Source organism: Lepisma saccharinum, chromosome 10, assembly GCF_977018435.1.
Source record: "Lepisma saccharinum chromosome 10, izLepSacc3.1, whole genome shotgun sequence".
Taxonomy (NCBI): Eukaryota; Metazoa; Arthropoda; class Insecta; order Zygentoma; family Lepismatidae; genus Lepisma; species Lepisma saccharinum.
Genome location: NC_139238.1, coordinates 31,282,172 through 31,426,350, shown reverse-complemented (window position 1 = coordinate 31,426,350; position 144,179 = coordinate 31,282,172). Strand labels below are relative to the sequence as shown.

General features: G+C 37.9%; 3 protein-coding genes across 4 annotated transcripts; 2 read left to right on the top strand and 1 right to left on the bottom strand.

Annotated features, from left to right (window-relative positions):
• Positions 1–28,762: 28,762 nt before the first annotated feature.
• Positions 28,763–71,426, top strand: LOC145994305 (protein takeout-like). Of its 2 annotated transcripts, none has more exons than XM_083130408.1 (6): positions 28,763–28,867; positions 34,026–34,118; positions 34,542–34,689; positions 40,235–40,368; positions 46,029–46,178; positions 69,519–71,426. In XM_083130408.1, exons 1-6 carry the CDS (start codon positions 28,819–28,821, stop codon positions 69,671–69,673), a joined length of 729 nt encoding a protein of 242 aa, XP_082986534.1. In that variant the 5' UTR covers positions 28,763–28,818; the 3' UTR covers positions 69,674–71,426. The 2 variants fall into 2 exon arrangements, with proteins under 2 accessions (XP_082986534.1, XP_082986535.1); XM_083130409.1 differs by lacking the exon at positions 69,519–71,426 and adding an exon at positions 41,597–41,667 and having other exon boundaries at positions 46,029–46,104.
• Positions 71,427–72,849: 1,423 nt separating this feature from the next.
• LOC145994050 (protein takeout-like) lies at positions 72,850–94,333 on the bottom strand. The gene is made up of 7 exons (XM_083130134.1): positions 94,105–94,333; positions 87,325–87,417; positions 85,146–85,293; positions 80,268–80,401; positions 79,257–79,409; positions 78,335–78,496; positions 72,850–72,872 (listed from the first exon to the last, which is right to left on the bottom strand). Exons 1-7 carry the CDS (start codon positions 94,178–94,180, stop codon positions 72,850–72,852), a joined length of 789 nt encoding a protein of 262 aa, XP_082986260.1. The 5' UTR covers positions 94,181–94,333.
• A 12,899-nt stretch (positions 94,334–107,232) lies between these two features.
• On the top strand, positions 107,233–143,549 carry LOC145994304 (protein takeout-like). The gene is made up of 6 exons (XM_083130407.1): positions 107,233–107,327; positions 123,428–123,520; positions 123,943–124,090; positions 126,302–126,435; positions 134,385–134,534; positions 142,220–143,549. The coding sequence occupies exons 1-6, from the start codon at positions 107,261–107,263 to the stop codon at positions 142,372–142,374; spliced, it is 747 nt and encodes a 248-aa protein (XP_082986533.1). The 5' UTR covers positions 107,233–107,260; the 3' UTR covers positions 142,375–143,549.
• The last annotated feature ends 630 nt before the right edge of the window (positions 143,550–144,179 follow it).

Below are 144,179 nucleotides of genomic sequence, written 5' to 3'. Positions count from 1 at the left end.
CATCCATGGGCATTTTTCATGACGGACATCCGCAGGCAGTCTACTATTACCAGGCAGATAGACTTATTACCATTCTACGAGGGAGACATGCAGACATTTTCAGTATTTTTTCAAGGAGAGACTCGTCACCACCGATTTGAGGGAGACATGCAGACATTTCTAATTATTACTACACGGAGACTACCTTTTACAGGAAGGATGTAGTCAACCATACATTTCCCAGTATAGCGGACTATACATTATGAACAACACCTAGTGATGGAGCTAGATAAAATTTCCCTCCACACTGTTTGCAGTTCGAACAACAACTTTTCCCTATCTCCCAAGTTCTACGGGTAATTTACCACATTTTTTACATTGCCCCAATGCAGTCAAGACGACAAGCAATCCAGGAAGAAGAAGAAGCATAGAAAACATACATTCTACAAACAGCAGTTCCGGTCACAAACAATAATTACAGAATTGTGCTACAGTGTTTCTACACATACACATGCGAGCTTCTATCAAGTGTATCTATTTGGTCATTTAACATGCATTATGGGAAACAGTATTTCTCCATAGCCTTATACACATTTTCAGTTTTGTGCCATGCATGAGAACCAGTTTTGTATGCATTCAAGTTTACATTATACTTCCAGGAAGCGACAAGCACCAGTGGTGTCAATTGACCGGTGCTAGCATCAATTAGTGCATAATTTTTTTTTAAGATGAAATTTTGCACTTTGAATAAATAAACGGTCATGCAAGCAATAAAAAGCTTAATTAAAGCACTTTTAAACATTGCAGAAAGTATGCTTTAGTTTTATGCAAATGTTTCTCCCAAACAGTTAATTGTGTTTCACCAACATGGTACATAGTTAAAAATATAATTGCACATAAGAATACAATTGCACATTGGACATTTTCTGATATTTTCATCAGAGTAGACAGTTGGTAAAACACTGCAAGATTATTTTTTTTTGTGTGTGTGCAGTCATACAAAGTTATTCACCAAGCCATATATATGTATACAGTGTACAGATTAACGTAGAAAAGAAAATTGAACGCTATAGTTATGTTTTACCAGCGACAGTTATCAGTGTAACCAATTATATGCATTGAATATTGTATAATAATACATTGGATTGTGCAACATAGCCGTGCAAGTTCATATATTCAACGATTTTAGGAGTGCACTGGCTACGTAGTTCGTAAAACATACTACACTTTGATATAATCAGGCTTTCACACAGAAAAAACAGTGAGATGTGACAATGTTTTACATGCCTACTTACGTTTACTTACTTGTGCACCTCTTTAAGGTTTTTCTATTTATTTGAAGAGTCTATATCGAGTGGCAATATAAACAAACATTGTGAATTCCGTTCTTGCGAAGACGCTCTAGCCGTTGGCCTCGCGGGTGACACAGAGTAGACACCGCTTGGCGAGGTATCACAGACTCTTGACTAGGACTAGGCGGATGAGCAATTCTACATAATAAACATTACGTACGCGCACATGTGATACATTAAGAGTTTTATCGCTTAACGACACGAACTTTTGTGATTTCTAGTCTTATAATAGTATATATTATTGTTTTTTACATCGTATAAACATACGAATTTGTTAGTATTAAGGGTATTATTCATTATAAAGTTTAGGAAATGAAAATTTTCTTTCCTTCAGGATGCAGTAAACAAGAGAAAGTTATGTTATGGTGGATTTCTTTTGTATATTTGGGTTTTTTAAGAAAATATATGGAATTGGCGAACCTGAGTCATGTCAAGCTTTGCGATTTGACTTTTAAATTTTCAAAGGAGAAAATTTTTCCTTGGCGGGGCGAACGTAACAATCCCTAAGATTGTATGTTTATTTTATTAAGTCTCTCTGAACGCTTCATGTTGACCAGGGCATTCACTTGTTTTTCTCAGCTGTCTCAAGCCTCTTAGGCATGTTTACAATGCATTGTGTTGTGCCATGCAAACCTCCTGAGCATTCAGGAACAGGTAACACTTCTGGTTTTGGTGTCAGCGGTTTGCATGGTAGCAATTATAATAAACACGATTCGGCGATTCGGCATCGAGGAAGAGCTCGATGGCCAGTGAATATAGAGGGGAGACAAGCTGGGAAGTGGCTGGACTTTGGGAATTGAGTTGATAGAGAGAGGTGGTCAGCAAGGCAGGAGGTCGATAGTGGAAGCACGCTTTGGTCAGCATTAGAGAGAAGCTTACAGAGGACTTCGCTATTTTCATTCAGCTAAAGACTTCAGTTAGACAGGTAATTATCCTACACCCAGCCATGATACAGGTTCAACGGTTCACAAAATCCAACGAGTTACCATTGTCTTTTCAGTAGTTTAATTCCTTTGTGTAATTTGTACCTTTCGCATGTCAAGCATTGACATGACGAGTGGTCTCATCAAGAGGATGAATGATGAGTAGTTTACATCACCCCATCAGTTAACTGGTTCAGATCCCTTCATTCTATAGAATGACACGTGGTGGAGATTAGCGGGTCTTTTCATTTTTTTTTCAGAAATGGAAAGAAATTGTTAACCAGTTTTTAATTAAATTTAGCCCCACCCCAAATTTTGACACGTGGTAGAGATGCGGGCCTTTTCATTTTTTTTTTCAGAAAATGAAAAGAGTTGCAGTTAAATTTTAACCAGTTTAAATTCAACCCCACCCCAAATTTTGTTACATGGTTTTAAATTCAAATCCACCCTAAAATTTTGCTTATTTGTTTAGTTTTTTGGTATAGCCTTGCCAAAATTAATTTTGAAAATACATAGGGCTTAAAGCTTTTGCATTTATGGGGGGAGAAGAATTTACTTGTGCCATGATAGATGTCGAGCTTTCACCTTGCTGATGAACTCGACGAAACTTTAGATCAATTATTAGATATAGCACGAGGGACTACAAGTTTTAATTTAGATGTCAGCGGTCCAGCTGCAAGTTCCACCCCCAAGTTTAAACGTAGCCCAATCCTAACTAGACGCCTTCAGCGAGAATTATTGGAAAAACAGAAATGTGAACCACAATTAGAGCAACAAGATCAGGATATTAGAGATTTAGACCAAACACAATTCGCAACAATGGCTCAGTCGCAGTTTGTTCCCCCAACTATTTTAGAGGGTATCCCATTTCAGGGGATAGCCGGGGAAGATGTATCAAAATTTTTAGATAAAGTGGATAGCCTTGCCATACTAAATGGATGGAACAATGCCCGTAAGCAGGAATTATTTCCAGCCCTTCTGGCCGGGCCAGCATTACGATGGTACCAGACCTGGAAAGATGGTACAGAAAATCAAGAAGTTTCTTACGAGGAGATACGGCGAAAATTTAAAGACGAATTTACAGGGTCCTTGGATCAACTCCAGATCGAGGAACAAATTCGATATAGATTACACAAGGAAACTGAGCCAGTTACGAATTATGTTCGGGACAAACAATTACTTCTACTCAAGGCAGACCCCAAAATGAGTATTCAACAACAGATCAAACAGATCATATTAGGCTTACAGGTGGATTACATGAAAGATATCCACCATAAAGAGTATGAGTCCGTGCATGGGTTACTTAAGGATTTAAAATCCTTTGAAAAACTTCAGTTCTTGATGAGGCAGCGCAAGCTGAAAGAACTGAGGTACGAAGATCAAAGAGATAGTTTATTCTCTCCTTTGCATAATACACCAGCACTTTCGCAACAGCAGCAGATTTTACTGCAGAGTAACAATCTGGCTACTGCTGAGTCTGCGCAATCGCGACCCACTTCAGACATTGAGGCAAAATTCAAAGCATTGCAAAAGGAGGTTGAGCAATTAAAGTTATTTAATAATCCTCAAAATACCAAAGCTCAAGTCCAGGCTCAGGAAACTGGTCTGGAAGCGAGATTAGCCAGTCTCACTTTGAGATTGGATAGCATGGAGGATCAAAAACAAAACCCTGGCACCGACTCATCTACTCCAAAACAATTTAGAGAACCTTATTATAAGGATAATTATCAGTCAGGTAATAATTATAGAGGCTCCTATCGGGGTAATAATAATAGACGACAATACAATAGGGGGTACAGGAATGGACGTAATAATAATGGTAACAACACAGATCGCAATAGGCGATATGGTAATACCCAACAATGGCGAGGACGTGGAAACTTCCGCGGACAGAACTCACGGGGTTCCTCGTCTTCAGCAGGGCGAGACCAGGAAAACAGGGAAGAGCAACGGGGGAGACCACGCTGCTCAATTTGTAATTACCCTAATCACACAGCAGCCACTTGTTTTCAGAACACGGAGGCTTTAAACGAACAGTGACTGCCCATAGAAGAGTCGTATGCGCAGATTTCGTTGGCAAACAGATATCAGTCTCTACTTTCCCCTATGAGGAATTAATTTATATTAACGCAGTGTTAGGGGGACAACGTCAGAGGTTTCTCGTGGATTCCGGAAGCCAAGTATCCGTCACCAGTGATCGAGGCATTCCTTCAACCGCCAAACGTTTTAAAATTCATACGGCCATACGGGGAGTAGCAAAAGAACAAATTGAAATTAAAGAGATTGTTTTATTAACATTTGCAATAAACGGCCGCAATTTTACCCATCCTTTTCGGATGATTCCAAATTTTGAACATGGGACAATCCTGGGAAACGATTTTTTAAGAGCTCATAAAGCAAATTTGGATTTTGATCAAAATCGACTCACATTGAGGAGATTTGGTACTCCTCCGCGAAACCAGTTAAGGACGGAACACAGAAAAACCTTTGACGTTTCCATAAAAGTTGCTAGTCTGATCAGGGATTTATATGTGCCGGAATTTGTAACTTCCAGACAAATTAGAATCAAACCTAGATCTCATTTGTGTATTCCTGTCAAATTGACAAATTCTAGTAATCAAAACTTAACTTATTTGGAACCAGATTTACAGTTTCAAATGGACACAGGCTTAATGGTGCCTCGAGCCATTGTAAATCCGGAGTCATTTTTAATTTGGATTACTAATCCAAATTTTTACAAAATTAAAATTAGGAAAGGGGCACGCTTAGGTACCGCAGAGGCATGGCAAAATCCAGTACCAGCTTCGCGTCATACTGCAGATGACGGAGGACCTAACGTTATGGTGACCAAGGAGACTGGCACCGTGACAAAACCAGTGCACGACATTACTAAATTTGACATAAATCCAGCATTAGAACCCGATCAGAAGTTGCAACTTAGACAATTATTAGAGAAGTATGTAGATGTATTTTCTTGGTCTGAGCAAGACATTGGTTGTGCCACTAACTATACGCATCGTATAAAGTTAAAGGACGATTCGGAATTTCACGTCCCAGCTTACCCTATACCAGTTCACCTGCGTAAGGAAATTAACCAGCAAATTGACAACTTGAAAGAAGCAGGGGTCATCAGTCCTACAACATCACCGTACAATTCACCAGTTTTTCTTGTCAAGAAGAAATCAGGAGCTTATCGCATGGTGCAGGATTTCCGATTACTTAATGCTAGGTCCGTTTTCGACGCAGTTTCAATTGGAAACATTTCAGAGATATTGCACAATATGGCCGGTAAGAGCTACTACTGTAGTGCTGATTTGAAACAAGGATTTTTTCAAATACCATTAGCAGAACAATCGAAAAAGTACACTGCCTTTACTATACCAGCCAGGGGACAATTTTCGATGAACTTTACACCTATGGGACATGTGACTTCTCCTGCGGCAAAGACCCGATGTGTTCAGCTCGCTACAGCGGGGATGAACGACAATAACTTTGCCTTTTATATTGATGACATGTTTGTTTTTGCCAATACATTTAAGGATATGTTGGTCAATTTAGAGAAAATGTTTCAATGTTTACGATCTGCCGGATTGAAACTGGCTATACCTAAATGTTCATTTGGATACTATGAGACAATTGCCTTGGGCCACAATGTGGGCAAATATGGCTATCGTATAAGTGATAGAATACTGTCATCCATTAAGACTTATAAGGTTCCCACCACCACGAAGAAGGTTAAAATGTTTTTAGGTCTTTGCAGCTACGTGAGGAAATATGTCAAGAATTTTTCTGATATTGCATCACCATTGCAGGGTTTAATTCGTAAGGGCAAGAAATTTACATGGGGTCCTGAACAACAATCAGCATTTGAGAAATTAAAGGAAGCTCTAATTACTGCACCTGTTTTGTTACCGTACGATCCAGCGAAGAACACCAAGGTTTTCACCGATGCTTCATCTCATGCGGTCAGTGGCGTATTAATGCAGCCCAATGCAGAAGGAGAGTACTTGCCATGTGCGTACTGCAGTAGAACGTTGACCGACACTGAAAAAAGATTGAGTGTTATTGAGCAAGAATTAACAGCAATTTTATATGCTTTCAAATCATTTAGATTTTATCTTGTTGGGCGCCATTTTGATTTATACACGGACAACAAAGCAATTACGTACATTAGGACATCCCGTAATTTGAGGTCAAAGCTTCTTCGATGGAGTAACCTTTTGGAGGATTTTTCATTTACTCCGATCCATGTTAAAACTACGGAGAACATCGCCGATCCCCTCAGCAGAGAATGTGGAGAAAGCGTAGAGGATGGCAACACTGAAGAAGACATTCCCGAACCCAGGACACTTACTTTATTTGATGCAAGCACAGATGTCGCGGAACATCAGAGACAGGATTCATTTTTTGGCCCAATTATTAAAGTTTTGGAGGATCCAGACAGGGACGATGGAACATTACCTCTATACATCCAGAGGCAGGTCTATCATCATGTGTTGGAAGATGGATTATTATATAGACAGCAGAAATTAGGAGCTACTACCAAGAAATTATTATGCATTCCCATGACGTTACGTGATTCTGTCGTTGAGACACTCCATGCTTCACCCATAGGAGGTTCTCATCTTGGATTTACCAAATGTTACAATGTGGCCTTACCACGAATTTATTTTCCAAATATGAAGTTATTTATTCAGAGGAAAATTAGGGAATGTATTACATGCCAGCAGAATAAACGCCGTCCAGGTCTACCAGCAGGAGAATTGTGCACTTTTCCCGCACAGAAGCCATTTCAGCGGATTTGCCTGGACTTTTCAGGTCCATATCCTCCTTCATCCAATCTTCGTCATCGATACATAATCGCTGCCACAGATTTTGGGACGCGCTATTTAATAGCCAAACCAGTTGCGGATTGCACGGCCAGTACAGCAGCAGAATTTGTGTATGAAGAGATAGTGTTACGCTACGGAGCCCCGCAGGATATTTACACCGATCGCGGATCAGCATTTAAGTCTAAGCTTTTCCAGGAACTTGGCAATAAATTGGGAATCAACATCAAGTTTTCACCAGTCGGTCTTCATAATTCTATAGGTCTTTCGGAACGTAACCACGGGGTCTTACAGAGTATAATGAAGTGCTATGTTAATTCAAAACACACTGATTGGGTCCAATATTTACAGCCAAGTGTATTTAGTTACAATACTACAAGGAATCAGAATTTGCGGTATAGCCCATTCTTTTTAGTACATGGATTCCAACCCACTTTGCCCTGGGAGCTTGCATTACACACACCAAGCTGTGAAAATGTGGAGAATGACGTACGGTTCCGAGTATTGGAGAAAGCAAGAACCAATGCTACGGATAACTTAGCAAAACGTCATGTTGAAGTGAAGAAATATTATGATCAGAAGAGGAAACAGATCAAGTTTCAACCAGGTGATCAAGTATTAATTTTTGACAGCACCCAGAAAATTGGAACCGCACGGTGCTTTTCAGGTATTTATAAAGGCCCAGCCACAGTTATTCGAGAAGAGAATCCCAATACATACCTGGTTGAATTTCAAAACAAGCGCGGAAAGACAGTAGTGGACTCTATTGCCGTCCAGAGACTCAAAAAATATTATGCGCCAGATGACGGTGAAGGCGAAGAGAACTTGGCAGGTGAAGGTGAAGATGAAGATCGTCAAGAAGACAACGCGGACTCACGCACGGATAATGGTCATTAAAATTGAAAATTTATATAAGTAACAGGTTTAACATTTTAATTTCACTTGCATGACATAATAATAATAATAATTTATCATAAAATAGCACTAATAATATTAAAGATTAAAAGCAGACTTATTATTTAATAATGTGCTTTAGGCACAAAAGTTTTTTTTGCAGTATGTAATAATACTAGCTCAGCGAATACATCACTAGAATTTTATAGTTACTCTTCAGAAGAAGGTATATGATTATATTAGCAAAGTTTATTTTTAAGCGCCAGTTATGAGAATATTTATACTATATGAATATGTAGACGTCGACGTCAAGATTTTTTTTCGCTTCTATTACAAGTATTTTCCTTCGGATATTGGATCATGACCAAAATCCTGGAAATCCATTCTGCCATCGCAGAATGATAATGAGTAAACCACAACGGTTTTAGTTTAAAGCTTTGCCACAATAATATGCTAAGCATATTTTAGAATGAGTAGAGAGAATTAAAGATTCTTCAAGTTTTAGTGATGTTAGTATTTTAATGCATTTAAAGATCGCATAAATAATAATTATTATTTTATTTCAGGTAGTCAGGAGTAAATCAGACTCAATATTTCCTTTACCTTGTACCTTAGTACAGTTCGTTTAATTTTAAGTATTTAAACATAACGTTAACACCTGAAATTAAATAAGATAAGTTTGCAGTAAAATTCAAAATAAGATATAAACAGTGCTAATAAATTTAGAGAATAAATAAATGATATTAAATGAATAAATCACGCAGATAATTTGAGCCTAGAGTCAGAAATAATTAAAAGTTGAGTTAAAATATCTACTACTTAGACTAGGCAGGCTTAAAGTACGTATTAGTTTTGAAGAACTGTTTGTTTTGATTGCCTAAGCAACATGAAAATCATTGCGATTTTAGTTATTTTAAACGGATTTCTTCCATACGTAAAAGCTTCTAATTTTATTTATCTGTTGCACAAGTCCTTTGACTATCCTTATAATATAATTACAATTTTAGTATTAACAACATTTATTATTAGTATTTTTATAATTTTCATAATCTGTTATTTTCAATGTCAACGCAAGAATTCTATTATTTATGACCATGAGTGTACCAACGAATTACCGTTAAGCAAACATAATGATTCACCGCCCATTGATCAGATATACGACGATGTTGCACCGATTGTTGAAGTGGTACCATTAAAAACGAGTCACCCGCCAATTCCCCCTCCACTCCCTCAGTCCATTATTATTCAACCTAGGGTACAACAAGAAGTTCAAGACGTATCCGGAAATAGTTTAGTCACTAAAGACGACAATATAGATTTGCCGAAGAATATTTTATCCGTTAAAGATAGAGTTCAGAAATTTGCTGTAAGCAAGGGTCCTAATTTTGTTCAAAACAGTTGCAAAATGGAAAGTGAATTGCCTATTTCATCCTGTGTTCAGCCAGTTGTAAAAGTTAAAGAGTCATTTGCGAATCAGTCACCAGTAAAAGTCGAGAAAGTTTCAAGTGTTACTTTAAAAGCAGAAAGTAAGCCAAATTTTCAGGTTCCCGAACCTGTTGTTTCGTTTACAGACCATATTTTCTACGACTTCATGTTCGCCTAGAATTTTATATTCATTACGATTTAAATTTTAAGTATAATTCATTTTTTTTACGTTTGATTGTACCTTATGCAAGGTTTATTAGTCATTTAGTTTGCTGGCAGCTTCCCAACTGTTGTTATTACGAGCACGGAAGTGTTCAAGTAACACACTGTCGCAAGCGCAACGATATATTTTTCCCTTTCCATCCCATCTATGACGTAATTTTAAAGACCTTGACTTTATTTCGAACTCCCGCAGCTGTTACTACACTTTGTTCGTAGTAAGTTAAAGTTTTGTATACATTTACGCGTCACTTAGCGCGTCAGCGTACGAATCAGCGAACCATCGCCTTGCATTTTCTTTCTCCGTTCCTTTGCCCGCTGCCCGAAGCAGCGATTTTTCCCCTCCACCTCTCCGACGGCACCCGAACGTACCCGAAGTCGCCGATCACGGCAGCGAACTTGCAAGAGCTCTCGTTGTCGCCATAGAGAAATTTTCAGTTGCGTCCAGCGACCACAAATGCAACTTTGCACAATTTAGAATGTCTGGTGTCAGCAAATTCCTTTTCTGCACTCAAGCTCTCTCCCGAGTACTTTGAACACGCTGGAAGCTCAGAAAACACTTACCATAGGCTTTGCATATTTTCTCGCATTAGTGGCGGTCGTCCATTAAAATTTTATGGGATCAGTTTAGTTACGCATATGGCCATCAGAATTTGATTTTTACGATAGAAGTTCATGTAAACAATGTTAGGGATATTTTGTTCTATATAGATAATTTTTTTCCGTAAAACGTCGCATTTATGCACTTCAGACTAATCACGACCAATAATTTTCAAAGGAACAACAAGACGAATTTTTTTTGCGTTTTTCTCGCAAAACTTTCCCGTTTTTCATAGAGATATTTATAGTAAGTAAATTTTTTGGGAAATTGACGCACTTTTCATTAGAATCAGGATAAAGTCAAACGAAATTTTGATAAAATCAGGGAAATTTCTACTGAAGGGCAATTTTAGCACTTTATGCACTTAGAGTAATCAAAATTATTAGCAACATGCCCAGGCTAAGCCTCGGTGATTAGCACAGGCATGTGCAGCAAAAGTCGCCACGGCATCGTTAGCCTGTCCAAATTTAAACAGTGTGGTTTACCACAAATGTTATAATTTGAGAAATTATTATTATTATTAATATTTATTATTAGGAAATTTAGCTCACTTACCCAATTTGCACCTTATTTGACACTGCAGCAATAAATGCATTACTTCTTACTGATTAACTTCAGGTTAATGTTAGTACAGTAGGTAATATTAGTAATTTGTATTTATATTCTAATATATTGCATAACTATTCTCTATCTATTTTGTTTGGACATACCTAAGGGATTGACACACCATTCTTATATGAGTCAAGTATACCTTTCCGCGGCGGGTCTGTCTACACGACCAAGTGATTTGAGGTATACGGCGGACTCAAGAAGTTTTGAGTTGTTAAATTTCTTTTGTTTAAAGAAAATTTGAAATTGAGAAAGTTTTTCATTATTCTTATTGTGTTTAAAATTTGAATATCACCTTTTTAATTCCCTGATGCTATATTTGTTACCACCTGGAGTTTTAACGAAAGTCAGAAGTAGCATTTATTGAATTTTTTTGTTTTACATTGCATATTAATGAACCACGGCAAATTGCACCGGCCTATCATTTATTAGGAGGCCATTAGAGGCTTGCCAAAGCAACCTTTTAGATACTAACAGCTTGCTTTGCGCAACACAAATTTTATATATTTATTTTAAGGGTTCACAACATAATAATTTTTTTTAAAAATTAAAACAGAATTTAGAACATGCTTGCAACACTCACCTTTGTTTATTAATTCTACATTTTGTAATTTTGAAGTGAAGTCTATTACTGATAAATAAATTATTTCAGTTTATCAGAACACGTAATGGTATTTTAATATCAGGTTCAGGTCAATTTATTGTTATTCAGAATTTGAATAATAATTTGAACACGCACAGATCAATTCAGCTTAACGAAGGGGAATCTCTATTTTTTAATTATCAGGATTTTTCGCAAATTATTGTGGATCAACAAATTTTACACACAAGAATTTTAGCTTTCGAACAAGTCAAAATGCAGGAAATTGAGTTACTACCTACTATTCCCAAGAATTTATCTGATTTCACTATTCCCCAATGGACTTCGCTTGAACTTGCTTTAAAGCAACTTAATCAATCAATTAGTAAGAACATCTCATTTCAGGAATTAGTCCTAAACCCTTTGCCTATGTCTATATTAGTTTTTGTTATTTGGAATGTGTTATTAACCGCAACCCTAGGATATTATTTTTTTAAGCATCATCAGCTTGCGAAACAGATTCATTTAGAGCAGCGCAGTAATAATTAATAGGTTAAGGCAACACATTAATCATGGATATTAATATTTTAATTACGGTTGGATATTTTATTTAAATTTTCCTTATTTATTTTCAAAGAGTTATGGCAATTATTTTATCTATTTATTTAATTTATTTCATTTTGATGAGACAATTTAATTTGATTTTAAAGAAAAGGCAGTGGAAATTAGTTGGTGTTGGGTACGTGTATGAACATGAATTATATATTTCCTATCCTTCATTATTTCCTTTCTTTGTCATAATTTTTCCTTTCAACCTAACCTGTCTATACGGAACACCATGGACAAGCAATGCCTACACCATCCATGGGCATTTTTCATGACGGACATCCGCAGGCAGTCTACTATTACCAGGCAGATAGACTTATTACCATTCTACGAGGGAGACATGCAGACATTTTCAGTATTTTTTCAAGGAGAGACTCGTCACCACCGATTTGAGGGAGACATGCAGACATTTCTAATTATTACTACACGGAGACTACCTTTTACAGGAAGGATGTAGTCAACCATACATTTCCCAGTATAGCGGACTATACATTATGAACAACACCTAGTGATGGAGCTAGATAAAATTTCCCTCCACACTGTTTGCAGTTCGAACAACAACTTTTCCCTATCTCCCAAGTTCTACGGGTAATTTACCACATTTTTTACATTGCCCCAATGCAGTCAAGACGACAAGCAATCCAGGAAGAAGAAGAAGCATAGAAAACATACATTCTACAAACAGCAGTTCCGGTCACAAACAATAATTACAGAATTGTGCTACAGTGTTTCTACACATACACATGCGAGCTTCTATCAAGTGTATCTATTTGGTCATTTAACATGCATTATGGGAAACAGTATTTCTCCATAGCCTTATACACATTTTCAGTTTTGTGCCATGCATGAGAACCAGTTTTGTATGCATTCAAGTTTACATTATACTACAAGGAAGCGACAAGCACCAGTGGTGTCAATTGACCGGTGCTAGCATCAATTAGTGCATAATTTTTTTTTAAGATGAAATTTTGCACTTTGAATAAATAAACGGTCATGCAAGCAATAAAAAAGCTTAATTAAAGCACTTTTAAACATTGCAGAAAGTATGCTTTAGTTTTATGCAAATGTTTCTCCCAAACAGTTAATTGTGTTTCACCAACATGGTACATAGTTAAAAATATAATTGCACATAAGAATACAATTGCACATTGGACATTTTCTGATATTTTCAATCAGAGTAGACAGTTGGTAAAACACTGCAAGATTATTTTTTTTTGTGTGTGTGCAGTCATACAAAGGTATTCACCAAGCCATATATATGTATACAGTGTACAGATTAACGTAGAAAAGAAAATTGAACGCTATAGTTATGTTTTACCAGCGACAGTTATCAGTGTAACCAATTATATGCATTGAATATTGTATAATAATACATTGGATTGTGCAACATAGCCGTGCAAGTTCATATATTCAACGATTTTAGGAGTGCACTGGCTACGTAGTTCGTAAAACATACTACACTTTGATATAATCAGGCTTTCACACAGAAAAAACAGTGAGATGTGACAATGTTTTACATGCCTACTTACGTTTACTTACTTGTGCACCTCTTTAAGGTTTTTCTATTTATTTGAAGAGTCTATATCGAGTGGCAATATAAACAAACATTGTGAATTCCGTTCTTGCGAAGACGCTCTAGCCGTTGGCCTCGCGGGTGACACAGAGTAGACACCGCTTGGCGAGGTATCACAGACTCTTGACTAGGACTAGGCGGATGAGCAATTCTACATAATAAACATTACGTACGCGCACATGTGATACATTAAGAGTTTTATCGCTTAACGACACGAACTTTTGTGATTTCTAGTCTTATAATAGTATATATTATTGTTTTTTACATCGTATAAACATACGAATTTGTTAGTATTAAGGGTATTATTCATTATAAAGTTTAGGAAATGAAAATTTTCTTTCCTTCAGGATGCAGTAAACAAGAGAAAGTTATGTTATGGTGGATTTCTTTTGTATATTTGGGTTTTTTAAGAAAATATATGGAATTGGCGAACCTGAGTCATGTCAAGCTTTGCGATTTGACTTTTAAATTTTCAAAGGAGAAAATTTTTCCTTGGCGGGGCGAACGTAACAATCCCTAAGATTGTATGTTTATTTTATTAAGTCTCTCTGAACGCTTCATGTTGACCAGGGCATTCACTTGTTTTTCTCAGCTGTCTCAAGCCTCTTAGGCATGTTTACAATGCATTGTGTTGTGCCATGCAAACCTCCTGAGCATTCAGGAACAGGTAACACTTCTGGTTTTGGTGTCAGCGGTTTGCATGGTAGCAATTATAATAAACACGATTCGGCGATTCGGCATCGAGGAAGAGCTCGATGGCCAGTGAATATAGAGGGGAGACAAGCTGGGAAGTGGCTGGACTTTGGTAATTGAGTTGATAGAGAGAGGTGGTCAGCAAGGCAGGAGGTCGATAGTGGAAGCACGCTTTGGTCAGCATTAGAGAGAAGCTTACAGAGGACTTCGCTATTTTCATTCAGCTAAAGACTTCAGTTAGACAGGTAATTATCCTACACCCAGCCATGATACAGGTTCAACGGTTCACAAAATCCAACGAGTTACCATTGTCTTTTCAGTAGTTTAATTCCTTTGTGTAATTTGTACCTTTCGCATGCCAAGCAATAACTCGTCATGTCAATGACGAGTGGTCTCATCAAGAGGATGAATGATGAGTAGTTTACATCACCCCATCAGTTAACTGGTTCAGATCCCTTCATTCTATAGAATGACACGATATCTAAAACCTAAGATAACTTTAAATATAGAACACATCTATTATATTTAAATTTATCTTAGGTTTTAAGATCTTAAGCTTTCATTAAAAAAAGAAAATTGAAATTGAGCCATTGGTTTCAGAAATATAGTGGTTATTTTCAAAAGTCAACATCCGCTATCTTGGATTGACTGCCATTTCCATTAGCTACCACTTTGAGATGGCAATCATGTTTTTTTTACAATCCTTATACACCCATTTAACTGTGGCATAAAAGAAAATTAGTCACCCCAATTATACTGAATTCTTGGCTGGCCCATAGACTATATGTGTTAGTTCTAGTGTCTTCCCCCCCTGAATATAGTAATCGCAGTTGTATGGCTCATAATATAACTTTTACGTTTGGTGGTATGGAATTATCGCATGCACTATTTTCTTACGCGCAAGAATCCTGCACATCTGCCACTGGAATAACCAAACAGATTTCTCAAAAGTCACTTCTATTTGTTCATGTTCATTTCGTTGTTATGGCAAACGCAATATACAGGATGTCTCAAAAGTAATAGTGCAAACTGACACAGGTGAAAGTACACGATAATAGAAGCAAAAAAAGTCTCAGTAAACATGGGTCTGCAAACGAACCGTTTTCGAGATAATTGCGAATTTGTGTTTACAAGTCGCCATTGACTTCATTGTTTGTGAACGTCGTCGTAGTTGGTAAAATGCTAATAATGTGTGCGAATGTGTGCTTACAAGCCGTCATTGATTGCATTTTGTAAACACCGAGTGCTTTACTCCTTGCGCGTTCTGAGGTATAAAAGTGCATAAACAATTTCGTTTCTTTACAAACAATTTTATGTTTATCATTAATTTACTAATAACCTTGTGTTCCAAACAAAAATTGTAGCCTAAACGCTTATCTTTAATTCGAATCGGGTATTTTTTTCAGAGATATAGTAGCTTTTCAAAAGTCAACATACCCCATCTTGGATTGGCCGCCATTTCTATTAGCTACCACTTTGAAGTGGCAATCATGGGTTTTTACTATCCTTTCATACCCATATAACTGTGGCATAAGGGAAAATCAGTACTGAATTCTTGATTTTAGCCACTTGGCAGGAATAGTGGATGGATAAAAGCCAATATGTCTAGTTGATTGAGTGATTGATTGAGTTTGTGTTTTCAGTCCACTTTATGCACCTTGTTTACAAAACAGAACATTTCCGAGAGGTGGCATTGTAATCAAACAGGATGGATACAATCAGTACACAGTCTAATTGTACTGTGGTAGTCACTTTTCTTACTGTATTATTAGCATTTTACCAACTAGGACGACGTTTACAAACAATGAAGTCAGTGGCGGCTTGTAACCACACATTTGCAATTATCTCGAAAACGGCTCGTTTGCAGACCCATATTTACTGAGACTTTCTTGCTTCTATTATCGTTTACTTTCACCTGTGGCAGTTTGCTTTATTACTTATGAGACACCCTGTATAGTTTTGTTGTCACTCATGGACAAACAGTCGGTTATGTTAATTTATGCTCCAAATATCTGTTGTTTGGTTTGTCCATAAATCGGCACAATGTCGTATTTATGGGTCTGATAGTGGCTCAGATACAAACAGATTGACAGACACGGACGTTGCATAAAGGTAAAGGTATCCCCTGTACATTGTACCGTAGCATGAAGGTACAGTCTGTCACTATAAAAATAGGGCACCAATAAAATACTGGCTTCCCAGCAAGGCGTTATGTGTGTTGCTTTACTCTACGGCTGTGTTAGAGGTTGCCGTTAAAAAAAATGTTATTAAAATCCATTCATCGCCGTAGAGTTAGGCAACACGCATAACGCTGGCCAGGGAAGCGAGTATTCCAGGATCTATTTGTCCCATATCTATTGCCGGTGAGTGTACATATTTGATGTGATGATAGGACCCAACATATTCACGAACGCGGTCATAGTGGAGGTGATCAGTACCACGCTCCAGTTTCCTCTTCACCTCCCTCCGAGGTTTACCTCAAGGTACCCACAGATAGGAGGCTGGGTAATCCCCAGAGTTGCTTTATCCAGGGAAATTCCCACTGATGGCTCGAACCCAGACCTCTAGCGTGTCAGTCAGACGCAGAGAAGGTTCAATCTGCATAAGGCGAAAGGAGCGAGGTGATGATCACATCATCTCCACAAGGGTAGAGGTTGATTGATTGATATGATCAATTTTTACTTCGCATTTCTGCCACTTTTGGCAAATTGAGAAAGGATGATCACAAACACGTATGGACGACACAACACAATTCTTTCAGATGATTATACTGGTTCCAGGTTCAGGCGGCATAGTCTCGTTAGTAATAGTCTAGATCGTTAACGTGTGAAGCCCCTATCTCTACAGCCACACATGTCTTCACGGCAACATTCATACAGAGTAATTCAAAAATAATTTCCTGGTTTCGTGATTTTATTGTGTTGAATTTATAGAACATAGCGTCATTATATAGGTGTACATCTGTGCCTTGTGTCCACAAGTTTTTGTTTGAATTCTCTTGGAAACCGCAGGTTCCATGTTTCACCGCTAGGAACGCGAAATTCAATATGGTAGATTCTATGGAGAAGTACTCTCTGCCCTACAATTTCCACGGAACAAATCTGTTAGTACCGTACGACGACAGTGGAGGGCGAAAAATGAGAAGGAGACACCAATGGAGAAAATCATTCGAAAGAGGAAGAAACAATTCTTGGCTACAGGTTGTCTGTGAAAAGGAATGTGCAGTAGACAACCATCATTGTCGAGCGAGACTGTGGACCGGGATTGCGAAGCTTTCCAATGAAGCCCAAGGAAATCAACAAATCTGGAAAAGTCTAGACCTTCAACTTTCTGGAGAATTGTCCAAAAACGGCTACGAATGGTGCCTTATCGCTTGCAATTGCTGCATTACGTGAATCTACCACAAGCTCTCCAGATTACGCCATATTGAATCTCGCGCTCCTAGCGGCGAAGTAAGGAACCAGTGGTGTCCAGGACACGAGCGGCTAGGGACAACATTAGCACTTTGGGAAATACATGCTAACAGAACTAAACCTGGTCTGCCCAATCTATCCACGTAGGCATATAATTGCATAAATAGGCATGTAAATAGGTTTGGAAAGTTATGTTTTTCTTATTTAAGCTATTATATGCATATGTGGATAGGTTAAGCAGGTCAGGTTTGATGTTGTTAGCATGTATTCCCCAAGGTGCTAATGCTGTCCCTAACCGCTCGTGTCCAGGACTATTGGGATAAAAACTTGTGGACGTTGTACACCCATATAATAAAATCACGAAACTAGGGAGTTCTTTTATGCAGAGAGAGGTACGAAGCATAGAATGATGATGATGATGAATACGCTATAGTTCAGACTCAAACAAGCATCCGTGTACAAAAAAAATCCTGTGGTCTTTCATAAGCAAGCCGTTTTATGGAAAATAACAAACATGGAAAAGTATTTTTCTGTGACCGGAAGTATGTAAATTCTCATATTTCAAGGTTTCCACATTTTCACAGCATTCTCTTCATCTTCGCTTTCATTAGTAGTGACCTTGTGCATTGTTTTACGCCTATAATTTCCTATTAGTGTTCAGATGTTACTATTTGTTTGCGGGAAATGGTGAAGCTTGGAAACACAGTGGAAAAGAAAATGGAGAAATTGCAGTCTATTGCTAATAAATACTTCAAATTTGTGAGTTAATCAAATTCATCAGGTGTCTTGATATTTTTTTTTAAAAAAATGAAGAGAACGTTTTTTGTATTTAATATTATTCCCAAAGATAAAAAAAAACTAAGTTTGTTTTCGGTTACTAATCCTGACAATTAGTCATTTAATTCCCCTAACTTTTCCAGGTTGTTTTTACTTTTTAAAAAAATGTCTGTGTTTTCAATTACGTTTTCACTCCTTGCCTGGTTTCCCTGACTTCTTCAGGTACTTCAAGTCAGTGGCTACCCCCTGTCATATTGACCCTTGTTATTGTTGAAGGTGGTGTGGTTTGCAACAGGGCTCGAAATGGACCGGAGCGGACGTTTGGTTTCGTCATTAAAGGCAACGGACCGTTCCGTAATTATAACATTTCACTACATTTTTAATGTCCAATGTGTACTAAATAGTTAGTACTCTTTAATAGTACAAAAAGAAGATGGTGTAGTACTCGGTTCGTTTGTGCTCCGTAATTTTCAAGAAATTTATACTGTAGCTGCCACTCTAATACAGAAATATGTGGTTGCGGTTACTCAGTAAGTACTAAACATTGTATATTCTGCAAGAACTAAGAAATCTATACTATATAATGTAATTAATCGGATATATTTGCGCCGCAGCATAATGTAAACAAACGACAAGGCTGGAAAGCTATGGTGGAACGTAAACTCTTTTATACAGCGTTCTTGGAGCACAGAATCGATAAGCGAAAATGAGTGTGTGTGTAGAGTGTTCAAAACCTGTTTCTCGACAGGACATAGCCTCCAAAATACAGTGCAATGATTGCTTTACTTGGCATCACATGAAATGTGTTCAATTAAAGGAAGCGGACGTGAAATTTATGAAATCTTCAAATCAACTCTGGCGTTGTACAAGTTGCCAGAAAACGAGACGACACAGTTTACACACTGAAAAGTTTCAGACACCTTGGAATCTGAATCTGTAGTCTCGATACAGCGCCTAGAATAACGTAGTGTGGAAAACGGCATGCTTCTGCGTTCTCTGGTTGGTTCCACTCAAAAATGATCCGCTAGAGGCGCTGGTGTTGACCCCGGTGCTTGGTGTTCGACTGCTTATAATGGAAACAAATGGAGTTTTCGCTGCAACGTCTGATTCTTTTACATGAAGCATTTCTATGAATGTGATAATTGCTATGATATTTGGTACAGTGGTCGCGAAGATATTAACGAACATTCTAGACAGTCGACCACGTCCTGTTATCGTTATACTTTCAATTTTCGTTAATAATACGGGAGAAACAATACGCGTGGAATGATCTTGGCAACTAAATTTTTGTGTATGAATTAGGTTCGTTATTATTATCATCATCATTTCTTTTAAAGATATACACACATAAGCATTTGTATTTTTGATATTTACTGTCTCTTTTCTTCCGCTTTAAACTAATCGCGGCGATGATGATAATGATGATTGCATGAAACGACAAGGGGAACCCCACAAAACTTTCTAAGTGCCATCGACATGAGTGTAAGGCAACTTTCAAACCAATGGGACAAGCGACACGGAATGTTCACACTGTCACACTAGTGACACAAACTTCCAGACTGTAAAATAGCATTCATTGCACATGAAGGTCCAAACAGCAAACGACACGTTCATATGTCGTATTCGCGTGCTACTTGTTACTTCGGTCGGAAAGCTCCTTAAAGGAAGGGTGCTGAGACCGAAGCGACGCGCTACAGGGGGAGTTCCCAACTCCCAACTAAGTGACAAGCGACATGGTGCCTTCAGTCTATTAGCAAGTGTTGCTTGCGAACAACAGATAGGCGACACGATAAACCGCACATTACAACAACAGATCTAGGCGATAAGCCACACTTGTCGCTTTGTCGCTTCTGCGTCGCTCAAACTGGGTCATTTCCTCAATAGCTTGTAACATGTTGCCGTGGTTTGTTGTTCGCGCATACGCGATGCAATGAGTGTCTTGCTTTAGTGAGATTGCGCACCAAAGCGACAAGCGGCACGCGACACTTATCGCTTGAGGATTTCACCAACCGAACGCTGGCCTGTGCTTCCCGTCATGCCGCTACGATGTGAAATGTTGCTCTTGATTGGCTCCTTTCCAAGCAACATGTGTCACTTCGGTATGAAAGTTGCCTTGGACCGAATGACCCGTGTCGCTTTGGTGTGAAATCCTCGTATCGTTTGTCGCGTGTCGCGTGTCGCTTTGGTGTAAAATCTCCTTGAGGAAACGGTGCAGTCAGAGCTTTTGTCCCTACGCTTCGAAAGGCTGCATTGATTTCCGACTGCTCGCTTTCAAGCGACATTTGTGGTTTGTCGCCTCGGTATGAAATATCTCTCAGGATACTATTTATATTCTAATAACATAGAAAAATAAACTCTAATACACAGTCCAAGACCTGACGTCCGGAATCACATTGCGATGTTTCTTCTTGTGTTACGCATGCTATTTATTTATTAATTTTATTTTACTTTTCTTTCCAAATTAATGCCATTTCGTGACTGGCAAATCACTCCACAAATATAACTGTTTCCATCAATTCACGTACCGCCTTTCAAGACAAACAAATCTACATAATATATTCCAAAAACTAACTAAGCCGCATTACTTTCATAACAAAATTAGCACCTGGGTCGATCGCACTGCCATCTACTTGTCATCGTCTCGGGGAACCAGTTTCTTGGGTCGTTTTCCACACTACGTTATTCAAGGCGCTGTAGTCTCGACCCTCATGGATGTTTACAAACTGCTGCTTGGGTTGAAGAAAGAAGTTGCCGAGATAAGGAAGAGTAACGAGGAAATCGAACTTGAGTTAAGAAAATCCTTAGACTTAGCCCATCAGAAATTAGATGAAAATGTATAATTAATCAAAAAACAATCGGAAAGTATTGCCGCTTGTGTCGGGAAGGTTGAGCAATCGAAGGAAGAAAATCTGCTGTTAAAGAAGCAACTAGCAGATACACAGTTACAATTAGATGACTTAGAACAATATGGAAGGCGTAACACGTCGGAAATATATGGTGTACCCGAAACCCCCAATGAAAATACTCATGATGTTGTAAAAAATGTGGGAGTGTCCTTGAATGTGAATGTAGATAACAATATGATTGATGTTTGTCACAGATTGAAAAAACTCCCTCATCAAAAATCAGGTGGAATAATTGTAAAATTTGTTAGGCGTACTGATAAGGAAAACTTTTTGGCAAAACGCAAGCTAAAAAGAAACTTGAATTGTACTCATTTAGGATACACCAGTAATGAAATTATCTATATTAATCAAAGCCTTACACCTTATCGAAAGATTGTGTATGGCAAAGCCAGAAAATTTAAGCATGAAAGAAATTATGCCTATTTGTGGGTAGATAGTTCAGGGAATATAAGATTAAGGAAAAAAGAGGACGATATTGATGTACATGTACTAAAGACGATTGAAGATGTAAATAACCTATAATATTATAAATGGCTACTTCAGATGAGATGACAATTTACTATCAAAATGTAAGAGGCTTGTGTACAAAAACCCAAGAATTCTATATAAATGTTATCTCAAATAGGTACGACATTATACTCATTACAGAAACATGGTTATATGAGGGTATACATGATGGGGAACTGTTTAATGGGAAATATAAAGTTTATCGGCATGATAAACCGGTTAATAATAGGGGAGGAGGGGTTGCCATTTCAGTTAAGGAAGATATTATTTCTAAGCACATAAAGTTAGATGACAACCTTGATTTATGTTGTGTAAAAGTAACCATATGTAACATAATATATATTATTGTTGTTGTATACTTTACACCTGGTTCTAATGTAGACAAATATGCAGACTTTTATAGGTCATTTGAAGACCATGAAGAAATCCAAAACAATAATCTTATTATTATTGGTGAATTGAACCTTCCATTAATTATAGATTCAAATTATAGGTTACAAAATGGAGGAAGTTGTTATAGAGTATTACATGACTTTTTAAGTCTTCTTAACTTACAATCGATTAATAATATTAAAAATGGTAATAATAGAATACTGGACTTGATCTTAACTAACACTAAAAATAACATTTCAGTTTGTAGAGAAGAATCACCACTTGTTAAAGAGGACAAGCATCACCCTGCTTTAATCATTAATATGAGGATAAGGAAACTAACAAATGCTTTAAAAAATGATAAATTTTAGTGTACAATTTTCGAAAAGCAAATTTTCTGAAAATCTAATTTATTTCGGATCACTGACTGGACCTTCTTGAGTAGTCTCAGAAACGTAGAGGAAGCAGTAAGCCAATTTTATGATGTAGTAAATACGGTATTCGAAGCATCAATTCCAAAAAAGAAAGCTTATGTAAATAATAAATACCCTTGCTGGTTTACGAAAGAAATTGTTGAAATATTGAAGTTAAAAGAGAATCACAGAAAACGTATGAACATGCAGAAGACAGTACATTATTGTATGAGGAAACCAGGAAAAACTCAAAATCGTTGATAAATAAAGCTTATTTTAATTACACTAAGGAAATGGAGGAGAATATCAAATATGATACACGCTCTTTTTGGAAATTTGTTCAAAACAAATAGGATAAAAATAGACACAGTAATAGTGCTATGGTTTTCAATGGGAAAGTTTTCGATACTAGTCAGGATATTGCAGATACCTTTGCACACTAAATCTGTTTATGCGGATTCCCTTAGTTCATATAGAGTATCAGGAAATGATGAGTTACGAGTTCCACATTCATTATGTATTGAAAAATTACTGAATGCGAGTTTAATAATGCTATCAAGAAATTGAAACCTAAAAAAAGCAGCTGGTCCAGATGGCATACCGCCTTACGTATTAAAGGGATGTGCCGAGGTCATGAAAAAACCTTTACTGGTGATATTTAATTTAATATGGAATTACATACCTTTCCGAATATGTGGAAATTAACACGAGTGTGCCCAATTCTGAAATCTGGAGATAGTAGTAACATGGAAAATTATAGACCAGTCGCAATCCTCACTGCTCCAGTCAGTACTAGAACAAATTCTATATACTAGAATTTTTAATCATGTAAAAAGTTACATAAATAGTAACCAACATGGATTCTTTCCTCATAGATCCACTGTAACAAATTTAGTAAATTTCATTCAAGATGTTTATAATGCAATTCATAATCGGTCAAGTGTTCACACTATTTACATGGATTTCTCCAAAGCTTTTGATAAATTAAATCACGATGTATTACTATGTAAACTTGCAAACTTTTGTTTTACGAGTGACATGTTATCTCTTATTATTTCGTATCTTCACAATAGGAAACAACATGAGACTTACAAACAATCAGATTCACATCCATACGTTGTAAATTCTGGAGTCCACCAAGGTTCGAACCTTGGTCCACTTCTGTTTCTTATATTTATAAACGATTTGCCACATAAACTTCAGCACTCCAAACTTGTCATGTACGCAGACGATGTTAAACTGTATAAAGAATTTAATTGTACTCAAGATATGTTAGATCTTCAGAATGATATAAATGTACTCTATGATTGGAGTATGGATAACGATCTAAGGTTTAATATTAAAAAATGTAGCTTTATGGTATTTTCGATGAATAAACACGCATATGAGTATTCATACAGAATTAGTAATGAAAAGCTGGAAAAAGTGTACTCTGTTAAAGATCTTGGTGTTGTTGTTGATTTGTAATTTATCCTTTGAGGAACATATCTCGAATATTGTTAAGGATGCATATAGACGACAAGGATTTCTCATAAGAAGCTCAAAGAGCCTAAATAATTTAAATGTTATTATGCTCTTGTATAACAGTAGGATAAGAAGTAAACTCGAATATGCGTCGGTTGTTTGGTCTCCTGGGTTTATATCTTATAAAAATTGAATAGAGCAGATTCAAAAAAGATTTCTACGGTACTTATACTACAAGAAGAATCAAGTATCTGCTTACGAGATGAAACTATCTTATAAGTATTTATTGAAAGAGTTTTGTTATGTAAGCCTCAGTAGTAGGAGAGAATTAGCACAACAAATATTTCTTTACAAAACAGTAAATGGAATTCTGGATAATAGTAACTTTCTTCATCAGTCTAAATTTAATACTAGAAAATCTAATCTTCGGATTATCTGGATTTTAGTCTGCCACTTTCCTTGTATCTAAAAACACTAAAACCAATTTTTGAAAAAGACTAGATATACATATGTGAATCCATTCTACTGTGCATTTTTCCATTGTTTTGAAACTATTTTACCTTCTATGCTATTTTTATTATTATTTTTCATTCAATACTATGTAAAGGCTATGTTCTGAACAATGAATATTTATGTATGGTTGGAAGTATATATGTTTCTTTACTGTAGTACTTCACTTATTATCTTGTGTATATAAATGTATTTGTGTGTGTGTTTATATGTAATCTACACTCTTATGTGTTTATTATTTGAATTATGTAAGCTTTCCTGTAATTGGAGATTCTCTCTGTAGGAAGCAAACGAATAATTAATTAATTAATTAAATATTACAGCATTCACATAAACGTCCCCTCTACGTGGAGATGGGTCGTTGCCGAGAGAGGGTTTAGATGTCGTAGCTACATCGTTTTATGCCTCATGGTTCTAGTTTTTACATTTTTATTTGTTAATTATTATTGTTAATATTATTTGTATTGTCTTGACTCAAATTTGGGTTCTCCTTTTTATGGTCATTATTTTTTATTTCATACTTTCATAATTTAAATTTTCCGTGATTAACCTAGGCGTATAAAGTGGGCAAACATTTTTTTTAGTTGGGCGAGCTGATTACTATTCACGATTTCTTTCTGTTGAAATTTTAAAAAGAGTAGAAAATTCCAAAAAGCTCCATCATGTCGTAGGGAGTGACAGGTTTCTGTTTGTGACGTATCCACATCCGCACTTCCTCGCTATAGAACACCTTCAAGGGTCCCATGAAAGTTTTATCTAGCGATTGAAGCTTGAGCGTTGAGTGTGGAGGCAGCGACATTATGGTTATGTGGTTAGCTCTGGCAATGCCAATGACTTCCATATTCCTAACATGGGTGTAGTGTCCGTTCAAGATAAAGAGCACGGGGGAGTCTGCTGTAGGGACCACTTTTTCGATGAAATGGTTAAGCCATTTCGTGAAAATGTTGGCTTGAATCCACCCAGATGGATGTGCAAAACTAATAGACCCCGCCAAGCACCTCGCATGGGCTGTTCGGACATGTTCTCTCTTGGAAACACGATTGTTGGGTGGGGGGGGGGGGGTGAAAACTCCACTAGCATTCATGCATGCAATAATTGTGACTGTAGCTCCCCCCCTTTCTGCTGATGTGAGTGCAGCGATTTGTATCTTTCCTCTCCTTCCGATGACGTTGACAGGTACCCCTCTATGAGAGTTACTTTTATAGTTTTGAGGATTCACCTATAGGAACGCCGATTTATCTAGTTTATATGTTCAGGACGCTCCTCTATTACGGTCGCTTTCCAAATGTCAACATTATGGAGATCAGTATGAAAACATGGAAATTATATTTTAGCAAAACAAATAACACTGCCAATATTAAAGAAAATTATGAGTTTAAAGATTAATAAAATTCAAAGGATAATATTGATATATTACTTATAAATTATGAATATCCAGAAAGACTAAGAGTTAAATTCTTCCTTAGTTACCTCAAACAGCTGAAAGAATGGCAACGAAATAAACAAACTTCCACTATAAAAGCGAGAAAACTTGATAGATATATCGAGACATGCTCGGTTTTTACTCGTGTGCTCTCCACCCAAACTAATCCGGCAACTGGGTTGGTTGAAGACATCGCTGCTTGAGGATCTCTTCAGAAACCTGGAAAGGGGACGAGGTTTACACCTAAACCCCACCAGAATCTTTCGACAGATAATCACCAGCAGACACTGTACTAAGGCGACCTGTGGTATTCACTCGGGTACCTTTTGCTCACCGCTAACAAGCATTTTCATCTTTTCGCAGGCAGCAGGAACTTCAAGTTATCCTACGCAAATCTACAGCTTGGAATAATGGTATCACATAAAGCTGGTGAAATCAAAACAAGATTCGTGATCGTGAAAGCAGCAACAATTTCGACTTTCTATTAATCAATAAATAGAACAAGCCGTGCAAGGATTAAAAAACGGAAGATTCCTACCTGTATCACTGGCAACGGACTAGGTGTTACCTTAGCCGATTAAAGAAGGTAACGATACCTGTGGTGTCCAAAGGAGCCGGACGCGGGTACGTGACAACGTAAGGTACTTTACTTTGCACTATCGTGAGACCTGTCTCGTCGACATTAAAAATTCTGTCGGGAAGGAATTTGAACCTTTCGTAAGCTTCATTAAGAAGTTGAAAAAAATTCTGGATGTTCTCTTTGGTAAATCCTAAAGCTCCGGAAAATGAGGTGTCGCTCGGTTTTCGCATAGACAAAACATCGCTGTGACAACGAAAAAAGAGATCTGCCCATGTTCTTCTCGCCTCAGCTGACCGGAAAGGATGGGGTATGTTTTTCTTTTCTGCAACTTGATAGGCAATTCTCTTCAGATCGCCAATTGTATAACCAAAAAATCTTTGTTCCGCGAATAGCAAATATGCTACAATCAACTTCTCCAGTTCTTCTCCTAAGATTGTCTATCTTCCTAACTTTATTTTTGATGCTTCAGAAGGCGTCAATGAATCATTCTTGCTAAATCTTTGCAACGTAGAACGAGGAACTTTATGAACAACGGCCGCTTTATCACAACTCATTTTCTTCGATCTTACGTCTGAAATGGCACTCGTCATATCATCTTGATTCTATATCTTTCGTTTTCCCTTCCTTTCGTAGCATGGCTTTGTTCTGGGCATTCTAAAACAAAAATAAACATTTATTAGTTCTTTGTTTAAGTATTACTAATATGTGCTCCAAATATGGGCTGGCAGCCCATATTTAGACATTATGCCATAGCCCATATTTAGACCAACACGCCATTCATCATCTTCAATTTATTTTCGCTCTCTGTGGTACATATTTCACAAACAAATCATGGCATTATAAAAGCCCACATTTGTTTTATATACCGCGAATATCATAACCTATACAAAGCAGATGAGAATTCAGAAAGCGTTGAGTTAAAACGTACCTCCAAGGCCGAAACTAACCATCACTTTCTCTTGCGAATTGGCGCCGCAACCTTTGCTTTGACAGATAACCAGTTCCAATACCCACCGCCAGGCTGCAGCACCTGGCAGCGCTGGTAACTCCAAAACCCATATTTAAACCTTCTTCCATATTTAGACCTTCTCCTCTATACTTTTCTTTGTACTTCATGAATTACAGACCTTTGTAATTTTCTTTATTGGATAATTTCCCATATTTTACAGATTTAAAATTATTAGATAATTGTATAGCATAACACTTTGGCATGAAGCTGTATTATACACGTAACTAGAAAACCAGTAAAAAGTCAATTTTAAGCGGGAACTTTCAGGCTGCAGCGACATCCTGTCGGATTACTCATAGATGCAACTTGGCGGGGGCTCCCCCCGCCCAAAATATGGTTTATTCAAATTTACAAGTTAGGGTACCTGATGAGCAAAGTAATAAACAGTAGTGTTTGCGATTTTGCAAACGTCACAGATATTTAAGCAAATAATCCTGGACGCGTTTTTTATGAGATGAAAAACTTTACGAGTCTCGTCCCCCTAAAGTTAAACGGAAAGTTTGATTCTATCCCCTCAAAATTAGGCCCAAAGTCCGATTCTGCCCCCTCAAAATTAAGCCACACGTTACGCCCATGTGATCACTCATATGATTGAATAATGGTCTCTCACAAGGAATACGTATAATAATAATAATAATAATAGCAATGTTTTTTACAATAGAAATTATAGTAATTGTTATTAAGTAGTTTAAAATAACAGTAATCGTTATTTCATTATTATTATTATGATTCGAGTTTACGTGAAAGTTCTAAACCTGCCCCCTCCCCCACAAAATTTATTTCACCAATGTGCTATTTTTAATCACTGATATGACGTAACGCATTGAAGAAACGGAACGGCTCAAGGAACACAATATCCTTGAAGACCACGCAGGAAATTGCTGCAGAAAATGCAATTTTTTCCGAAAAAGAACCCAGACGAGATTAAAATGATTACCAGGCAGTATCCCATGACCTTGAAGCTACCCAGAATTCAAGTTTGTCAGGTAACAGAGTTATATGACAGTCCATTCAGAGCTTCTGATTGGCTGAACAGCCACGCCTTTCAAGTAATTAAGGTTGTTAAAAAGAAGGTTTCTACGTGTAACTGCAATTCAGTGCAAGTTGTAATCCTGAAAAAGGATTTTCCTGGTTTCGGTTCGTTCGAGCGAAGGACTGAAGATGTTCTGGTGTCTGCTTCTTCTGCCTGCTTTAGCATCGGGCCAACTATGTAAGTAGTCCACGACCAACTCGTAATGTTAATGTGCTGACGCTGTACGAAAAGTTACATTTGTTTCAAAACCCTGCCACCGCTATAAGTGGCGCTGCACGAATGCTGGATACTGGGCGAAATATTTTAGGTGGGAAGTAATCAAACTTAATGGTATAAGATTAATTACATTTTAAACCTCAAAGAATTAAATTGTGAAAAGTACCACTCCCCAGATCGTAAAACTCATAATCAGATAGATCATATTCTCTTTGATAAAAGCATTCATACTAGTATAATTGATTTTCGTTCACATAGAGGTACTGGCTCTGCCAGTGTCCATTATTTAGTAATTGCTAAATTAACAGAACGACAAAGTCTAAAAGTTCTAACATTTAATACAGGAAAATTTGCTGATGAAAGAATTAAGGAAGATTACCAATTTAAACTGTCAAATAGATTCGATGTTTTGCAGGATTTAAATGATGATGAAAATATAAATGAAACAGACGTAAATAAGAATTGGGAGCATATTCATAATGCAATAGATTGAGCAGCTAAGGAAAGTATGGGATCCCATAAACCAAGAAAACGTAAGCCGTGGTTTGATAATGAATGTTATAATCTAATACAAGGTTCGCCCATAAAAAAACGAACTTTTTTAATAGGAAAGAAAATAAGTAATTACCTTCAAATGACTTTATCACCTTCAAAATAATCACCAGAGGAGGCAATACACTTTGACCAGCGTTTGTACAGGTCTTGGAAACATTGTTGATTGTCATTGACAGTAAATGTTCGCAAAATATGCGTGACATTTAATTTAATTCCTGTTTCTGAGTCGACCAAGCACTTCCTTGTAATACCACTGATCGATTGTTTGGTTTTCAGGGACAAATTAATGGTGGATCAGTCCTTTGGACTTTCTCCACATTGTCGTCATTCCTTGACGTTGAAGGGCGTCCTGATCTTGGTTCATCCTCGACAATTTCACGTCCACCTTTGAAACGATTGTACCAGTCATACAACAGGGTTCTTGATAATGCTGCATCACCATACACTGCCCGTATCATCTGTAACGTTTCGGTAAACGATTTACCCAATTTGTAACAAAACTTTATGCTGTAACGTTGTTCCATCTTGGTGCGCGTATTTTGTACGCCTCCTGCACAGGACCTGCATCTGACGCACGCTTGGCCCGATACCGACTGCCTGTAACAGGTTGAAACATGCACTGACGGGAAGTTTAGATATAGCTCTTTGCAGTGTTGCCAGAATACGGTACCTTTTTATTTGGTTTGGTTATTTTATTCTTTGAGATTTCAGTTTCTTTATGGGTGGACGTTGTAGAAACAAGAAATCAGGTTAGACTTAAGTGGTTAAATAACTCTGATGATACAAATTTAAGCAATTATAATAGAATGAAACGAGAAGTTAACCGTACGTTTAGAAGTATAAAAAGAGATTACTTGAAAAGCAAAATTTACGAAATTAAAACAAACAGCAAGACAAAAATATGAGAGACTTACATAAAGGGGTAAATGAATTTAGGAAGGAGTGGCAACCTAAAGTAAACTTGATAAAAGATAAAAACGTTATGTTTGGCTGATCCAAGCTATATTTTAAATAGATGGAAGAACTACTTTAATGACCTTTCAAATGTTCATGTAGGAGATAAATCAGAAGTAAATGAAATACACAGAACAGAACATTTCGTTCCAGAACCTAACTTGATTGAAGTTAAAGATGCTATAAAAAGGCTAAAGAATAACAACTGAGTTCACTATATATGGTGGGAATTCGTTACTATGTCAAATTCATAAATTAATTTGTTTAGTATGAAATAAAGAATAAATCCCTCAACAGTGGAAACAATCCATCATTGTTTCTGTGTTTAAAAAAGGTGATAAAACGAACTACAATAATTACCGTGGAATTTCTCTACTCTCAACACCATATAAAATATTATCTAATATTCTTTTAACAAGATTAACTCCATATGCTAATGAAATTATAGGTGATTATCAATGTGGATTTAAACGTAACAGATCACCGGTAGATCAAATGTTTCATATCAGACAGACACTTGAGAAAAAGTAGGAATATAATCAAAATGTCCTTCAGCTATTTATTGATTTTATGAAAGCAAGTGATTGGGATAAAAGAGATAAATTATATAATATATTAGACTGGTTTGGAATACCTAAGAAGCTTTTTAATATGAAAAAAGTATGCAACAGTGAAACAGAAAGTAAGATTCCTTTGGGTATTAATGCATTATCTCCATTGCTCTTTAATTTTGCCTTATGCTGTTAGGAAGGTAAAAGAAACTAACGAAGGACTAAAATTTAACGGTGTGACTCAGTTGTTAGCATATGCAGATGATGTAGACTTACTAAGGGATGATGTAAATACAATTTAGAATAATGCTAAAGTATTTTTCAAAGCAGCTAAAGAGATAGGTGTGGAAGTTAGCAAAGATAAAACTAAATATATGCTTACAGGCCGAAACCATGTGTTAGGTAATAATCAAAATCTCATTATTGATAACAACTCGTTGAACCAGTTTCCAAATTCAATTACTTAGGAGTAATATTAACAAATGAAAATTATATTAGAGAGGATATAAAAAGCAGGCTTAACTCAGGAAATGTCTGTTACTTTTCTCTTCATAAACTTTTTTTTTATCTTCTCTGATAATATCTAAGAAAGTAAGAGTTAAAATATACAAAGCAGACATTTTTTCGTAGTATTATATGGATTCAAAACTTGGTCCCTAACATTGAAAGAGGAGAGTGTTTGAAAATAATATACTACTTAGAAAAATATTTGGACCTAAAAGGTATGAGGAAACAATTGAGTGGAATAGGTTACGTAATTTAGAACTACATAATTTGTATTCATGTTAAATATTATAGAATGATTAAGTCGAGAAGACTTAGGTGGGTAGGCCATGTGGCACGATTGGGAGACAAAAGAGGAGTTTACGGGATTCTTGTTTGGAAACGTGATGGTAAGAGACCAGTTGGATGACCAAGACGAAGATGGAGATATAATGTTGAGATGGACCTAAAGGAAATCGATAGGGATGGGTGGATAGATATTGCTCAGGATAGGAACAGATGGAAGGCCTGTGTTGTTGCAGTCATAAACCTTCGAGTTTAAGAAGGCTAGAGAGTTAGTTAGTTAGTTAGTGATCGAACTGCACTTCGTGTTTAGGGGAAAATATATATATATATATTGTTACTCGAGCGTGTAGGAAAATAAATGATTCAACTGAACATAGTTGTACAAGTAAAACAGTATATTCGTACATTTTCATATCTATGAACACATACTATACTCTGTCTCTGAAATCTACGGAGGAAGGTAGCGCATAACGGAAGAGAAGAGGAGAAAGCGAGTTGGCGGAGCAAAGCAGTGCGCGTTGTTGGAAACGGCTGGTAGTTGCACTCACTTCCCCTATCACGAGTTCATTGGTTGATCCCTTTCGAGTTACTATGCTCTGTCCCGGTTATCTCTGGAACAAGGGCGCCTATAAGGGCAGAGAAGCGGGGGGGATTCGACTTGGCAAAGCGAAGCAGTAAATGCTGCTGCAAAAGCTGGTAATTGTATTCGCTCCCCCTTCACGCAATCCCATTCCCTCTCACGTGTTCATTGGCGGAAGAGAAAGATAGGCGGGACAGAGAGTAGAATGGAAAATGTAGAAGGAGATCCCAAAATAAGGCATTTGAACGTGGTTTTTGTGAGTTTTTTTTTTAAAAAAAAGTTTTGAAACTGATTTCGCGATCCAGTTTCTTCTAGAATGTGCCAGAGTTTTTCTACTTTGATTGAGTTAGTGTTGTAAGTCCACTTTATGCACAGTAAGGCTAATCGGGACTGGGCCTACAATTTAAAGTGGGATCCGAAACACAACGTACCACCACCGGGTATCGAACCTGGGATCCCTTGTTTACAAGGCAACGACGCTACCACTGCGCCATTCGGAGAGGCATAATTTATCTACTTTGAATATACAGATTTTCCCTGAAACACATCTTATATCGACATAATTATGTTTTAAATCGTTACTCATTTTTTCTATTGTTGTAGTCGTTTAGGCTAATTGAAATGATGAAGATGAATGATGATTGGGTGAAAGTGAAAAAGGCAAGAGGTGTATATGTTGCATGGAGCAATGAACGCACTCGGCCACTGAAGTGGCAAATTTTCGTCGAGTATGTTGAAACATGCTCCTAATTCAGAAAAATGATGTACATTTGACAAACAGTTAGGAATAGTAAGGACTGTTCGTCCACAAGGTCAACACACACGGGCAAGGAATTTAGGGATTTGCAAACAAGAGCATTGCTAACGTTGTCGCCTTGTTATCAAGGGTCTCCGTTTTCATCTCAGTGGAGGCACATTCCATAGCGGTTCGGATAAAACCTTTTCCCTGTACAGTCCCGAGTAGTCTATCTGATCAGAAAGTGAGCTTAAACTTTCAGACAAAGAGTTGGAAGAATGACCTTGAAGGAGTCAGTCACCGTACAGATTTAAGGATGTGTAGCAACAGCCACAAGTCGAAAAACAAACCAGTTTGTTGTCGTGGCCATATCATAATATTAATCCATTAAAACTTTAGTTTACTTTCCAAGTTTTAACTTTCCAGTTTTTAATTTTTCAATATTTATACTGACCATGTATGTGTAAAAATCATGGTGTTGATATCAGCATAATCAACTACAGTACTGTGGTAACATACTATGTTTTAAGACACGGTACCAATTACATTATGTTAGAGTGATTAATTAAGGACATTTTTTGTAAGAAACGATTCATACACAACTAGTACAACAATAAATCAGATGTAAATACCAAACGAACCCTTTAGAAACTAGCACTGAATAACACATTCTCAGTCACAGTATAATTAATCAGAATTGTACAGTGAGATGCACAAGTATTGCTCTGCAAATTATTCCTATTTTCATTAATTTTTCTTTTGTATCCACGTATTTAAATGACAGGATTATTACTACCAGTCCAGAAGTTGTCAGCAGCTTGTTTGGCTTGGCAATACTTATGAATCCAACTGTACACTCCCAGTGTATATGGTTATAGTATTGTTGTGTTAGTAATAATATTCCTAAAAACTGAATTCGCATGTATCATGTAAATAATATTTTATTAATTCCAGCGAAATACATTACAATATGTAAGCACGATGACCCAGAATTGAATGAATGTGTGCGCAACTCAGCACAACAACTGTTCCAGAATATTCAAGGAGGTATGTAACGTTTTTCATTCTTCAAATACCCCTTTCTATTCACGGTGAAATATATAACAGGTTAAGCCATTACTAGTAGAGAACTTGGATTAGTTTCTGAAGAATGACGTTGTGGGAAGGAAGAATAATAATTATAACCAAAGAGTATTTGTTCTGCTAAAAAGAACAACATATTGAAGTGCTGTGTGGTCACGATTATCCAAGTATATGATAGTCTGTGGTTTTAGTAATATTTTTTTAAAAAAAAATTGAAGAAAAGTTATTTCAGTTTTTACTACGAAAGTTCAGTCTAATATCTAAAAAAAAACGTGATTTCCTCATTTGTGTAGTCTGTGTCATTTGAAGTTTGAATTTACCTAATTCAAAATACATATAAGACTTTATCTAAGAAATGTGTTTGAATTTTCATCCTCGGTTCTTTAGGAATGAAGGAGTTTGAAATTCCATCTACTGAGCCACTTCGAATCCCGAAAATAGTTGTTGAGCAAGGGCAAGGCAATGGAAGGCTTGTACTCACTTTCTCTGATGCTAAGTTGTATGGTATTAATCGCCTAAAAGTGACCAATGTGCGGTAAGTAATATTAGACACACTTTAATAAATTTATTTTTATAGCCTAAATCATTTTTGGAGTGCTGAATTTCGAGCCGTATACTATTCTCTGTCCGTTGTGAGAACGAATTCAATGTAAACAAATGCACATGACTTGTAAGAAATCCTATTCGCTGTTCCAGTAGCAGAAGTGTATGATTCTTGCGCGTAGGAATCTAGTGCACATGATGAAGACATACTACTCAACGTAGCTGCTATATTAAAGTTGTAGGGCCTTGTAATATGAACTGTAGAGCTTCCACCAATATATTCATGGGTAAATTAGGACCAAAACTAGCACATAGGAAAGGAACTATTTTTCAGAAGTCACGTGGTTTTGTTTACATTAACTTTGTTCTAATAGCGGATGGAGAATAGATAAAAGTTGAACGCAGACGAGCTTCCAGCGGATATCGAACCCGGGACCCTTTGATTACAAGGCGACGACGTTAATCGTGGAAACTACTGTGCCATCGGTGGACATATACATTATATACGTATATATGTATGTATGTATGTGTGTGTGTGTGTGTGTGTGCTAGAGTGCTGCAGGGAGAACATTTTGTTCGAGTGTAAAAATCCTTGGAGCATGCCATACAAAATAGCTGCCCAAAAAAATTCACAGAAATTCGTCCCTGTACCATTTAAGAAGAGTGACAATACATACACAAGCTCATGGCAGGAGGCAGTAAGCTTCATAATGGATGGACTACTACCATTGGACGATTCTGAAGAGGACACACCAATCCAGAACAACATAAGATCTACAGTTGATGTAACCTATGAAAATCCTACACTGGTGATACCGTTTGCACAGGAAGAAATCGCCGCGGTGATCGACAGATTGAAAAATGGCAAAGCCCCGGGTCCTGATGGAACTCTAAACGAGTTAATCAAAATTACTAAAAACCAACTTCTCGGAGGTTTACAGACAATCTATAACCAATGTCTAGCAGAAGGGATTTTTCCTGAAGACTGGAAATTAGCAACGTTAGTGCTTTTCTTAAAGGATACCAAAAGAGATCCATCCAATGTAAAATCCTACAGGCCAATTTGCCTCTTGGATGTCTTAGGCAAAGTTTTTGAGAGGCTGATTACAAAGAGACTAAACGAAAGACTAACACTAATAAGGAATTCCAGCAAACAGTATGGGTTTATTAAAGGACGCTCTACTGAGGATGCGGTCAATCGTGTGATAACATCTATAAACCAAACTCATTATAAGTATGTTACTGGAATTACAATTGACATTAGCGGAGCGTTCAATAATGTATGGTGGCCATACTTACTACGAGAACTAAGGAGGTTGCAGATTCCTAAGCCTCTATACAGCTTAATCTGTGATTACCTGAAAGACAGGAGAATACAGTTCGTTTGGGGACATGAGACGATCTGCAGGAGTGTCAACAAAGGCTGTCCTCAGGGCTCTGTCCTGGGGCCAGTCCTTTGGAATATAACCTTGGAACCACTACTGCTGGCTCTCAGCAGGATGGATGAGATCATAGATAGTGTTGCTTATGCAGATGATCTATTAATCATAACCGGATCGAATAATCGCAAAGGTTTGGAGTTCAATGCTAACAAGATCTTGAATCAAGTGGCCATTTGGTCTGAGGAATCTAAGTTGACCATAGCTAAGGAGAAGACATATCAAATCCTCCTTAAGGGAAAACTGGCTCGAGCGCCTATATTCAAGTTTCAGAACTCTTCAATTAAAAATGTTCAAGTCATCAAATACCTTGGAATTCACATGGAAGCTCAAATGAGCCTAAGAGCTCATGTGAACAGTGTTACAGCTAAGGCCAAGTCAGCTTTACACAATATCTTAAACATGGGTAATACTGCATTTAAGATACCATTCAAGATCGCAATGCTGTATTATAAAGCGATATTTGTTACAACTATATGTTATGCAGCGTCTACTTGGGCTTTCCTTTCTAGGAAGAAAGTTGTTCGGGACCGTCTGAGATCGGCACAGCGCAACGTCTTGTTGAGAATTCTTGGGGCCTTTCGCACAACGTCAACTATGTCAACTATAGTGCTAGCTGGTGTCTTGCCTCTTGATTTTGAGGTTCAAAGACACGCTTCTAGATATTGGTTTCGGAAGGGAGACCAAACTAAGATATTCATGCTGTTGGGAATTAATGTGAATACCATGCAGGACATTGACCAGGTTCTACAAAGCAAATGGCAACAAGAGTGGAGACAATACTCGGGATCAGTACACACGAAGCTATATATGCCTGACGTTAAATTCTGGACAATGAACTCACTCTTTAAACCAACTAAAGGGTTGATACACCTCATTACAGGGCATGGCCCTTATAAGGCATATTTGAAACGCTTTGGCCTCAGTCTAGATGACCAGTGCCAAGTATGTAAGACTACTGATACTCCAGAACACGCTGTGTTTTATTGCAATAAATTTCAAGACCCCAAAATAAGGGAACTTAGAGCTAAGCTAGAACCAGACCTTGTAAGACAACAACTTACTTGTCAACGAACCTTTCCTACAATTAATGCTTTGGCTGAGCTGATATCTACGCTTGAGGAAATGGAATTCAAACACCATCAAGAGTCACGAGCCCGACAAGTGGTTCCAATATCATCATTTATTGAAAACATGGAACCCACTGGAACTAAGACTAGATCGAGCATGAGACTTGCTGCCCAATTAATGGGAGAAAGCAGCTGTGCACAAAATAATTGCTTAAATGAAATAAGATAGTGTGAAGAAGGACCGGCTTCCCTGATTAGAAGAAAACACTACATTACATCCCTCAGAAGAGAACCCGACATACCAGAATTGGATGACTGAAACCAATATATATATTTCCAGTATCCAAATGCTGTCTACCAGTTGAGGACTGCGAGTAGAAGATTGAAGACAGAAGAGGAGGCTTGAGAACTCCCTATTCTTCAGGGATGTCTCTTCAATATAACTCTTATGAATATCTACTTGTCTTCTGATCTAAGGATTCCTCATCAAGTGCCATTATTATTCTCTTATTTATGGGATCTAAGGGTTCCTCGAATATCTTATTCTATATTCTCATTCTTATATTGTATTCTTATATATTCATTATTTTATTTCTATGTTATATGTATCTTTATATTTCATATCTTGCTTATTGTTTGGAGCTACTCAATTTCACAATATTAATTTTTCAAAAACGTCTTGGTTTAAATCTTAGGTACCAAGACTCAGAGCACTTGCCTCTTCTCTCTTACGTACCTTCTGACCTCTCCACTTACCAAGTTAATCCTTATATCCTATTCCGGGATACGGATACCACACTCAGATAAGATCAAGAAAGAAGATCTGAGTGAGAGGGTACCAAAAGTGAGAGTGGCGAGTGGAGGCGGAGGATCGCCGCTCCGTATCCCATTATACGTATATATGTATGTATGTATGTGTGTGTGTGTGTGTGTGTGCTAGAGTGCTGCAGGGAGAACATTTTGTTCGAGTGTAAAATAGTTCGCATGGTTGACGCTAGATAGCGTACGGTATCGAGAGCTTCTTCGCTAGAGCGAATAACGCTCGAACAGACAAAAAACGAAGCGAAACGAACACGCTCAAAGCCCAGTAGGGTTCCGTGAGTATTACAGTGCAAATTGTCCATCACTATATTCGTGCACTTTATTTGACCCAATAAGAGCTTCAAGAATTAAAAAAAACTCAAAACAAGCTGTTGACAACTTCTGCACCAGCATACATAAAAATCTCTCGCTTAAAAACACATAGCATGTAAGAGAAAAAATAATGAAAACAGTAATGGTAAATTTGCACGGTAATACTCATGGATCCCACTGTACACGTATAACCGTAATTTGTCTTGGGCATATGGATTGAGAGGTGAAAGACGCAGAGAAATTGAAACTTAAGTGAATATAATCATTGTCTCCATGTTAAAATGTCTTTTAGTCCATCTTATCAATTCATAGCTATATATGAAAATTAATAGATGATTAGGGGCTGAAACTACCCATAACGGATATCTTACACATGTGTGTCTACGATTATTGTCACATTTAGGGCCAGTTTTTCAATGTCCTGTTAATCTTTCTGTTACCTAACTACCAGTTGGAGATAACAGCCAGTCTTAACCAGCACCGGGTTTTTCAATGTGAAAGTAACTGCCAGTTAACTAAACCATGGTTCGTTCTCCGAAACAGTGTGTTGGCAATTCTGAAGCACGGAAATTACAGGAAATCGATCTGCGCGCCATCTGTTAGTAGAGTTTCAAACCGCGTCGACTGGCACACAGCCTGGCGTTTAAATATAGAACTACAAGCACGCCGCGCTCGAAAGCACGTTATTGCATTGTGAAACGATAGGAACAATGGCTGCGCATCCATTTTGTATGCTTACGAAATAAATTAACGAAAGACAGCACTACAAATTTGGTTTTCTTCTAATAAAGGCCAATTCCACGTGGGGGAAATGATGTTATGAGGCGCAAGCGCAGATACTTTCTTGTAGAAGAAGCGTGAAGAACTCGAAAGTCGAGACATTAATAATAACGGTTTGTTGATATAAACACTATTATTATTATTAATATGTAAATATTGTACATTTGACTGCATGCTTTGTACCTCTCTATGCATGTTGTTGAGCGAAAAAACATGATGTTAATAGTAAGCATGCTTTCTAAACTTCTAAAAATATGAAGGTACGAGTAAAAATAATTTTAAAATTTACTCTAATATTAATCCGAGAAGATCATTCAACAATAAAGCATGGAATTAAATGCAACACACGTAATAAGTAATTGACAAGAAAAAAAACACCCGTGACCAGGACTCGAACTCGTATTACAAAACACAACACGTTCCGAAAGGTGGTACCGCTAACCACTACACCAAATTACCGATTGGAGATTGTCCCGCCTAGTAGACTGGATATCGTGACCACAACTTCTCTAACACAACCTTACCAAGCGAATTCTTTCAACTACGCTGCTTAATTTCCATATTTGCATGGACGTTGGTAAGCTCTGCCAAACAAAACAAGTCTTTTTCTGTACCAATTTAAAAGCTTTATGAAACATGTCTTGTTTAATCTGACAGTGAAGTTGCGAGTGTGGAACTTCGATAGCTGCACGAGGCATCCATGTTGCATCGTAACTTCCAGTTAGGCTGGTAACTGCAAGAAGAAGCACCAGTAAAGATAATCGCCACCAGAGTTCCAGTTACGAGCTAACTGTACATTGAAAAACAGAAATTTTCACTAACTTCCAGTTACGTGCTAACATGAACCTTAACTGAACATTGAAAAAACGGCCCTAAAATGATATTCCATTATAAGCGCTCGAGCGAGCGAAAAAGGTTCCATGCAGTACTCTAGTGTTGCAATCTACACCTACTTTATTACAATATGTGTTCAGTTATATAAATAAAATATCAATCAAATGTTAGTAAATAATATATTATTTTCTGTTTCTTCCTTGCCGTTCTGGTCACCCCCTGGCAACCCCTTATGAAAATACTCTGGCGTCGCTAATGTACTTTTCAATTCCAACCGCAGAAACAACCCTGATGAATATTCTCTGGACGCTAGTGCAACTGTTGACGTCCTGAGTGTAGTTTCCGATTACGACATCAAAGGACGGATCCTGCTTTTGCCTATCACAGGAAACGGTTACAGCAATATTACCTACCGTGAGTATGAACAAGTTTGTTTCTTTTAGGGATTTTTTCGCTGCAGGTGGTTGGAAACACTGCTATCTTGTCAGCAAGGGCGATCGTTTATCCTTAAGTTAATTGACGGTTTGTTTTAGTTTTAGACATGTCGATGGCAATCAGTTAAATTTAGTCGTCAAAGTGAGCGCTAACATATTCTGTGTTATTAATTGGTGATTTGTTATCTTTAGATGCCCCGAGGGTGATCACCTTTTCGGGAAATCATTTATTTGAGCTTATTGATGATTTAGTTTAGACATTCCGAGGGTTATCACTTAAATTTAGACAGCAAAGTGACGCAATTGCCATTTTGTGCTGATTAAAACTTATTTCTTAGATTTAGTAATCCGTCCTCTCTGGCGAGTGTCCCTTCATTAATTTATTCATAGTATCATTCATTCTCATCTTCGTAATTAACCAAAAATGTCAGAAAAAGGAACAAAAATAAACCAAATCAAACTATAAATTAGGTATGAGTCTCTTAATCCACCTACGAATCAATTACACAGGTGGTCGACATAGGTTTGGTTGTCTCGCAGATGACTGTTCTCTAAATAATTTCGGCGCTGGTTCCAAAAGGGAAATCCATTTTTACCAATCACATTTAGCTTTTCAGAAAACATCAATATATATTTACTGCCTTAATTTCACTATAAAATATGTAGTTCCATTATTTCCACAATAGATGAATCTGTTTAGATAGTTGTAAAATATTAATTTTGCATATTACAAATCCTCCAATTTTGAACTATAAATGAATACAAAATTGTAAACCTTTCATCCACCTTCCTTGTGACACACTGGCATAAAAATTATTTGGATTTTGGTTACGCAAGTTTTATTTACGAAATTCCTCATAAAAAAATTTCTTCACAAAATTTATTTATTTATTTATGTTTTGCACTTCTACAGAGGAGTGAACCTCCAATTACAGAAGGCGTAGACTGCCTTTAATTAACACAATAGAAATTACATGGAAATATACAAACATATATTCATTCATTTACGCACAATACATATAGCATACAACATACGTAACACATGATAACATATATACACTTATCTGCATACATTTAGGCAAGAGGTTTAATAATTAATTCATAAGTATTGCACACTGTAAATGGTAACATGTATATTAAACGATCTATTTTCTTCAGTGTTTCGTTTTCTATAGCACTGAATTTATTATTCTTTTATATCTGTCAAGTGGAAGTGAAAAATCTACACATTGGTTCTATGCAACAAGGATATTGTAACTGTGACACATTCCATTCATTGGTGAGTATTTATATTTCTGAGTTCTTGAAATTTTAGAAGTCAGAATATTTCAATTGCGCAGATTATTTTTACTTCTATTGAATTTTATTTGACCGATATTTGACTGAGAAAGGAGCTGTTGTCTAAGACACCATAAATACAAGTTACAACTGTTCTAATATTTTCCTCCTATTACTAAGACTCTTAAAACCAAATACGTCAAGCAGATTATTAAAATACACGTTATTTTGTCGCGGGGAATATCATATTTTTTGTAATACAGATAGGCTACCTTAGGAACCTTTTCTGAATTCTTTCTATGCTGTTTTTGTATGATCTATACATTGGAGACCAAATAATGGATGCGTATTCCACTCTACTTTTTACTATGCTGTTATATAGAGTTGTTACACAACGTATAATATTAAAATCTCTAGAATTCCTTATAACAAAACCTGTAATGACCTGTAGGCCTTATTTTTTACCATATATTATATGTGTTCCATGAAGGTCAAAGCAGAATCAATGATACCTCCGAGATCTTTGATTAGATTCACCTCTGGAAGTAATTTAACACAAATTAAATATGTACACATCAAATTATTTATTTTATTCGTTAATTTCATATAGTAGCATTTATTTGTATTAAATGTGAAATCATTTAAGCAGCTCCAATCATATAGTTTCTCTATATCTTCTTTGAGATATATTGTATCATCTAGACCATTAATTACTTTGTACAATTTAATATCATCAGCATACAAAATAATTTGTGAGTTCTTAACACAAGTTGGTAGATCGTTTACATACAAAATAAGTAAGAGAGGTCCAAGGTTAGATCTTTGTGGGACACCGGAGTTTACAGTATGTTCACATGCTTTTGACTCATTGTAAGTTACATATTGTCTCCAACCTTGAAGATATGATTTCAGTAAATTCAGCATATTTTTTGTCAAACCAAAGCCTTTATGCAGAAGAATATCATGGTTGATTTTATCAAAAGCTTTTGCACAGTCAATATAGATTGCGTGTACAGCAGATCTACAATATACATCTTGCACAAAATTTGTTAAATTGGTTGTAGTAGATCTACCTGGAAGGAACGCATGATGGCTATTGCTTATGTAGTTTTTAACATGTTTGTATATAAAATTTGCTCCAACACTTTAGCCGGTGCACTTATCAGCAATTGGTCTATAATTTTCAATTCTTGTACTTTCATCTGATTTTAAGATTGAACATACTTTAGTTAATCTCCAAATCTTGGGGAAATTTTGTGTCTTCATTATTAAATTATAAATTAAACATAAAGGTTTCTGAAGCACTCCGTCGCAAGCTTTAATTACATATGGAGGAATTTCATTTGGTTCACTGGATTTTTTCGGTTTTATTTTTTTTACTGCATGCCAATGTTCCTTTTCAGTGATCCCATTATTAGTGAGTGAAGTAGATACCTTTAAATCAACTTCATCAGTAATTTCGTATGTGCTAGGATATTCAACATAAACAGATTGAAACTATGAAGCAAAGCTGTCAGCTATACTTAGATTTGTTTGTAAAATTCTGCATTCATGTATCATAGTTTGATTCGAATACGCGTTTCTACCTTTCATGTTATGTATATAGTTCCAAAAATATTTTATATTATTGTTAATGCTTTCCTCGGTTTCTTTAATATACATACGATATGTTTTATTTATAATTGCCTTTGCCTTTTGCGAGTTTCTCTACATTTTGTTTTACTATCATCATCGTACTTCATGCGTTTTCTATGATCTGTATTCCTTAAGTTTTAAAATTTTATTAATTTCTCCAGTAAACCAATGAGGGTATTTGTATTTTCTGTGGACCTTTTTCTTTGGTACAGTGTTACGAAATACAAAGTTCACATTTACATAAAAATAATTTACAGTATCTTCCACTTCACCCATGCTAGTAATGGGAGCCCAGTTTATGTTTCGTAACATTTCGTATAATCCTAAAAAGTTTGCCCTCTTAAAATCTAATATTTCGAGTGGATTTAGTTTCAACACATTTGTTGATATTTTGAAATGCACATTTAATATTAAAGCCGGATGGTGAAGATCTTCCTTGACAAGAGGCATCGCATCCCTATTTACGATGATATTGTTATGTACATTTGCTAGAGTTCTACTATTGTGATTTTTAATATTGTTAATGGAATGTAAGTTGTCCAAACTTCTGTAACAAGTTCCACCTGTCTGCAGGTTACAGTTGGAATCTACAATTTTCAGCAGATTAAAATCACCAATTACAACTGTTTTGCAATTCTTCGTAGTCTTCAAACAGATTATAGAACGGTATATAATCATTGAGAGTTGAAGAAGGGGTGAAGTATACAGAAATTACATAATATATTATATTACTTAAATTTACCTTTACACATAAAATGTCTCTATTATTGTCTAGAATAATATTATCAGATCTTATGTTTTGTTTAATAGCAATTAATACTCCTCCTCCTCTCTTATTTTCTAACCTGTCGTGTGGGAGCACATTATAGTTACCATCAAACAATTCACTACTGTATATACACCACTATTTAACCAAGTTTCAGTAATAACAATTATATCATAACTATCCACAATATTATTTACATAGTAGAACTCTTGTATTTTTGTATTTAGACCTCTAACATTGTGATAGTAAATGGAAAAGTCATTTGGGGAAACCGAATGTCGAAAGGTCAATGTTATAATATGGTGGGTTGATTGACCTTGATGATATGGGGGGAAATCCTGACCTAGGAGGACATTCTGACATTCTGGGGAGAAAAATGGATCTCACTTCCGTGATTAGCATTCAAAATACTTCCAGAGTCACACATTCGTTTCTAAACAACCGATTTTTTTAATGTCGACCAGTGTTATCATTCGAATCGTTGGGTTTATTGGCACCAATCCTGTATGACTTATCCACGTACCCTCAAATTTCCTAATCACGCCTCTAAATTTATGGTAATTTTTGCTCAAAATTTACCCTTTCAACCTCCTAAATATAAACTTGCATCCCCAGATCGAAATTTCAGGATATTTTCCTATTTCCTTCTTAAAGTAACATGGGATGAAATGCACTGTGGTGCAAATGAAAATGTAGGTTAATTATCCAATGCTATTTTACTAGTAAATCTCTATTCTTTTGCATCCCGTATATTTCCAACGGAAGGAATTGCACTTATATTTGCAGTAGACATACTTTCCTAACTTTCAATTATCGTTCCTTACATTTATTAGAACAAAACAGTTGTATGTGGTTATACACATCAGGGGGACGGTTTGTATATAATGTTTATCTCAGTTAAGAGTTGCCTCAGAAATGCTGAACAAATTGCTACACATTTATCTCACTTAGTTTAGTTAGGATACCAGTTGATATCCTTTGGAAGCAAATATCTATCACAATAGAAATAATCGCTTTATCTTAGAAGCTTCCCACTTGAATGCCTGCGACCGTGCTACGTATCAGATTACCCAAAATTTACCTCAGTTAGGAACTGCACGTTACTCTATTAGCCACCTACTGCACGAAACATTAACACCCTCGGCTCACGTAGTTCGTAATTTTTGCCGTAGATGTCTCTGCAAATTGCTGCGTCGTAGCGTCTTCTCACGGGTATTATCGGAACTATTTCCAGGTTGTTACCTTGGCGAGGGTTGACACTATAGTGTCTTGAAATACGTAGTTGACAAGGCAGTCTAGTCGACCCAGTGAGAGCGTCAAATGGCAGGCACGGTGGACAGACACCTCCCGGTAAACCCAGTAAACATTAAGTAACAAACAAAAGCTGCACATTCATTTCGTTACACAATTGGTTGATTGACTTCGTTTATTTTACTTTGCTTTCCTCCCACTTTTGGCTAATCGCAAAGATGAAGATGTGTGATGAGAAGATAAAATTGATGAATGTATACTAGCAAAGAACACGCATGCCCAGGCGGGAATTCGAACTCGATACCCCTGGTATCGTAGCGCGCTGTGGTAACAACTGCGCCACGGGGGCTATTTCGTCACACAAGTATATTTTCAGAGCATGTGCAGTTCAGCTATTGGCTCTACTAGAATGTTCGATTTTTTTCGAGAATTGTTTTGCATTGTCATTTTCTGATATACAAAGTAAATAAAAGGAAAGTGTGTGAAAGCATGAAACTATACATATTTTATGAAGAAGAATACATTGCAAAACAGAATGGAAATATTTTTATATTACAGTATAGTTATGTGATAAATGTAAGGAGTCAAGTAAGGCTTTGTTTGATAAGTGTCTTAATTTCAAACAACTTTAATGTGAAGCCTTTTTTTTTTTCAGATTTTCGAAAGGCTCTATTCTACACAGTGTGAAATAATCATTCTTTTATTTTCAGTGAACAGTGACGTCACATTAAGCATAAGAGGGGAGCCATATCAGAAGAGCGGGAAAACCTATATGAGGATAAAGGAATTCAAGGTCAGGGTCTACCCAAGGTCAGGAAGGATTCGGCTGGATAACTTATTCGACGGCAACAAGCAATTAGGTAACAACTTAACAGTTTCTATTTTTCAGTATTTTAAATATTTAAGTTCATTTGGGATATTTGGTTGATTGATCGATTGATTGATTTGCTTTATTTTACTTCGCTTCTTGTGCCACTTTAAGCTACTTTGCGAAGATGGGGATGAGTGATGATACCATGAAATTAATGAATGGACACTCACAAACATCCATGTCCAGGCCGGGGATTCGAACCCGGAACCCTGGTATCGTAGCGCGATGTGAAGTGATATCTTAGGTGGTAATGTGTATCTGAACACTTGACACAACAAAATGTTACGTGCAAATGACGAAGCTTTTCTCTTTGTAATTTTGACAAAATCGGGTTTCCAGTGACAATAGTTTTCAATAGGCTATATTGTTTCCCACTCCCCTAAGGATCAACAACTTGTAACCGTTGTTGTCATTTCTCTCTCTCCTGGACGCACAGCCTATCAGTGTTGCCAGTCTATTGTTCTTCATGTAGAATTTTGATGTGGCGGATCAGATAATGGGTATAGTTTAGTTTCTAAGCTGCGAAATGACATAAGAAGAATTTAATCAACCAAAAGACTTTGCCCCGCAATATTGTTTCACGTTTCATCGTGGTGACTTCAGGTCTTTCTTTCTTTACTTAAATTCTAAGAGACTACCCCAATTATTCTCCACCTATGGGAGTAGAGAACACTGAGCCACTGGTTTAAAAATTAAACATTCGTCATTTTTGCTGGCCACGCGATCTAATATAACAACAATTTTTAGGATCAGGTACTGCATTTGCATATTCAAATATGGTAATATAGCATTGGTCATCGGATTGCTCATATATTGTATATACAATTAGGCAGTTGATTCTAATTGGCAAAAAATTGCACTTTTTTGTCTTTTTTGCATCGGCATTCCCCATGGTCTGCATAGTTTCTACACAAAATTCCGAACAGGCTCTAGCGGGTTTTTAGTAAGGGAACTTTATTTCTAAACACCCGGTATATGGTTACCTCTCCAACATAATGCAACAGTATAGTAGTTCTCAACCAATACAGAAATCAAAATTCGTAATCGTCATTGGTCGCACGGATCACTATTGTGAACCATCGAATATTATCGTTTTTACTCATTATTTGTCAAAATTTATTGGGTTTTATAGCGAGGGTGTCCTTTGCAAAGTATTCTGGTTCATTCAACGATAAAAAATATGTAATTTCACTCTACACGTTACAGAAGGAAGGAACATATAAATACAGTGCATTACATTTGGATATGTTGAAACAAAAACAAAAACACGCCTTATTTTTATCATTCATTTCCTTTTCTCACAAAATTCACACAGGTTTTTGATGGTCTGGACACACCCATTTCATACATTTATAACAGAATTTAGAAACTAGTACTTGTCAGTAGGGGCGATTGGGTGTCAAAAGGACAATTTGCATTTTGTTGGTAGTAAAACATTGAAATGCTGACAAGGCAAAATTTATTGTGTTAAAAATAATCACTAAAAACGTAACGTTTCCATCTTTTACCAGGGTCAGTAGTGTAAGTTGGCCGGTTCAAAATAACACTTTGTAGGTATCCTCTTTTTTTATCAATTGAATATCACTTTTTGACATATTTTGACAATTTTTTGTCAACGTTTTAGCGTTTAGCGATGTTTTTAGTACAATTTTCAATGCATTATTTTTTTTCCCACTCACACTTGGTAGGTATTTCACGATCTTACGTGATATAACTTAACCTATCCTTTTTTTTCTTACTTGTTGTTTCAAAATAGTACTTTGTAGGTATCCTCTTTCTTTATCAATTGAATATCAGTTTTTGACATATTTTGACAATTTTTTTGTCGATGTTTTAGCGTTTAGCGATGTACATGATGAATCCACAAACAGATTTTTCCTAAGTCTTACCGTTTCCAAGATAACCCCACTTCCGGTCGCCATTTTGGATTTCCGAGCATAGGTTCTATTCATATTTTACTTACATATAGGCGTACGTGATGAATCCGCAAACAGATTTTTCATAAGTCTTACCGTTTCCAAGATAACACCACTTCCGGTCGCCATTTTGGATTTCCGAGCATAGGTTCTATTCATATTTTACTTACATATAGGTGTACATGATGAAACACCAAACAGATTTTTCCTAAGTCTTACCGTTTCCAAGATAACCCCACTTCCGGTCGCCATTTTGGATTTTCGAGCATAGGTTCTATTCATATTTTACTTACATATAGGTGTACATGATGAAACACCAAACAGATTTTTCCTAAGTCTTACCGTTTCCAAGATAACCCCACTTCCGGTCGCCATTTTGGATTTCCGAACATAGGTTCTATTCATATTTTACTTACATATAGGTGTACATGATGAAACACCAAACAGATTTTTCCTAAGTCTTACCGTTTCCAAGATAACCCCACTTCCGGTCGCCATTTTGGATTTCCGAACATAGGTTCTATTCATACTTTTTATCACGTATAGGCGTACATGATGAATCCGCAAACAGATTTTTCCTAAGTCTTACCGTTTCCAAGACAACCCCACTTCCGGTCGCCATTTTCGATTTCCGAGCATAGAAGTAGGTGGAACCGTACGTTCTGGAACTATACTTTGACCTACTTTTTATTTTACGACGTTTTACGCACTAAACTAACCTACAATGAGAGAAAAATGGATAGAAAAAGCTCTGGCATCACTTTTTAAGCTTTTTTTTACCTCCTGCAAATCTTGCTCTTATGCTACCTCGCCTTTTGACCTACTTTTGAAATGACTTACGACATTTTCCTATAAGGAGGCTGTCTTCTCTTACGGTAAGGTCCCTCAGTGTAATCTACTACGACCTGCTAATAGGCTTCTGCTCTCAGCGTAATCCGTTTTTACGGACTAAACTAACCTACAATGAGAGAAAAGTGGACAGAAGAGAAGCTCTGGCATCACTTTTTAAGATATTTTTTACCTCCTGCAATTTTTTGCTCTTATGCTAACCTCACCCTTTGACCTACTTTTGAAATGACTTACGACATTTTCCTATAAGGCTGTCTCCCCTTACGATGTTTTCCTGTAAGGCGTACGTTCTAGCAACGCCCATTGACCTACTTTTGAAGTGACTTACGACATTTTCCTATAAGGCTGTCTCCTCTTACGGCAATCGTCTGTCCCTCAGTGTAATCTACTACGACCTGCTCTCAGCGTAATCTGCTACGATCTTTTTTTAAAACTCATGTGTGATCTTCTACGGCGTGTGTGTGATAATCAAAATTATTTTTGTTAAGGCCCCCAAAGAAAAAATCCCGCCAGAGGGGTGTGTGGTGTCCAACACAGTTCTAATGGTCATGGCTATCAAAGCCATATGCCTCTGTATAGAGTTTCATGTGTTTTTTTTGTCCTATGGGACATCTCTGTTTGTCAAAAATTCGAGATATTTGCAATTTAACGCTGGGGACTTAGAAAATTTTCGATTGATGAAAAAAAATTGGTTCCATGACGACCTATGTTTATTTTGGTATGGGAGGACAGAGGACACCGAGACTCGGCCGACACACTAAACCCGACCTCTCTACGACTATTCGTTCAAAAGTTACGAGTGATCAAAAAGTTTTGGGCGGGGGGTGGGCTAACTTCTTACCCCTTGACCCCAGGACCACCAAAACTTGGTATACGTATTCTACACCTCCAAAATCGACAGGGGGCATCTAACGATGCCAGTATGGGGGTGTTTTTCGATATATTTTTTCGATAACTCTTACCATTTTCGAGATATTTGCAATTTAAGATTTTTTTAACGCTGGACTTAGAAAATTTTAGGAATATTTTTTTTTTTGTTCCATGACGACCTATGTTTATTTTGGTATGGGAGGACAGAGGACACCGAGACTCGGCCGACACACTAAACCCGACCTCTCTACGCGTACTCTACGTCACCAAAAAAGGTTAAAGGTTCCAAATAACAATAGTTAGAGTTTCCCTAATCTAGTAAAGTGGATTGGTTGAAATCTCCAAGGCGTATTTTGTATTTTTTTTTCAAATATGAACACGTTAAAACTGAACTGTCTCGGATTTTTGAGTTTTGTATTCGCCCTGAGAAAATTCTATATAAAATAACATACCTGAAAATTATATTCACAGTAGATTGATTTTTTTTGAGTTTTGTAATCACCTCAAGAAATTCTATATAAAATAACATACCTGAAAATTGTATTCACAGTAGATTGAATTCTTGAGTTTTTTGTATTCGCACACAAGAAATTCTATATAAATAACATACCTGAAATTCTATTTACAGTAGATTGAATTTTTGAGTTTTGTAATCACTCCAAGAAATTCTATATAAAATAACATACCTGAAAATTGTATCGCTATATACTAGACTTTTTGATTTCTGTGATTTTGGAGAAAGCAATGGCATCCACCACCAGTTTTAATCGTAAAAATGATAAAACTGAATGTGTTACTTGTGGGAAGCTAATCTCAAGGAACAATTTATCGGTACACAGAGCAAGATGTAGCGAAACAGGTTCGAGAATTAATCGTTTGTTACCTTCCAAGTCTTGTGCTCGATGCGGAAAGATGATCAGCATTGCACATTTAAGTAAACACCTCAAAATTTGCAAAACATCGACCGGACAAGCATCGAAAAGGAAAATCGATAATGCAGATACGGAAGCTTCCACTTCCAAACTAAGTAAATTATCCAATGAACGCAAACCAATTAGATCTGCATTCAACGACCAACTCCAGGATTTTTCAATTAAGTCAGAACCAGGTCGTGACATCCTTAGTTTCTTGGATGAAACGAAAACATCTGTACTAAATATTTTAAAAGATAAACTTGAAAACAACTCTATAAAAGTATACGTTGTTCTGTTTTCTGAATACGAGAAAGTTGATGGCACAACGAGTATTTTTTATCATCGTACAAAAAACCAGACTCTTTATTTTGCTGACGTCGAAAATTTAGACAACTTCTATTATAAAGTTACCAATGAGCTGGTTAAGAAACACGACGATTTCGAGGCTAAAGGGTCGGGATGGTCTCTGTGTGGAAGTCCTCACATGTTAACCGTTTACGTGAACCGATTCTCGCCTCTTCGAGCTTCCAGCTATGTTCCTCTTCCACCGAACATTCAACACAAGAGGGCTGTGTTAAATATACAGAACAGCGATAACAAGTGTTTCCTTTGGTGTGTGTTGGCTGCACTGCATCCTGTTTATTGCAAAAATAATCCACAGTGGGTTGGACATTACAAACAATACGAGTCCGAGTTTGAAAGTGTAATGTCTGGCATCGAATACCCAGTGACATTGTCGGATATAACAAAGTTTGAAAATCGTGCAGGAAAACGCATCGCTATTAATGTATATTCCTTCACGTCAGATAAATATCTCGTGCATCCCGTCAGGATAAGCGATATCGACGATGACGATGCTCGTGTGATTAATCTTCTTCTAATTTCAAACGAGGATGTCTATCATTACACACTAATTCGTTCAATGTCTCGATTACTAGGAAGCCAAACAACCAAGCATGAACATTGCATCGAAGTTTGTCCGAGATGTCTAACCATGTTCGACGATCGAAAACAACTCGATTATCAAAATTACACCGGACGTCAAATTGCTATCGAGAAACTTGCCGAACATAAAATTTATTGCGGTGACAACAGACCGGCTAGAATGTTGATGCCCGAAACGAACGAAGTCGAAGAATTCAAAATGCACAAGGCATTGTTAGAACATCCCGCAATCATCGTCGCAGATTTCGAGGCGTTCCTCAAACCACTCTCCTACTGCGAACCGGATCCCGAAATTTCCTCCACAACGCCGTACCAGCTTCATCAACCTAATAGTTTCGGCTATGTTGTTGTGCGACGCGATAAAATAAATGAAGCATATATATACCGCGGGCCAAATGTAATCGAACACTTCCTGGAAAAAATGGTGGAGGAGGTTGAGGTAATTGGTAGCGTACTGCTTACATCAAAACCGATGGCACCTTTAACTGAAAATGAACTTCAAAATTACAATTCCACTGAGGTGTGTCCGGTATGTGATCAAAGTTTCACTGATGAGAACAAAAAAATATTCCACCACGATCATTTCAGCGGAAACTACATAGGTGGAATTTGCAACACGTGCAATCTTAAAATCCAGAAACCTAAATTCATCCCCATATTTTTTCACAACGGAAGCGGATATGATTTTCACCACCTGGTGAGACATCTTGGCTACGATCCGAAACGTATAGGTGTCTTGGCCGAGAATGAAGAACGATACATTAGTCTCAGCAAGCAAGTGTCGATTCCGGGAACAAAAAATACAATCGAGATGCGCTTCCTGGATTCGTATAGATTTCTCTCTGCAAGTCTGGATGCTCTAGCGAACAAACTCACCGACGATCAATTCAAAATAACTAGAGCTAGTTTTCCCAACGTAGACATAGAACTCGTTAGACGTAAAGGGATTTATCCTTACGAATATGTTAGTGATAATTCTAAATTTAACGACGACGCTCTTCCACTTCCAAGAGAATTTTACAGCAGACTCAGAGAGAAGGGAATCACGGACGAAGAATACCAACACGCGCAACTCATGTGGGAGAAATTAGAATGTAGGACACTCGGAGACTACCACGACGCATACTTAAAATTAGACGTGACGATACTCGCGGATGTTTTTCAAGCGTTCAGGAAAACGGCAACGAATATTTACAAATTAGATCCAGCGTATTTCTACAGCCTACCGCGATTAGCGTGGTCGGCAATGTTATTCCAGACAAAGGTCAAGCTGGAACTGATATCGGACGTTGACATGTTGCTTTTCATCGAAAGAGGGATACGAGGTGGAATGGTGCAATGCGTACAGAGACATGCAAAAGCTAATAACGTACACATGAAAGAAGATTACGATTCATATCGAGCATCGAATTACATCTTCTACGCCGACGTTAATAATCTCTACGGACATGCCATGGTTCAGAAACTTCCTTACGGGGGATTCGAATGGTTAGATCCCACTTCGATAGACATTATTCATTTCGACGATAGCGAGTGTGGTTTCTTCGCAGAGGTAGATCTCCAATTCTCCGACCACCTGCACGACACGTTTTCGGATTTGCCTCCGACTCCCGAAATCAAATGTCCACCCGACTCGGTTCAAGACAAGCTTTTGTTAACATTGGACCCTAAACAGAGATACGTCGTCCACTACAAGAATCTCCGGTTTTTGATTGGGAAGGGTGTTCAGATAGTAAATGTTAGAAGAATACTAAAGTTTAAACATTCCACGTGGTTAAGACCTTACATAGAAACTAACACACAACATAGAACAGCCGCCACTTCCGATTTAGACAAGGACTTCTTTAAATTAATGAACAATGCGGTGTACGGAAAGACCATGGAGAATGTTAGAAAGCACGTAGACGTGAAATTAATTTCCGATAAGAATAAATGTCGGAAGTGGATAGCCGATCCTAGATTCAAGTCGAGAAAAATTTACAACGAGAATTTGGCACTTTTCAATCTAGATATAAAATTGATGAAATTCAGAAAACCAATTTACGTTGGCGCAACGGTTCTCGACTTGTCGAAACTTTACAAGTAGTAGTACTTGTGCTATTATAAACTCAAGAAAGGAAGAGCTCTCCCCAAGCATATTTGGCTATACTTAAAACTAGCTCAACATGAGCATATAAGCTTTTTGCTCAAGTGTAGCACCCCCTCTAATCCAAGATTTTTGTAAAAAAGCCCTCATGGATTCCATGAGAAAGGAAGAGCCCCCTCAGATTGATGTGCCTATACTTACAAAAAGGCACTTCTGTGAGATTGTTGTCCATAAACTTGTTAAAAATATGCCCCTCTTGATATTGTATGATATATGCAAGTTATTCAAGAAAAATAGGCAAGTTATTCAAGATCTAGAGAATGGCAAGAGATTTTTGAAAAATTATAGAGATCAAAAAGTTGCATCTTGAAATGCCCATGAGAAATCACCAAGCCCCATGTCTCTAGCATTCATGGTTCCGAAGATATTAACAACTTTGTTAATATTGCACTTTTCAGAAAATTCTATTTATAGAACAGATATAAATCAGAGATTTGTAGCTTAAATATTGCATATAACAGGAAAATTATAGAGACATAAAATGTAGAGAATCTCGAATAGAATATGTCTACAAAATTTCAAGTCTCCAGTATTGATAGTTTCTGAAAAATCTCAAATTTAAAAAAATTATCGATTTTTTAACAAAACTTCTAAACAGCCTCTAGATTTCAAATATGCAACCCCCATGCTCCTATCTTGAAAATTAGGCAAGTTATTCAAGATCTAGAGAACAGCAAGATATTTTGAAAAATTTATAGACATCAAAAAGTTGCATCTTGACATGCCCAGGCCAAAGCAACAAACCCCATGTCTCTAGGATTCATGGTTCCGAAGATATAAGAGAAACAAAATTATCGATTTTTTCCAAAATTTCAGTATGTTGCTCGGGGGGCCAAGCAGATGTTTGTATATGAGCCACAAGTCTGAAGAGTCTCAATGCCCTAGTACCGGGGAGAATCAATATATTGATTCTCAAGACTGCAGGCAATACATTAGCTCCTCCAATTCCCGAGGTGCTGTGAGCATCGGATCGCTGCAAGCACCTCGGATCAATGTTTGGGGCTATAGTTTCTCCAATTCCCGTGGCGCTGTGGGATAGAGTAGAGGTAAGATCAATACTTTGGGCTTCCTGCACCGTGCGGGCTACAGCAGTTCCTGCGCAGTGAGGCCGGTCAATATTTTGGGCTGTTCTATTGATTTCGAGCGATTCTATTAGAAGCCCCTGATGGATTAGTTCCGGAGAGTCCTGGGGCATGGCGTGCAGTGTTGATTGCATGTACACCCAGCAGAGAAACGGGAGGTACGCACAGGAGAAAATACTCCAGCTATGCAGAATCACCCCCATAAATATAATTATCCTAGGATCAAAATTAGTAACAGAATAGAGAAACAAAAATTATAATAGGGCTTGGATATAGCTACTAGCCACTATATTTTTATTTTGAACACAGCACTTAAAACTAAGTCAAGATGCACCCCCACCCCCACCCACCCCCACCCCCACCCACCCCCACACCTACCTACCCCCACACCTACCCACATCCCCACCCACCCACATCCATACATATTTACTTCCCAGTCCAGTTCTATTGCATTATGTTGTGCAATATTAATTGATTAAATGCTTATGACATAATGTGATGATGTGGTGTTTTCTGATTGGCTCTGTAAATCTATATAAGCCAGGGCACAGTGCAGATTCTTCACCATTGCCGGATCGGCAATGGAACCCACAAGTGGGGGATAGAACCTGAACAGGCTCCACCAAAGTATAGGAGACTTGAAGCATATAATTTGGCGGAATAACCCAAGTAAGGTCATAGAGACAATATACACTAATACAATAAAAGCCAAATTTTTGGCAGGGGGGCCAAAGTGGTTCCTAAATACAAAATAATTAATATCTCAAGAACTAATTGACATAGAGCTTTGCAGTTTTTTTGTCTGCCATACAGTCTGGTGGAATAACCCAAGCAAGATCATAGGAACAATATACACTGGTGCAGTAAAAGCCAATTTTTGGCAGGGGGGCCAAAGTGGTTCCTAAATACAATATCTCAAGAACTAATTGACATAGAGCTTTGCAGTCTTTTTGTCTGTACTGAACCCAACTGATCCAGTATAGAGATTAGATTTAAAACCCAGGAAATTTTATATAAATACCAAAGCGAGAAATATTAACACACACACACACACACACACACAAAGTACAGTACTGAACCCAACTGATCCAGCATAGAATTTTGAATTGAAACCCGGGAAATTGTATATAATAAACAACGGCAAAAATGCCAAAACAAAAATATTGCAATCAGTGCAATAAAAATATATTTAGCTCTAATTGGGCTAGACACCAAAAGATTTGTAACCCAGACAAATGCAGAGCTCCCACAAAAATTTGCCCCAAATGCCATAGAAAATATAACATGCAATACTTCACATATACACATAAAAATACTTGTTCTGCACAGTCATCAACATTGCCCCCACAACCATCCACATCTGGTCTGAAGAGGAAGCATGAAGCACCTGTTAATGCCAGAGCAGCAAAGCAGCCACGCTATGAACCTATCCATAGCAGTTTTAATGCTCAACTTAGGGATTATCGGTTTGTATCAGAGCCAAGATGTGGCATTGAGAATTTTTTGAACAGTATAAATTCTGATCTGCAGGCAATTCTAAATGCACAAAATGGCTCTTATAAACTGTCCCTCAAATTGTATACACAATATAAGAAGCCAAACGGCACAAAATTTACACAGCCCCACATGACAGAAACTGTACCGGTATATTCAAATGCAAATTCAGACACAATAATAAGCAGTTTGATAGATCAATTGAACATTAAACACTCTGAATTTGCTGGAAAAGAGTCTGGATGGAGCCTATGTGGCTCTCCACACAGGTTATATGTTAATATTTCTGAATTCAGCCCATTACAAGGTTCTACATATTTGCCATTACCTATCAATATTAAAAACAGAAGAGCCGTGGTTAATATAGAAAATAATGATAATAAATGCTTTTTGTGGTGTATATTAGCTGCTTTGTTTCCAGTTTCAAGGAATCCTCAGAGAATAAATTATTACAAACAACATGAACATGATTTTGACGATGCAATGGAGGGTTTAGAATATCCAATGACTGTTCAGAATATTGATAAATTTGAAAAAAAGGCCCGGGATATCAATGGCAAACAATTATCTATTAATGTATATATTTGTTCCACTGGTCGTGATAATTGCTTGATAGATCCTCTCAGAATCAGTGATGATGATTCTGCTGTTCCGATTAAGCTGCTCTTAATTGAAGGGGATGGCACATATCATTACACTCTGATACATAATCTTGAAGCTTTAGTCAGAACACAACTAGATAAATCCAATAGAATATTCAGAATATGCGAAAGATGTTTAAGTGTATTTGATGGTAGAAAAACAGTAAATGGGGTTTGTAAAGTGAGTGCAGAAATTGCCAAAAACAAGTTAATTGAGCATCTGAAATATTGTGGCAAACATAAACCTGTTCATATGGTAATGCCAATGCCAAGTGAAAATTGCAAATTCAAAAAGTTTGAAGCCTTGTTGGAACACCCAGTATATATTGTCTGTGATTTTGAATCAAACCTCAAATCTCTTGCATTTTGTAGCCCAGATCCTGAAGAATCTTCTATTACACCATACCAGCTACATGAACCTTCCAGCTTTTGTTATGTGGTTGTACAGGATGGTGTTGTTACCAAAGAATATTCATACATGGGGCCAGATGCCATCAAAATATTTGCACATAAAATAGAAAATGAGTGCCGTGACATAGCATCTAACATCTTATTAAAATCAAAACCCATGCTGCCTTTAACAGAGAAACAGATTGAAGATTTCAACAATGCAAAAAAATGCCCGGTATGTGATTCTGAATTTTCAAATACAAATATCAAGGTGAAACACCATTCTCATACAGATGGTCGATATAAACAGGTCCTGTGTAATAGCTGTAATATTAAGATCAAGAGACCAAGATTTGTCCCCATATTTTGCCATGGAGCATCCAATTATGATTTCCATCATTTGATCAGGTACGAGGGGTTTGAGAAGCAGAATTTAAATATTTTAGCTGAAAATGATGAGAAATATATATCTATTAGCAAAATAATTAAAGTTAATGGATTTTCTATTCAAATAAGATTTCTTGATTCTTACAGATTTTTACCTGATAGCCTGGATACACTGGCCACTCAATTACCTGATGATCAATTCAAAATCACACGTGCAGTGTTTCCAAATCAGGACCCGAAATTAATTAGGCGGAAGGGTGTATATCCATATGATTATGTTACAGATTTTTCTAAATTTGATGAGTGCTCCCTGCCACCACAAGAAGAGTTTTACAGCAAAATCAGAGGATCTGGAATCACTGATGAGGATTATCACCATGCCCAATTGACGTGGAACAATTTAAAATGCAAGACATTTCGTGATTATCACATGGCATATTTGAAACTTGATGTGACCATCTCAGCAGATATAATACAGACATTCAGAAAATCTTGTATGCAAAATTATGGACTGGACCCAGTGTATTTTTTCAGTGCCCCGGGCCTAGCATGGGCTGCAATGTTTTTAAATACCAAAAAGCAATTTGATAGCAGTGCTGGATCATAGATCAGGAATATGATTTGTTATTTGCTCTGGCATATCTCTGAGAACATTGCACCATCCCCCCTCTTATACCTTGCTCCATAAACAGATACATATCTTGATCTTGGATAAGATCCAATTGCTTTTTAGTGTTTAAAAACATTGCAGCCCATGCTAGGCCCGGGGCACTGAAAAAATACACTGGGTCCAGTCCATAATTTTGCATACAAGATTTTCTGAATGTCTGTATTATATCTGCTGAGATGGTCACATCAAGTTTCAAATATGCCATGTGATAATCACGAAATGTCTTGCATTTTAAATTGTTCCACGTCAATTGGGCATGGTGATAATCCTCATCAGTGATTCCAGATCCTCTGATTTTGCTGTAAAACTCTTCTTGTGGTGGCAGGGAGCACTCATCAAATTTAGAAAAATCTGTAACATAATCATATGGATATACACCCTTCCGCCTAATTAATTTCGGGTCCTGATTTGGAAACACTGCACGTGTGATTTTGAATTGATCATCAGGTAATTGAGTGGCCAGTGTATCCAGGCTATCAGGTAAAAATCTGTAAGAATCAAGAAATCTTATTTGAATAGAAAATCCATTAACTTTAATTATTTTGCTAATAGATATATATTTCTCATCATTTTCAGCTAAAATATTTAAATTCTGCTTCTCAAACCCCTCGTACCTGATCAAATGATGGAAATCATAATTGGATGCTCCATGGCAAAATATGGGGACAAATCTTGGTCTCTTGATCTTAATATTACAGCTATTACACAGGACCTGTTTATATCGACCATCTGTATGAGAATGGTGTTTCACCTTGATATTTGTATTTGAAAATTCAGAATCACATACCGGGCATTTTTTTGCATTGTTGAAATCTTCAATCTGTTTCTCTGTTAAAGGCAGCATGGGTTTTGATTTTAATAAGATGTTAGATGCTATGTCACGGCACTCATTTTCTATTTTATGTGCAAATATTTTGATGGCATCTGGCCCCATGTATGAATATTCTTTGGTAACAACACCATCCTGTACAACCACATAACAAAAGCTGGAAGGTTCATGTAGCTGGTATGGTGTAATAGAAGATTCTTCAGGATCTGGGCTACAAAATGCAAGAGATTTGAGGTTTGATTCAAAATCACAGACAATATATACTGGGTGTTCCAACAAGGCTTCAAACTTTTTGAATTTGCAATTTTCACTTGGCATTGGCATTACCATATGAACAGGTTTATGTTTGCCACAATATTTCAGATGCTCAATTAACTTGTTTTTGGCAATTTCTGCACTCACTTTACAAACCCCATTTACTGTTTTTCTACCATCAAATACACTTAAACATCTTTCGCATATTCTGAATATTCTATTGGATTTATCTAGTTGTGTTCTGACTAAAGCTTCAAGATTATGTATCAGAGTGTAATGATATGTGCCATCCCCTTCAATTAAGAGCAGCTTAATCGGAACAGCAGAATCATCATCACTGATTCTGAGAGGATCTATCAAGCAATTATCACGACCAGTGGAACAAATATATACATTAATAGATAATTGTTTGCCATTGATATCCCGGGCCTTTTTTTCAAATTTATCAATATTCTGAACAGTCATTGGATATTCTAAACCCTCCATTGCATCGTCAAAATCATGTTCATGTTGTTTGTAATAATTTATTCTCTGAGGATTCCTTGAAACTGGAAACAAAGCAGCTAATATACACCACAAAAAGCATTTATTATCATTATTTTCTATATTAACCACGGCTCTTCTGTTTTTAATATTGATAGGTAATGGCAAATATGTAGAACCTTGTAATGGGCTGAATTCAGAAATATTAACATATAACCTGTGTGGAGAGCCACATAGGCTCCATCCAGACTCTTTTCCAGCAAATTCAGAGTGTTTAATGTTCAATTGATCTATCAAACTGCTTATTATTGTGTCTGAATTTGCATTTGAATATACCGGTACAGTTTCTGTCATGTGGGGCTGTGTAAATTTTGTGCCGTTTGGCTTCTTATATTGTGTATACAATTTGAGGGACAGTTTATAAGAGCCATTTTGTGCATTTAGAATTGCCTGCAGATCAGAATTTATACTGTTCAAAAAATTCTCAATGCCACATCTTGGCTCTGATACAAACCGATAATCCCTAAGTTGAGCATTAAAACTGCTATGGATAGGTTCATAGCGTGGCTGCTTTGCTGCTCTGGCATTAACAGGTGCTTCATGCTTCCTCTTCAGACCAGATGTGGATGGTTGTGGGGGCAATGTTGATGACTGTGCAGAACAAGTATTTTTATGTGTATATGTGAAGTATTGCATGTTATATTTTCTATGGCATTTGGGGCAAATTTTTGTGGGAGCTCTGCATTTGTCTGGGTTACAAATCTTTTGGTGTCTAGCCCAATTAGAGCTAAATATATTTTTATTGCACTGATTGCAATATTTTTGTTTTGGCATTTTTGCCGTTGTTTATTATATACAATTTCCCGGGTTTCAATTCAAAATTCTATGCTGGATCAGTTGGGTTCAGTACTGTACTTTGTGTGTGTGTGTGTGTGTGTGTGTTAATATTTCTCGCTTTGGTATTTATATAAAATTTCCTGGGTTTTAAATCTAATCTCTATACTGGATCAGTTGGGTTCAGTACAGACAAAAAAACTGCAAAGCTCTATGTCAATTAGTTCTTGAGATATTGTATTTAGGAACCACTTTGGCCCCCCTGCCAAAAATTGGCTTTTACTGCACCAGTGTATATTGTTCCTATGATCTTGCTTGGGTTATTCCACCAGACTGTATGGCAGACAAAAAAACTGCAAAGCTCTATGTCAATTAGTTCTTGAGATATTAATTATTTTGTATTTAGGAACCACTTTGGCCCCCCTGCCAAAAATTTGGCTTTTATTGTATTAGTGTATATTGTCTCTATGACCTTACTTGGGTTATTCCGCCAAATTATATGCTTCAAGTCTCCTATACTTTGGTGGAGCCTGTTCAGGTTCTATCCCCCACTTGTGGGTTCCATTGCCGATCCGGCAATGGTGAAGAATCTGCACTGTGCCCTGGCTTATATAGATTTACAGAGCCAATCAGAAAACACCACATCATCACATTATGTCATAAGCATTTAATCAATTAATATTGCACAACATAATGCAATAGAACTGGACTGGGAAGTAAATATGTATGGATGTGGGTGGGTGGGGATGTGGGTAGGTGTGGGGGTAGGTAGGTGTGGGGGTGGGTGGGGGTGGGGGTGGGTGGGGGTGGGGGTGCATCTTGACTTAGTTTTAAGTGCTGTGTTCAAAATAAAAATATAGTGGCTAGTAGCTATATCCAAGCCCTATTATAATTTTTGTTTCTCTATTCTGTTACTAATTTTGATCCTAGGATAATTATATTTATGGGGGTGATTCTGCATAGCTGGAGTATTTTCTCCTGTGCGTACCTCCCGTTTCTCTGCTGGGTGTACATGCAATCAACACTGCACGCCATGCCCCAGGACTCTCCGGAACTAATCCATCAGGGGCTTCTAATAGAATCGCTCGAAATCAATAGAACAGCCCAAAATATTGACCGGCCTCACTGCGCAGGAACTGCTGTAGCCCGCACGGTGCAGGAAGCCCAAAGTATTGATCTTACCTCTACTCTATCCCACAGCGCCACGGGAATTGGAGAAACTATAGCCCCAAACATTGATCCGAGGTGCTTGCAGCGATCCGATGCTCACAGCACCTCGGGAATTGGAGGAGCTAATGTATTGCCTGCAGTCTTGAGAATCAATATATTGATTCTCCCCGGTACTAGGGCATTGAGACTCTTCAGACTTGTGGCTCATATACAAACATCTGCTTGGCCCCCCGAGCAACATACTGAAATTTTGGAAAAAATCGATAATTTTGTTTCTCTTATATCTTCGGAACCATGAATCCTAGAGACATGGGGTTTGTTGCTTTGGCCTGGGCATGTCAAGATGCAACTTTTTGATGTCTATAAATTTTTCAAAATATCTTGCTGTTCTCTAGATCTTGAATAACTTGCCTAATTTTCAAGATAGGAGCATGGGGGTTGCATATTTGAAATCTAGAGGCTGTTTAGAAGTTTTGTTAAAAAATCGATAATTTTTTTAAATTTGAGATTTTTCAGAAACTATCAATACTGGAGACTTGAAATTTTGTAGACATATTCTATTCGAGATTCTCTACATTTTATGTCTCTATAATTTTCCTGTTATATGCAATATTTAAGCTACAAATCTCTGATTTATATCTGTTCTATAAATAGAATTTTCTGAAAAGTGCAATATTAACAAAGTTGTTAATATCTTCGGAACCATGAATGCTAGAGACATGGGGCTTGGTGATTTCTCATGGGCATTTCAAGATGCAACTTTTTGATCTCTATAATTTTTCAAAAATCTCTTGCCATTCTCTAGATCTTGAATAACTTGCCTATTTTTCTTGAATAACTTGCATATATCATACAATATCAAGAGGGGCATATTTTTAACAAGTTTATGGACAACAATCTCACAGAAGTGCCTTTTTGTAAGTATAGGCACATCAATCTGAGGGGGCTCTTCCTTTCTCATGGAATCCATGAGGGCTTTTTTACAAAAATCTTGGATTAGAGGGGGTGCTACACTTGAGCAAAAAGCTTATATGCTCATGTTGAGCTAGTTTTAAGTATAGCCAAATATGCTTGGGGAGAGCTCTTCCTTTCTTGAGTTTATAATAGCACAAGTACTACTACTTGTAAAGTTTCGACAAGTCGAGAACCGTTGCGCCAACGTAAATTGGTTTTCTGAATTTCATCAATTTTATATCTAGATTGAAAAGTGCCAAATTCTCGTTGTAAATTTTTCTCGACTTGAATCTAGGATCGGCTATCCACTTCCGACATTTATTCTTATCGGAAATTAATTTCACGTCTACGTGCTTTCTAACATTCTCCATGGTCTTTCCGTACACCGCATTGTTCATTAATTTAAAGAAGTCCTTGTCTAAATCGGAAGTGGCGGCTGTTCTATGTTGTGTGTTAGTTTCTATGTAAGGTCTTAACCACGTGGAATGTTTAAACTTTAGTATTCTTCTAACATTTACTATCTGAACACCCTTCCCAATCAAAAACCGGAGATTCTTGTAGTGGACGACGTATCTCTGTTTAGGGTCCAATGTTAACAAAAGCTTGTCTTGAACCGAGTCGGGTGGACATTTGATTTCGGGAGTCGGAGGCAAATCCGAAAACGTGTCGTGCAGGTGGTCGGAGAATTGGAGATCTACCTCTGCGAAGAAACCACACTCGCTATCGTCGAAATGAATAATGTCTATCGAAGTGGGATCTAACCATTCGAATCCCCCGTAAGGAAGTTTCTGAACCATGGCATGTCCGTAGAGATTATTAACGTCGGCGTAGAAGATGTAATTCGATGCTCGATATGAATCGTAATCTTCTTTCATGTGTACGTTATTAGCTTTTGCATGTCTCTGTACGCATTGCACCATTCCACCTCGTATCCCTCTTTCGATGAAAAGCAACATGTCAACGTCCGATATCAGTTCCAGCTTGACCTTTGTCTGGAATAACATTGCCGACCACGCTAATCGCGGTAGGCTGTAGAAATACGCTGGATCTAATTTGTAAATATTCGTTGCCGTTTTCCTGAACGCTTGAAAAACATCCGCGAGTATCGTCACGTCTAATTTTAAGTATGCGTCGTGGTAGTCTCCGAGTGTCCTACATTCTAATTTCTCCCACATGAGTTGCGCGTGTTGGTATTCTTCGTCCGTGATTCCCTTCTCTCTGAGTCTGCTGTAAAATTCTCTTGGAAGTGGAAGAGCGTCGTCGTTAAATTTAGAATTATCACTAACATATTCGTAAGGATAAATCCCTTTACGTCTAACGAGTTCTATGTCTACGTTGGGAAAACTAGCTCTAGTTATTTTGAATTGATCGTCGGTGAGTTTGTTCGCTAGAGCATCCAGACTTGCAGAGAGAAATCTATACGAATCCAGGAAGCGCATCTCGATTGTATTTTTTGTTCCCGGAATCGACACTTGCTTGCTGAGACTAATGTATCGTTCTTCATTCTCGGCCAAGACACCTATACGTTTCGGATCGTAGCCAAGATGTCTCACCAGGTGGTGAAAATCATATCCGCTTCCGTTGTGAAAAAATATGGGGATGAATTTAGGTTTCTGGATTTTAAGATTGCACGTGTTGCAAATTCCACCTATGTAGTTTCCGCTGAAATGATCGTGGTGGAATATTTTTTTGTTCTCATCAGTGAAACTTTGATCACATACCGGACACACCTCAGTGGAATTGTAATTTTGAAGTTCATTTTCAGTTAAAGGTGCCATCGGTTTTGATGTAAGCAGTACGCTACCAATTACCTCAACCTCCTCCACCATTTTTTCCAGGAAGTGTTCGATTACATTTGGCCCGCGGTATATATATGCTTCATTTATTTTATCGCGTCGCACAACAACATAGCCGAAACTATTAGGTTGATGAAGCTGGTACGGCGTTGTGGAGGAAATTTCGGGATCCGGTTCGCAGTAGGAGAGTGGTTTGAGGAACGCCTCGAAATCTGCGACGATGATTGCGGGATGTTCTAACAATGCCTTGTGCATTTTGAATTCTTCGACTTCGTTCGTTTCGGGCATCAACATTCTAGCCGGTCTGTTGTCACCGCAATAAATTTTATGTTCGGCAAGTTTCTCGATAGCAATTTGACGTCCGGTGTAATTTTGATAATCGAGTTGTTTTCGATCGTCGAACATGGTTAGACATCTCGGACAAACTTCGATGCAATGTTCATGCTTGGTTGTTTGGCTTCCTAGTAATCGAGACATTGAACGAATTAGTGTGTAATGATAGACATCCTCGTTTGAAATTAGAAGAAGATTAATCACACGAGCATCGTCATCGTCGATATCGCTTATCCTGACGGGATGCACGAGATATTTATCTGACGTGAAGGAATATACATTAATAGCGATGCGTTTTCCTGCACGATTTTCAAACTTTGTTATATCCGACAATGTCACTGGGTATTCGATGCCAGACATTACACTTTCAAACTCGGACTCGTATTGTTTGTAATGTCCAACCCACTGTGGATTATTTTTGCAATAAACAGGATGCAGTGCAGCCAACACACACCAAAGGAAACACTTGTTATCGCTGTTCTGTATATTTAACACAGCCCTCTTGTGTTGAATGTTCGGTGGAAGAGGAACATAGCTGGAAGCTCGAAGAGGCGAGAATCGGTTCACGTAAACGGTTAACATGTGAGGACTTCCACACAGAGACCATCCCGACCCTTTAGCCTCGAAATCGTCGTGTTTCTTAACCAGCTCATTGGTAACTTTATAATAGAAGTTGTCTAAATTTTCGACGTCAGCAAAATAAAGAGTCTGGTTTTTTGTACGATGATAAAAAATACTCGTTGTGCCATCAACTTTCTCGTATTCAGAAAACAGAACAACGTATACTTTTATAGAGTTGTTTTCAAGTTTATCTTTTAAAATATTTAGTACAGATGTTTTCGTTTCATCCAAGAAACTAAGGATGTCACGACCTGGTTCTGACTTAATTGAAAAATCCTGGAGTTGGTCGTTGAATGCAGATCTAATTGGTTTGCGTTCATTGGATAATTTACTTAGTTTGGAAGTGGAAGCTTCCGTATCTACATTATCGATTTTCCTTTTCGATGCTTGTCCGGTCGATGTTTTGCAAATTTTGAGGTGTTTACTTAAATGTGCAATGCTGATCATCTTTCCGCATCGAGCACAAGACTTGGAAGGTAACAAACGATTAATTCTCGAACCTGTTTCGCTACATCTTGCTCTGTGTACCGATAAATTGTTCCTTGAGATTAGCTTCCCACAAGTAACACATTCAGTTTTATCATTTTTACGATTAAAACTGGTGGTGGATGCCATTGCTTTCTCCAAAATCACAGAAATCAAAAAGTCTAGTATATAGCGATACAATTTTCAGGTATGTTATTTTATATAGAATTTCTTGGAGTGATTACAAAACTCAAAAATTCAATCTACTGTAAATAGAATTTCAGGTATGTTATTTATATAGAATTTCTTGTGTGCGAATACAAAAAACTCAAGAATTCAATCTACTGTGAATACAATTTTCAGGTATGTTATTTTATATAGAATTTCTTGAGGTGATTACAAAACTCAAAAAAAATCAATCTACTGTGAATATAATTTTCAGGTATGTTATTTTATATAGAATTTTCTCAGGGCGAATACAAAACTCAAAAATCCGAGACAGTTCAGTTTTAACGTGTTCATATTTGAAAAAAAAATACAAAATACGCCTTGGAGATTTCAACCAATCCACTTTACTAGATTAGGGAAACTCTAACTATTGTTATTTGGAACCTTTAACCTTTTTTGGTGACGTAGAGTACGCGTAGAGAGGTCGGGTTTAGTGTGTCGGCCGAGTCTCGGTGTCCTCTGTCCTCCCATACCAAAATAAACATAGGTCGTCATGGAACAAAAAAAAAAATATTCCTAAAATTTTCTAAGTCCAGCGTTAAAAAAATCTTAAATTGCAAATATCTCGAAAATGGTAAGAGTTATCGAAAAAATATATCGAAAAACACCCCCATACTGGCATCGTTAGATGCCCCCTGTCGATTTTGGAGGTGTAGAATACGTATACCAAGTTTTGGTGGTCCTGGGGTCAAGGGGTAAGAAGTTAGCCCACCCCCCGCCCAAAACTTTTTGATCACTCGTAACTTTTGAACGAATAGTCGTAGAGAGGTCGGGTTTAGTGTGTCGGCCGAGTCTCGGTGTCCTCTGTCCTCCCATACCAAAATAAACATAGGTCGTCATGGAACCAATTTTTTTTCATCAATCGAAAATTTTCTAAGTCCCCAGCGTTAAATTGCAAATATCTCGAATTTTTGACAAACAGAGATGTCCCATAGGACAAAAAAAACACATGAAACTCTATACAGAGGCATATGGCTTTGATAGCCATGACCATTAGAACTGTGTTGGACACCACACACCCCTCTGGCGGGATTTTTTCTTTGGGGGCCTTAACAAAAATAATTTTGATTATCACACACACGCCGTAGAAGATCACACATGAGTTTTAAAAAAAGATCGTAGCAGATTACGCTGAGAGCAGGTCGTAGTAGATTACACTGAGGGACAGACGATTGCCGTAAGAGGAGACAGCCTTATAGGAAAATGTCGTAAGTCACTTCAAAAGTAGGTCAATGGGCGTTGCTAGAACGTACGCCTTACAGGAAAACATCGTAAGGGGAGACAGCCTTATAGGAAAATGTCGTAAGTCATTTCAAAAGTAGGTCAAAGGGTGAGGTTAGCATAAGAGCAAAAAATTGCAGGAGGTAAAAAATATCTTAAAAAGTGATGCCAGAGCTTCTCTTCTGTCCACTTTTCTCTCATTGTAGGTTAGTTTAGTCCGTAAAAACGGATTACGCTGAGAGCAGAAGCCTATTAGCAGGTCGTAGTAGATTACACTGAGGGACCTTACCGTAAGAGAAGACAGCCTCCTTATAGGAAAATGTCGTAAGTCATTTCAAAAGTAGGTCAAAAGGCGAGGTAGCATAAGAGCAAGATTTGCAGGAGGTAAAAAAAAGCTTAAAAAGTGATGCCAGAGCTTTTTCTATCCATTTTTCTCTCATTGTAGGTTAGTTTAGTGCGTAAAACGTCGTAAAATAAAAAGTAGGTCAAAGTATAGTTCCAGAACGTACGGTTCCACCTACTTCTATGCTCGGAAATCGAAAATGGCGACCGGAAGTGGGGTTGTCTTGGAAACGGTAAGACTTAGGAAAAATCTGTTTGCGGATTCATCATGTACGCCTATACGTGATAAAAAGTATGAATAGAACCTATGTTCGGAAATCCAAAATGGCGACCGGAAGTGGGGTTATCTTGGAAACGGTAAGACTTAGGAAAAATCTGTTTGGTGTTTCATCATGTACACCTATATGTAAGTAAAATATGAATAGAACCTATGTTCGGAAATCCAAAATGGCGACCGGAAGTGGGGTTATCTTGGAAACGGTAAGACTTAGGAAAAATCTGTTTGGTGTTTCATCATGTACACCTATATGTAAGTAAAATATGAATAGAACCTATGCTCGAAAATCCAAAATGGCGACCGGAAGTGGGGTTATCTTGGAAACGGTAAGACTTAGGAAAAATCTGTTTGGTGTTTCATCATGTACACCTATATGTAAGTAAAATATGAATAGAACCTATGCTCGGAAATCCAAAATGGCGACCGGAAGTGGTGTTATCTTGGAAACGGTAAGACTTATGAAAAATCTGTTTGCGGATTCATCACGTACGCCTATATGTAAGTAAAATATGAATAGAACCTATGCTCGGAAATCCAAAATGGCGACCGGAAGTGGGGTTATCTTGGAAACGGTAAGACTTAGGAAAAATCTGTTTGTGGATTCATCATGTACATCGCTAAACGCTAAAACATCGACAAAAAAATTGTCAAAATATGTCAAAAACTGATATTCAATTGATAAAGAAAGAGGATACCTACAAAGTACTATTTTGAAACAACAAGTAAGAAAAAAAGGATAGGTTAAGTTATATCACGTAAGATCGTGAAATACCTACCAAGTGTGAGTGGGAAAAAAAATAATGCATTGAAAATTGTACTAAAAACATCGCTAAACGCTAAAACGTTGACAAAAAATTGTCAAAATATGTCAAAAAGTGATATTCAATTGATAAAAAAAGAGGATACCTACAAACATATCAAGACCCTTCTTCAAATTACAATATACAAGTTAGGAGTTCAATACGTCATATTATTAAAGTGACTTAATTCTCGTAGTATGATCGTTATAACGAACAAAAGAAAATAATATGCAATCTTCAAAACATATTAATAAAAAAGTTGAAAACATTTGTTCGAATTTGAACATTGCAAAATCAATGCTAAAAAGGATACATCGTTGAAATAGTGAGGAATGTTGTAAGAATAAATGCTAACTTGTTACAATGTATGTCTTGCATGTTATACAACCACATTTTGACCTCTCTGCTCATTTTTAGGTGCAACAATGAATACCTTTCTAAATGAGAACTTTTTAGAGGTGATTAAGGAACTTGGACCAACTGTAGAGGAAGCTCTAAGTTCACTCTTTGGGGGCCTGGGTGCTAGAATTTACAACAAGATGCCCTACAATGAGCTCTACCCAACATCGTAGATTTCCAATAGAAGACACTCAAACGACTAAGAAGCCCTATCTTTTCGCTTACAGTCATGGAGTTTCTAGTTCGCCACTTCCGCTACTAGCGCGCTGCGGTCGCTTCAGTTTACGGATTCACCTGTGTGAATCACAACCACATACTGTGAGAATATTTCGATTTTAATGGCGGCTGTTGCTAGGAGCATGATATTCAAACACTGTACTGTGTCTGTCAAGTTACTATTATTTTAAGTCGTTGCATTTTTCACAATGTTGTGCACTTTTGTAGTTTAAAACGATCTCTTACGTTAGATCTAAGCTTGAAATTACATTGAAGTAATTGCCTTGTCTTCAACAAAACCTATCTTCACCCCCCATCAAGTTAGGTGTTCGAGTTAATGGAACGGAAGTACTATCTTCACGAAAACTGTAACGAAAAGTAATATTTTCTCTAATAACATCTATAATTGGTTTATGGAAGTAGTGATAAGAGGAACGAAAAGTAAGTTAAAAGTATTTTCTCTATTTTTCAAACTTGTTTTAAGGTTGAGATTTTTTCCTTCTAAGTCTACTTTATAGTAGATAGGCAAATCGGGACTGGACCTGCAGTTTAAAGTGGGACCAATATGTGCCGTCCCCGGGTATCGAACTCGGGACCCTTTGGCTTCAAGGCGACGGCGTTACCTTGTAATCAAAGCCTGTTTTTAATCTACTTTATGGTCAGTTAGGCTAATTGGACGAGTCTGCAGTTTAAAATGGAATCGCAGTGTCCTATTTCAACGTTTTCATCACATACATATATATATTGGGAATATGAAAGTTATGTCTGAAATGTTGACTATTGAATCTTATGGAACAATCGCTGAGTAAGTCTTACTTGGAGAGATAAATACTGCATAATAAGAACTTCTTATTTGCTTTTTGTGGCCTAAACAAGTTGTGAAAGAAAACTAATATTTACTACAGAAGTAACTGGAAATGTGCTACTTTTCGTAAGGAATAACTGCAGCTGAGTTATTCTTTCATCAATTGATATTGAGTTGTTTTCTTAATTGTGAACTATGTCCCAAAAAAAATGTCAAAGTTTGTTATACAGTAAGTCCACTGTTAGCACAGATAGGCTAATGGATACTGGGTCTACAGTTTAAAGTGGAATTCGGACCACTATGTAACTTCACCAGGGAATGAACCCGGGACCCCTGGAGAACTATGTTACTATTTTCAAACATAAATATACTTCCTTTTATAAGTAAGTGAGTCAATGTTCTATAGGAATCAGTTACTTCTTCAACTAAGTAACCGCGAAAAATCGTGTTAGGATAGCATTATCTACTGCAACACCCTCCCCCAAAGAAAAGTATAAGAAAATTAAATTTTCATGTAAGAACTAAGCTATCAATTAAGTAGCTGGGTGCAATTGGGCTACTTCCTCAGAATAACTCCTCAATGACTACTTATAATAATGCTACAAACGAAAGATATGGAAGATTCGATGACAGAAGAAACTAATGTGTAACTAAATAGCAATTGATATTTTCACATCATCTTGAAAATGAATAACTTTGATATGTATAATGTATGTGAAGTTTCATTTTGAATATGTGTGTACAATTAATCTGCAGCATGTAAATGCGAAGTATGGACAAGATTGTATGATGTACCAAAGCTTGAGTCAATAAAGTTTTATGAGACTTTTATTTCTTTCATAGTGGAAAACTACTGCCTTAACAATATTTCTCCTTCATAGTAATAGCATGTATAGTTACTTTTCTGTTTCAACCTGGTAGAAGGGGAATTTAAGCTTGAACTGGCTGATAATTGTTAATATAATTCTATATATAGTTGAATCTGTATTTTCTAACTTTGTGCCTCGTCTCTGTTTATTATTATTATTATTAATCTTGATAGGATTACACTTAAGCTTACTTAAATTACAATAATATTAACAAAAATAATGATTGCATGTCCTAATTACGAGGATGAATGATGATAAAATGAAACTGGTGAAGGAACATTCACAATGGAAGACTTATGCCCAGGTCGGGACTCGAATTGTGAACCTTTGGTGCCGAAATTATGAGTCGATCACTCAACGTGCCCGGCCACCACTGTGGTTTATTCATGTACTAGTACTAAACTAACAAATCACACACACACACACATACATATATATATATATATATATATAATATATTTAAGTTTAATCTAAGATTCATATTACTTCATTTAGTAAATTAGTTTCATTTGTGCACTATTTAGTTATGCTATGTTTAATGCTACCATTACGCAAATGGTCCTTTCAGAGTTGACCGATATCCACTAATCATGTTCATTTGTATCCAATTAGATTTACAACTTCCCTATGCAAAATTGCTGATTAATAATATATTTTCCACGTAAGAATAATAAAATACATTGAACCAACCTTAATACGTAATGGGAAACACAATCTGATTCCGGTACATTTGTTTGGCCTATATGATGTTTGGTTATATTTGTAAATTGAATGATTAATGTCAATCAGATAAGTTATGCTACATTTGTTACTGGAAAATTTATATTGTTAAAGTTACTACTGTTGTATACGACAAATTTCTAGTAGTTGTTTCCTCAATAAATTGTTAAATATACTATAAATATACTATTTACTTTAGTGTAGTAAAATGATGCTTATAAATGGAGTGGAATTCTCATCCACAAATATTAATCAATACTTTAAACAACTTAATTAGCTAATTGTTACAATTTTCAAACATCGTTATCGGTGAAATTGTTACGAGTATGATATGGATATCGGTTAAAAGTAGAATTCGGTAGGTTAAGTTGTTTGTCTTCTCCTCTACAGCCTGTGAAGATTGTCAGGATTTTATGAGAACACACTGTATGCAAGTTTGTTGATTTTTTGTTTTAAGTGGACAATATGCATAGATAGGCTAATTTGGACCGAACCTACAGTTTAAAGTTAAATCCGAACCAGTATGTGCCTCCATCGGGTCTTGAACCCAGGACCTCTTGATTACAAGGCGACGACGTTACCACTACGCAATCGGGGAGGCCCAACGCACTGCAAGTACATATTTCACTTACTTTAGAACCTCCCCGATGGCGTGGTGCTAAAGCTTTAGAGTAACCTTGTAATTGAGGGGTCCCGGGCTCGATCCCTGCTGGAGGCATATAGTGGGTCGTGCCTCACTTTAAACAGTCTTGATTTCCCTATCTGCACATAAAGTGGACTTAAAGACTCAAATGTTTATAGCTTGCATTTTGAACAATTACCAGTTTCGAATCCTGAATTTCCAAACACATAGCTTTTTAATAGAGTAACAATAAAAGTCATATGTGGGAGATTATGTTTAATATTTTACAGAATAATTACTAACATGACTACAAAAGAGGGAACATTTTCTCGTATGAGTCATTCCATGCGAAATCAACACAGCCTTTGACCTGACCATCTCCGATTTTAATGAAATTTGGGGAGTTGAAACTATGCATGGAACTTAGTAAGTATAAAAAAATTTAGTTTCGTGCATCTTGTAATTGTTAAATTATTCAAGGTCAAAGTTAGCATAAATTGCCTTTTTTGAGCCCGCTTAGCTATACTAAATCTGCTGTAACTCCGCCACTATTTTGCCTAAGAAGCTCAAATAAAGCTTATTGTACAGGGAATTGAATAAGCTTTCCAGTGATATATAACAAGCCTACCTTTGGATAAAATTATAATTTTGTCACGTGACCTTGATTTGTGACCTTGAATATCTCAAAACATGTCATCACCAAAAATCGTGAAAAAAATATATTTGGTCCCTCATACCATACTCTAAAACATACCAAAAAATCATTCTGGGACTGCAATGGGATCAGAAGATACAAAATAATATGTGTAACTATGTGACTGATAAAAGCCCCATTACATGAACTATGAAGAGTCAAATGTCCCTTAACACCCCCTACAAAATGTGAAGGAGTTATCCTGGGCATAATTGGTCATGAAAGAAATAGGTTAGGCACACGGAGATCCCTAGTAGGGATGGCCAAACGGATCCGGATCCGAAAAATCCGGATCCGAAAGTTCCGGATCTGGATCCGGATCCGAGAGTTCCGGATCCGCGGATCCGGATCCGAGTCTGAAAGTTTCGGATCTGGATCCGGGTCCGAAAGATTCGGATCTGGATCCGTATCCGAAAATCCGTATCCGGATCCGAGAGTTTCGTATCTCAATCCCATTATAATATTACCACACCTTAAAAGGTATTATGATCTTCGATTACAAAGACATTTTTCGTTAGTCCTACAAGAATTTTTTTCAAGTGTTGTTCCTAAAATACTTCGCTACGCATCGGCTAACACACTCGTGCACAAAAATAATCTTACTTGTTTAACATAAAATGTTAGAGGTGACTTTGTAAATGCCATTGAAACAAATATGTATTCATTCGAATGTATTGGAAATGAAAACACACATAAATGTGAGACATTCCATTCCAGGATGAAACCTTTAACACATATAACAAGATAGAAATGTTATACAAAAATTATACAATTGTTCTACAGTTACAGTTCTACAAATTAAAATAAAACATTATAATATATGCAATGTTAAATAATTACAAAGTGTAAGACTAACAAGGGAGGTTATCTAAGTATCCCCTTCCGATTTCCATGAAACTTGGCAGTATAGTGGGGCCCAAAGGAAGAATTACGTGTTTTTTTTGTTTCAGCTAAAAAACAGTTTTAGGGGGCAAAACCCCCTCAAATGTCAAGATGAGGACAAATTGAAGTGAGGATCTGACCCCTGTGTCCCCCTCCGATTTCCATGATACTTGGCTGGTGTGTGTATAAACGGGCCCAAATGAAGAAATACGTGTTTTTTTGTTTCAGCTAAAAAACGGTTTTAGGGGGCAAAACCCCCTCAAATGTCAAGATGAGGACAAATTGAAGTGAGGATCTGACCCCTGTGTCCCTCCGATTTCCATAAAACTTGGCAGGTGTATAGTAGGGCCCAATGGAAGAAATACGTTTTTTTTGTTTCAGCTAAAAAACGGGTTTAGGGGGCAAAACCCCCTCAAATGTCAAGATGAGGACAAATTGAAGTGAGGATCTGACCCCTGTGTCCCCCTCCGATTTCCATGATACTTGGCAGGTGTGTGTATAAATGGGCCCAAATGAAGAAATACGTGTTTTTCTTGTTTCGGCTAAAAAACTGTTTTAGGGTGCAACACCCCTAAAATGTCAATATGAGGACAAATGTAAGTAGGCATTTGACCCCCGTGTCCCCCTCCGATTTCCATGAAACTTGGCAGGTGTATAGTGGGGCCCAAAGGCAGAAATACGAGTTTTTTTTTTTTGTTTCAGCTAAAAACGGTTTTACAGGGCGAAACCCACTCAATTGTCAAGATGAGGACAAATTGAAGTGGGGATCAGACCCCTGTGTTCCCCTCCGATTTCCATGAAACGTGGCAGGTGTATAGAGGGGCCCAAAGGAAGAATTACGTGTTTTTTTTGTTTCGGCTAAAAAACTGTTTTAGGGGGCAAAACCCGCCTCAAATGTCACGATGAGGCAAAATTGACGTGAGGATCATCTGACCCCTGTGTCCTCCTCCGATTCTCATGAAATTTGACAGGTGTATAGAGAGACCGTATGCCCCCTGTTTCTTTCTATGCCATATTTACGTGGTTTCGGGGTCAGATCCCCACTTCAATTTCTCCTCATCTTGACATTTGAGGGGGGGGGGGATGAAAACACACATAAATGTGAGACATTCCATTCCAGGATGAAACCTTTAACACATATAACAAGATAGAAATGTTATACAAAAATTATACAATTGTTCTACAGTTACAGTTCTACAAATTAAAATAAAAAAGTTCTGGATCTGGATTTCGGATCCGCTAGGATCCGGATCTGGCCATCCCTACTATACACCTGCCAAGTTTCATGGAAATCGGAGGGGAACACAGGAGTCAGATCTCCACTTCAATTTGTCCTCATCTTGACATCTGAGAGGTGGTTGCCCCCTAGAACAATTTTTTTGCCGAAACAAAAAAAAACACGTATTTCTTCATTTGGGCCCTGCAAGTTTCATGGAAATCGGAGGGGGAGACTTAGACCTCCCTTGTAAGTGTATTAATTAATAACAAATCGCGCACGCGCGCACACACGTGTGTATGTATATTATACTGGGTGAGTCTTTTAAAAGAGGCCCCGTGGAAAATGTGCTCCTTGCTTGTAGGCAACACTGGTACGCCGAAGAGAAGAGCGGGGCAGAGAACAGTCCAGGATATGTCATGTCATGTCATGTTGTCGAATATGCTTGGCACCGATATCCTGGACTGTTCTCTAACCCGCTCTTCTCTTCGGTGTACCAAGGATGCCTACATGCAAGGAGCGCATTTTCCACGGGGCCTCTTTTAAAAGATTTGATTTGATTTTGATTTGATTTAGTTTATTTTACTTCGCGTTTTGTGCCTCTTGGCTAATTTGCGAAGATGGGGATGAGTGATGAAATGATGAAATTGATGAATGGACATTCACAAACAACCAAGCCCGACCGGGATTCGAACCCGAGACCCTTGACGTCGCAGCTCGATGTGCTCTTTTAAAAGACTCACCCAGTATGTATATATATATATATATATATATATATATATATATATATGTATGTATATTAGCAGGTAACAATATGTTATAAGCACATTCTTACTTTCCAAACAAGCGCATGTGGGATGGCAAAACGGATCCGGATCCGAAAATTCTGGATCCGGATCCGAAAGTACCAGATCCGGATCCGGATCTGAAAATTCCGGATCCGCGGATCCGGATCCGAAAAATTTTAGGATCCGGATCCTTAGGATCCGGAACCAACCGGATCCGGATTTCGGATCCGCTAGGATCCGGATCTGGCCATCCCTAATCCCTAGCCGTGTGTGTCAAGGGCAGGTCCAGCATATTGTTGACCGCCATATTGAATTCAACGCAAAAATTTCAAAGGAAAGGGGGTGATGTGATATATCAAATGAGGCTAGAATTTCACGAGAAATGAAGTGACGAAGGATTTTCCAACGTATCTTACGCCAGCAAAAAGTTATACACATATCTTTCACTTACGATATATGCACATTATAATGTTGTCAATGTTCCTGTGAGCACACTCGTTGACACGTCTCACACTCGCATAGAACATTTGCTAATGTAGCATGTGCAACAACATCGCAAGCAGCAACTATGCCTTCTCTCAGATGGTCAATATCAGGGACTTTTAGTGCATGCACCATTCTGTTCAAATGTTTCTGAAGGTAAAAGTCCTCCTAAGATGTTAGATCTGGGGAATGTGCAGGCCTTTTAATAGATCCCCGTCTGCCCATCAATCTACCTAGAAATTTACCATGAAGAAATTGCGAAAATATCCACATAGTGTGGTCACACTCTGTCCTGTTTCAAAACTCTCGAAAAGTGCCATATCCCGTAAGCAAGGGTGAAAAAACCTGTTCACTTAACAAATCCAAGAAGCCCTCACCATTTAAGGTTCCGTTGTTGAATATGGACCAACCATTTCCGTTCGCCATACATTATACCACATAATTAGCTTACCAGCAACAACCATTTGACTGAGCAAATCACAGGTATTGCATATTATTTTTATTAAGTTCACCGTGAACATAAAAATTTGCCTCATCGCTGAAGAATTTTTCATTCCAAAGGAAGTGTCACGTAATTGTTTGAGATACGTTTCCCAATATTCTTCACTATTCAACTATTTGGTGAATGTAGCTGATTAAAATCATATGCAATGGTGCGTATACTTCTTTCTCTCCCAAGATGTCAGAGTGATCTCGATGAGTTCCTAACACGTTAGGAGCATTCCAATGCTTTGTTTTTAACACCTCGAAAAGGAGAAAATGGTTACAAGCATGCAGTAATAAATTTTTGCTTGTTAAATACATGTTGGATAAACCTTCGTCACTTCATTTCTCGTGAAATTCTAGCCTGATTTGATATATCACATCACCCCCTTTCCTTTGAAATTTTTGCGTTGAATTCAATATGGCGGTCAACAATTTGCCGGACCTGCGCTTGACACACACGGCTAGAGATCTCCGTGTGCCTAACCTATTTCTTTCATGACCAATTATACCCAGGATAACTCCTTCACATTTTGTAGGGGGTGTTAAGGGACATTTGACTCTTCATAGTTCATGTAATGGGGCTTTTATCAGTCACATAGTTACACATATTATTTTGTATCTTCTGATCCCATTGCAGTCCCAGAATGATTTTTTGGTATGTTTTAGAGTATGGTATGAGGGACCAAATATATTTTTTTCACGATTTTTGGTGATGACATGTTTTGAGATATTCAAGGTCACAAATCAAGGTCACGTGACAAAATTATAATTTTATCCAAAGGTAGGCTTGTTATATATCACTGGAAAGCTTATTCAATTCCCTGTACAATAAGCTTTATTTGAGCTTCTTAGGCAAAATAGTGGCGGAGTAACAGCACATTTAGTATAGCTAAGCGGGCTCAAAAAAGGCAATTTCTGCAAACTTTGACCTTGAATAATTTAACAATTACAAGACGCACGAGACTAAAAATTTTCATAGTTACTAAGTTCTATGCATAGTTTCAACTCCCCAAATTTCATGAAAATCGGAGATGGTCAGGTTAAAAATTGCACATATCTGTGTTGATTTGGGATGGAATGACTCGTATGGTATCTTCGCAAACACTTGATCGATGATTGTGGTAGCTATGTGGTCTAGCACCCTCTCTATGACAGGTTTAAGTTCGACGAAAACCTCTTCCCAGTTGTTTGTAAGGAATTCATTCATTTGGTTTCCTGCAATAAAGGAACAACAAAATAACTTTATGAATAATATATTTTATATAACGGGCGTAATGTTAGAACCCAATTAATGAGTAGGCGAATTTCAGACAGATTGCTCTAGTCCAGGTATAAATACAAACGGATGGTGAATATTGTATGTATACCGATGTCACTGGACTATATTAGTATGACGTCATTTACCAAAACTGAGTCCAAACAGACCCGTCACGTGCTGTTTACCATTGCGAAAAGTGACAAAGTTACTATTATGATTATATTGCAGTAAATTAACGGATACTAACGTCAGGAAGACAATGAATTTCATGAAGTAAGAATGAGAGCATAAAGTTGAACAAGGAACGTTATTCATAGATGTTAAAGAAGCATTCGATAATTTCTCATGAGCAATTCTGATGTTTCCTTCCCACTTATGGCCAAAATAGCTATAGTCCCTAAGTCCTTTACTAAGGCCATTTTTGTTCCTATCGGTTTGCACTTTATCGCGTCTGTAACTCGAAAACAACAAATTTCCGGACTAATGTTTATTAATACAATAACTTTTTATGTTCCCTTCTCTCCGCAAAACTTCGTCTCAAACTTTCTGGAAATATTTTGTGAACACCCTGTATATATATATACAGTGTGTTTTTTCATCGTGTTAGACTCATATTTCCAGGCGAAAAGGAAATGAGCAAACCTTCAATTGTACTGCGTGAAAACGTATGGAGCGAATTGAATAATTAAAAAAATTATATTCCATCTAAATACATACCCAGCAATTTATTTCCATTGAAGAGATTTTCTAACTTAAAAACCATTCCATTCGCAGATACAGCCCAATCAGTATTCTTTATTTTTGCGTATTCCAAACCGTTCTTCTTCTTAATTTTGATAAAGTTGAGAGTCATATTTCCACCAACATCAGCTGAAACGATAAGCCATTTATAATTAGAAAATATAAATCATGCATTACACGGTCGTGCTTTTTGGGTACCGATGTCTAAAATTTATTGAAGTTTTGAAAGTTAGTATAAACATTAATATCCAAAAATCAAATTTTAGACTCAATAAACTATTTTGTTCCATTTATAATTATTATCATTTGATATAATTTGATTAAATAGTATCTCCACAATGTGCCGTTGTTAAATGTTAATTTATAACTATTTAATTTTAAAGTGCACTATAGAATAAAAAAATAAGTACATATGGACGGCTTACCATTATCTTAGCTAACACTAAACATTTATTTCCTTTATTTTGACTTTTCAGTGTTATAATTTAATTATATGGCGAGTGTTGGTTTCAATCCAATTATTCGTTCGTGTTTGTTTGTTTCAACCATCTTTATATGTAAAGAAGGGTTCAATAAAGACATTTGTGTTGAAACAAATTATGTTTGTTTATATTCATTAGACATTCCATGTTATTCGACATAAAATAGCCTGTCTATTTCAAGAATCTACTCGTATAAAACCCATACATGAACATCGTCTTTGTCCTCAAATGTCTATACCTGCGGTGTGGTCCAAAATTACCACCACAAAAAATAGAAAATTACACCCTCTAATTATTCACTTTAAACCGAAATTGCTCGTATATTTAGTTTTGACTTCCACACGAGCATGCCAAATCTAATTATATGTACTGGGGCTCTGTATCTACTCATTAAGGGTCTCCGTACCTCTACCTGTCTTCTCCTGTGACGTCATTTCTCATAAACAAATGACCGTTCGGTATCAGTGAAGGACCCACCTGCATATTCCACCTTCAAATTACTCACCGAAAGTTATACTTCCATTTCCTTCTCCTTGAATTGGAAGTAGCAAGATTCTTCCAGACACTTTGTATGGTCCGACAACAGTAAATTTAGGGGTTGTTAACACCAGGAACATTTTCCCCTTCTCTATATCAGCCCTGGAACAAACAAAAAAAAATAGCCTGTCAATTTTTGTATATTTTGAATTGTGGGTTACATATAAACACACAACAAACTAAATAAATGAAGCTGACAAGCAAATAAGAAAAATAACAAGAGAAAATGATAAAATTAGGGAAGAAAGAATTTGAGAGATGTCATAGATTCAGATAGGAGTAGTCAAATGCAATACATGTAGAAGAACTGATGAAATTAATACAAGGATAGCTACAGGAAATAGATACTTGACAGCATTTAAGATACCCATCTTCTTTTTCTTTGTTGTATGGACGTCGCCATGTTGTATGACTCTTGAAGTCTCCGGCCTGGTACCTCAACCATAACAGTTAGCATGTTCAATCATCAAGTATTCGCTGTTCTTCGAATGTACTCAAAGTACCTACTCCGAAACAAATACAAAAAATACATAAACAATATCATTGCAACAATCCAGGAAAATCCAAAGAACTTCTTCAGTCTAATAAACTCGAGAAGAAACAACGGCAGAATTCCTCTTGAAATTACACACAATAGTGAAAGTGCGAAAGATGACCGAAGGGCTGAACTCTTAAATGCTTATTTCCATGGTAACTTCTGTCCACCTGCCCCCTTGCAACGTTGTCAAACGTAAGATCAGTCTGTTCTTCCTCTCTAACAAAGCTTGCCACTACAACCGATGAAGCGAAAAGTCTATTGTCGTCTCTACCAACTCACCGTGCCCTAACGCCGGACAACATCAACATCATGTTCCTGAAGGAAACTGGGCAATCTCTTTCTTATCCCCTCTGCATTCTTCTGAATAGATGCTTCTCGGAGGGCGTCTTTCCTCACGCTTGGACGCAAGCTAACATCACTCCCATTCACAAAAATTGCAGCAAAAACCTTGCTTCTTCCTATAGGCCAATCTCGTTACTCTCTCCTCTGTCCATCATTTGTGAAAAAAATCATAAAAGACAGGCTACATAAATTTGTTTGTCGGTTTCTTAGGTCAAATCAACATGGTTTTCTTTCTGGTAGTTACTGTCTTACGAACCTGTCTGTTTTTCTCCCACATGCTATGAAATGTATTTCGAACAATTCACAACTGGACGTTATACAGGGTGTTTCGTAAGTTCGTTTACAACGCTTGGGAGGTGATTGTACGAGTGAAAATAAGGTGGAAAGTTCATGTAACGAAATTCCGGAAACGGCTTTGTTGCCGAGTTATTGACGTTTGAAAACGTTGGAAAATGATTTTCCGAAGTGAATAATGCCAAAACGGGTGGAGAGAAGTCGTCGGTGTTGGGCGGTCCACTAAGAAATTGTGTACGCTCTTGTCAAAAAATCACGCGGCAATGTTGTGCAATGTCGGCGCAAGTGATTCCCCAAAGGACGCGAACGAAGATGTTGACGGGAGTGGGGTGGGTGTGCGTTCTGCGTGAGCTGGTATCGACGAAAATTGGCATGTGTTGAATGGCACCAAAAAACAAAGAAAATTTCCTGATCGAAGGGCACCATGACGTAAAAACGAAAAAATGAACTGTCATAGGTTGCATACCCTGAAGGGCACACAGTATGCTTAATGGAGATGTGAAGGGAACCTCATCATAGACGGTTTTCAAAATGTCCACCATGTACTTCCAAGCAGAGGCGACAACGGCGAATCAAGGATTGTCTAGTGCGACCCAACAACCCCTGCGTTTCTGCTATCGATGCTGCAGCTACATTGATACGGGCAACGAGGTCCTCGGCTGACACGACAGGTGTTTCGTAAACGAGGCGTTTCATCTCTCCCCAGAGGAAGAAATCCAGGTGCGTAATATCAGGCGATCGAGGTGCCAATGGCACAGGCCCTCCCCTGCCAATGCACTGGTTGTGGAATACGGTATTGAGGAAATGGCGCACATTCCGATCGAAATGTGGGGGTGCAACGTCATGTTGAAACCACAGTGTTTGTCTCAGTGCCAAGGGCACGTCCTCTAGTAGTTTAGGCAAAACTTCACTGAGAAATGCTTGATAAGTGGGTCAACATAGGCGAACAGGGAGAATGTACGGTCCAATCAAATGGTCATGCAGTATCCCGCACCACACATTCACTGCAAATCTGTGCTGATGATGTGCCACTAGCAGTGCATGTGGATTTTCATTAGTGTTGCCCACGAGACGAGACTTTGGCCTGTCTCGTCTCGTGGAAGTCTCGTGGAAATGCTGTCTCGTCTCGAAAATGTTCGTTTGTCTCATGACACATGGTCAATCTCGTCTCGTCTCGAATTTTTAAAAGCCTGTCCCTTCTCGTCCCGTGGACAACACTAATTTTCATGTTCCCACACTATTGAACACACCAGTTTTCGTGAAGATAGCCTCATCAGTCCATAGTACCGTATTCTGAAAATTGGGGATAGTTTCAATTTGATGAACAAACCATTGGCAAAAGTCCTCACGTGGGCCAAAGTCCCGAGGTAAACGTTCTTGCACTTTCTTCAATTTGTACGGGTGCATCCCCTCTTCTGGCAGGACTCGCCACACATTCACATGGGAGGTGTTTCGTTCGTGGGCTAGTGCGAGCGTACTTGTGCCTGGATGATACATCACTGCAGTTAGCACATCTTCCACAAACCGTCGTGTTCGCACACTTCTCGGTCGTCCAACTTCTCGACGAGGTGGCAACACTGATCCTGTTTCCCGAAGTCGAGTGTCTACAGTTTGAAATAAGGTGTGCGATGGTAACACCCTATTTGGAAAACGTGCCCCATACAGACGCCTTGCAGCACGGCTATTACCTCCAGTCTCCCCATAAATCAGATGCATGTCCGCCAGCTCTTGGGACGTGTATGCAGCCATCCCTTACACCGGGCTACAAGTGTTTATCCTTCGATCAGGAAATTTTCTTTGTTTTTTGGTGCCATTCAATACATGCCAATTTTCGTCGATACCAGCTCACGCAGAACGCACACCCACCCCACTCCCGTCAACATCTTCGTTCGCGTCCTTTGGGGAATCACTTGCGCCGACATTGCACAACATTGCCGCGTGATTTTTTGACAAGAGCGTACACAATTTCTTAGTGGACCGCCCAACACCGACGACTTCTCTCCACCCGTTTTGGCATTATTCACTTCGGAAAATCATTTTCCCACGCTTTCAAACGTCAATAACTCGGCAACAAAGCCGTTTCCGGAATTTCGTTACCTGAAATTTCCACCTTATTTTCACTCGTACAATCACCTCCCAAGCGTTGTAAACGAACTTACGAAACACCCTGTATATTTTGATCTAGCCAAAGCTTTCGGTACTGTTAGTGATCGTCTTTTGATTCACAAATTATGCAACAGATTCAACATTCATGGTAACTTTCTTAACTTGCTCACAGATAACTTTAGCGATCGCCAACAACGTTTATTCCTTCCAGGAACTCTATCTAACTTTCTTCCAGTCCTTTCTGGAGTACCACAGGGCAGTGTTCTAGGACCCCTCTTGTTCATATTATTCGTCGATGACCTTACCGACCATCTCACAGTCGCCTCTAGTAATTACCTTCTTTTCGCAGATGACTGTAAGATTTTCAGAGAAATCTCCACTTCCAACGATGCTCATCTTCTCCAGAATGACATAACAACTTTTTTTTCATGGTGCCTGACATGGAAACTTACATTAAATCCTCAAAAATGTAGTACTCTCACGATCTCTCTAAAAAATAACCTGTTAAAGTCATCTTACTCCATCTTTGGCAATAACATCAAAGCAGTATCCTCTCATAAAGACCTAGGCATTGTTTTCGACCAAAAACTCACATTTGAAGAACATATTACAGGCACGACAAAAAAGGCTTAGTGTCTCTTAGGTTTACTGTAACGTTTCACCGAAATTAGTGATATCATAGCCCTCACCTTGTACTTCAAATCATTCATGCTTTCCCGTCTGGTCCATGGCATGTCCCACTCAACTCTCCAGAATCGATTCTGTTCTTAACTCTTTCCTTGCTATAGTTCGTTACAGGGTTCCCTCATTACGCAATTTTTCAACACCACATCTCCTGTCCTTTCTAAACTCACAGACTCCCTATCAGCGCCGTTTACTGAATGATTTTAGGTATCTTTACAAAATTGTCAATGGCAAAATCCGTTGCAACACGCTCTTCCAGGAATTCCACTTTCGAGTGCCTATGCGCACAACACGCAAAACAAATCTATTTTACAGCCCGACCCTGTGGTCGAGTGGTTAGCACATCGCGCTGCGACGCCAAGGGTCCCGGGTTCGAATCCCGGTCGGGCTTGGTTGTTTGTGAATGTCCATTCATCCATTTCATCACTCATCCCCATCTTCGCAAATTAGCCAAGAGGCACAAAACGCGAAGTAAAATAAACTAAATCAATCAATCAATCAAATCTATTTTACACAAAAAAGCCTAGATTGGAAATTCAAAAAAGATCGCTCATCCACAGACTTCCCACTCAATATAACGACATCCCATCAAGTGCTGACGTATTTTCCACAGAGTACGCCTTTCGGTCAACCATCAGAACATATGTTGCTAAATAATATTTAATTGTGCTATCTTGACTTATTTATATTAGTATTTTGTCTTATTTTGTTATTTTTATTTTTGTTCTTTTCATTGTTACTGATTTCAGTGTAAAATGGCTACATGCTGTATCTGAATTTTTTTTCAATAAATAAATAAAATAAATAAATAAACAACATTTTTCTTGTGCTTGAAGAAATAGCAATCCAAAACAAAGAAATGCAATTTAATTGTATACATACCTTGCAGATTTTACATCCACATCCTTGAGTCCAACGAAGTGGAAGTTCTTAAATTCGATTTTTATGGATACGGGACCTGTTCCTTGTTGCACAACTAACTCCTGGAGGAATAAAGGATCCGTGGGAGGAATACCATATACTCTGTCACCTTGAAAAAGAGATTAATCAGTTCTCTATTTACACAGATGGTAGTGAAGAGTGAAAGAACAGAAGAGAAGATTGATTGATTGATTAAATGTGAAATTGTGGGTGCGTTAGCACTTAGAATATTTTGCACCCGTCACATTATAAGGGGTCTAGCCCTTAACATAACTAAAATTTAACTACTATAACATAACTACAATGCCGGAGGACTAAAATATTCTTATCTGGGTTAAAAGCTGAGGGTGTGAAGGGGCAGTCAGAACACACAAGGACAAAACACACAACAATACTACAGCGGATTATGCTGGCCGTAGGTCCAAACGCCAGAGCCTCGATAGTCTGCAAAATGCAGTCCAGGTTGTCGAACGTGGAAGTGAGGTTGACAATTGGGTGTACAACGTGGAGGGCTCACCCCTGACACCCCAAAAGAAGAGAAAGAGATATTGTGTGTGAGTGAGAAAGATAAATAGTACAAAAACGAAAGAATGTTACACATATATATCACAATGTTATATAAGGAGACTCTAAAGAATTTTGGTGGAATCGTCTGACATATATTTCATGTATGTGGTTGAGTGAAAGAAAAGGCATTGTAAGTTAATAAATAAATCAAATAAGACAAGGAAGCCAGACTTTGTTGCATGCTAAATTTAGAACAATCTTGCAATTACTCATTTCTTTTCGCGCGTTTCTTGTGGATTGTCATATTCATTTGGAAGTCGAGCTAGGAAGACGTTATTGTTTAATAACAGGTAGTGTTTAAGTTTAAGGTATGTGCATACATATATACGTATATATGTGTGTGTATATATATATATATATATATATATATATATATATATATATATATATATGTGTGTGTGTGTGTGTGTGTGTGTGTGTGTGTGTGTGTGTGTGTGTGTGTGTAAAGAAATTATCATTCAAGCAAGCCAACTTGTTGTTCCATCTTTATTTGCTTATTTGTTGTATTATTTATTTGTTTGTTGTAATAATATAAATACATGACGACTTATGTACCAGAGACATAAATAACACACACGGAATTTTCATGTATAGATTGTTTGAAAGATAATTTTCGTCAGAAAATAACTGCAAAAGTAACTAAGAGTTAATTTTAAGTGCCGGTAACTGTAACGGAATTGCTTCTTAAAATGAGTAACCGTAACTCAGTTAATTTTGAAAGTAACTCTCCGAACCCCAGATTAACGGGTGATATGTTTATAAAAAGGGATATGGAAACTAAAGTGGAGCGAAGTAGAAAAGGTGATAGACATTGTACAGCTAAGAGCAAAGATAATAGTAGGCAAATTGTCCATCGCTTATTTTGATTCGTTTTAATTCCGCATCCTGTATTGTTTTAAAGATTTCAATTCTGATGTTGTTCTCAGCTTCTTGACGTTTTTATCTCATATTATGTCTTCACATTGTGGAAAAACAGACTGGATGTAAATGGTAACTGAGAATTCAACTTCTATTATTCTTGCCGTTGGGTTTATATGGAGATCAGAGAAGATTTCAAATAATCCAGCGTAACGCTCTAGGAAGCCACAGTTCAAAGATTCAAACCGTGGTAAGGCATGAATGTGTCATTGTGTTGTGACGCATCAGTTCATCAACTCATCCTCTTCGCCGCGATTAGTAAAATATAAGTGAAATAATAAAAATAGAAAGACAATGAGTCATTAAACATAAATCCTTGTCGTAACTTTACCTCAAATATTGATTGACTTGCTTTATTTTACTTCTCCTTTTGTGCCACTTTTGGCTAATTTGCGAAGATGGGGATGAGTGATGATATGGTGAAATTGATGAATGGACACTCACAAACATCCAGGCCCAGGCCATGATTCGAACCCGGGACCTCTAGCGTCGTAGCTCGGTGTGCAAACCACTCCGCCACGGGGCAGGCTATTCCTCAAATAATATTACTAATAATTTTCAGATGACACTAGAAAACTAGAAATTTTAAAGTGACGTAATCATTAACTATTATTAAGCTCAATATGATAACAATAATACTAATATTTCCATTTACCTGATTCTAAATATGGAATTGCTGCTCTTGCAGAGTTAGTTATGCATTCATTTATGTTAGGGTCATTCCTGTGGCATGCCTTCATGTACGAAGCTGAAAGTATATTTAGAATAAAGATAGTATGTAAAAATTTAGCAAATTGGCATTTAACTTACTTGGTTATTTCATACATACACTAAATAGAAAATGATCACAGAAGTGCTAACCTAGTCTCCGTCCAAATTATGAACGAAGTTAATGTAAACAATACCACGTGATTTCTGAGAAGTAGTTCCTCCCCTATGTGTTAGTTCGGGTGTACTTGTGTCTATGATTATATTGTTGCTAGCTGTACACCTCATAATATGATACCACAACTTGAATATAGCAGCTATGTTGAGTGATCTGTCTTCTTCACATGTACTATATTCCTACGCGCAAGATTCATGTGCAGCTGTCATTCGAACAACCAATAGGATTTCTCATAAGCCACGTGTGTTTTGTTTATATTAACTTTGTTCTTACAGCGGCCAGAGAATAATATTACAAGGGGGGGGGGGCGAAGTAAGCACCCTCCACCAGCATACACTGGAGGATATGTGCTTAGTGTCCTGGTACATTTAAATACACTAGGACATCAGTGTCTCTGAATTTAACGTTTCCCCAGACTTTTTATTCTATTTCTTTACATAGGCCTCCCCGATGGCGCAGTGGTAGCGTCCTCGCCTTGTAATCAAGGGATTCCGGGTTCGATACCCGGTGGAGGTACATAGTGGTTCGGACCCCATTTTAAACTGTACGTCCAGTCCCGATTAGCCTCCCTGTGCATAAAGTGGACTTAAAACAACAAATCAATCAATCATTTTTCATTACATCTTTATTTTCAATTTGATACATAAACACAAAAAGAAAAAAATAAGACAAATATAGTATTCTATACATACATTCGTAACTTCAAAATTTATATTATTGTATTGACACATTCTAGTGACCGGAACAGGTCTTTTGTAAAGTATTGCTTATTTTTGTAAGGATTTGAGTTCATTTAGTAATTAGTTAAACTATTAATGTAGTTTAATGCTGAGTTAACTAACGGTTGTTGGGTATGTTATAAATAGGTAGGACAACCATTCTGGAGTCCAGAATGGTTTGAGTGGTTTAAGGTGGTAGGGTTGTGGGGGGTGAGGGTTTAGATGGGGGTGATTTAATGGGAACTTCGTTGGTGGGATGGCTTCGAATAGTGGTCACGGACCAGTCTGGTCTTCAGATCAGGTTTCATAAGGTCGCGCGTCCGAGAGATAACGGCGTCATCTTCATAGTCAGCACTCATCGTCGGCAAGGCATTCGGCATATAGGAAGCACGCTGCAGCTGAAACAGCGTTCTTCGCTAGGTTCAATGTCCGTGCAGACAGTCGCGGCTGCGAGATCCCAGAGTGAAATCGCAGTCACATGATTTTAATGATTTTAAATTAGAATAATAGAGCAGAGTCGTCCAAAACGGGGACGGCGGGTCAAACGGAGAAGTTCTGTTTCTCACTGATTAGTGCTGCCCACCTGGGACCCAACGCTGAACTACCATTCCTGGCAGCCTATGTGCCAGTTTGAATTGAGTCGTGGACGAGGCGGCCCGAGATTCTTCTTTCTACGAAGTTTCCATTTAATACGATTTCGATTTTGCCTCTATACTGTGTTGGGCCTTATCAAGCCACCTTTGAACATTGAATTTTGTTAAGTACAATATTGATTCTTCCAGTTTTAAGTTTGATTTTTATATACTGCTGGAAAGGTTATATTACATCTGTGTAAGGAGACGCCATGTTTTCTAGCGTCTGTCACTGTCTGGTAAAACGGGAACGTTGAGGGTAGTCCAAAACGGGGTCGTCCCTGTTTTGAATGTTACCAATATTGAAATATGTTTTAATACTCAGACAGATCTGTGATATTATATTGTTTATTAAATGTTTAAATTGAGTATAAGAAATTACTCCCTCTGTCCCATAATTATAGTCCGGTATGCCAAATTGGTAACTTTTTATTTATGTTCTTTTGGATACTTGATCGGCCAATTTGTACTGATCCTTGAGTAATAACGTTGTATGGCTCATTCCCGTGTTTCATTTTCTTCTTCTGTATACACAAATGTCACAGTTTGAATATTGGACAAGTATTTTGAGACAACAAACAAAAGCGTACCGGACAATAATTATGGGACAGAGGGAGTATTTGTTAGTGTAGATACTGCGCCTTGAATAACGTAGTGTGATTGATTGATTGATTTAGTTTATTTTACTTCGCGTTTTGTGCCTCTTGGCTAATTTGCGAAGATGGGGATGGGTGATGAAATGATGAGATTGATGAATGGACATTCACAAACAACCAAGCCCGGGCGGGATTCGAACCCGGGACCCTTAGCGTCGCAGCGCGATATGCTAACCATTTTTTTTCTAAAGGAAAACCCCTAAGCGGAAGCTTCCCCCATCACACTTCATACACTCATATTATTTCATTCACATTTCTATTTCAGGACATTTCAAGGCATACATTCACAAATACCCATGCCTTACCCGGGACTCGAACCCGAAACCCCTGGCGTTGTAGCGCGCTCTGCTAACCATTCCGCAACGGAGGTCGACTACCATTCGGTCACAGGGTCTGGCGAATAACGTAGTGTGGAAAATGACCCAAGAAACTGGTTCCCGAGACGAATGACAACATAGATGGCAGTGCGATCAGTACGGCTGCTAATTTTCTTATGAAAGTAATGGGGCTTAGTAAGTTTTAGGAATATATTGTGTAGATTTGTTTGTCTTGAAAGGCGGTACGTGAATTGACGGAAATAGTTATATTTGTGGAGTGGATTGCAGTCACGAAATGGCATTGGAATGAAAAGTAAAAAAGAATTAATTAATAAATAGCATGCGTAACCAAGAAGAAATATCGCAATGTGATTCCGGACGTCAGGTGTTGGATTGTGTACTAGAGTTTTATTTTTCTATGTTATTAGAATATAAATAGTATCCTGAGAGATATTTCATACCGAGACGACAAACCACAAATGTCACTTTGAAGAGAGAAGTCGATAATCAATCAATGCAGCCTTTCGATCCGTAGGGATACAAGCTCTGACTGCACCGTATCCTCAAGGAGATTTTAGACCAAAGCGACACGGGTCCTTTGGTCCAAGGAAACTTTCATACCGAAGCGGCACGCGACACATGTCGCTTAGAAACGAGCCAAACAAGAGCAGCATTTCACATCGTAGCGGCATGACGGGCAGTACAGGCCAGCGTCCGGTTTGTGAAATTCTCAAGCGATAAGTGTCGCGTGCCGCTTGTCGCTTTGGTGCGCAATCACTCATTGCATCGTGCATGCGGGAACAAGAAACCACGGCAACACGTTGCAAGCTATTAAGGAAATGGCCCAGTTTGAGCGACATACAAGCGACAAAGCGACACGTGTGGCTTATCATGTCGCCTAGATGTGTTGTTCGCACAATTAGCAGCAAACGCTTGCTAATAGACTGAAGTCACCATGTCGTTTGTCACTTAGTTGGGAACTCCCCATGTGGCGCGTCGCTTCGGTCTGAGCACCCTTCCTTTAAGGAGCTTTCAGACCGAGGTAACAATTAGCACGCGAATACGACATATGAACGTGTCGTTTGCTGTTTTGACCCTCATGCGCAATGAATGCTATTTTATGGTCTGGAAGTGTCTGTGTCACTAGTCAGTAGTCACATCAGTGCGAACATCCCGCGTCGCTTGTCCCAATTGTCTGAAAGTTTCCTTACACTCATGTCGATGGAACTAAGGAAGTTTTGTGGGTTTCCCCTTGTCGTTTCATGCATCATTATCAACATCGCCGCGATTAGTTTCAAGCGACAGTAAATATCAAAAATACAAATCCCTCAGTTTTATATCTTTAAAAGAAATAATGATGATTATAATAATAATGAACCTAATTCATACACAAAAATTTAGTTACCAAGAACATTCCATGAGTATTTTTTCTGCTCCCGTATTATTAATGAAAATTGAAAGTATAACGATAACAGGACGTGGTCGACTGTCTAGAATGTTCGTTAATATCCTCGCAACCACTGTACCAAATATCATAACAATTATCACATTCATAGAAATGCTTCATGTAAAAGAATCAGACGTTGCAGCGAAAACTCCATTTACTTCATTATAAGCAGACGAATGCCATGCAGCTGAACCGACACCAGCGCCTCTAGCGGTATCATATTCGAGGGGAACCAACCAGAAAGCCCAGAACAGTGCCGTTTTCCACACTACGTTGTTCAAGGCGCTGTAGTGTAGATATGAAAAAAAATGACAAAAATACGTACTTCCCGTCTTACAAATTTTATTGTATTTTACATGGTTAACTTGACTTTTGTTCTTCAAAAACAGATCTTGTAACAAAATTTTGCATTATACCTCGAATTTGCATTGTTATGCAACCAGTTGTCCAAAATGACGGCATTGCATATTTCCAGAAAAAAACATTTTTCATGACTCTCCAAACTTTCTTTTCACAAACAACCTTGTTTCCTATGATCTACTTGTCTAGGAGTGGTCTAGGACACACTCAGAAAAGAAAAGGTTTGAAACATTTTTTTCACTGATTAATTTGCTTTTGGTAGGCCAAAATATGGGCGACTTTCCTCTACACAGAAAAAAATGGATTTTTGTGAATTAACAAAATACGTTTGGTTAACATCTTGGTAAGCATAAACCATAGGCGTAGCTAAGGGGTGTGCCGGGTGTGCCTAGGCACACCCTAATGGGCTGTTCTATCAAAGATAATTAAAGACAGTTATTTCAATAAGAGAGAAAATAAGCGGCAGTTTGTAAGGAGTTGAAAATGTCATTACTTGGTACCAACGTGTGCTTTATCGCTGATGAAACGAGTGTCTGTAGTTTTTTGATTATTTGATGTCATTGGAGAAAGAAGATATTTACTGCATTCTACTCTGTACTGCAGCGCCTTGCTTCTATACCTGTCACAAGCTGCACGTGTGAGAGAGCTTTCTCCAATCTTACCCAAGTTAAAACTAAATTAAGAGCAACTCAGAAGCAGGATAGATTGGAAGCCCTGCTCTTGCTATTTGTGGAACAGGAAAAAGCTTAGTCTATTGATGTAAATGAAGTTATTGATGAGTTTAAGAACATTGTACCTTTTGACAGACGTCTCTTGTTATAGATAACGTGTATTTTGATGTATTTGTTTGTAACATGTATGAACATTTTCTGTGTGTGTAATTTCTATGCAATTTGATATTTTTCTACTATATATATTCAGAAATTTTCAACACGGTCATTTAGTGAATTTATATTCCTTTACAAACATCAGTGCAGTTAAAGAGCAAAGTGATTGTGTTGCAAAATATGCTATTAAAAAGATACAAGACATCATTTTTTTTCTTTGTGCACAACCAAATATAAAGTTCTAGCTACGCCTATGGCATAAACAAAGCATTTGGTAGTTTTTACTAAATTTGGTAATTTTGAACATTTTTAAAAATAACCCTTAACAAATTAACACTGAACACGAATACTGGTAAACAGTCATTTGTTTTCGTTAATTTAATAAAATGTTTGGTCGCCAGAAAACCACTCTGTTTGGTTATTCCAGACAAACATTTTTCTTTGTGTAGTGAGTCACTGCGACGACTAACTTTCGCAGACTATTGTCTGTCTCAGTAACTGATATACAGGGTGAAACCGAACTCTAGCGACAAACTTTCACAGGTTGTTCAGGCATGTTCGTTGAGTGTTTTGATATGAGGAACTCATGATCAAGGTACCTTATTACACAGTAAAGCGATGTTGATGTTACAATAATTATAATTATCCAAATGACCGTCATACATGGTTTCTGATAGATCACGAATAATTACTGAGCTACTCATCACTACAGCCCGGATTTGTATTTAATTAATTACATATTCTACTACACTCTAGATACATACCTTGCAATAGAAACAATGCAAAAAATTCATGAGTATAGAAACAAACGTAGGACAAAATTCGTACTTGTTTGTTAAATAACTTGATTGATTCATTCATTTGCTTTATTTTACTTCGCTTTTTGTGCCACTTTTGGCTAATTTGCGAAGATGGGGATGAGTGATCATGACATGATGGGGCTGGCGACATTTTGAACAGCTGCTTTAAGGAAACAGTACGCATTGAAGAGTACACAGTGTACTGTACTGTACGTTCAGTACAGTTTTTTAACAACCGGCCTCCGTGGCGGGGTGGTTAGCACATCGCGCTACGATGCCAGAGGTCCCGGGTTCGAATCCCGGCCTGGATGATTGTGAGTGTACATTCATCATGTCATCACTCACCCCCATCTTCGCAAATTAGCCAAAAATGACACAAAAAGCGAAGTAAAGTAAAGGAAATCAATCAATCTCTCCTGGACAGGAATTGAATATATTTAAAATTCCTGAGCCATTGACAACCCTGGTACTGAGGAACATGGGTTCCTTATATCAAAACACTTAGCCAACATACCCGAACAACCTGTGAAAGTTAGTCGGTAGAGTTTGGTTCCACCCTGTAGGAGTGAAGAGGAGACGAGAAGAGGGGAGTGTAGAATAGGGTAAAAGAGAGGAAATTCTCTCTCTCTCTCTCTCTCTCTCTCTCTCTCTCTCTCTCTCTTTCCTTTCCTCTCTCTATCTCCTATATGAAAGTGATAAACGCATATGAGTTCAAAACCTTAACTCGACCATTGCCAAATAAAAGGAGGGGCAAAATAACACTATAAATAATCGAATTATATGTTACTCACGCATATCAAGACCAACAACGCCTCCAAAGCAGACGCCGAGAACGAAGGTCAACACCTCAAAGCGCCCCATTGCCATTCGCAAAGCAAACACACTGCGCTCCGGTCCTATCTGCAACCTAATATTGAGTCAGCCACTTCCTCTAAGGAAACCAGCTTTAAATTCTTCTTTTACTGCGTTTTTCGGATTGCAATGTTCTTAATAAGCATCCAAAGTTCACTTACGTAATCCCAATTATGACAATTGCCCTTGAACGTTTCGAGAAAGACAGGTATACCAAGGATTTCCTCATTGACAGTGCGATGCTTGTCTTGCCAAAAACTTCCCACCATTCTTTGCTCAAGAGAGGAAAGCATGAGCCATTTTGAAGAACCAATGACGAAGAGTGTCTGGGTTCCTTTGGGTGACCTCGGCCATTGACCTAGTGCGTGGCAATATGCTAAGTGTGACAAAGGTCAGTGACCACCGCTCAAACTTTAAGGTATAAATAATAATTTTGCAGAAAGGCATTGAAGAAAACTAACCCTCTGGTTCACTGCCCTCTGGGAGTCCAGGGGGTCCAGACCACCCTCCCCCGAAAGACTTACCAAGTACATAAATTAAATAAACAAAATATACTTTGTTAGCATTTGTTACATAACACTAGGGAACAGCCATTTTGCATCCTGTTAGTGTATCCATAGAATGCATGAAAATGTATCGTTCTTTTACAAATTCGATAAATACTCATTCCGACCATCGACACACATCGAAAATTATTGCAATCGACTCCATATCTGTCTTTTATCCATGTTTTTTCTTTCCTTCGTACAATAGTTTTTTTTACAGCTTACAAGCTTTTATTCCATACTGGACGTTCATGCAGAGAATTATTTTCGTGTTTTATGTTTAAAGAATATTCATATAGATAAAGTTAATAACTAATACAAGGTTCATGTCTCTATCGTTTTTTGTACCAAAGTTAAATTCGTTTAAAGTATCGGTTGCGTGACTTATGAGACACCCTGTATATCTCGGAAATGTGGCATGCTGCACAAATTTTAAGACTTTCTCTGAATTCCTCTCACCGAAATTAGTCATTTCATCCAGCATCCAGAAAAGAAGTTGAAATGTGTTCCCTAGTGTAATCGATGATTATTTATTACAGCCGAACTTATTGGAAGACGAGAAATTAGGGTCATGGGCTTTAAAGGACAGTTGCAAAGATTTATGTCCACAATTATTCATAATGATATGCATAAAATGAAGACTAAAATTGGTAAACCCTGTAAGTGCCACAATAATTCAAACACCGTTCCATACGTTAAACTGTGAAATGTGCCATGCTTTATAATATGGTAAACGTGAAATGTGGCTGGTACCCTCTAAGTAGTTCAAAGAGCGTGTAAAGAGGTTACTAGTGTGCACGGCTGATGTGCGGGACGATGCAATTTCCCAACACTTTCGCTTTTGGCACTTACAACGTTTACCACTTTTAGTCCTCAAATATTAACCAGGAACTTTGCTTTTTGTCAATTGAATCCAACTCCTTTCTTTGTTATTCAATAAATATTCAATTCCTTATCTATTTGACATTAATTTCTTTGTCAGGGCAGTTGTTTTTATACAAATTTTAGCGTTCTTAACTACACGTAAGCTAGATAATGAACTATATTTTTATCTATTTGTGTAATAATAACAATACAATATTAATGATTTTACAGCTTTTTTAAAATTATTATTATTATTGTTGTTGTTGAGACACTTTGTCGGACCCTCCCCAAAGTATTTCTAGCTCCATGCCTGTCAGCAATATAGTTTTTCAATCCTGGGCAAGAATAATCCATTCTCCACTATCCTTACCAATCTCCTTCATGTTCATATTAATATTGTCCTTCCATCTTTGTCCACTAGATTTCCCAACAAGGAGCATATTAGCCTCACATACCATATTCGTAGCGTGATATGCTTACCACTCTGCCACGGGGTCCGGCTTAATGACCTATCGTTAGAACGCGAGGCAATAGTTTACCTTACTAACTGGTAAAATATATAAAATTTGGCACACCTAAAAAAAAAAAAACCTACTACTTCCCAAAATTAAATCACAAATACACCATTGATGATTGGGCATCCCCAAATTCGCAGGTGAATATTCTCAGGGTGGCTGGTCTCCCTCTGCAGTCGCCCTTGGTTGATGTGGTTTAGAAGAGACGTTACTTTCTGAAATGAAGCCTATTTCTATCATTCGTCTCTTCACTGATGTGGATGGATACGTTCATCCAATCCTCGAGTAGCAGTTTCTTCGTTGCATCGACAGAAGATTCAACACGATTACAATTAGCTTGCAGAAAGCAATCTCCTGGGCCTCCACGATGGCGCAGTGGTAGCGTCCTCGCCTTGTAATCAAGGTGTCCCGGGTTCGATACCCGCTGGAGGCATATAGTGGTTCGGATTCCACTTCAAACTATAGGTCCAGTCCCGATTAGCCTTTCTGTGCATAAAGTGGACTTAAAACACCAAATCAACCAACCAACCAACTAGTACAGTATTCAAATTATAAAGTAAAATCTTTTACAAATTCACTATAATATTAATTTAACTCAAAACCTGATTATAAACAACATTTTTAGTTTCACCTCCAGGAGCAAGAATAAATAAATTCTTTGGTGAACCGACCCTTGAGCAAGCAACAAAAAGTTGTCCGTGCGAGAAGCATGGCGATGTTAAATCCACTCTGCAGTACTTAATAGACAGCTCCCGTACTTGTTGAGAAAGCAAGTCTCAATGGAAATTGTAATATCTTAAAGTTAAAAGGGAGATCAGTCGGCAGGCCCGAATTTCCCAATAGGCCTCATAGGCGCGGGCCTAGAACGGCACAATTGTTTTTTTTTAATTTATGAGGAATACATAATTCTTGGATTGCCTTCTTTTTTTCTCCTGACACACGAATGGAATGACTTAATGTAGTTGTATTGTAAATATAAATTAACGAAGAAATTAAGAGTGAAAGGCTAGCAGGGCTCGGAACTAGTTTATTAATTTGTTGTTTTAATTGTCTCCGTTGTTGCTTCGAATGTACAGTATTGTGCTGAGCCGGATAGGCGATTGCGGCAAGACCGGGGAGCCTGCTGTTTGCTTTCGAAAGACAACACCGGCTTGGCTGCATTCCAGGAACACAGTTCCTTGTTACTGCAGCATTGGCCGCATATCAAAAGCATGTGATTCGCGTTGATTTGTTGAGAATTAAACTGTCGGCGCAAACATTATTAAAGGGGTTTCGCATTGTACTATTCTACTGTTAGTTGCTCGAGAATATTATTCAAGAAGTAGGTGGTGTGTCGCGTCTCGCGTGTGTCAATGTCCGACGTGCGTTTGTTGGGGTAAGTTTAAAACGTCATTACGCTCATTATGAGTGTCATATTGCTTTGTTACGTTTTTGTAAGTAACTATCATTTAATTAATACTGCATGCCGTCAATAGTAGAAATAGTAATACAGAAAACAATGATTTTTTTTTCATTCTTGATAAACGGTATGGAGGGCGGCAGAGCTTGTTTGGCCTAGGGGCGGCAAAGAGGTAAATCCGGCCCTGTCCGTCGGAATGATTTGTTTGCTTGTTCGAGTTGGTGTTTTAAGTCCACTTTATGCACAGTAAGGCGACTTGGGACTGGACATTTAAAGTGGGATCCGATCCACTATGTGCCTCCACCGGGTACCGAACCCAGCACACCTTGATTACAAGGCGACGGCGCTACCACTGCGCCATCTGGAAGGCCCGTCGTAATGAGTGATATCCGTGGCAAAAAAACTGTTTCACCCTTTCCCTTTCCTGTTAAGTTAATCGCTTCAATTACATTCCCCAGCATAAAGCTATTCGGGATTAAATGTCATCGTGAATGTCACCAATTAGCTTAGCGACTCCGAAAACTATGGATTCGACACTTATGTATGCCATTTTTTACATTTTATTTTTCACCCCCCTCCCCCCGCCGATACTGAACAGCATTCGGAGTGTCACTATTCATCTTAGCGACCCCGAAAACGATTGATTCCACACTAATATCGGTCATTTTCGATTATTTTTATAGTTCACCCCCTTCCCATCCCCACCCCTAGGGGTGCGGGGATGTCTTACCCCCACATTATTTCTTTCCAGATTGCATGTTATATGTGTACCTAGTTTGGCTATATATAGATTTAAACTACTCGTACATTTCAGAAAATGTATCTAAATTGATTGAGTTGCTGTTTTGAGTTCTCTTTATGCACAGTAAGGCTAATCGTTACTGGACCTGCGGTTTAAAGTGAAATCCGAACCACTATATGCCTCACCGGGTATCGAACCCGGGATCACTTCATTATCAGGCTACGACACTACCACTGCGCCATCGGGGAGGCCAAAAATATATCTAAAGATGAAATACATGGGTCGACGGCTTCCGTACGTTTAGCAGTAGATTTTTTTCTTATTATTATTTGCTTTACTTTACTTCGCTTTTGTGCCACTTTTGGCTAATTGCGAAGATGGGGATGAGTGATGATGGAAATTGATGAATGGACACTCACTAACACCCATGCCCAGGCCACGATTCGAATCCGGGATCCATGGCGTCGTAACCGTACGTTTAGTGTTAATACGTTACTCCTCACGACATTTCTAGCTAACCTGCGTGGCGGAGTAGTTAGCACAAAGCGCTATAACGCCAGGGGCCCCGGGTTAAAATCCCGGCCTGGTCACGGGTGTTCTTTGTGAATATTCCTTCATCATATCATCACTCATACTCATCTTCACGATTAGAAAAAGGTGGCAGAAAATCGGAGTATAATAAACCAAATCAATCAAATTTCTAGGAATTTACACCAAAGTTGATTTCCCAGGGAATTTTGACGAATCAGGAGCCTTGATTTTGCTGACTTATCAGCTTCTTCAGAACTAACTCGATTGAATTTGCTTTAAAAACTAATCGAATTGTACGTCTTATATTTAAAGAAAAGACGTAGTAAATACGATTAACCGAAGTTTCCAAGGTTATTGAGAACTATCATTAACAGTCCCTTCACACGTGCCATTACATAACAAGGAAATGTGATGTCAGCAAGCATACCAGAAGAGTATGACCTCGACTTATTCCCATGGTATTTAGTGAAGTTAGCATTATTTTAGATGCAATACCGATGAGCAGCTGTTTATTAAGACAACAAGCACGTTTTAGCTATCTGAAAATCTCTTTTTCGTACATGAATATACAGCTCGAGCAGAAAAACACTCCCTGGTTTCAAGATGTCATAAAATTAAAAGTTACTTGAATATTTTGATAAAATTGATATCCAAAGCTCAGTTAACTCAAAATATTTTAATATCTTTCTATTCAGAATCGCTAGTAGTGAATTCGGTAGCTAGAGGGCAGTAACATCGAAAATGGCGTTCACTCCGCAGCAAAGAAGCTGGTGCGTGTTAGAATTTGCCAAAACAAGCAGTGTTGTGAGAGTGCAACGTGCATTTAAACGGAAGTTTAATGTTGATCCACCTACACACAAATCCATTCTGCAGTGGCATAAAACATTTGTTGAGAGAGGATGCATTTGTGATCAAAGAAAAGAACATTCTGGCCGACCGTCCATCTCTGAGGAAATTGTGGAGCGTGTGCGAGAAGCCTTTGTACGCAGTCCCAGAAAATCAACACGTCAAGCCAGCAGGCAGTTGCAGGTGCCACAAACTACCGTAAGCAAGATTTTACGGAAGCGTTTGCGTTTTCACCCGTACCGGCAGCAATTGGTTCAAAAGTTATATCCACAAGACAAGGTAAAGCGACGTGAGTTTTGCGAGACTATCCACACTTTAATGGAGGACGATGAAACCTTTCTGACAAAGATCATTTTAGTTATGAGGCGACCTTCCACTTGAGTGGAAAAGTGAACAGGCATAATGTTAGGATCTGGGGAAGCGAGCATCCGCATGCCACTCTTGATGTGGAACATGACTCACCCAAGGTGAATGTTTTTTTGTGCAGTGTCAGAACGTCGAGTGTACGGTCCGTTCTTCTTTGAGGGGCCAACAATCACAGGTGAAAGTTACTTAACAATGCTACGTGACTGGTTAATTCCTCAATTTGCTGCAGAGAGAGGTGACTACATTCTACAACAAGATGGAGCGCCCCCACACTGGCATCAATCTGTACGCAGCTTTCTGAATGACAACCTCTCACAATGACCCAATGATCAAAATCTATGCAAGTGGCCCCCACGATCACTGGACATGCCAGTTTGTGACTTTTTGTGAGCAGGTCTATGTACCTCCACTACCCACAACCTTGAATCATCTTCAGGAACGCATTAGTACAGCTGTCAACTTCATCACACCGGATACGCTTGAGAAGGTGTGGTTGGAGCTGGATTATCGTCTGGATGTTTCCTGAATAACAGGTGGCTCGCACATTGAGCATTTGAAATTCCAATGAACACCACGAAAACTTTATGAATTTTTACAACTACTGTGAACATTTCTGTAGAATACTACTTTTGGTATTAAGGTTATACCCTTTCAAAACCAGGGAGTGTTTTTGTGCTCACACTGTATTATATTAGGATTTTCACACCACAATCTCTCATATTTTTTTTGTGGAAAATGGAAAGTGACTATGTGTTTAAAACAAAAAAAATCAGCAAACTTTTTTATAGTTTATTGTCTAAACATTATGCATTGTCTGTTTCAAATCTCTGGTGTACTAATAATAGTATTCGAAAGTTTCCAATAGCTGAGAGATATTATTTCGGTTATCAAACCATACAGGTAAATATTAAATGTGTCACATTCGAATTACAAAATTAGCTGAAAAAAAATTATGTTAAGGGACCACATGACCCATGTTCAGAGATAAAATATTTTCCTTTTCTATTGATTCGTTACAATGTTACAAGCTAACAAAAAAGAGACAATACCACTTTGAACCGATACCGATACTTGAAAATTGCAATAATTAAAATTTGTTCAAAATATTAACAATACTTTTTGTGTAAATATTCTTCTCCAATTATATGCATCAATTTACCAGAAATTTGCTTTAGAATATCCAATAATTACATCAGAATATTAAAATAGATATTATGTAATTGCAAGATATAATTTTTTAGTGCAAATTGATGCAAAATAAATAGGAAGTTTGAATTTTGCATATTCTCCAGAATAATAAGGCTCAGCGAAAGAATCGCGCGGCATTTTTGCGTACCCCGTGAAATACCAATATGCCGGAAAAGTATAGGCTGGTTCACAGAAGTCCATTTTCCCGCCTGTATGATGGCAAACCAACATGACATTTGATCGCATATGTGACGTTGCTTCCTGTCTTGAAACGGCGCATGCCAGTGTTGCAAGTAAAACGCATATTTTGAGAAAAATGACTTATTAACAACAGCATTATGTGTTGTAAAACGGTATCGAGGAACACGTTCGGTAATTCAACAGGCAGTAAACCAATGACATGAACAACGCTGGAAAAAGAAACAACGTATTGAAATGGAAGTTGTTGAAACTGATGTAGAAGGAATAGAAACGAGTTCTGACTCAAGCATATCCAAAGTTATTCTATCTACTTGTCCTTCTGATACTGGTTGTCTGTGACACACTAAACAGATGACAATATAATAAAACTTTGAATGAGGAACTGATTAAATTGACGACGGAACAATCACAATGATATTGATCCATTAAATACAGCCAGAGATAATTTAATGTTCATGACATTGTGGTTTAAAGCATCCAAGTTTAAAGTTGGTACATCATGGCTAAAACAACCAACATTACAGAAATCTTTGCTCCAGATCTTTCATACTATTCGCAAAAGCAAGCAGGTGCACGACAGGAAAGGTTAAAATGTTTTCTTATTGTTGTTGTCAGTTCCATTATGCAAACAGCATATCGTGCGCACGGGGGGCAAGGGGGGCAATTGCCACCTTTAATCATGAACGTCCGCAGATTTTTTTCACGGATTAACAAGCAAGGTATTTTTCCACGGGGCATATTACCCCGATAATAGTGTTACGCCCACAAAAAAACACCACTTGAAATTGAACTTATCGCATTCCAGCAATTTAGTGTAGAGGAATCTTATCTCCATTATTAAACGATGAAGTAAAATAAAGTAAAAGAAAGCAAGACTAGCAGAATCTGAAAGTAGCAGGACAAAAGGATACTCAAGATGGTATAAGTTTGCACGTCTTTCTTGCACAGAGGGGCAATTGCTCCCTCGAGTTGGCTCTGGGCGTAAAAGAGAATGCCATGGCGCCCCATGAATTTTCTTGCACCGTATTAAATCAATATTGTTTTCAGTTCTAAAGAATTTGAATCTAAAAATTTTCTTGCTCGCTTCGCTTACAATTTCTTTCTTTTCTGTGATGCATTGTAAATTGAGAGAGAAGTAAGAACAACTAAATACTTCAGGCTGTTGTTGCTAAATAATTTAATCTTGAATGCATGAACAATTGTTCACAGGAAAAGGAGTTTGCACATTTCAGAGACAATTTATGTCATTCTTGCTGTTTGTTATGGACCGGATGCATTGATTATGTAATGTATTTAAAAAATATATTTTATATATAGCGATATGTATGTATATATATATATATATATATATATATATATATATATATATATATATATACACACACACACACACACACACACATACAATAATACTGTAGATCAATGAGGTGAAATGAGGTTTTTCTTCCCCGACTGACCTTTCATTAAGTCTTTTGTCCCCCCCTAATCAGAAATCTGCGCACACTTATGGCAAACAGTGATTCTCTCCTTGTAGCAATTGACCGTAAGTCAAGAAGGAAATAAAAGTTTTTGGTGATTGTTTTCCTCAACAGAATGTTGGAGAGACAGGTTTCTAAATAAGCCTGTTTCAGTTGACCATGAACGTGAAAGGAAAGTGCTAGGTGTTGGTTGCCTAAAATGGCGGACACATGTCAAATTTGATTACGCTGATAAACCAGTCATCCATTCTGACTCTTTCGGTGTGCAGACTAATCTTCAAGTGTGGTCCTGAAGATAAAAAAGTTAAGATCTGGAGGATGTTATAGCCATAACATTGGTCTTTCCCGATGCATTAGTCTAGCGATTTAAGTATTGAATTAGTAATTGAAGGTCCAAGGTTGGAATCAGTAGCATTGTTGCAGCATTTTGAAAAATAAGACTCTAATTAAATGAAGTATCATCAGTCGTTAATTTCGAAACTTACCATTCAGATGAGTGAATATCTAGCACAACTCTTATCCATTATTATTTTTTAACAGTTCATACAGTTAACCATAACCCACAGCGCTACAGCCCTTGAAGGGCCTTGGCTTACCTACCGACTGCTGGTCTCCCTCCCACACTGTTCCTCCGTCACCTGTTATAGCGTGGAGGACTCAGACCAGTGTTGGGGTGACGGGTGATTGTAGGTCTTCTTGACCAGGTTATGCTCACTCACTCGGAGCTTCCCAATTTCCTCACGATGGTGGGTTGGCACCGGCCCTATACGTAGGCCGAACAAATTCCGACCAGAGCCGGATTCGAACCTACACCGTCCCGCAGCGAACGATCTCAAGACGAGTGAACGCCTTAACCCGCTCGACTACGGAGGAGGACATTTCATACAGTTAGTGTACTGAAATGATAAGTTATTATATTTTGTTATAAACTTTTACACATCTCGTGAAGGAAAAGCTTTAAGAGTTAACGGCAAATTTTACTAATTAAATCTCTATTTTTTGGCCTTACATAAAACTCTATTTTTTTATTTTTGAAAACTATGGATCCATTTGTTCTGCTGGTAGAATATGAAAACAAACTGGTTTATAAACAAGTAAATATCAACAATTAACACATTGTTACATAGTGCGGGAGTAAAAGTGGCAAAAAGTGTGCGGGGTGGGGGGGGGGGCAACTGCCCCATTTTCGCCCCCACCGCAATCGCCGCCACTGACTGTGGATTTTCTACATGATGCCATATTCACCTTTGCGAGAGGCTAGATTATTTGTCCGCTCTAGTTAGATATCGAAACTATTCGATATCTATCGATTTTTCACAAAATACTAAAGGTAGGAACATACAAATCGGTAGACAAAAATATTATTCTAATACAAACTTAATTTAGTATAAAATCCTGATCGGATTATCTCTCTCTCTCTCTCTCTCTCTCTCTCTCTCTCTCTCTCTCTCTCTCTCTCTCTCTCTCTCTCTCTCTCTCTCTCTCTCTCTCTCTGGTAGTTTAAAAAATCGAAAGTTACAATCGATAGATGTTTAACGTTTGATATTTCGATATGTAAGGTATCAACTAATTCTATTTTTATATCATCACTACTCGTGCATTTCTTTCTTTGTTTGCCTCCCCGATGGCGCAGTGGTAGCGTTGTCGATACCCGGAGGCGCAAAGTGGTTCGGATCCCACTTTAAAAACTGTAGGTCCAGTCCCAATTAGCCTTACTGTGCATAAAGTGGACTTAAAACACCAAATCAATCAATCAATCTTTCATTGTTTAACAAGGTTTGCTTGTACGACCCAAGACTCCAAAACCAGAGTGTTCTAATGAAGGCAAGTATTAGTATACAAACACTTCTGCGAAACATTCACACGGTTATAAAATAGTGTCCCTAATAGTGAGTAATTTACAGCTCTTTTTCGCACACACATGCACTATAACACGCATGACACCAACAACTGTAACACACACCCAACGTTTGGAAACCAGTTTCCTTTCTGCAATTAGAAGGCTTACTCAGATAATTCTCATCATAATAGAAGTTGCTATGTGTAGGATAGATCATACAATAAGAAATATGTTCAAATAATAAATAGTGTGCAGACTGTGACGTAAGCAGGGATGTTCCTTGAAATGCAACATTTCTAGGTTTTGCTCAAGTTGATCTTCACGCGAGAGCACGCTCATGTGGTAATAATCGCCAGCCCCCGTGGCGGAGTGGTTAGCACATCGCTTTCGAATCCCGGACTGGATGTTTGTGAGCGTCCATTCAACAATTCCATCATGCCATTTCGAAAAATTAGCCAAAAGTGACACGAAAAGCGAAATAAAATAAAAATCAATCAATCAATCAATAACAGTGATAATCAGGGAACGGATTTATATGTAAATACATATTTATGTATGGAGTTGAAATCAGTTATATTTTGTATTATCTTTGCGCATCATGGCAATTAGACTCGAAAAATTTCGTTTCTATTTTTCTATTTATACATATATTACGTTTTGGCTCATATTTTACATATTCTAGTTACTTCTACATATTATCAACATATTTCAGAACATTTCTCAACATATACTCCATATTGGCCCAACAACTACATGTCCCGTATGACCCAAAAAGTTGGGTGAATTTTTTGCGAATAACTGAAAAAGTACGAAGCTACGTTAAATACGTGAAAGTTTACGATATTTCTTATACCCTCCAATTGTGTTAATTACAAATGTTCTGTCATCCGAACAATACTATTTTCTTTCCCCAATTTTTGCTCCTCCCATTTCCATTCTTTTGATATTGTAAAACACTTTAAATTCCTGTTTATTTACAATTCCTGTAAACAAGATTTATTTTCATATTTAGCATATTCTTGCTACACATAAATCCGTTTCCTGGTAATAATTTTATTTCTCTGACATTGAGAATTTTGTATCAATTTTTCCACTTACAAGGGAGGTTATCTAAGTGTCCCCCTCCGATTTCCATGAAACTTGGCAGGTGTATAGAGGGGCCCAAAGGAAGAAATGCGTGTTTTTGTGTTCAGCTAAAAAGGACTGTTTTAAGGGGCAACCCCCCACCCCTCAAATGTCAAGATGAAGACAACTTGACGCGGGGATCTGACCCCTGTGTCCCACTTCGATTTCCATGAAACTTGGCAGGTGTATACAGGGGCCCAAAGGAAGAAGTACGTGTTTTTTTTCATGGGAATCGGAGGTGGACACGGGGGTCAAATGCCCACTTCAATTTGTCTTCATTTTGACTTTTGAGGGAGGTGTGCCCCCTAAAACAGTTTTTTAGCCGAAACAAAAAACACGTATTTCTTCCTTTGGGCCCCTCTATACACGTGCCAAGTTTCATGGAAATCGGAGAGGGACACTTAGATAACCTCCCTTGTTAGTGTTCTACTGGCGCTGTCAATGAATTTTTGACCCTAAGAGAACGATGGGAATGCCATGCAATACTTGATCGGCATTTGGCCCCTTAGTTGCGGCACGGCATTCGTCAAGACATCTTCGTCACCTTTATTATTCAGTGTTTGTATTTTCATGAAGAGGGAAACAGCGAAAGAAGACACGTAAATTTCATGTAGATGGATCTCTTAAACAACGAAACGAGGGTTGAAACATATGAGCTACACGTTGAGCTTGTCATGTCTCTTTGGTACGAAGAGTTGCCTGTGTGTCACTTTGTCGCTTCGGTCTGATATCTTTCTAAAGGAGTGTTCAGACCAAAGTGTACAAGATACCAACCTTCAGAATCGAAGCGACACAAGTCAAGTACAAGATGGACAGTTTTCTCAATGGCGGGCATAGTGTCGCTTCGGTCTGTTCGTTGCTCAAGCGAGGTGAATGTTTGCTTATAGTCTTAAGGGGCCTGTGTAGAAACTATTTTTTTTTTCATTCATTGCGTAGTTTCCCAGATATTTGACAAGTAACAATTGGAAACAGCAATTCATACTATCTCATAAGTGTGGACATTTTTGTTCAAAAAACGAGAGAAATTAAGTTTGTTTACTTTTGGAAGCATATGTGTATTCTTGCATTGGTTATAGAAGATAAATATGTGATCAGAAGGATTTTCAAGGGGGATATGTTAAACTTAATCTTCGTTCTATGAAGAAATCCTGCCGTTCATTATTCATGGAACCGCAGACTCGAATCCTCAAAGCAATTAGTTTCTAACCTTGAGTATTCCACTTCTGGTCTGAAGTGTGTAACGAGTAAATTGATCGCCCCCTTCAAAGGTACAGAGGTAAGGTCAAACGTACCGCGACAAATACATTAGACCAAAGAGCGCTTCCGTTTCCAATCGAATCTCCTCAAGGGGGGGAAGGGGGGTTACGTAGGCGATTGAGTATCTATATCTGCAAGGGAAGATAAGGAGTTCTCCTCATTTCGTCTTTGGTCTGCAGGAACTGAGAGACGTGAAAGATGGCCGTGATACACATCAACATTGTGCTGGCATTCAGCCTGTTCGCTTTCGCTAGCGGGAATCTATGTAAGTTTTGATTGATTTGGTATATTTTACATAACTTTTCTGCCATTTTTGGCTGTACACTGTCCCAGGAATCTATGGAGCATGGCCACGCATTGCGGAAGAGGAGGCGGTAAACCCAGGCCAGTAGCTAGAGGGGGAAAGGGGGCAACCGCCTCCCCTGAGAGCCTCTTCCCCCCACCCGTGAAAAATACAGAACACATTCCTACCTGGAATTCTCACTAATCTTCGCAATTATATCCTGTATTACAGTACTCTAGCAACATAACAAAGACACTTATTGATTTTGTGATTTATTAGGGTGTATGGGATTTCGTATAGTTGAGGATTGGGGGGTGGGGGAAATCCCTTCCAGATTCAGAAATTATTTCGCAATTTTCAGTATCGAGAACAGTTGTGACATTTTGAGTAGTCTTGTATTAAAGGTGCCCAATGTATTAGCATGTTTTTCTTGGATATGTTGCTATGAAGTTTGAACTACATAATGTTTTGTTTCCCAAGTCTTCCTTTTGGTAATAGCGATTCATGTGATAGAGAGAGGGAGTGGATATTTAATTTTTGTTACTTAGCGTTGCTTTTCTGCCACATCTAGCTAATCGTGACAATGAGTAATGAAATTGATGAAAGGAGACTCAAAAACAGTTTTGCAACTACAGTAGGGAGCATGTGCATTGTCCCCCCCCCCCCAATATTGGACGGAAATCCAATCTAGGGGGGGCAAACATTGAAGTAAAGAAACATGACTAGCAGGACAAATGGATACTCAAGATGGAAATAGTTTTCAATTGTTTCTTGCATTTTTCTTCAAGACGGCCAACGGCACTTGCAGGGGTCACAAAGGGGCAATTGCTCCCTCGATTTCAAATTTTATACAAATAAAAGTACATTTCGTAAAATTTTCTTGATCGCTTCGCTCGCAACCGCAATATCTGCTATTCTTATAGTCCAAATTCAGAGTCATAGCTAGGGGGCGGCGGTAGTCAGCCCTGGGAGCCAGAACGATCTAAATGAAAAAAAAATGTTAAAGAGAATGTCATGGCACTCGGTGAAATTATTTGCGCCCTATTAAATCAATATTGTTTTCATTTTGCAAATATATGGATCTAAAGATTTTCGTGCTCCCTTCGATCCCAATATGATTCTCTTCTGTAATGCATTCCAAATCACCAGAGAGAAAAGTAAGGCCAAATATACGTATACTTCAGATTCTTGCTGCTTAAATGCATGAGCAATTGTTTTGAGGAAAAGGAGCGCGCAAATTTGAGAAACAATTTGGCGGATGAATTGATTATGTAATGCATTTAAATAATACACACACACACACACACACATACACATATATATATATATATTAAAGAAACATTGAATACGTACACAATATAGCGTTAATATGTTGCATATGTGTAAAATATATGTTGTACATGAAAGTTATACGTGTCATATGTACAAAACGAATAATGTTCGTCCTGCATATTCCGTCTTTCAAAAATACAGTTTGTGTGCTTGTTCTTCATTATTAGCTAATATGAAATTGAACGTGTTGAAAAAGTATTTCAAATCATTTGTTCAAACACAAATGATTTAGCACCGACTTCTACCCCCTTTGCATGATTTACGACGACAATAACGTCTACTATTATCACTAAAACTACCACAACTATATTATTATTATTATTAGTGGCACGTTTGTCCTGGTACTTGCCCCCTCCCTAAAGATAAAAAAAATGTGGTTTGGCCTCTGTTCATGACCAGACTCGAACCTGAAACCCCTGGCTTCGTAGTGTGTTATGTAACCATCCCACCATATAGGTCGGCTAGTGAAAGATGTAGGACAGCTTACTGGCTTAAATCATGGGCGTCCGGAAGGGGGGCAAGGGGGGCCGTGCCCCCCCCCTGGAAAATGAAAGTCAACCAAAAATTATGTATTTCACACACATAATTTCATTTTAGCCACAATAATATGTGTTAATTATTGCATGAACACCATAAATTCAAATTTAAGCAATGTTTTTTTAGGGAACAACACTATTTTTGGGGAAAATGTGCCTTGTTTGCCCCCACCTGGAAAAAAATACCTTCCTTGCCCCTCCCTGGAAAAAATCCTGCGGACGTCCATGGCTTAAATTATTATCAAACACCATGAAAATGTGATAGTGTTTCATATTTATTATTTCGGTTGGAAAGCGATAAAATTTGTAGTTTGATACGGGTTACACTAAGCATCTTATGGAATGTAAATATCAATTTAGAACCTTATAAATGATTTCTCTATGCAAACGCATCAAATATGATAAGCAACATAGGTGTGTGTTATGATATCTATTTTATAAAGGAAAAGTTAAGTTTTAACCTTGACTGTTGGCATGATCTCGTTTCAATAGCATGTTATATATTGCTCTCAGAATTTTAAACGTCAGTAAAAATAAATGACATTTGCAGCTGCGAAGCTATCAATGAGATTGCATACATTGAGGACAGAAGATTCCATATTTCGATTGCTTGTAACATCGAAAGAAGAATTAGACGAGCAAATAGTGACTGAGAAAACTTGCTTGTCTTGATGTCCTGTACATACTGAAAAAGTTGTCGGTGTTATCTGGCGGCACCCTATGAATATAGGTTCAAGAAAATGACAAGTAGAAAGAAGCTGCAGTGAAATAAATAAGAATTGAAAATCTCTCAAATTATATTATATTTATTTTCTTATATTAATAATATTACACTGTGTCTGTAGCAGACGTTGTCTGTTAAAGTACCTCAGGCACAACCTAATTTTTTTGACAAATAATTATGTTAACTCTTCTGCTATGGAGTGGATTTTCCTAATTTTATTGAATCTATCTTAAGCCATTCTGTGACTGGAAGAAATCAGTATCAGCATAAAAAAACCTGATATTTGGGGTTTGTATGCTTCTGCTCTAAAAGTGGTGGCGATAAGCGGCCCAGAGACCTCGTGCCGCGGAAATGTGTTAAGGCGAAGGAGGCCTTTAATTCGTTCGGTTTCGTACCATAGTCATTAAGGAAGGCATTTTTCACAATGTAAAGAGGATACAACATTCCCCTCTATAAAACTTGATATGAAATATTGTAATCCAAGAAGTCATTGATCAATGAAGGGATTCCTATTTGTTTGTCGGGTGGCACACATGTATTTCAACAACACAATATTTTGCAAAATGGTTAACGTAACCAGTAGGCAAACATTGTCTGTAGTGACGCAAGTCTTTCATTTGAAGCAAATAGAATTCGTGGTGGAGTAAGGGACCCATGTTTTAATGTTTTAGCAAGTACAAAAAATGTATTACACATTTTTACACAATTCATCAAAGTGTACATGTACTATGTAACCATTATTATTTAATTAATTCTATTTTTCTTGTATAGCACAACACCATGGTGGTGTAGGATTCTCGTTAGATTCCTTTGTGCGTAAAAATCTTGCATACTCGAAACTAGAGGGAAACATTATGAAGCACGATTTATAAATGCTGTTGGTACATATTAATCGTCTACATTATCCACCTGTAATTATAAAGTAGATACAGTCCCTATTTATGATAAACTTTATTTTTGTATTCTTTGGTATTCCGAAAAGTCATTATCGAAATATTGTTATTTCATGTTGCTCGAACTTTTTTTTGTTCGTTGGAGTTTCAAGATATAATTCCTTTCCTGTTACTTATCACTTTTGGAGGAGGGAGGGGGCAAGTGCCCCTCTGTACTCTGCCATATCTGCCAATGCAACACAATATGTTAAAAATTTGCCCCCTCTAGAGTTGACTTCGCCCCCGCCCCTACTAAGAATTCCTGGCTACGGGCCCAGGTAAACAGAGTGAGCAGAGCGAAGCAGTACACGATGCTGCGAAGTCTGTTAACTACAGTCGCTTTCCCCCACTAACCGCAATCCCATTCCCTCTCATGTGTTCATTGGTGGAACCGTCTTGCGTCACTACTTGCGCAGAGACTTGTTTACTCCAGAGATAGACGGGATAGAGTATAATCGAGAAGATGAGGATGAATGATGATAAGATGAAAGAGATGAATATACAATCACGTGGACGACACACAACAACGTCCCATAGAGGATTATACTAGCCATAGCTCCAGACGCCAGAGCCTCGTTAGTTGCAAAATGCAGTCCAGGGTGTACTACGTGGAAGTTAGGTTGATAATTTTGTGTCTTCGATAAGTGTCACCCTTTACCCACCTTGTTAGTTTTGAGTTGTACACTTACTTCAGTTCTCCAAGGTTTTACCTCTACGTAACTATTCTCTGTCCAGGCAATCTCTGGAGCACGCGAACGAAAACGAGTCTCTGTGCAAGTAGTAACTCGTGACGATTCGACCAACCTGACAGGGGAAGTGAGTGCGTGGAGGGGAGAACGCGGTTGCAGCTATTTCTTTACAGTGCCTGTTCTGTTGATGGTTTGAATTGAACGGTCTATTTCCTCAATAATATCTGGAACAGTTCGGAAGCTTCGTCTCAGGGATCAAATCAAAGTAACAGGGGCTGCTAAAGCATATGCTCCGTACCGCATGTGGGAATGATTTCTTTGGGCTACGCAGAAGACTTGTGCGAACACGTCCCACTTCTTCTGTAGTTTACGGGAGGCCAGTTGATTTGCACTTACGCAAGCAACCTGTTTCCACTAGTAGAATTCTCGCTCGGTGGATCCTTACCAATTTTCAAACGAAATGCACGTAGCACGGTGATTGTCGACTTTGTGGCATGTAATTCCAACACGCAAAACGATTACTTGGCAGGTGTAGCAGCCATTTTCATGAATGCACTAAAATATCTCCGCGTAGCGACGGGCATGTAAACTGCGGTGTGACGTAATAAGTTATCCCAACCCCGATGAATATTGTGAAACACCCTGTATGAGTACACCTTGTAACTTGATCGTGGTGATTTTAATGGAATGAAGCCATTCAATTAGTGTGGTGGGAAAGGAAAATTAGCTGGAATTACGCAGAAATCGACCCGTTAATTTTCACGTATTTTCACCTTCTGTAATGAATGCCCTAGGCCATCCTGGGGCGTGGAAGTGGCCTTCAAAGTACTTAAAGTTTTAATGATTGTGCACGTGCATCTCTCTTTTTTGCTGTCAAATTATTAGCAATTAGCACACACGTGGATTTGCCGCAAGGCTGTGAACCATGTACTGCGATTTCTTTAACTCCATTTTAATTCCTGAAAGTGACGGAAGATGGCACTAAAGACAAGTATACTATATCTGACAATTTTGTCGGTCATTGTGACGAACACTTTTAATTCAGATTCTAAAGATTTTGTGAAATTTCAAATGGAAATAACCAACTGAAGTAAAGTTAATGAGAATCATTTGTACATCGTGTTTAAATGTGTGTAAAATCAACACTTAAAGTTGTTACGTTTACCAGTAGATAAGAGATTTCACCATAGTATGTTGACAATGGGCGGGCGCTAACTGAATACTTCTCTCTGTGCCTTTAAAGAAATTTGAGTTGGTCTAACAGTTGGAAGTGGATCCCGAACCCGGCAACCGTTGATTACAAGACAACGGAATTATCATATTCCAGTTGCTTTGCAAGAGATACTGGTGGCGTTATAAATAATCCTGTTTTTCAATATACACACATTTTCTGTACTCTTTCTTATAAAACAACATATCAGCATGAGTAACTAAATTTTGCAACAAAACTGCCAAATTGTGAAGCTAATCGCTGAAACGCAGGTAAACGTAATGAAACAGCATTGCATTTTTCTTAATCACACTAGCCATTACGGGCTTTGTAAGGGCACTAAATTACACCCAGAAGGTCTCATGCAAGTATGACGCCTTTTAGACGTGACGACAGATCAATAATGCAATGGAGAATCAGAATGCAAAATCACTACCTAGAACTGCAGAAAGGAGACTAATGTAGCCAAATTTAAACATTTTTATTATTATAACTCTTATTAGCCTATGATTTCTCACACCGTGCATCATTGCCTCCCTCATATATATACTTTTCTTTGTACTTCAAGAAATACAGACATTTGTAATTTTCTTTAATCGATAATTCCCATATTTTGCATATTTATAAATTATTAGATAATTGTATAGCATAACACTATGGCATAAAGCTGTTTTATATATGTAGCTAGAAAACCAGTAAAAAGTCAATTTTAAGCGCGAGCTTTCAGGCCGAAGCAACATGCTGTCTGATTACTCATAGACGTAACTTGGCGGGGTAAGGGTGGCACTTGCTCCTCCCACAATTTTCAGGTTTATTCAAAATTACAAGTTAGGGGGTCTAAGGAGCAAAGTAATATCGAGTAATGTTTGTGATTTCGCAAACATTGCAGTTAGCAATTAATCTTGGACGTTATTTTTATGAGATGGAAAACTTTTCGAGTCTCTTCCCTCCACAGTTAAGCGCCAGGTTTGGTTCTGCCCTATCAAAATTAGATCCAAGTGTTAAATTTTAAGAAGACATTATTCAAACCTGATACTGCATAATGATTAATACGCCAAATTGAACTGGAAATAAGAAGTTTTATTTCTGTCCTTTTCAAAGCCACAGAACAAGATGAACAAAAATTATTGAGTCGCTTCACAGAATATATCACACTATGAAAAATTTCCGTGAACATATTTAAGTATGAGAATATTTTGAAACGAAACATTTTAACACTTCCCCTTACTCAAATATGCATGCATACATACGTATGACCATAATTATTTTAAACCTAACTGTGATACATAATTGTCATGCACAATTTTAGATACAGGTTTTCTTAATAGATCTGCAATCATATCATTCGTTGGTTGATAAACCAAATGAAAATCTCCTTGTTGAACAGCATCCCTAATATAATAATGTACATCAATGTGTTTTATACGCCTATGGTACTGGGAATTTTCAACAATTTTATGAGCACTTAAATTATCATTAAAAATTGTAATTGGCACCTTAATATCAATTATCTCTGATAACAAATTTTTCATATTTGGCAGCATCACCCAAACTATAATACCCTGCCTCGGTACTTGAGTAAGCAACTGTTCGTTGTTTCCTTGATTCCCAATTTACAATTGAAACTCCAAATTTTACAATTAAACCACTGTATGATTTACGATCTACCAAATCATTAGCCCAGTCAGCATCTATGTACACTTTTACTTAATTTTGAAACTCGAGTTTATAATCTAATGTACCTGCGAAATATCTCAAAACTCTTTGTGCTGCAACCCAATGTCTTACATCATAACAATTATTCAATTGACTGAGTTTACTACAAGCAAAAGCAATATCTGGTCGCGTACAAACTGCCAGATAAGGAAGGAAGGGTAAAGTGGCCAGCGCGGGCAAAGTTGCCATGTGAGTTTTCTTCGCTGTATAGCGCTTCCGCCACGCGGGAGCCGGGCGAAACAGTCGCCACGGATGCTGTCAGTGTTGTCTGTGACTTTGAAGCGGTAGGCTGCATTTTCTAGATGTGAACTCATTTTATTGTTTTTTTTTTTTTTTTTTTTTTTTTTGCAAGTCTGATTTTAGCTAAGTGGCACAAATTGTTCATTATAGCTAAATAATAGTAAGTGTTATAATTATATGCTCTTGTTCTGTTTGATCAGCATGAAATAACCTTTTAAATGATGTGTGTTTGTAAACGCTAAGTCACGTACGTTAGAAGTTAGACCACAGTTTTTGTAATGGCGTCATTCCGGGCAAAGTGGCCACGAAACAGACAGACTCGAAAGGCAATGATGTTTAAAATATAAGAAGTGGGCACATGAAGAGTGCGCCGGTTGTGACGAAGAAGATGATGAGTGCGAATTTTGCAAATGGGCCTACGCCTAATCCTTTTGATAGACTATTGATTACGAATTACTATTTACTTTATCTTGTAAAGATTTCATACTTAAGATAATACTTAAAAAACATAATACTTATTCTTAATGTGTATTACTTCAGCTTGTGTTGATGAAAAAAAACACTCAATATCAATATGATTTGTTCATTTACCTATGCAGGTAAAATGGGAAGGGGCTGGCCACTTTACCCAACCTAGGCGGGCAAAGTGGCTCACTTCGTACTTTTTTTTAAAAAAAAGTAACGTGTACATTTCTAAACACCAAGACTTAAAAATAATAAAATATAAATTGGAAATAAAGTTATTATACTTACTATTGGTCTATGTTTCTATAACTTTGCTGATTAAAAAGGTATGATAAAAATTGAGGACTAAAAATGGTAAACGTTGTAAGTGCCAGAAGCGAAAGTGTTTTTGAAATCGCATCGTTCCGCACATCAGCCCGTAAGAACGTTCACACTAGTGACCTCTTTACACGCCCTTTGAATTACTTAGAGGGCTACCAGCTACTTTTCACGTTTACCGCATTATAAAGCGTTGCACATTTCACAGTTTAACGTGGAAAACGGTGTTTGAATTATTGTGGCACTTACAGCGTTTACCATTTTTAGTCCTCAATTCATCAAACCTTAGAGTGGCCACTTTACCCTTCCTTCCCCTACATAAGACTACCTACCAATTGCTGACAAGGAAACTTGGTTTCACATTTCTGAGCTTTTTCTAATTTTACATTTAGCTCCATTCCATGTGAGTTGAAACAGTTTTGCAATTAATCCTACCAAAATGTGTAAGTAACTGATTAGTATACTTCTTCTGGGATAAAGTCAGAGTATTTATTCCTGTCAATCTTCATCCCTAGACAATGACTTACTGGTCCCAATAGTTTAACATCAAAATTTGTTTTCAGTACATTAATCAACATTTGCTTTTCATATGCATATACACTAAATACAAAAATATCATCAACATATAATGCTACAATCATCTTTCTACCCTGCCCGACCCTGTGGCCGAGTGGTCAGTTCCGTGGAAGCCTTCAGAGAGAGCGGACGCGGAAACTAGTTGCTCCGTGAAGGTCAGTGAAAAGTTGCCTTCAGGAAACAACGACCGGGAGTGTCGTGTGCGTGTTGCTTGTGGCATTTGGTGCAGTTGGCTGGCGAGTAAGTAGAATTGGAAAAGTACTTTAGAATAGTAAAAAGATGAATATTATTAGACAAAATACCATCCAGATACGTTTTCCGTTCGGGGCACCGAGGCCGTCGGTGCGAGAAATTCATGACTTTATACATGGACAATTTCAACTCCACGTAGATGAGATCTTGGGAATACAAATACCTACCCATTTTCGATGTGTTTTCGTAAAATGTATCAGAGAAGCAATAATGACGCGAATATTAGAGAAATGTGGTCCGGAAACAAACTTTTGTTACGATAATGGTGAAACTGTAAAAGTGCTTTTGAGTGATGCGGGGAGGGAAAGAAAAGCGGTAAGAGTGTTTAACTTACCATTAGAATTAGATGATGACTGTGTGAAAGAAAAAATGACGGAATTTGGGAAGGTGGAATGTATAGACAAAGAAACGTGGTCAGAAAGCTTTAAATATCAAGTTTACAACGGGGTGAGAATAGTGAAAATGGAACTAAAAAAACCGATTCCGTCGTTCATTACAGTAAAATCTCATCAGTGCCATGTGATATACGACGGACAGCCGAGAACGTGCAGGGCGTGTGGAAAAGAAGGACACGATAGCTGGCAATGTGATAGTCGACAGATAACAACGCTTCGTGTGAATAAAAACCGAGAGAGAAATTATAGTGATATAATAGTGGAAAAGGGGAGTTCCTCGAACGTGAAAAATCAGTTTCAACCAGAGAATAATCTAAACAAGTCGGAAGGTCTACAAAAGGTGATAAAAGAACAAAAGCAAGAAAAGGGGATAAAGAATGTGCCAAGTGACGCCCGCCCGGTGGAAATGTTCCCACCGGTATATACGGAGACCACAAAGGAAGAACACAACCAGAAAATCTTACCGATGGACACAAAACAACCGGGAACTTCCCACCTAGACAAACAAGAGGAAAAAGGAAGTGAAGAAATGCAGGATGACCAGATGCAGGACGAAGGGAACTCAGTTGATCTTCCTCCCATCCGAGCTGCAAAGGACAACGTCCCAAAAGAGGACGACAAGGGACCATCGAAAGACTGTGAGCTGGAAAGTGAATTTAATACAGAAGAAGAAAGTGACGAAAGTGCCACTTCAGTGTCAAAGTGGAAAAAGTCTCAGCAGATGGGTGCAAAAAAACGGACGAAGAATACTTCGAAAGGTAGCGAGAACACAGTAGCGAAGAGGAGATCAGTGAGAGAGGTAGGAGGTATGAATAGAGTAATGAACAGAAGAAGTAAACCCTAAAAAGGGAAATTTCATTTCATATTTCATTTGTTATTTGTATATTTTTTTTCAACGTTATGAGGGACGATCGGAAAGTACTATTAACTGTGTGCTACATTATTCCTTTTTTAATGGTATATACTACTAGAATATGTACTATTAATATTAATGGAATCTTTTCGCCTGGAAAATGTAAAATGTTAGAAGAATTTGTACGGGTACACTCCATAGACGTATTGTTTTTGCAGGAAGTTTGTATGTGTGACTTTCCATCAATATATGGTTACGAAGCCATAGTTAATACTGGTATCAATGGCCGTGGGACAGCAACACTTGTTAGAAACGGCCTAACCATTAATAATGTAAAAAAGTTAGTAGATGGGAGAGGCATTAGCTTTCAAAGTACCAACTATACTTTTGTGAATATTTATGCCCCATCAGGCAATCAAAATAGACAGTCACGTGAACAATTTTACAATCAGGACATTTTATATTTGCTACCGTTAAATGAATCTAAAATAATACTTGGTGGTGATTTTAATCAGGTATTAAATCCCAGCGATTGTTTAGGAGCTTATCAAAAGAGTCCAGGCCTTGCAACATTAATTGAAGAATTGCATTTGAAAGATGTTTGGTTACAGAAGAGACAGGATATAATATTTACATATTTTAATAATAAATCTGGATCGAGAATCGATAGGTTATATACAAATAGAGATCAAATAAAAAATATAACATCCATAGAAGCATTGCCAGCGCCCTTTACTGATCATATGGCAGTAAAAATGGCAATTAACCTGGAAGAAACAAAACTAGTCAGGGGTCCTTCATATTGGAAGCTAAATATACAGTTATTAGAGCTTCCACATATCAATGAAATATTTTCACAAAAATGGGTCGAATGGTGTAAACAACAAAAGCATTACAGTAATCATAATGACTGGTGGGTTCGATATGTAAAACCAAAATTAAAAACTTTTTTCTGCTGGTATGGAAAAGAAAATGCAAAAGACAGAAACGGATTGATCAACTTTTATTACCAGTGTTTACACGAGGCATGTCAAGGGAGAGATGTAACCAAAAATTACCAAGCCATACAGCAGTATAAAGCCAAAATCTTAACACTCCAGAGGCAACAAATGGAAGGCATAACAATAAGAACCAATTCCAAGAATTTAATTCAAGATGAGAGAACTTCGATGTATCACTATGTACAGATGCAAAAACAACAAAAAACACTCATGATAAACAATCTTGTGGATTCAGGTGGAGAATCGCATGTGAGTCAGCCAGGAATCATGCAAACATTTTATGACTATTATGGGGAGCTTTATCAAACCGGGGAGGGGGAATCAGAAGCAAGAGAGACAATACTGAATTCTCTAACTAATGGTTTGCAAGAAGAGGATAGACAACTTTTAGATACTGAAGTAACAATAGAAGAAGTATATGAAGCGTTACAAACATGCAACCTTAAAGGAGCACCAGGAAAAGATGGTATTGGTTACAAGTTTTATTTGCAGTTTTTTGAGATTATAAAATATGAACTAATCAAAATCATACAAGATGCCTTTAAAAATGGAAAAGTTTTACAAAATGAAGGCATTATCATATTGATACCGAAAAAACCACACGCAAAACAAGTAGACGACTACAGACCAATAACATTACTAAATTGTGACTATAAAATAATGGCAAAGATCTTAGCAAATAGGTTAAAGTTAATTTTACCACGGATACTCAGCGAGAAACAAACATGCATTGGCAAAAAGCATAACATATTCAGTGCAGTTGGAGGGATTCGCGATCTGATATCCTATTATCTGGTGCAGAAACTTGACGCATGTGTGCTTGCTTTTGATTTCAAAAAAGCGTTTGATTTAGTGTCGCATGACTACCTGTTTGAGGTGCTAAAGGCATATAGATTCAGTGATAAATTTATTAATACTTTGAAAGGTTTCTATCAACAGGCAACATCTCGGATAATGGTCAATGGATTCCTGTCGTCCACAATAAATATAACAAGATCAATTCGGCAAGGATGTCCACTAAGTATGCTCTTGTTTGCTTTAACCCTGGATCCTTTGCTGCAATATACCAGGAAAACTACTCCAGACGAGATACACGCATTTAAGGAAAACCAAGTGTTTGCTTTTGCAGATGATCTATCCGCTTGTATCACCACAAACGAGCAAATGCAAAAAATGATGGCAGCGATACATATATACTGCCGTGCTAGTGGGGCCAAAATAAATATGGAAAAATCAAAGGCGCTACCCTTTGGCACATGGGATCAAAAATATCCAGATATAGGGATCCCATATGTACAGGAAATTAAAATATTAGGAATAATTTTTCACAGGGACGAGGAACAAATGTTAGAATCCAATTGGCAAAAGATAGCGAGAGACATTCGCATACAATGTTATAAAATGCGAAGCAGACAGTTGAACATGATGCAACGAGTGTGGTTTTTGCAAACATATATGTTTAGTAAATTAAACTATACGGCCCAAGTGATCCCAATCAATCAAAAATACCTCAGAATAATGAATTCAGCAATTGGTTGGTTTATGTGGTATGGCCATTTTTTTCGAATACCACTATCCAATCTATGGCAAATGAAACTAAAAGGAGGATTGGAGCTCACAAATATTGAGATCAAATGCAAATCCCTATTCCTGGCAAGGTCCTATACGCTCTATGGCATTGAAGATTCCATTACATCATTATGGATACAGTTATGGACGGAGGAATTTCCACCCCAAAATCCGCCAGATCTACGGAGATTAAAAAAAGGACCGTTATATCTCCGAAGTTTGATGCAAGAATTCAGTTATGTGATGCTTCCGCCAAAAGGTGAAGATATAAAACTATCTCAATACTTGTATACACTGTTTCACAAACAGTTGCAGATACCGACTCACCGCATTGAAAAACATTTTCCCAATAACAGATGGCAAAATATTTGGAAAAATTTAAATAAGAAATTTCTGGATACATCAGTGTATAGTGTTTGGTACAATGTAATACATGATATTATACCAACTAATGAACGCCTACATAATATCAATAGACTAACAACTAATAAATGCCACATATGTGGAGAGATAGACACCACTGAACATAGAATAGTAACATGTAATGGAGTACAAGAAATTTGGGAATGCCTAACGACATATCTAGGACAAATATGTCGAACAGCACCCCAGTACTTTCAACCGTCGATGTGTACAAGACCAGATTTCAAATATTTTCCAGAAAAGAAAAACAATGCAGTAATTTGGTTATTAGCTAATACAATATATTATGTATTTTGTAAAAAGTATGAGAGCAATAGCATTTTGTTCACACAGTATTTAAAAAGAACCAGATGGAAAATGCTACAATATCCAAAAATGTATGAGTATTTTGGAAACTACCTCAGTGTTCTTTAGACTACAATAATTGTATATTTGTGGTGTGAAAGTGTAAACAGGTATTTAATGTATGAAGAAATGTATATTTGTATTACAGGTACAACTGCATGTTTACGCCAAAAATCTTGTATCAGAGAGCAAAAATGGGCCTCTTACTATATTAATTACTATGTTAAAAATTCTATACAATACTTTTAACAGAATTTATGTAAGAAAGCAGATCTATTTTGTATATATGCTGATAAAATAAAAGTTTGTTAAAAAAAAAAAAAAAAAGTGGTTAGCACATCGCGCTGCGACGCCAAGGGTCCCGGGTTCGAATCCCGGTCGGGCTTGGTTGTTTGTGAATGTCCATTCATCAATTTCATCATTTCAGTACTCATCCCCATCTTCGCAAATTAGCCAAGAGGCACAAAACGCGAAGTAAAATAAAGTAAATCAATCAATCAAATCAATCTTTCTACCCTTTATACATTTTGCATACACGCAAGGTTCACATTTAGATTGATTGTATTTCATTTTGATTAACACATCATGTATTTTCTGATTCCAAGCTCGGCTTGCTTGTTTTAGACCATACAAACTCTTTTTGAGTAGACATACTCTATTATCAACCTGATAACCTTGTGGTTGACTCATATAAATTGTCTCATTTAAATTACCATTCAGAAACGCAGTACTTATATCAATATGCTCTATGTCCATATTGTGTTCCACACCAATAGCAAATAAATGTCTGAGAGTAGAGTGTCTTACAACATGTGCAAACGTCTCTTCATAATCGATACCGTATCGTTGCGTAGAGCCCCGTGCTACTAATCTAGCTTTGTATCTATTTATGTCTCCATTTACATCTGTTCTTGCTTTATATACCCATTTACATTTAACTACACTCTGGTACTTTGGACGATCTACTAATTCCCAAACTTCATTTTTCAAGAGTGATTTATATTCATCATTCATCGCTCTCTTCCATTTAGAATTTTCTTTGCATGTTGTGGCATCTGCAAAACTTACAGGTTCTTCAAAACCCATAAAAGATATGTCGGACAAATCATAATCCCCGTCCAAATTGGCAATTGCTAATTTCTAATAGGTCTACCATTTCCTTCTTCTACATTTTGAGGTAAATTACTATCTACCTTCGAACATTCAGCAGTTTCTGAATTTGTTACCTTTGGAGTTACTTTTGATAAATCAGTGACATTACTATCAACAAATAAGGTGTCGAACCCGGGGCCCCTTGATTACAAGGCGACGACGCTACCACTGCGCCATCGGAAAGGCACCATTTATCTACTTTGAATCTACAGTGATAGACAGCTTGTCCCGAACAGTTTTTCCCTGAAACACATCTGATATCGATATAATTATGTTTTAAATCATTACTCTTTTTTTATTATTATTGTTGTAGTCATTTAGGCTAATAGAAATGATGAAGATGAATAATGATTGGGTGAAAGTGAAAAAGGCGAAAGGTGTATATCTTGCATTGAGCAATGAACGCACTCGGCCACTGAAGTGGCAAATTTTCGTCATGTATTTTGAAACATGCTCCTAATTCAGAAAAAATGATGTACATTTGACAAACAGTTAGGAATAGTAAGGACACTGTTCGTCCACAAGGTCAACACACACGCGCAAGGAATCGAAGGATTTTCAAACTAGAGCATTGCTAACGTTGTCGCCTTGTTATCAAGGGGCTCCGGGTTCAATCCCAGTGGAGGCACATTGCATAGATGTTCGGATACAACTTTTTACCTGTGCAGACCCGAGTTGTCTAACTCATCAGAAAGTGAGCTTAAACTTTCAGACAAAGAGTTGGAAGAATGACCTTGAAGGAGCCAGTCACCGTACAGATTTAAGTATGAGGTCGAAAAACAAACCAGTTTGTTGTCGTCGCCATATCATAATATTAATCCATTAAAACTTTATAGTTTACTTTCCAAGTTTTAACTGACCAGTTCTTAATTTTTCAATATTTTTACTGACCATGTTATGTATGTTCAAAACTCATAGTTCTGATAACAGCAACACCAATTACATTAGTGATTGATTAAATACATTTTTTTTAGAAACGATTCATACACTAGTAGTACAACAATAAATCAGATGTAAATACCAAATGAACATGAAACGAACCCATTAGAAACTAGCACTGAATAACACATTCTCAGTCACAGTATAATTAATCAGAATTGTACAGTGAGATGCGTAAGTATTGCTCTGCAAATTATTCCTATTTTCATTAATTTTTCTCTTGTATCCAAGTATTTAAATTACTGAATTTGTACTGCCAGTCCAGAAGTTGTCAGCAGCTTGTTTGGCTTGGCAATACTTATGAATCCAACTGTACACTCCCAGTGTATATGGTTATAGTATTGTTGTGTTAGTAATAATATTCCTAAAAACTGAATTCGCATGTATCATGTAAATAATATTTTATTAATTCCAGCGAAATACATTACAATATGTAAGCACGATGACCCAGAATTGAATGAATGTGTGCGCAACTCGGCACAACAGCTGTTCCAGAATATTCAAGGAGGTATGTAACGTTTTTCATTCTTCAAATACCCCTTTCTATTCATGGTGAAATACATAACAGGTTAAGCCATTACTAGTAGAGAACTTGGATTAGTTTCTGAAGAATGACGTCGTGGGAAGGAAGGAGAATAACCAAAGAGTATTTGTTCTGCTAAAAAGAACAACATATTGAAGTGTTGTGTGGTCACGATTATCCAAGTATATGATAGTCTGTGGTTCTAGTAATATTTTTTTTTAAAAAAATTGAAGAAAAGTTATTTCAGTTTTCACTACGAAAGTTCAGTCTAATATCTAAAAAAAAAAAAAGCGTGATTTCCTCATTTGTGTAGTCTGTGTCATTTGAAGTTTGAATTTACCTAATTCAAAATACATATAAGACTTTTTCTAAGAAATGTGTTTGAATTTTCATCCTCGGTTCTTTAGGGATGAAGGAGTTCGAAATTCCATCCACTGAGCCACTTCGAATCCCGAAAATAGTTGTTGAGCAAGGGCAAGGCAATGGAAGGCTTGTACTCACTTTCTCTGATGCCAAGTTGTATGGTATTAATCGCCTAAAAGTGACCAATGTGCGGTAAGTAATATTACACACACTTTAATAAATTGATTTTTATAGCCTAAATCATGTTTGGAGTGCTGAATTTCGAGCCGTATACTATTCTCTGTCCGTTGTGAGAACGATATCAATGTAAACAAATGCACGTGATGAAGATATACCACTCAGCGTAGCTGCGATATTAATGTTGTAGGGCCTTGTAATATGAGCTTTAGAGCTACCACCAATATATGTATGCATGGGTAAATTAGGACCAGAACTAGCACATAGGAAGGGAACGATTGTTTACATTAACTTTGTTCTTACAGCGAATGGAGAATAGATAAAAGTTGAGCAGCAGACGGGCTTCCGACAAAATAACATTATGTTCCTCCAGCGAGTATCGAACCCGGGACCCTTTGAATACAAGGGGACGACGTTGCCACTATTTCGTTATTGTTACCAAGAACTCGTCTACAGGAGTATGAGGATTACATTTGAGTATTAACTTCATTTAAGTATAGAGTACAATTAAGAATTTCGCATAGCATTTGTTGCTGGTTAATTGATTATTTTTTTCATAGTGTTCTTTCAGGAATAGGCTTAAGTCTCTTTGGACACTGCACTGTTCGTTGGGGAATATACGAGGGTTGGGATATAAGTCACGACAACATTTTTTTTCGCGAGTCGGCAACGAAAATTTGAAATATGCAAATGTAAGGGGGCAGTGTATGGTACTGTGGAATGTATGAACAATTCAGATCATGTGTACTAGGTGTGGGATAGGGAAGAGTGCAAAACATTCTTAAAGATAACATCGTGCCACATGTGTTTATGTCAGAAAGCATTCAAGCTTTACAGGAACAAAAGAGGGTAATACTACGGTAGGATACTATTCCCCAACAGATTCCACCAGATCCCTGTGACATTCTCTGGCATTGCTCTCCACAAGAAGGGTCATTTTGATACACGAAAACTGCTCACTCCGTGCGACGGAGGTTAACTCAACAGTGAATTACCACTGTCCCGATAAACGTTCATCACACTGCCATATAGTGAGAGTTGTTCACATACTACAGGTTTCACGTTCCCCGGGAAACTTCATCACATTGTGGTACCACCGTTTAACTTTGAGAAGAAAATATAGTGGCCACGACTTATGCCCCAGCCCTCGTATATAATAAATACTGAGCGATCATCCATTGCACTGCACGTTGTTTCGTTGGAGGAACAAATGTTGAATTTTGGGAACACTATGTCTGTTTATGTGAACTTAGCTATTGATGTGAGGCCATTTTGCTTCGACCCTGCGTTAACCTATGGGCTAAAGAGCCAGGCACTTTACAGAAGAAGCAGTTTGGCAATGATTACGAATTGGATTCATCTGTCCGCTATCACTATTACCCAGTGGACTACGTCATACCAAAAAGATTGTCCGGCACTCGAGAAGGGTGTTTGGCTGTTAGTTTGCCCATACCCGTGTCCAGAATTTTATTTCCTGAGGGGCTCATTCTGTATCAGCAGAGACGTAGCCAGAAATACTTGTAGAGGGCGCCAGGCCATTGATAAAACTTAATTATTAGAAAAAATAATGACAATAATAATTCTAACCATTTTACACTAACAACTATTATACAGTAAGTTATTATAAATAAAAAAATAATCCAACTTTATTATTATTGTTATTATATGAATAGATAGACATTTCTACACGATCTACCGTATGAGTGAACTGTTGTCCATTGTTTTTCTTTCATTTCGTAGAATTGGTGTACTGAAATGCTGTAGTTAGGCTATTGTATTTTGTTATTAAGTTTTAAACATTCAGTTCAAAAAAGAGCTTTAAAAGTTACTGGTAAATTTTACTCATAAACTTTATATTGTGTGACCTCTCACAAAGAAAACTATAAATTTTGGGAGCTGTGGATCCATTTATTATTTGGACTAAATGGCAGAATATTAATGTATAAACTGGTTCCTCTATTAAACACTAAACGTTTTCGATCTAATGTTTAATCTTGCTAAGGAAGTGACATTAATTACAGCTATACACTATTTAAATTAGATATTTGTAGTATTTCGTGTGTGTGTGATTGCGCGCGCGCCCTTCAGATTAGAAGACTGTTACTTAATAATTTCTTTCAAGAGTTTTTTTCTTTCTGTTCCTCCCTTGCCGTTCTGGCCAACCCCGTGCAACCTCTAACGAAAATCCTATGACGTCACCAATGAACTTTTCATTTCCTACCACAGAAACGACCCTGATGAATATTCTTTGGACGCTAGAGCAACTGTTGACGCCTTGAGTGTAATTTCCGATTATGACATCAAAGGACGGCTCCTGCTTTTGCCTATCACAGGAAATGGTTACAGCAATATTACCTACCGTGAGTATGAACAAGTTTGGTTTTTTTAGGGATTTTCCGCTGCAGGAGGTTGGAAACACTGTTGAATGTTGCATGGACGTTCCTTAAGAAGTATGCAGTAGGTGGTCGACTGTGTTGAGTGTTCGGCTCACGATCTCGCCTTCCGTGGTTCTTTTATCTAGTGGCGGGGGCGCGGGACATTTTTCTATAACTGCAACTGTTTTGTTTAATATTTTCTGTTAGTTTTATGCATCTCAAGTGATTGTTTTATTTTAGGCATCATTCTATGTTATTTAAGAAATTTTTGTCAGCCTTTGGACAGGGGCGATAGTTCAATTTTAGGCAAGGAAGTAATCGTCTTTTTAGATTAGATTTAGCCTTAAGTTAATTGATTTAATTGATTATTTGTTTCAGATTTATACATGGCGATGGCAATCAGTTAAATTTAGTCGTCAAAGGAAGCGCTTACCATTTAGTGTGTCGTTAATTGATGTTATCTTTACACGCCGCGAAGGTGATCACCTTTTTTTAAGTCAGTTATTCTTATTGGCAATTTATTTTAGAAATTCCGAGGGTGATCACTTAATTTTGGACAGAAAAGTGACTTCATTGTAATTTTATTTTATGCTGATTGAAACTTATTTATTAGATTTAGTAAGCCGACATCCCTGGTGGAGTGGTTCAGGAGTCACGGGTTCGAATCACAGCCTTGGGTGTGAATGTCGTGAGTGTCCTTTCAATAATTTCATCATATCATTCATCCTCATCTTCGCAATTAGCCAAAAAGAATGGCAGAAAAGCGAACTAAAATAAACCAAATCAATCAATCAATTAGATTTAGTAGTCTCGTAGGAGGGGTCATCGCCCCTCCTCAGAATCCACCCATGAACCAATTACCGTTGGAATCGTGAGGTTTATTTAAACCAATCCTGTGACTTATCCACGTACCCCAAAATTTCCTCATCGCCTCTCAAAAAGGCACAATTTATAGTCATTTTTGTTGTACATTTGCAGCTTCAACCTCCTAAATACGAACTTGCATCCAGAAATAGGAATTTCAGGAATTAAACTAATTTTTTTCCTTCTTAAAGTAACGTGGATTAAACAGTACACATCAAGGGCGGCTGCATATAATTTTTATCTCTGTTAAGAGCTGCCTGAGAAATGCTCCACAAATTGAAACACAATTATCTCAGATTAGTTAGTATACCAGTTGATATCCTTTGGATGCAAGGATCTACGTGTTACAATAGAAATAACCCCTTTACCTTAGAAACATTCTACTTCAATTCCTGCGTAATGTTGCCCACGAGACGAGACATGTCTCGTCTCGTGTCCCATCTCGGAGACGAGACACGAGACGGGACAAGCTTTCCAATATTCGAGACGAGGCACGGAACGGGACGAGACGGCTCGTGAAAAGTCTCGTCTCGTCTCGAAAGTCTCGAAAAAAAATACAAACAAAATAATTAAATCAGTTGCGAATATTTATTTACTAGGAATAAAGTATTATATTTGGAAACTCAAATCAGCGTCTATTACATTAAAAAAAATGGCTATCTTATTTAGTTTTTATACTCTTCTGAAATCCAGTATTACTTCCATTTTTCAATGTATTCAAGCTTAGTAATTTTAAGCTGTAATAGTACTCCAGATACAAGTACTTTGCTAAAATACCGGCTCCGATATCTATCTGTAAAAATATTGTGAGAGAAAACTATTCTCGATAATTTCTTTGAATGGAAAATTTATGAAAAATATTGTAAACCTTATAAAAATTACGAAAATTGGAGGCTTTGTTTGCCTTTCCATAGTAATGAAATTTATTATTTGTTTATCCTTAAAACAGCTTAAATATATTTAACGCCTTTAAAGTAAAAACTACTGCTATAACGCGTAAACTACAGTGAGACATACAATAGTTGTTATCGTCACAACACAATTGAAGACTAAAATTGGTAAACGCTATAAGTGCCACAATAATTCAAACACCGTTTTCCACGTTAGACTGTGAAATGTTCCATGCTTTATAATGTGGTAGCCCTCTAAGTAGTTCAAGGGGCGTGTAAAGAGGTCACTAGTGTGCACATTCTTACGGGCTGATGTGCGGAATGATGCGATTTCCCAACACTTTCGCTTTTGGCACTTACAACGTTCACCACTATTAGTCCTCAATTATTCACACACAAGGAATATGGAATATTCCACATTAAATCGTGCCATCTAAGGAACGGACCCAAAGAAATTTCTGTAGTCTTCTCATGGAAGTAAGTGATTTTTGACATGTGACTTTCCTTGCTGTTTGTAATGTTTCCCCAACCAAAACCCCTCGCGGTCAATAACCATATTATCTAGGTATCTTTCAACATATAACTTTATATTAAGCATTCTGTCTGTTTAAATATGAAATTTCTCAGCGGAGGGAAAATTCCCTCCCTTCAAAATATTCGGCGAAACGGGAATTCCCCTTTCGCCGAAATATTTACTTGGATGGGAAACATGATAAAATGCGGCGAAACGGGATTCGGCAAAACGTGAAGACACGGAAACTTAAAATGGAGCAAGAGAACACCTGAATTCTGTGAGGAAATGTAATCAATTTGTGGCATAGGCTAACTTCCCTGGGTGATCGTTATCCTCTCCTGCTTGTCGCGGCGCTTCGACACGAAAGATTGCATTTATTACTGTTGGTTTCTTTCGCAAGCGACACTTCTCGCTTCTCGCCTGTCGCGTGTTGTTTGTCGCATAGTTCAGACCGAAGTATGAAGTGACCAGACCAAAGCAACAGCCTATGTCACTTGGAAACGAACCAATAATAAATACTACCTTCCGAACCGAAGTAGCACGACGAGCTGCACGTGTCGCTGGGAAAAGCTATTTTCTATCACTGCGCATATCAACATCTCATTTCTAATTAATTTCTTGCATCGGTTAAGCATTCTCTTATTTCTCCAAATTTCTGGGTGTTCCAATGTTTCTTCGATTCTTTAGCAAGCTCTTTCGAGATATTTCTGTAAGATTCCCCCTCGCAGAACCTAATTCGCCACACGATGCCCGTAACGAATTTGGCCAGACTATAGCCTCGTGTTGCAGGTATCTTTACTTGCAAAATCCTGAAATTTCCTCAACAACTGCCACCCCAAGGGCTTCCTTCCATTCATCCTTGCGCCAAACGATGTGGAGTTAGCCACTAACTGCCATTGTTTACTGTAGGTCCTCTTCCAGCCTTATTGGGGACAATCGTCATAAAATTCTCGCCAGCACAACCAGTTCATTCATTGCGACCCCTCTTCTCAAAATCAACAGCTCCATCCTTAGTACTGGTTGCAAACTCCAAAGATTTCGCACCAGAAACCTGGTAATAGATACTCTGCGTTGACCAGGCACGTATCTAGAAATATGTTCGGGGGGCGGGGTCCGAACCAAGTGTCTCAGGAATAATAATAATAATAATAATAATAATAATAATAATAATAATAATAATGTTGTTTAAATTAAAATAATTTTATATAATTAAATTAATACTAATTACAATACATAAATTAATATTATATTATTACTACACGATTAGGTAAAAAAACTATAATAATAGAGATATAACAGCGCATATTCATTACGCAGCTTACCTGTAGTTAAGATCAGAATAATTTACATAAAAACAAGTGTCCTGGCAATGAAATTAATGTCAAATAGATGAATAATTGAATATTTATCGAATAACAAAAAATTATCTTAAATGTAGTTGGAGAAATGTAAGTTTCTGATTAAAGTTTTATGCATAATATGTAGTAGTGTACATAAATCATCTTTGTAATGTCATTCAAAGCCGTATGGTCCCAATATAATCCTTGTCTTCTAAAAAGTTCAGAAGAAATGAACAACCATCGATTATGCAACAAATGCTAATATTTTAATTACTTAATTTTTAGTACTTGGTAAGTTTTTCGGGGGTACGGACCCCTGGGCCACCCTAAATACATCCTAGGTGTCCTTCAAACCCCTTTAATCCCAATATAATCCTTGTCTTCCAATAAGTTCAGAGGAAATTATACAACAAATGCTAAACGAGTATATTTTTGTTATTTAATTTTCACACTTAATAAGTATTTTGGGGGGGTGAGGGTCCAGACCCTTAAATACGTCCTTTTCGTTCTTCAAAGCCCTATGATCCTAATACAGTAAAAACTGAATATCTCGGAACCTCTATAAGAAGGAAACCTGTAAATATGGGGGAGAAAAAAGTCCCCAGAACGGACCGATTTTATACCTGAAAATGACCTGCTTAAGGCAGAAACCTCGAAACGGAACACCATTTAAAGACCAACGTGATGTCTTTATTCTCAGTAAGACGGACATTTCTTCCTTTATTTTTTTTCGCTCGCAAGAAAACAATGCAATACTGTTAGTGGAACACGCCTCTGTTGCCAATCGCTTATCGGTAAGCGTATTTACAAACCCTATAGTGCTGCAGAACCAGATGTATATAAAGATTTCTTATTGGCTGTGTGCACCGGAAGTGTTTATGTTCCGTGCCCATTGTTCCTTGCTTCTTCATTTCCAGCAAAAGTATGGAAATATAAGCCTTGTGATTATATAGTAATAAAGTTTGTAATCAGATTGTCGAAATTATGTTAAGAAATATACATTTATATAATAAAATATAATGTTTAAAATGCTATACGTTGGATATATATAATTTTCTCCATAGTCATTGGTAGTGACAATGTTTGTACTCATGTGACTTTAAATAGAAAAATCATTCACTTCAAGAAGAGTTCCGAATTCTGTCCTCTAAAACATTAATTTAAATAATTTTGCTAAAAAATGAACCTTAGTGTAAATGGGTTTCTTATCTAGTTGGGATGGATATCTGAAATCTACCCTGTTAATGTGAACCCTGCCATCTAGCGTTAACTTGAAGAAACGCTGCATTAACTTCCGGAATGGCAGCCAATCAGTAGCCAAATATCGCTGGAGGTTCTGCAGTACTATAGGGTTTGTAAATACGCTATCGGTAACATTGTCGATATGAAAGAATGCGCTACAATACTCATAGCTGTTACGATTCCGTTTCTTTCTTTCATCTCTTACCCTCTTTCTCCACCTTTCTTTGTCTATTTCTCCTCTGTTCTTTCGTCATCTTTCTATTTTTCTTGTTATCTCTCTTTGTTTCTTTCTTTTTCTTCACTTTTATCTCAATCTTTCTTCACATCTCTTATTCCATCTTTCAATCTTTCTCTTTCCCTCTATGCACATCGCGCTACGATGCCAGGGGTCCCGGGTTCGAATCCTGGCATGGGCATGGATGTTTGTGAGTGTCCATTTTACTTCGCTTTTTGTGAAACTCTTGGCTAATTTGCGAAGATTGGGATGAGTGATGATATGATGAAATTGATGATGCATGCATTAGTACTCTACATTATAAGTAATGCGAAATGTAAATATGTATTTCCATTATTTCCTGCAGCGCTCTATACTGTATTTAAAGTCAAGCCTGTATAAGAAGGAAAACTGTGTAGATGGGAAATTTTGCTCGAACCATCATATTCCGGGATAGACAGGTTTTACTGTATAATCCCTGTCTTCCAATAAGTTCAGAGGAAATCATACGACAAATGGTAAACGAGTATATTTTCATTATTTAATTTTTAGTACTTGATGAATATTTCGGGGGGTCCGGACCCCCATAAATACGTCCTTGGCATTGACGTAAAGCATCTATATTGTCTGAAGTCAAAGGAGTAAAAAGCGACATGTAAGAGGCAAGAAGCGACGCCTGCCACTTGGAAATGAACCCTCAGTAATAAATATAACCTGCAGAACCAAGGGTAATAGTGTAATAACGAGCGAGACGTGTCGCTTGTCGCTTTCGTGTCGCTCGGACTTGCTCGTTTTCTACAGATCTAGTGCATCGTGTCACCTCTATCCGTTGGTAGCGCATGTGTGGGGAAGCCTGCTTATAGACTAAAGTAGCTTGTGTCGTTTGTCGCTTGTCACTTCAGTGCGAAACCCTCATATCGCTCGGGGATTCCATCAATCGAACGCAAGCTTGCGCGGCGTCTCATGCCGCTACGGTGTGCAATGCTGCTGTTGATGGGCTTGTTTCCAAGCAGCATGTGTCGCTTCAGTTTGAACTCTCCCTTACATGAAACCTTGCAACCGAAGCGACGCAACATACTGTTCGGGGTCGATTGTCGCTTGCGTGTTGTACGAATTATACCGTTTTCTGAATACCATGCGTCATGCTGCCTCGAACTGTGAATGCTTGCTAATAAACTGAAGTTGCCTGTGTCACGTGTGAAATACCATACCATGTCGCTTGTCACTTCTCTCTGAACGCTCTCTCAAGGGAGCTCGCAGACCAAAGCAACAAGCGACACGCGACAGTCGAGAAGCGACAAGCAACCGCTTGGAAACGAACCCTCAGTAAATGTGACCTCCCGAACCGAAGTAACACAAGGTGTACATGTTCCTTGTCGCTGAAACTTAATGTCGTGCATAGTGTAGCCTCGGTCTGTTAGTTGGTAGTGCATATGGGGTGAATATTTGCCTATATACGGAAGGGGCTCCTGTTGATTGTAACTTCGGTGCAAACTCCACGTGCGGCTTGTCGTCTGTCGCTTGTTGCTTTGGTCTGAAAGCTCCCTTAGTGTACGATGGATAAAAGAGTTGATTGAAGGCAGAAAATCAACAAGGTAGATTTCATTCTCTATCTAGCTATTGGTAATCAACAAACATTATATTCAATATTAATGTCCTTATGGTTAACGAACCATATTTATTCTCACTATACACTGATCAAAATATTTTAAGGTTTTACCCACTTTCGGGAATAATATTTTGTGATGTATCACAGTTTTAACTTTTGTTGGCATAATATTCTGCATTACTTTTACGAGACAAAACGAAACGGAACAAGACGAGACGGGACGAGACAGACCAAAGTCTTGTCTCGTCTCGTCTCCTGGGCAACACTACGTGACCGTGCGACTTATGTCTGCATCGGAGCATTCCCGATTTTTACCTCAGTTACGAACTACACGCTACTGTATGGCCGACTGCACGAAACACATCGGCAGCGCACATAGTTCGTAATTTTTCCTGCAGTTGTCTCTGCAAATTGCTGCCTCGTAGCGTCCTCTCGCGGGAATTCTACAAACTACTTACGGGCGAGAGTTGACAATATTGTGTTTTAACATCATAAAGTTGGCAAATTAGTCAACTCAGTGAGAGCTTCAAATGGTAGGCAGGGTGGGCAGACACTTCCCGGTAAACCCGATAAGCATTAAGTAACATACACATTCATTTCGTCCAACAATTGATTGATTTGGTTCATTTTCCATTGCTTTTCTGCCACTCTTGGCTAATTGCGTAGATGAGGAAGAGTGACGACATGTTGAAATTGATGAAGGGACACTCAAAGAACACCCATTCCGAGGTCGCGATTCAAACACATGGTGTTGTAGCGCGCAGTGGTAACCACTGTGCCACGGAGGCAGGCTATTTCGTCACACAAGTATATTTCCCGAGGATATACAGTTGCCATTGAATCTACTGAAATTTTCGATTTTCCGAGAATTGTTTTGCATTTTGCAACTTATACATTAGTCATTTTCTAATATACAGAGTATATGGAATGGGGATATAGCAGTAACCAATACAAAAAAGTATCTTACAAGTGTTTCGTGAGAAAAAAGTCTATGTCCATGACAAAATTTAAACCACGCATACGTTATCATGAAGACGTTGAAAAACAGAATGGAAATAATTATATTACCGTATTAAATATCAATATGAAATTATTAAGTTGTGATGTGATAAAGTAACGCGATGATAAAAATATTCGAAGTCGAGTAACGCTTTGTTTGATGAGTGTCTTAATTTCAAATAGTTTTAATGTGAAGTACTTCTTTTAACATTCTCAAAAGACTATTCTACATATTGTGAAATAATCATTCTCTTCTTTTCAGTGAACAGTAACGTCACATTAAGCTTAAGAGGTAAGCCGTATGAAGAAAGCGGGAAAACCTACATGAAGATAAAGGAATTCAAAGTCAAGGTCTACCCAAGGTCAGGAAGAATTCGGCTGGATAACTTATTCAACGGCAACAAGCAATTAGGTAACAATTTGAAAGTTATTATTTTTTCCTAATCGATAATTTAAACTAATTCATTCTGGAGAACACCTCTGGTAGCGATCCGTCTCCTCGAGCAGCGAAAACTCAACTGACACATCCTCCCAGGGGCTGTGCCAAGGGGGCGGCGCCAGGGGGTGCTTGCGCGCCCCTTAATTCTCTTCCGCACCCCCTTCAGCACCCCTACGTTCGACTGAAATCACTAACATTATTATGTAATATTATGTCATGTCGTCATATTGAGCACCGAATGATGGGTACTGAAGTAAGATCGTTGTTATTATTGTATGCAACAGGCAAGCACTGAAAGAGGTGCCGATTCTTTTCTGTACTGGCGACAGCCTCTGTAAAGATCAGCTGCCTTTTCTTTTCTTTCGTCAGCATTGTTGTTATGGATTTTTCTTCTTTTGTTTCTTCAAGTCAAGTGGTCTGTTCGTGGTGTTTGATAATTGCCTATCTATAGCTTAATGTGAGTTACGTTTTTTTTCTTTTTTGCATTGTTGATAAACTGTTTGTTTTCCGCCTACTTGTTCTTCCTTACACTGGAGCAAAAATTTCAGCCACTTATAAGGTATCACCAGGTCGTGCTCGGGAAATTATTTAATGCGAGTTGTAACATGAAGGGTAGTTTTCTTCTTAATATCTTAAATCGTCTACTTTACCATACTGATAGAGCACTTATTTCGGGAGAAATGAGATAAGGTCAGATGGTGTTTTACTGTTTACTGAGCTAAACAAATAAGAGTAGGAGGAGAAGGGTAGGTGGCTGAGGGATGCGCCAGCACTTACCTCTGCTTCCTGGCGGCGGCACTGGCTGCTACTATCAATGATCCACCAACTAATTACAACTGAAATAAACCCTGGTGACAGGGCACTCTTCACTTAAATAGTAGTCAGTTCCGCTGTACTTTGCAACCTCCGTTTCCTGTTGAATTCTCCTCTGCAAGTCGGAGCATTCCAGGAGACGGAGGAAACCGGACGAGAAGTACAGTCTTAGAAAAAAATACCTGGGCCACGGGACGTAGAATTTCGTAACGTCTTAAAGCCTGTTGTTTATGCAACCCAAATAACAAAATATTCGCTTAAGTTTGCCTGGTGATTCCGAGTTCTCGGGAAGGATTGAGCTTTGATAGCATGAGTCACATGACTCGTGCCCCAGCCACAACAAACAGCTGGGTGCTACGATGCCTCCAGAAGAAAATTTCAGGAACTGGTTTCTTGACAAGAGCTACTCGTAAGGAAATACTATTCTTTCAAGTGATATTAGAGTCATTGTCAAGAAGGTTCGCTTAAATGATGGTTCTCATCACAGACCACATGCCACACGTTAATTGTTTAAGTCCAGTTCATGCACTGGACCTACAGATTAAAATGGGATCCGAACCAAATGCGTCTCTATTTGGTATTGAATTCGGAAGCCTTTCATTACATGGCGAAGACGTTACCCCTACGACATCAGAGGCGCAATGGAACCCCTTGAGAAAGAGATAAGCGAAAATTGCTACGTGACAAACCATATTTGCCCGTAAATTTTAAAAATAAGACAATATTTTTACTGACAGTTTCGAACCGTGGGAGTCCCGGGTTCGATACCCGGTGGAGGCACAAGTGGTTCGGATCCCACTTTAAACTGTAGGTCCAGTCCCGATTAGCCTTACTGCGCATAAAGTGGACTTAAAACACCAAATCAAACCAAACCAAATCGAACCGTGGGAGAGGCATATATTTTTTTGTACCATCGTCCATTTCACGAGTTTATAATTCTTCCTCACCGACTCGAGTAACGCGAGTGGTAGAAGAAAAGCGAAGTAAAATAACTGAAACAGAAATAAAAGGAAAAAGCGAAATAAATTTTATTCATAATATTCTGCGGTCACTTGAGTTGTATTCACGGGATGCTATCTTTAAAGAAAGCCGTGGTCTCTTCCTTGTCTTTTTCGCTTCCTTTGTGCTCTTGCTTCCCCCTGTCACGATTGGTCTAAAACTAATTAATGCGACGTTAATTAAACAATCCAAACAACGAAACAATGCACAATCAACTGCACAAAACAACATTCCAAATGTTTTCGAATCGGAAAACAATTGAGATGCTGTAAAATGACTTAAGATGCAGTAATAAAGTGGGAATTCGGTACCGTATAGAATTAAATCGGTAGAGATGTTCGATTTGATTGGATGTTTGTTATTTAGATTTGCTATTCTTTCACTTTTGGCAAATAGCGACGATGAAGATGAGTGATGCTATGATGAAATTGATGAAGGGACACTCACCAAGGACACCCACGCCCAAGTCGAGATTCTAACCAGGGACCCATGCCATCGTAGCGCGCTGTGCTAACCTCTCCTCCATGGAGTGGACATTATACCATATTTTGTGTGCTCAATTGGGATCAATCAATGGAATGAATAGGCATATTATATGATTAAAAAATTCATATCATAATACCACGTCATATTATTCGGCACGAAGTAACATCAGAGACATTCAATCTTGCATTTTTGCCTTTCAACTAATTCTTTGAATTCAGGTTAATCACAACAATAAGATAAATTATGAAGCAAATGATAGTGAATGTGGGATATTATTACGAATTACCTGACAGAAACAACATTAAGCAGGCTCGGTGGTCAAGCTCATTAAGTGATTGACATTCGATATCGTCGCCAAAGTTCCCGGGTTTGAGTACCGTCCTTGTCGGGGGTGTTTGACTATTTCGTCATCAATTTCATGTAATGGTCACTCGTCCTTATCGTCGCGATCATCGAACAGGGAATAAAAATTATAAAAATAAATACGATGGAAGAGTACTTATTTCATCTCTCACGAAATCTCCTACAAAACCGGAATATATAAAATACATGTATATTCATTCACATACATTTTCGATTTCTATATTTAACTAATCGAGACCGAGAACGGGAGAGCAATTTTCAATTCGACAAACCGAGAGACGGAGACACTGTCAAGTCTCGTTTCTTCTTGGCACCTCCGTAATCGAGTTGTTCTGTTTGTCATTGGCTTTGTATTGGCAATTATTGTCATTATTCTTCCCCTGCAGGTAAACCATAACGATGAATTATGATGAAATGAAGCAGATAAAAGGGCAAGAACAAGAAAGTCATGCCTGTTCGGGACTCCAACCCAGAACCTTATGTAACGAGATTTGAAATTCTGGAGAAGGCGTCCGTGTTTCGCTTGGTTTTCTCTTTCCTCTACTTCTCTTATATTATCATACATGTATAATAAAAATGGATCTCATACGATATGTTGCGATTCATAATTGTGCTGGTTAGATGCTACAGATGTGAACTCCAACCTGCAATATATTATTCCCTTTTGTTTCGTATCTGGTTGAACATGAAATTTTCTTACACTGTGACAATTTCTTTCTTAGTTTTGGTTTGGTGCACAGATATGCTAATCTGGACTCGACCTTCAGTTTAAAGTGGGATACTAACCACTATGTGCATCCACCGTGTATCAAACCCGGGATCCACTGATTACAAGGCGACGACGTTATCACTACGCCATCGAGGAGGCCCCATGACAAAATGTTATTCACTCGATCTCTACCATAATTTATTTCAGCATTTACATTTTCGTTTTCTTCTTCTTTTTTCCTTTTGTTAACTACTCTTATACAACTCTTTTTGCGTCTTCGAATTTCTTCTTGTTTCAGGAAAAAATAATACATGCAGGCTGTATAAAAATCCCCCGTTCAAATAGATAAAACGTTCACTCTCGAGAACTAATTTACATGTTTATCACTAACGTAACCATTAGGAAGGAAACTATTGAAATGTTAACTGATATAACTGCAGATGAAACAATACTTACAGCCACTGACGAAATATCTATTCTTGTGTAGCCTCACAGACAACAAGTATCTGGTGAGTCATTCACTCTTGCTGACTACGGGCGAAGGTCACTGAACTAAAGGGTGGTGGCAAGCAAGCAGGCTTCTGCTCTACCAAAGACGAGGTCACGTGTTCCAGTTATCAATGGCGTACGAAATAAGGAGGAACACAGCTATCTGACGTATGTTTTGGTCCCGCCATTGCACGTAGAACACTTTATCATCGTGGCCTTGAAGTTCCCTCAGGGCACTCCTACGTAAAGGCTTCTCAGCTAGAAGGATATCTTCCCCATTGAGTGGAGGAAAAGTGGGTGCGTATAGAGGTCCTTCAACTTTCGTATTCTTTTTCATTTCAGAACCCGTGCTGTATCGTCGACTTAATCCAATCTATCCGATGTAGGTTTTAGGTTCTGTTTCTGTTCGGTTATTTCACGTTGTCTTCCTGCCTATGTTATTCGCGACGAAGGTTCTGGATTCGATAATCTGGACAATAACGGGATTGTGTTGGTTGCTTGATTTGGTGTCTTAATCCACTTTATGTCCTGTTAGGCTAATCGTGAATGGACCTACAGTTTAAAGGGGGATCCGAACCACTATGTTCCTCCACCGAGTATAGAACCCGGGATCCCTTAATTACAAGGCGCCCACGATCCCACTGCGCCATCGGGGATTGTGTTCGAAACGAATGAATCAAATTTGAGTGATATGATATGCAACCATTGGAAGACTATTGAAAGAAAAGCTATGGGAACCTGCCAGTTTTTCTACTGCAGACAGGAAACCATAAACATGGAAGAGAAGCTTATATTCTATGAAATCTGACGCTCTGTGCTCGAATACTGGCTAAATATAATCCATAGAGGCATAGCAACGTTAAACAACCTCTTATATGATACATATAGGTTTAAAAAGGTCGAAATACAAAGATTGTGTGCGCCTCACTGATGGCGTAGTGGAAGGCCTTGTAATCAAGGGGTCTGGGGTACGATACCAGGTGATTGCACATAGTGGTTCGGATCCCACTTTAAACTGTATGCACTTCAGATTAGTCTATCTGTGCCGGTGACTCAGTCGGTAACGCGTCTGACTACCATGCTATAGGGCCCGGGTTCGATTCCCGGCCGGTTCAAGCCCGGGAACTTTTCTAACGTTGGAAGCGGCCCCAGCGCCCACCCAGCGTCGAATGACATGGGTACCTGGGGGAAACCCTGGGGGTAAAGGCGGTCAGGAGCGTGATGCTGATCACATCACCCCCACTCACGAACGAATCAAGAAAGTGTGGGGCGTTACCCCCACACCCCCCATACGCCTTCATGGCGTAGCGCCAAGCACAGGTGAGAACTTTACATTTTTTTTTTTTTTTTGCATAAAGTGGACTTACAACAAAATTTAAACTTGCGATAAAGATTATGATAAGGTATTAAAGAACTGGGTCTAACACATTTTTTTATTTTTTATTGTTTACCAATGACATTGTTAACTAATATTCTTAATTTCAGTTTCAAGATGAAATCGGCTACGAAATAAAAGGAGTGGGTTCATATTTCTGTTACGAAATTCCACTTTTGTAGTAGACCTGTGCCACACTAAGTTGTGACAATAAACAAATCTGAGACACTTTCAAAGTATTAAATTGCTATCTACGTATTTGGGAAAAATCTTTCAATATAATACTTTTTTTGGACGCGTCAAATCATAGTATTTAATTCCTGTTTTAGCAGCTTTAAGAAACCTGGTTTTTTTTGGGGGGGTTACAAATGCCCTTTCTGCTCCCGTCAAGTTACGCCTATGACAAACAGGAATTCAAAGTAAAAGACTGCCCCAACTAAATCGGGAGACACGTCTGATAGATTTACAATTGGGAAAATCATAATTAAGCGTGTAGTTGAAAACAACCTATTTTCATATATTGCATGCAGCTCTGCTTTTTCTGCAATGTGGATCAAGAACTGGGGACGTGGAGAAGCACAACACTCCACGTAACCAATAGTCACGTGACCCTCTTTGCTTTCCTGTCATGTTGACCTTCGCCTTTAACACATTTCTCGGTGTTAAGACAGGCAAAATCACCCGATCATCGAAGGGTGCAATATGTGTTGCCTACCCTCCTGCATTACTTGCTCCTATTAAAGCCTTATGGGGAAGAACTTTTTTCCATGACTGTACACCAGGAAGCAAACGTTCTGCACCCGCATCCCTAGCCATCTACAATATGTTCTGTGTATTTGTTCCACGTAACATGTCCAGTAAACGTACCATTTCAAGGTTTTTCAATAACTGTTAGGAAGAAGCCCAATGTTCACGAAGAAATTTTACAGTTCGTTGTTGGGGATAGTGCGGCAGAAGGGATTTTAAAGATGACACAGTTGCTGTGCTCTTCGCGTTTTGTCTTGTGGCAGACGGAAGGTATAATGTACTATGAACACCTGCATTGATTACATTGAAAAAGTTCAAAAACTGTGTTTTTAAGGGCAGGATGATTTTATTTTGTATTTCACTGCATAGTTCAATAAGACTGCAACGTGTATCTGAATGTTTACACTGTAAGGCCACTTTCTTGGAGTATTAGACTTAATACATATCATCGTGGACGTCCAGGGGGAGGGCAAGGGGGCAGCATCCCTGGAAAATGAATGTCAATCTAAAGTTATATATTTCATACATATATATTTTGCTTTCAGTTAGTATTTTTTGTTAATCAGTGGCGGCTATTAGGGATGCAGTTGCCCCCGCTTTTTGTTGAGAGACGGGTATGGAATGAGCGTTGAAATCGAGAGGGGACGAGGACAGTTGGCGAGGATACGAGACAGAGTAAAGATCACGGATGGTGAGAGAATAAAAGTGGGGACGATTATTGGACAATGGTGCGTGAACAGAGTGAATTCTGACAGTTAGGTCAGACATGTGATAATTGAGAGGACAAGTGTTGAAATAACCTTCATCTAATTGTGAGGCAAGTAAGATCCTTTTCTAGACTAATCCCTATCGGTTCAGTCATGGAGAGTACAGAAATCCAATTATTGTAAATGTGAATTACTTTGCTATAACTTTGAATGTAACCTCTTGCATATATCACATTAAGGCCAAACGAGTGATAACCATCTGAAAGATGGATGATGAATAACTACACCACCCAATACAATCTAAAGGTATCCAGGTCGATCCCAACGCAGTAATAACATTGCGTTACGCTATGAGATAGGATCGCCCTCGAAGGGCAATCCACTTTATTTATTTCAGAAAATACACAAACTGTTACGAAGTGACAAGTCTTAAACACAATATGGGCCAGATGACATACACTTCGACGCAGGTTAAATAATGCTATGGACTTGTCGGTCTGAAGCACCGTAAATCTAGGATAACACACAAGGAAACATAAAAAGGCTGCATAAAATTCGTAAAAATTGGTTGTTCAGGTATGTTCTAATGTGTTCTGTTATGTTTCGTAACAGGACGGGAACATTTCTTTTCTTGCACAATTTAAATTCGGCCCAAGTTGCGTATTATTTAGTTTCAATACGAAATTTGGACCGCATTTAAACTTATCCGGAAAAAAATATTCTTGCACCAAATTTAAATATGATACTTTACAGATAAAAAGGTCCTTTAGGGTTCATAATCCATTTACGCTTGCTGATTTTCTCTCCTGGACCGGAATGAATTTATTTAAAATTCCTGGACCTTCAACAGCCCTGCGTTGAAATGGTGAGGAATATTGTCAACAATAAATGTTAACTTGTTACTTCGTGTCTTTAATGTTATACAAGCAAGCTTTAGAATTAACGTTTTGACTTTTGTGCTTATTTTCAGGTGAAACAATGAATACTTTTCTAAATGAGAACTTTTTAGAGGTAATTAAGGAACTTGGACCAACTGTAGAGGAAGCTCTAAGTTCACTCTTTAGCGACCTGGGTGCTAGAATTTACAACAAGGTGCCCTACAATGAGCTCTACCCAACATCGTAGATTTCCAATACAAGACACTCAAACGACTAAGAAGCCCCATCTGTTCGCTTACAGTCATGAAGTTTCTAGTTCGCCGCTTCCGCCACTAGCGCACTGCGGTCGCTTCAGTTTACGGATTCACCTGTGTGAATCACAACTACATACTGTGAGATTATTTCGATTTTAATGGCGGCTATTGCTAGGAGCATGATATTCAACCCCTGTACTGTGTCTGTCAAGTTATTATTATTTTAAATTGTTGCGTTGTTCACAATGTTGTGCACTTTTGTAGTTTAAAACAATCTCTTATGATAGATCTGAGCTTGAAAACATGGTACATTGAAGTTATCGTGTTGTCTTCAACAAAACCTATCTTTACCCCAACAAGTTAGGTGTTCGAGTTAATGTAAGGAAAGTACTCTCTTCAAGGAAACTGTGACGAAAAGTAATAATTTCCCTTGTAACATCTATACTTTGTTTAGGGAAGCTGATTGATTGATTGATTTAGTTTATTTTACTTCGCGTTTTGTGCCTCTTGGCTAATTTACAAAGATGGGGATGAGTGATGGAATGATGAAATTGATGAATGGACATTCACAAACAACCAAGCCCGAGCGGGATTCGAACCCGGTACCCCTGGCGTCGCAGCGCGATGTGCTAACCACTCGACCACAGGGTCCGGCATGTTTAGGGAAGTAGTGATAAGAGGAACGAAAAGTAAGTTTGAAAAGTGTTTTCCTCGCCTTGTCAAATTATCTAGTAATTACTACGTAAGTAACTGGAAATGTGCTACTTTCTGTAAGGAATAACTGCAGTTGAATAGTTTTTTCATCAAACATATTGAGTTATTTTCTAAATTGTGAACTATGTCAAAAATATTGTCGAAGTTTGTTTTAAGTCCAGTGTTTGCACAGATAGGCTAATTGGGACTGCGACTACAGTTTAAAGTGGGATTCGGACCACTATGTGAGAACGAACAAAGGACCCCTGGAGAATTATGTTACTATTTTCAAACATAATTAAATATAATTCATTTTATAAGTAGTGAGTATGAACTTGGGAATCAGTTACTTCCTCTCGACTAAGTAACTAAGTACCATTTCATTTAAGAACTATGCTACCAATTAGGTAGCTGGGTGCACTTGGGCTACATATTCAGAATAAGTCCTAAATGACTACTTATAATAATGCTACAAACCCAAGATATGATAAATTCGATGACAATAGAAACTAATGTGTAACTAAATAGCAACTGATCTTGTCACAAAAACTTGAAAATGAATAACTTTGATATGTATTATGTATGTGAGGTTTTATTTGAATATGTGTGTACAATTAATCTGCAGAATGTAAATGCGAAGTATGCACTGGATTGTATGTATGACGTACTAAAGCTTGAGTCAATAAAGTTTTGTAAGACATTTATTTATTTCATAATGGAAAACTACTGCCTTAACAATATTTCTCCTCCGTACTAATAACATTTATAGTTACTTTTCTGTTTCAATCTGGTAGAAGGGGAGTTTTATGCTTGAACTGGTTGATAATTGTAAATAAAATTATTCATATACTTGAATCTGTATTTTCTAACTTTGTGCATCTTCTCTGTTTATTATTATTATTATTTATCTTCATAGGATTACAATTAAGCCATGCAATACTTAAATTACAACAGTATTAACAAAAATAATGATTGTATGTCCTAATTACGAGGATGAATGATGATGGAGAAACATTCACAATGGAAGACATATGCCCAGGTCGGGACTCGAATTGTGAGCCGAAATTATGAGTCGATCACTCAACGTGCCCGGCCAACAGTGTGG

What these genes read in the sequence shown, in the direction of transcription:
- LOC145994304 (XM_083130407.1), top strand. Translation starts at nt 107,261, where the DNA reads ATGGCCGTGATACACATCAACATTGTGCTGGCATTCAGCCTGTTCGCT. An exon ending in TTTCGCTAGCGGGAATCTAT is followed by an intron (nt 107,328 to 123,427) that starts GTAAGTTTTGAT and finishes TATTAATTCCAG; the next exon opens with CGAAATACATTACAATATGT. An exon ending in GTTCCAGAATATTCAAGGAG is followed by an intron (nt 123,521 to 123,942) that starts GTATGTAACGTT and finishes TCGGTTCTTTAG; the next exon opens with GGATGAAGGAGTTCGAAATT.
- LOC145994305 (XM_083130408.1), top strand. Translation starts at nt 28,819, where the DNA reads ATGTTCTGGTGTCTGCTTCTTCTGCCTGCTTTAGCATCGGGCCAACTA. An exon ending in TTACAGCAATATTACCTACC is followed by an intron (nt 40,369 to 46,028) that starts GTGAGTATGAAC and finishes TTTTATTTTCAG; the next exon opens with TGAACAGTGACGTCACATTA. An exon ending in CGACGGCAACAAGCAATTAG is followed by an intron (nt 46,179 to 69,518) that starts GTAACAACTTAA and finishes GCTCATTTTTAG; the next exon opens with GTGCAACAATGAATACCTTT.
- LOC145994050 (XM_083130134.1), bottom strand. Translation starts at nt 94,180, where the DNA reads ATGGCAATGGGGCGCTTTGAGGTGTTGACCTTCGTTCTCGGCGTCTGC. An exon ending in AATTCCATATTTAGAATCAG is followed by an intron (nt 85,294 to 87,324) that starts GTAAATGGAAAT and finishes CTCTTTTTCAAG; the next exon opens with GTGACAGAGTATATGGTATT. An exon ending in AAATGGAAGTATAACTTTCG is followed by an intron (nt 79,410 to 80,267) that starts GTGAGTAATTTG and finishes TTATCGTTTCAG; the next exon opens with CTGATGTTGGTGGAAATATG.